A 119,607-nucleotide genomic window follows, 5' to 3' on the forward strand; every position below is an offset into this window, starting at 1 on the left:
TCTTTTTTACTTAAATGCCATTGTGCACCTTTAATTTCACGTTCTGATATGACACTTATTTGGGGTCCCCCAGAGCAAAAGAGGGACTTTGACATTATAACCCTGTGGGAGGCGATGGTTATCCTTTAGTGAGCTCACAGTACCTCCAGTTTCATAGACAGTTTTTTGCATTTAATTAGGGAAAATGAAAAAAAGTTTAATTTGCATATAAGATACTTTAGAACTTAATTGTTGTTGTTCATGAATGCATCTAATACAATATGTAATTCAAATTAAAAGCTAATATCGACCTTATAATACTGGAGTGTAATACCTTAGACCTTCAGGAAAATCGTGTACACACAAAATAGTAGACACTTATTCAGTATAATACACGTTTCCTTATGCATGAATGCAAAAATCATGGATCTAGATTTTGTATTTAAGGATTGATTCAGTAATAGGTCGATTTTAATTGCCTGTATTTTTATGCTCCCGAAGATTCGAAGATTCAGGGTATAATTTTTTGCCATGTTCGTCCGTCTGTCTGTCTCTTTTATGTTAATCTGTAGGTCTGGTTGTCCCTCTGTCCGAAAAAATTTAACCTTTCAAATAACTTTTGATTGGTTGAGACCATGGCTTTCATACCTTAGTATTTAATACGTGTATTCCTTGTGACAAGACTTTTCTTTGGATACCATCAAATTGACTCTTTGACCTTGGAGTTTGACCCAGATTTGCCTTTTTTAAGCGGTTAGCTAGCTAACCGCTTTATGGCATGGGCTCCAAAAAACCGGAAACTTCCATAAGGCGCTACCTATCGACATCGCTTTATCGCACGTAACCTTATCCTTCTGCAACCAAAACCGGAAACTTCCACAAGGCGCTACCTATCGACAACGGTAACTTCAGCAAAGCGCTTCCTATGATTTGTATACTGTTGGCGTAACACGCCCCCTGGTGAGAGATTGACAATATGCTGTGTATGAAGAGTGGCTATTATAACGATTTATATCGAATTCTTATTAGTATTTACCAAAGCATTGACAATACTTAGAACACTAACTTCAAAGAACTGAGAATTAGGTCCTTATTACATGTACATCGTGCGATCGCGATTTATAGCAACTGTTAGTTTATTTTTGAAAGTTGAACGATACGGTTCATTATACAGCAGGTTGAAGGTTATTACAGACTGCAAAAAACATCAGCAAATCTCTCGATCGAGTTTGATTTTCCTTGCCAAAGTATTAAGAAACAACATTCATTAAGTTAAGTAATACCTGAAAAACGCTTTTATAAAAACACCGAATGCATCTGTAAGTTTTACACTTTTTGTAACGTTTTTATGGAAACAATAGGATTACCTCCTCAATGAAACGTTTGTTTTTCTTCTCTTTTCTTCTCTAATAAACAGATTATAAAAGCTCTGCTCCTAGGGGTAAATTCTCTACTCCGTCTTTGATAATTTATTACAAACGATCATAAGGGATCACTTACTTTTAGTTTTGAAAAAAAATAATGGGGCACTTAAAGTAGTAAAATTAATTTTGAAAAAAAAAATGGAGAAATATATATTAATTTTACTCAGGATTGTGATCCTCTTCTAAAAATCAATCGATATTATTATTCACAGAAGAATGAGGTATGAAAAATCTTGGCAATTAGCAAAAATTTAAAATATATACTTAATGCTTATTTATAAGTTTTGAAAATTTGATCAATTCCTAGGGAACGTATTATTAGCTGTGAAAATACTTTTTAAATTTGAATTTGTCCAATTTGTCGATTATTATTTTGAGCGTTTGAGAAGAATTAAATTAAAATACAGGTGTTTAGAGGCACATTGATAGAAAAGAAATCAGTGTACATTGTTTAATTGACATATTGAAGAAAGTGACACTGATAATTTCTTAAGTTACACTGATTTTTAGTGTACATTTGAATTTTTAAATACTAGTATTGATTGATTAGACAACCTTCCTTTTCACGTTTTATTTGAGAACAATATTGCATGAAGAGTATATGGCAAATACACATTATATGTCCTTATCTAGACATATTGTGCAAGACTTCTTTTAAATGATTCTCATAATATATTTACTTTATTCGAACATTTACTTGTTTGAAAAGTCAATAAAGTACATTTCATAAAGCTTGATAATCTTGTTTACTCACCAATCTTCCCGTAGAAGTAGTAGTTTATAATATTACTAAACGGAAGAATTCAGTATCTGTATCAAAATACAGAATGATCAATGATCGATTTAAGAAGAAAAGCTGACTCCTGAAAGTTCAAGAGGTGGGATCCGTTGCCTAGAAGAAGTAAGCATCCCTCGTTGACAGGTTAATTATATAGCCGCGATGAGCCTACACAACTGAAGCTCTTTGATATCAATTCATTTACAAAGTCTCTGCTCAGCCATCCTTTTTTCTATGAATAGCCAGCTGTAGATCTACACTACTCCAAATCCATTAATCTAAAGAATTTAACTTGTCATTTTTTTAGTTGTTTGCTATAGTAGGCTTTACAATTACCTAATTTCAGATTCAGTAGAGCATAAAAGACAATTAAATTTTCAACATCAACATAATTGTTTTCATCCAGAGAACAATTGGATGCCATCAAGAGAGAACTTTTAAAAATGTACTTCCTGTCTTTCAAACTGAAGAAATCTCGTGTTTAAAGTTTGAAACATGCATTTCAATCTAATTAAAATTTATTTAAATGTTCCAGATCCGCTACCGCTTCTGAAACATCTAACATCCCATTCGGGGTCACATCAGAGCGACCTTTCGATTATGAATACATGTACAAGTAAACACAAACACTTTGGCCATGTAGATTCAAGCCTCGGTAAACAATTCTCAAATTAATTCCACGGCTACATATCATCATTATTGATACTGTCTTACGTTGAATTAAAGTAATTTTGGAATAAATTTCATGTATAGTCTGCAGTCTGGCGAACGTGAATAATGCAAACGAAAGAGCACAAACTATACAAGATACCCCACACGTCATACATAACACAGCTTTTGCAATGCATATTTTGTTTACTAAAAAACTCCTCGGGTGTTTTGGTTCGGTGGTGAAAACAAGAAACCCATCTGAACTATAAGCCAAGATGTCGGAGGAACCATTTTCTTTGGCTAATCGAAGATTCACTCTTACATGACCCCAAATAGGATGTTGTTAGATGTTTGAGAAGCAGTAGCGGATTCGGAACATCTAATTTTAATTAGATTGCATCCATCTGTGACATCAGTTTGGAATGTTATTGGTTTTACTATTAAGTAAAGTATTACAAAAACAGAATGTCTGTTTTTTTTTTCTCTGATGATATTGGACAAAGATATGCATACTTAAATATCATCATTTTATGCACTTTTATCGGTACATATTAAATGAAAGCATGCTAACCGCTTTTCAGTACTTTCAGTACTTTGATTTTACATAACTTTAACCTTGCCCATAACTTTTAAACAGTTAGTGCTAGGGCACTTAAGGGGTATGAGAATGTAATCGATATCATACTTCACATATGTATTCTTTGTGACAAGACGTTCCATTGGTTACCAACAACTTTAACCCTTTGACTTTGGAGTTTGACCCAGATTTGCAAAATTTTACATAACTTTAACCTTAGCCATAACTTCCAAACAGTTAGTGCTAGGACACTAGGGATATGAAAAGGTATAAGAGATTGTAATCTTACTTTACATATGTAATCTTTGTGACAAGATGTTTCATTGGTTACCAATAACTTTGACCATTTGACCTTGGAGTTTTACCTACTATCAAAAATTTTAAGTTTGGTCATAACTTTTGAACGATTGGTGCTAGTATTTTCATACTTAACATATATAATCCTTCTGACAAGACGTTCTATTGGATATCTACAATTTTGGCCCTTTGACCTTGAAGTTTTACCTACTTTAAAAACTTTAACCTTTGAATTGGAGATTTCTTTTGAACGGTATTTGCTAGGGCTTTCATATTAACATATGTAACCCTGTGACAAGTTCTTCCTTTAGATACCAATAACTTTAACCTTTTGACCTTGGAGTTTTACCTACTTTTAAAAAACTTTAACCTTGTCTATAACTACTGAACAGGTCGTGCAAGGATTTTTTACTTCACAAGTTTTATTTCATTTCTTGTAAGAAGACCAGGTTCTTACTTTGGGTACCAACATATTAATTGTATTTGATTTGCATTTGAGAAGATTTAACCTTTGCAATAAGTTGCCATTCAGTGGCATTAGTGTTTCAAAAACATCTTTTTTATTAACATGCAAGGCATTTGAAAATGTTGACACAATACAACAATCTGTAAAATATTCATGTAATTCTATCACTTTTCTACTTCATAACATTGAATCAAATGAAGTTTTTTATTGTTTTAAAACAACACATTTGTTTAATTCTTGCATTTTTTATTGCATAACGAATAAGAAACATTCTGAATTTAACATATATCAAAGAGGTATGGCGGTTTAACAATTGCTTTAAGAAATACTACTATTCAAAGGACTGTTTATTTATGAACCAAAAAATGTCTAAAAATTTAAAGCAACCGGCAAGGAAAGAAATGTAAAAGTCTTGAAAATTTCGGACAAAGTTCACCTTTAAGGTTTGACTAGTTATTTCCATCGGAGCTACTGAGTGAAATGTTACTGGTTTAAAAAAAAACCATTCGTTACTGTATGCTAGTAAATCTAGTGCAGCTCTGGTCGGGAGAATTCCTGGGTACACATAGTCACAGCATAAACGTTTATCATCTTCTAACTAGAGTTTCGAACACTAATTCTGAGACTTTGTGGCCTGATAGGCTTACTGTGACATCGCGGTGCAGCCTTCCACGTGAAATAAAGTCTCCTCTACCTCATTGGCAGAGAGGACACAGTATGTATAGGGCAACGTGGGTATCGGGCGACGGAAGTTCCTCTGAGATGGGGTCTAAATATTTGGACAACATTATCATACTGTTGAACTAAAGGAACATACATTGAATATTTATCATGCAACTTTTTCTTTTATCGGTTTGTATAATCAATCAATAGTAAAGGGTTTTCAGCGGTAATTTTTGTTTAAACCTAATGAACATATGCATGAAAAACCGCCATACCTCTTATTTTGTACAGAATCAAAACGTTGCTTTATGGAATTAATTAAAGACATATAATTTACCAAAACATAATGAATTTTCAAGCTATTTAACATAGAATTTAAATTACTTTGCAGAAAAGATGTAAAAAAGATATAACAATTTTCGGGGGGAAATTTCGGTTTGCTATCATAAGGTTCCTGTAATGACGATGGATGCACATATTCTGGGTATCCTTTTACATCAATCTCAATAACAAGGCTGCTTTGGGTAGAAGGATTTCAGAACGAATTTCTTGGTCCTGGGACTGTAGGCAAATACCTCCTCACATCGATCTCCCTTCTTTATGAACAGTATAATCCTCTTCATCTCGTATGCTTTGCGGAAGCTATAAATAGTACAATCTTTTATTTATAAATAGTACAATCCTTTATTTATGTAGCATTTAAAGTTAAGAATTAAGAAAATTTGACTTAAAGTTGTTTTTTTAAATAAGATATGCCTATATCTTTACAATATTAATATGTAAAATTCTTTTTTCAATGCTTATAAACAGTGGCCAGGTTCGGTTTTGAATGCCAATTAGTATTTTCACTATTTTGGTTCATATATCATTGTACAAGTTAAAAAAAAACAAGACTTACAAATAATACTTGTATTTCGGACGGTCATCTCCAAGGGCTTTGGGTGTAGTTGTTTTGGGGAGCAATGTTTCTGGGGGTAGCCTGGGCTCTGATTTCTGCTGAGTTACATTATGTTCAGGTTTTCGAGGAAATATGCGATCTATATAAAATAGATATTCCATTACAGTAAAACATAACAACGTGTCTGAAAAATATTATGTTTATATTGTAATATAATATACTTCATACCCTTTAGATACCAGATGCCATTCTTCATTCCCTGCACAGCTTGACAAATCACAGATTTGGTCCAATTCATCACCTTTGGTGTTGCAGTGGAGGCCAAAACAGCTAAAGTCGATATCCCCATCTCCATAGCCATCTATCTCAGGAAAACAATATTTTTGTGAAGTATGTTGTATTTCAATTAGTATTTATGTTAAATGAGGATTGAAAAAAGAAAATTTACTCAGACCCACAAAAAATTAAGTTATATACAATTGTAGTAACTAGTAAGATTATATATTAATTTAACTCACAGTGTGGAGATCCTCTATCCCAGGACAAGGTTTGGGTTCCTCTAACACGCCTAACCACAAACCAAACTTCTCAATTCTGTTAAGGGACACCTCCCTGCTGTAATTCATATGTATACCAATATATAAAACAATTGTGTTATCTTTAAATATGTTACATTCCTCTGTATGATTTCATATAAAATTTTGTTGCTGCAAAAATAAATCTTTTGTAGGCTTTTACTTATGCATATGAAATTATAGCTTTTTATTGGAGGGGTGTCTTAATTGTTGCCATAATGTTAGCTTGTCAAAATTCCCTATCTCATCCTTCCTTTTGGTATCCTGTACGCAAAATATATAAAATCAAGTTCAAGTCCATAATATGAAACCTATAAAAGATAATATCTTTTTTTAAAAAAATATCATTCATTTATAAAAGCAGCTTCGCAAGTCATGGGTTTTCGGTATTCTTCACTTCCCATAAGAGAAGCGGGCTGAAAACCCTTGGCTTGTGATTCTTTTTTCTTTAAGTAAAGCTTTCCTGATTTTGACTCGTTTAACTTACCATAAGAAGAACTCTTGGTGCTTGACTGTAAGTACCAGCAGTATCAGAGACAGAACTGTGGTGATATAATCCCTCTTCTTCCAGTTGAAAACAAAGTAAGCCATTTCAACTCTCAGAAATTGACAATTCAATATAAGGAGTAAAGGCTAAATATTGTCTAAAATAAGATATAGATAATAGAAACCTTTGTGACGTCAGAGTAATTATGACGTAACAATACATATCACATCACGTGACCTAGGATGTAAATTTCTGTAACATTTTTTTTTAACCCGACCTATGTACATGATAGATAACAAAAGGCATTTAATTCAAATAAAATGGAGTACCTCTATCAAGTATCGCAGTCATTACAATTTCAGACAGAAAGGCAGATGCAAACTGTTTATTATCCGTTTCTCATCTTGTTTATCATAAAGCATTATTGTTAGATTAGCATTAATAATTTTTTCTAGTGAAATATACAAATATGAAACAGATGCATGTGTCAGCCTCTGTAGTATCTCAAGCTTACTGGGATATATCGTATCGACACATGAATATTGTTTCATATTATCGGAAAGACAACTCAAGATTGTGAAATAAAAAAAAAACCCTTGAAATATAGATAAAGTAATAAAAGATATTTTTAAACGAAATTGATCAATACAAATAAGTAAAATTGCATGTAGATTAAATGTGTTTTAAAAATAAATTGGAAATATTGTTTACTTCTAAAACTTTTATTGGCTTTTTTCAATGTTCTACTGTCATAAATTAAAACATACGGTCAAATAAGTGACACTGAAACTTAGACAAGAAAGATAATTCTGTAAGTCTTAATCAAACTACCTCCTTCCAAGTCAACGGGCAGCAGGTTTTCAACGGAAAACGGTTTCCTAAAGACAATCATATATCTCTATATTTAAAATTGATCAAATCATAAATGCATCATTCTAAGACTATGTGAGAAGTGAGGAAAACACCCTAAATGATGAACTAAATATAATGTGGTCGATTTATTACCTCACCTAAGCTGAAAGCTCAGGTGGGCCTTTCTAATCACATTTTGTCTGTAGTCCGTCTGTCTGTAAACTTTTCACATTTTCGACTTCTTCTGCAGAACCACTGGATTCCCGTGGTCCCCATGTGCCGAAGGCAGTGCCGATAGGGCGCTATAGGGGCGAAAAATCAGCAGGTTACTTTTATTTCACTATCATTGTTTATCAAGAAAACTAAATATGAATGTTTGAAGAATGATTAATTTTAAAAAGAAATTATTGATGATTGAATAATTAAAGTGTTGGGCCAAATTATGTATTATGCATTAAATTCCGGATAAATATTATCTGAAGACAGTGGTGTTAATTAAATCGAATGTGAGTGATTCTAAACTCGAGATCTTCTGCAGTGCAGTAAAGATTATTACTATTTTCCCATGGAAATCATTGAAGATTTTTTTTCTCTCTCTTTATCACTGAGTCTACTTTAGGTCATTTTTTTTATCTATATGGTACATGTATATCTTATTATTGTTTTGTTGATACATAAAATTGAGAATCTATCTGAGCCCACCACCCCAGCGACATACATTTATACAGTTCTAATCATACTTTGGACATATAATAAAATGTCTTACTTCAGCAATATTGAAACAGCGTACAAAATTTAAGAATAATTTCAGATGGAAGAACATTTTTCTTTGAAAGTCAGCACATATAATGAAAGGATATGGTTTTGTTTTAGTTTAAATACCCTTCCTCCCACTTAAATAATCATGAAAAAATAGTCCTGTAAATAAAATTAAGGTAGTCCGATCCCCAGGTTCATAAAATTAGCAGTTAAGCAATCGAAAATACTCATGAAAATATCTCTGAATCCACAAAATTATGTAAATCTACCCACAATATTTCTTGAAAGTTAAACATTAAAGTTAATCATCTCATATAGGAAAAATTGTCAAATTTCCGATATATATTCAGAAAAAGCGAATAGGAATATCATCTATGCATTTTCTAATTGCAAATTGATCAACAAATATATTTTAGGTTTAAAAAAAAAAATAGGTATCCAGGCATTCAGAGAAATTGTCATGATTTTTATACTTATTTGGTATTCTATGTCTTCTATATCCTTAATGAATTACAATATACATAGTGTAACAGGCTTTTGCTATCATTGCTAGACATTACAAATCACTTCTAATTTTATATCATGTTAATTAGCATTGGTATCGAAGGCTTGATTTAAATTTAATATTAATTTTTGGAGTTATCCTTCCTGGCTGATCATCAGATATCCTTAAACAGAATACGCAACTGAAAATTTGTTGTGAATCATGGAAAGAATTTTTTCAAAATGTCGTACATTTGATAGATATAAAAAGGTCTAACTATCCATGAATGCGAATTTCAGTTGCGTATTCTGTTTAATAAAAAAGTTTTAAAATCATACAGTTTGATCATTGTACATGTATGCCTTTAAGATGAATTTGAAGAATCCTTTCAATCCATTGATTCACAACAAATTAAGTCTCTTGAAGTGAACAGGTTTATTTAGTCATGGCGGCCTACTTTGAAGAAAAATAAATTACATCTATGTTATCGGGACTTATGACCTGCAGGGGAATAAATTCTTTTTTAGCTGGAATTGCGAACATGGTGTGAACGTGTGTTCTGATAAAGACTGCTTAATCTTGAGATGCAAACTTGATAAATGGTTTCACGGTAATTTGTATCACAACACCCCTGGGGAGATTTTACCATTCAGAATCAAACATCCATGTAATACGGTTTGACCGTGGATAGTTCAAACAAACTCTTAACAGATCAATTTTCTTACATTCTAGATTTTCTTTATCATGCATTTCCAGGTGGGACTGTTTTGACTGAATAATATATAAAGAAAGATCGGTACTATTTAATGTCTTCTCCAAACCATCTTTGATAACCAGTTCATACTTTACATAATGCCACAATAAAAAAAGTTATCTTTCTCCCGCGTCGTTGGTGATTCTCGAGGTTACTTTCGCTTTGCCATTCTGTCGGGATGCCTGGTCACGATTGCACGTTCCTCACGCGCCTTGACCCCCACAGGTGCTTCTGTCCCCTCTGTCAGCTTCCGATGAAGGACCCCGTCATCATTTCGTCGTGTGGACACAGATTTTGTGACGTTTGTCTTCAAGAATACTTCAGGTGAGAGAAAAAGTTTTTTTCTATATTTAGAAGATTTCAGATTAAATCAGCTGTTCTTATTTTATCTATGTCAAGGTATTTCCAGGTGTACACATTGTGTCCTATTTAAGAAAATGATGTGATGTTCTGAATGTTAAAATTGGTGTTGTTTAAAATGAAAGGAAATTTGAGAGAGCAGAGGAGATTGTTTTTAAATCTATTTTGGTAAGATGACTTGATTATGCTAATAAACAATGTTATTTTGCACTTTTTTGGTAAGTAAAAAATAAGATTAGATGACGGCTTAAAATACACATGGTATAAAAGATCTTTTTTGAGTTGAAATCTTTATTTACAAAAAGATAAAAGAATGAGAGGCAGAAAACATTTCAAGTACATGTAAGTTAATATTAATTGAATTATTTGCTGTATGTATTCAATTTTTTACTGCATTCAATTGTTTTGTTAGAATGGTTATAAATCAGTTGATTACTCTGTATAATCTACGTACTTCTATGTACCATAGCCACCTATTATTGGTCTCCTAGGTGTGTAAGATATGGGTTTTTGCTTTCAGAATTATTACAATAAAATATTAATATCATATTGATTGGGGGCTCTGTAATTTTTATCGCCACTTAATGGTGTGTGATGAATGCTGGACATTAATTCAATATAAACAGGGCAGGTGCCTGAATATGATACACAAATTACCTTAATTGATTCACGACTCTAGGTGGACCACTCAATAAACTGCCCACAGCAATGGACTTTTTATACTGCTATTTATTAGTGATAAAACGAGCACCTGCAAATCAATACCAAACCAACAAAATGTCATCCCCACTTATGATAGAAAAAGCGATAATTATCTGATTTTTAAGATTTTGTTTTCTTTTGTGGTCACATAAAAGCATTATATGAAGAAAATATCTTTCACAGGTTTGTTCTTTTCTCTCTTTGTTAGGGATGTGTAAAGAGACACACAATTTGTTTAAATACACCCATCAGAGTGTGATCTAAAATTTTTGAAAGAAAACATATAATTTAAGTGTAAACAAAACATTTCCTCCCTTTTATCTGTGTGAAAGGTGATCTAATATGGAGCCAGTTTGTCAAGACATGGTGATCTTCGAGCTAACATGGTGAGATTTTGAGGGGTACAGTTTCCTGTTTATTTTGGGGTGTGTTGTGGGTGTTTAGTGATTGAATTAGAAATATCTTCAATCTGTGCATGGTCAACCATTCCTGATCCTTTGGAATTACAGTATCATTGATTTAATGCGCAGGAAGTCCTTTCAGGTATTGACAGAACAGCTATTTAAATACTGGTTTTTAGCATGACATTTGAGAGTTTTTTTGAGCCAGTTAGGTAAAATTAGTCTAAAAATTATCCATTTTTGTTAAGAGCACAACTCTGAACCATTTGTGATTTAAAAAGAAAGAAAATTAAGCCTAGTAAATATGATTCAAGTTCAAGGAAAATAAATTATCTAATTATTGAAATTGAATGACACTTTGTAGAAGTATATAAATTACTTTAATTCAATGAGGCCTATTTGCATATTTAATTTGATACAGATCAAAAAAGATTTTCTTTTTTCCTCAAATACCTGTAGGTAATTTTTTTGCATTAATTTTCATTTATTTTATTCCCTGCTTCATCCACCCACTAAAAATCATATTGTTTATCTTAAAAGCTCCCCATATAAGTTACTTTGAATTTTTCTGTTATCAATTAAGTGTGAAAATACAGATCAATGGCAGATGTCTTTGATAAGTTATCTCCATATCTTAACATGTTTTATCCCCAGGGGGCATACAGATAATGAAATATGAAGCATATGCACAAGTAAATATCAACAAATTGGCCAATAATTAATCTGTAACAACTTATTTCTTAATGTATTGGACTAACTGAACACAGAGCTGAGGCTATTCAGGTAAATCATTGAATCCTTGTGGAGATTATAACATTTTTGCAGTTTGTTAATTTGTTTGTAAGCGACATGTATTTTTACCTTCAACCATTAAAATATGACTACCGGGGTATATAACTTCTCAGCTGATAAGGGGTGTGTGGGTGAATTGAAGGAAGCCTGCATTGTTTATGGTGTCCCAGCTGTGCCTTTTGTTTTATGTATTTATGGAACCTATAATAAAGGAAAACATTATCTTAACTTAGGGTGCTTGTACATAGTAAAGATTTATGTGATGGCATAAAATCTTTTAAGTATAAGAAATAAGATATTGAGTATTTTGTAATGGTTTGGACCATGGATATCAGCCTCTGAGTAGAGCACCTGACTAGTGATGCAGGGGTCCCGGGTTCGATTCCTGGTCCAGCCTTACATTTCTCCTTTCCTGTTACAATTTTAACATAGAACAACCAAGCTAACACCCCTTAGCTCCTATGTAGATTGGCATTAACTTGAATTTTGCAGTCTTGGGACAAAAATCAATTTTTCTAAATAATAAAGACCCAGTTCCAATTGATCCTAGCTGTTGTCACTTGAAGAAGATCAGAGGCCTGGGGGGAAAAAGGCGTGAAAGATAAAAAAAAAAAAGTTGACAGCAATATTGATATTTTTTATGTATCCTTATCATAGAAAATTAATGATTTGATTGTGTGGCTGTAAAGATTCTTTTATTTGACAAATCAGAAAGGAACACACTGTGTCTCATTTATTGATGATTTCAGAGGAAAGATAAGAGAGAGCCATACTGGTTTGGATAAGTGTCCATTAATTAATTTATTGTATGTGTGATTCCAATACTTATTGCACTGTCTGTTCTTTTGGGAAATCATGCTGATACTGTAGCCAGTATAGCCTCAAAAGGAATTTTTATAAAGTAAGCAATGTAATTACATAATGCAATGTAAATCTACATGCAACTTGATCACAAAATTTCTTAATAGGTGGGTTTTCTGTCCTATTCAGATCAAACTACAAAACTGGTTATCTGTAAATTCCATCTGGCAGGTGAAATGGCAGGCTTTGCTATTTAGCAATTCATATTTGGATAGCAGGTGATAAGACAATAAGATGTATTACAGAATTTTAAGGAGAGAGATGTTTGTATGGAATTAAGTGGTGCTGTTTTGTTTAACACGGGGAGGATATTGACACAAATAAAGTTAGCACCTGCCCCCCAACTTAAAACTGTAAATAATCTCTGAAAAGATCAAACAAATATTTTCAAAATGAACCCAATCTGCCTCCAAAATTTTATAATTTTCCTCACATTCCAGTCCATTTTTTGTAGTTATTGTTCCCCTTTGTTATGTTTGGTCTGACCGCGGCCTGAACGCGTGCCGATGTCCTGCGAATTACGGTATCCCAACAAAACACCCTTTATGGTCAATTGAGGCAAAAGTTCAAAATAAGCGTGAAGATTTAAACGCTGGCAGCTGGGTCGTGTGCCTCCTGGAGGATTAAACCAATCAAAACCACAGTGTTTTGTCACCTAGTGTTGATCCCCATCTGTCAGATTTTTGGGGAGAAATCTAGTTATTTTTGTCCTTTCTGGGGTTATTCGAACTTGGCTTGTGTAGGAAAATGGGTGTAGAGGAAATTTCTCCCCAGGGCCAGAAGAATGATTTGTACAGGGCTAGCCTTAAACTTCTGCAACACATCAAACAGTAAGATATTCTTATTATTACAGCAACTTCTTAAGGATTTAGAATTATACATGTGTAATTCCATGTATGAAAGCCAAAATTATATATTTGTTGCAAAGCTTAAATTAAAAAAAAAGTTAAAACATTGAAGTTTCTGATATATTATTGAATTAAAATAATTTATGCCTAAAGTTTGATAATATCTGAGCTTAAAAATGAAATGAAATTATTGGATCACTATCTTCAAAATATAAGATTGGGTGTCAATAAACTTGTCAGATATGTAATCAGTTGTGTAACTGCTTATACATTTGAGTGTAATAATATCTGCTGTGTTTTAAACTGCGCATGTGGACAGGGAAGCCTCTGTCTTCCTGCTTCAGGCCAGTGTAAGTGCGTTTCTGTGTCCAGTGTCACTTAAATACATGATTAGATATCAATTAACAGCTGATTATTAATAACGCTGTCAGCCGAGGTGAGATATGGAAGTAATATTCCCCCTCCATAATGACGACGAGCATCTGTGCAACTGAGAATAAAAAACAAGATTGGATGTGATCAATATTTTATGCCTCTCAGATAAAAATCTCAAAGTGTGGATCAATACACAACGTGTGGTTGATTTCAGTGGCTGCATGGGTCCATTTCCTGGGTGGAATTAACTGTGTTTTATGGGCTATCCAGTTCAGTATAATTTTCACAGCAAGGAGCCAGGGGCTAAGTCGTGGTCAGAGGTTGGACCTTTCTCTCATGAATAGCGGAACAAAGGGGATTTTTTGTAGTCTGTAACCACTAATTAATGTCTTGACAGGGGATCTTTAATTCAGGGATTCAGTGGGTGTGTGCTGATATTGCAAGGTGACTTTTAAACTCAAGAGAGTAAAGGATTTTTATGATGGAGTTGTTGATTTTTAATCCATGGTGAATGTGGTATTTAGATAGTTTTGTTGCATGATTATTAATTATATTTGCTGTCCATGTGTCAGGTTTTATGATATCAAAATGTGTATGATTATCATTTTTCGCTATTTGATGGGTGTTCAATGTTTAGGAAAAATTTTTGGTTTGGAAAATTTTAATACTTTTTTTGCTTTTATTTGTAACAAAAGAGCGTTTTCATGTATAATTTCAGAGTTTTCGGTGCTCATTGTAGTGTAGGACAATTGCTACCAACATAAATTGCTTTTCCTTGGCTTCTAGTCAAGGTTCCTGATCTAATTACAGGTTTCTTTACTCTAATGTTTATTTTTTTCACATATTACATCTTGGATAAAGTTTGATTTTTAGTACGTAGACCCCTATACAGAAAACTTCATTTTAGAAACATCCAGATGTGCAGTTTTATTTGTATTATTAGGTCACCTGAGTTTACTCAGGTGACCTATTGCTATCCGTTTTCGTCCGTCGTCGTCCGTCGTGTGTCGTGTGTTGTGTGTCGTGTGTCGTGTGTTAACATTTGAACATTTTCAGCTTCTTCTCTGCAACCACTGAACCAATTTCAACCAAATTTGGCACAAAGCATCTATGGGTGAAGGGGAACAAAAATTGTGAATTTCATGATCCCTGCCCCCCCCTGGGGCCTGAGGGGTGGGGCCAAAACCACTAAAATTTATGCAATCTTTAAAAATCTTCTTCTTTACTCCTGGACATCAAGCAGTCAAACTATTTGCATGATTGTAATCAGCATTGAGTCCTCTACCAAAATTGTGAAATTCATGGCCCTGGGGTCAGGGGTTCTAGTGCTAGGGCGGGGCTAAATAAGTAGGTAGTGAAAATGCATTATTTCTTTGAAAATCTTCTTCTCTGCTCCTGGGTATTAAATAAACCAACTAAGTACATAGTTATGATGAGCAAGAGTGCCTCTACCAAAATTGTGAATTTTATGGCCCCAGGGTCAAGGGTTCTGGTGTGGGGGGGGGGGGGTGGCTCTATTGATTATATAGTGAAATTACATGAATTCTTTGAAAATCTTCTTCTCTGCTCCTAGGTATTAAATAAACTAAGTAAGTGCATAGTTATGATGAGCAAGAGTGCCTCTACAAAAATTGTGAATTTTATGGCCCCAGCATCAATGGTTCTGGTGGGGGGGGGGGGGGGGGCTTTATTGTTTATAAAGTGAAAATACATGAATTCTTTGATTCTTTGAAAATCTTCTTCTCTGCTCCTAGGTATTAAATAAACTAACTAAGTACATAGTTATGATAAGCAAGTGTTCCTCAACCAAGATTGTGAATTTTATGGCCCCAGGGTCAAGGGTTCTGGTGTGTGTGTGGGGGTGGGGGGGGGGGGCTCTATTGATTATATAGTGAAAATATGTGAATTCCTTGAAAATCTTCTCTGCTCCTAGGTATTATATAAACTAACTAAGTGCATAGTTATGATGAGCAAGCGTGCTTCAACCAAAATTGTGAATTTAATGGCCCTATCATCAAGGGTTCTGGTGTTGGGGGGGGGGCTCTATTGATTATATAGTGAAATTACATGAATTCTTTGAAAATCTTCTTCTCTGCTCCTAGGTATTAAATAAATTAACTAAGTGCATAGTGATGATGAGCAAGAGTGCCTCAACCAAAATTGTGAATTTTATGGCCCCAGGGTCAAGGGTTCTGGTGTTGGGGGGGGGGGCTCTATTGATTATATATGGTGAAAATACATGAATTCTTTGAAAATCTTTTTCTCTGCTCTTAGGTATTAGATAAACTAAGTAAGTGCATAGTTATGATGAGCAAGAATGCCTCTTCTAAAATTATGAATTTCATTGCCCTAGGGTCTGGGGTTCTGGTGTTAGGGTGGGGCTCTATTGATTATATAGTGAAAATACATTAAATCTTTGAAAATTTTCTTCTCTGTCTCTGGGTATGAAGCAGATGAACTACCTATATAGTTATGATGAGCAAAGGCCCTAATCTTGCAGAATTGTGAATTTCAAGGCCCCAGTGTCAGGGGTGGGAGCTCTACTTATATACTGAAAATGAATTAATTGTTTGAAATCTGGTCCTTTGTATTTATAAAACATTTATTTACTTTTTGATAGGCAATTTTAAGGGTGCCTTTTAAAAATTTGTGCAACCTAGGGACTGGGGTTTATGTCAGAGTGTTAGGGGTACTACTGATTATTGATGAATATTACTGATTAGTTGGAGTGCATTTTTGTTCCCCTACCCTGCGTATGGGTATTCAGTAACCAAGCTAAGCAACTGCTAAGTTTATTGTTATGATGATCAATGGTGCCCTTTCAAAATTGTGAGTGCCATATAGCATCTGGCTTAAAACATGAATCAAATTCAATACACTGTAACTGGAAAGTTGTTGCATAATGCTCAGGTGACCTATAAGGCCCGTGGGCCTCTTGTCATATTTAATATAATGAATGACTTGGCAACAGACTGCAATTAAGTGTTAGCTACATTTCTCTTTAGATTACAAAAAAATCAATGGATAGATTTGCCTAAGAGAGTAATGAAAAGCAATTAAAACTGTCTCAAACTCTTTATGATATTTGAATAACTCGCTAAATTTGGAATGATCTTATTTTCTGGATCAATACGATTTCTTTATTTAGCCTAAATCTTCCATTTACGGATGATTCATTCCAACCTTTAGGAGGAAAGTGATTTAACAACATTTATATCAAGATGTCATTAAAAGTGGAGGCTGTTTGGTTTTTGATATTGGTCAAACATTAATATTACGTCGACTAAGGTAGTCAGAAGGAATCCATTGGTTTGTTTAGAATGGCTGAACACTTTAATGTTTTACACTTTGGCTGCTCTAAATTGTTCTCTTTGTTTGTTATAAGTAAGGTTTCTTTGTGGAATGTTGTCTCTTTAAATGGATTTGGTTTGCTAACACGCACAGCTTAGACAATCTGCTGGCACTTTGAAAGTATATGTTACAAATATTGATTAACTTTATTCCAAAGATGTACTGTTAATGTGCATTTTTGTTGTTGTAGTATCCTTTATAATGTGTATTTTGTCATAGAAGAGGTGGAGAATCCACTTATAATAAGTATTTTTTGTTATTGTAGTGGTGGAGTTTCCAAATGTCCAGAGGATGACACGCCTTTGGATTATGCACAGGTGAGACTTCATTCTGACTTTTTACAGGTAAATATCTTACTGATCCCTGATTTAGAGCAATCAGATTCATCAGGACATAATGGACTTTGCTTCCTGTCCCACTGAGGCTAAATAAAGGCCGAAGGAGGTCAATTACATTGACACATGCTGAGGCCATATCCATGTCTTTGTGCATTCTCCACACATCAAGGCAAATGGTGCCATTTCAAGGAGCCAGATGAAGGAAGCAATTCCAATATCTCATTGCTGCTTCTGCTTGTCCAACACTGTCATTAAGGAATTGGGGTTATTGAGTGTAATATTGGGCCGCTTTAATGAGATCAGCATTAGAATCCATTACCGTGATTGCTGATTTATAATCTTTACAGCTCGGTGCATACACTCGGGGATTTTTGTTTATTAAAAAGGACTTTAAATCAATACATGCTTGTGTCTCCAGCATAATCTGGACCAAACATCATGGAGTTTGGATCTGGAAATCTGCACTTTGTCCTGCTCTGAAGTGGCTTGTGGGGGTTGATTATGGAGATAAGAATCTAATTGGAGGCTTATTTTACTGATTAGTCACTGGCTGGTCCAGGATCTACTGTTAATTCTCATCCATCATTTATCTGTCCATATGATGGAAGCTTGACCTGATCATGCTGATAGGCTTAGTTTTAGCTTAGATGATGAACTGGACATAATTTTGACAGAATTTCTATGAAGTTTAAGGTAAGAAAAAGGGTTTTTCAACAGTGCATGCTTTTAACATCATAGTTTTTACTTATGACAATATCTAGTCTGTCATTTGTCAAATTGATTGTGAACTGACCTAGGGCAGTGCTGAGTCATGCCACCTTGTTATGTTATGATAGGATATCTGTTGATGCCCCAACAAGAACTGACAATTCTGGGCTTATCTATACAATATACCTATATTTGTTAAGACCAGACAATTAGAGAGATGGTCACTTCTGATAGTGGGTAATCATGGATGGACATACATGCTGCTTAGCTGGGAGTAAATCATTTTGAGTGGTCAGGATAGATTATGTCATAAGGAGAAGTTGAAAGGACGACCCTACAGATAAACGGACTGATAATGTGCCAGCCCACCAGCATTATAGACCATAAAACATCATTACAGACCCTCATCAAAGGTCAAGAGAGGAGAGGGGACAAACTAGCAGGTACATGTTAAAAGTAACACTGGCACTCTGACAATGTGGGGACAGGGTTTTGGAGCAGGCCTGTAAATTGGAGAGTGTAAATGGAGGGGATTCTGAGTGATGAGGTAATTATGGCTCCCTTGATTAAATTCCTGCTTTTACCAAAGGACATTTTTTATTTAAGAAAAACATGAAATATTGAGGTTAAAAACTGTTGGCATGATTCTTGACAGGTATTTTGGTGTAAATCTCTTCTATACATCTCATAATTTCGATCAAGGGATCATTGAATGCTAAACCATAATGGCTGTTCAATGAAAATAGCAAATCTTGGTGATTTCTCAGTTTAAAACTATATAAAGTGTCAAATGATAAAGTAAGCTGCGATTTTCATGTAAAATTTTATTACCTCTTTGGGCAGTGAACACTAGAGTGGGAAGAATTAAGGTATAGAGTGATTTGTGTTTCTGCCGTACAAGTAAGAGATACAGATAATCATGTAGTACATGACAAAGAATCGATTTTACAACAGATAAATTACAATCAGTTTCAAATACATAAGTACTCTAAATTTTATGATTTCCTCTTGTTCATCTTTTTGAAATATAATAGCATCCAGTATACTAATTGAATAAAATGTTATGCCTCACTTTTATAAGTTTCTGTTGCATGAATTCTTAAAAAATTACCTTGATTGAGAAATTTTATAGCTATGCAGGCAATAAAACGGGGGTTTGAATTTCTTTGGTGTCTAGAGTTTAAAAAAGCAGGAAATTTTCATTAGATGCAAGTTAATTGTTTCCTCAACATCTTTGTGTGCATGAATATTTCAAGTGGGACTTTCTATGCATATGGAAGTAAAAATGTTTTCTGTAAGTGGAAGGAAAAAGGTAGGCAGCAAACATTATAGAGTTTTGACGGAGGATTTATTTATCTGTAGCGTTATCTGTCAAAGGATGATATGAGCCCAAACGGAAAAGATTTTAAACAAACTACTATTAAACCATCAACAAACTATATTTTTGTGGTTTGTTAAAGTAGTTTGATAGTATAGCATTTAATGAAACACAAACAAACCACTGTTTCTAAAAATAAGTAAAGTGGTTTGTTAGTCTTTCATTTCTGATGATTGTGATTTCTTTATAGTTTGTTAGACTTGGTATCTTGCAACAGTGTTTTATTAGTATAGCATTTGAATCTAACCACATGGGAAATTACTTTACAGACATGTTTTGGGTTGAATTATCTAGAATTGTAGAAGTTTCCAAGAACAGCTTAATCTTTACATCCGGTGTTAGCAATTTGCGCCAATTTTCAAACCACCAAACAGGTCAGAAACAAAGGAACTGGTGAAGGGACATGCAAATTGTTAGTATCATTGATTCTATAAGATCTTTGACTGGAAAAAGCAGCAACTAACATTATTAGAAGATGGATCTGGATACAGAAGAGGTATTTAATGCATGTCATGAAGTTCCTTTTTACCAAAATTAAGGCTGGACTACAGTAACCTTCTGTGAATGTGGATGTGTATGTTTTTTATTAGCTTCTGGTTTTTATTTATTTTCAGATTGACCTATAATTCCTATACTAGTTTAGATCAGTTATGCATTGGATTATGGGAAAGCTTGAAGAACATTTTTTTGGTGAAAAATACTATGAAGATGTGCACAACATGAAAGAGAATATGTGAAAAGTACACGGACGTTGACTTGAAATTGTATCTCCTAAACAAAACATGTTGGATTGTTGCACTTGCATTGGCTAAACTTGTCAATCCTGGAATTTATTATACTCTGAAACAAGACTTGTTGAATACTAGTATTTCAAAATGTGACTGTTTTAGGCGTTTTCAAAGACCTGTGAATTTGTAAAGGAAAATTCAAATTTAGTGTTTTGCTGATGGATTTGTTACCAGTGATTTGTTAGTAGTTTGTTAGAGTGGTTTGATAGTAGTTTGTTAGAGTGGTTTGATAGTAGTTTGTTAGAATGGTTTGATAGTAGTTTGTTAGAGTAGTTTGATAGTAGTTTGTTAGAGTGGTTTGATAGTAGTTTGTTAGAGTGGTTTGATAGTAGTTTGTTAGAGTATAGTTTGTTAGCTCATTTGCATGTGATTTGCTATACTATTAAACTACTTTCAAACCATAGTGGTTTGTTAGTAATTTGTTATAGTAGTTTGTTTGCCCTTTTTTTCCGTATGGGAGAATGGCGACAGATGTTTGTCTCTCTCGGAAAAGTGCAGTCAATATTTTAACGTAATGGAGACGTAATCGTCAAAATTCATCGAAGTGGAAAAAATATCAATTTCGTTGATTTTCTAATGCAGTATATTATGTTTGACTGAAAATTTCTTGTTGGCCTTTGCATTATTTGGATTTGATTTCAGACCTATAGCTGTTTCTGCAGAGGGTATGTTGCTGCATTAAATGTATAGACCGCTATATATACATGTAATACTATAGCAGATTTAAAAGGATAAAATAGTGTTAATAGATGCAATTAATTTTCAGAAATACAAGAAAGATCCCGTCTTTAAATCGCCAAGTAGGTCTTAACTTATCGTATATCGGAGTATAGAATATGCTTGAGATTCAAGAGATTCTGACATTTAAAACTCTGTTTCATAATAGATGTAGACAAAGTTTAAAAAAATGACTTGCAATGGAATGACAATTGAAGAAAAACTTTTAACCAAGTCAACAGTCTTACAAAAGAAAATTTACAAAACTCTAAAAATAATTGTTAAGACGTACAGAAGTCTAGGTGGTATACATTGCTCCCCTGTAACAAAGCTGTGGTTTTGAGTACCAGGATAGATGTATCTATATAGCATGTCTGAAACATGTTGGTTGGCTGGGCTTTGTCATTAGCATCAAAAATTCATATGAGGACTCAGATTAAAAGCTGAGACTAAGTTAATCAGGTGTGGAACAACAAAGCTTTCATCCTCGTTATCCCTGATTTAAATAATTGATTAGTTGTTTTTGGATGCATGGATATCTTGTAAAATACTGTGAGGGATATATGATAGGAACTGGGACCTTGTTAATGATCTTGGAAGATACCTGTATTATACCAATATTGTCTACAGTTGCATTTAAATGGGAGTTGACTCATTTTACATGAAATACTCTCGAGAGAATGATTTTAAGTTGGAATTTATGGTGATGAGAATTTTTATGGACAAAACAGCAGTGAATTAGAGTATTGGGGGATGACATTTGGTGTGTGAGAAAGAATACTCACACACACACGATGAACCATTAAATGCAGGTAACATATGGAGGAATGGAATAGCATTGTGTATCCGGGACAGAGGGACTATAGCTATCTATATAATGTCGTTACAGATTTATCCCGATGAAGATCTGACAACAGAAGTCATGAACAGCCTCGTCAGATGTCGGAATTCTAAGGACGGATGTCGCTGGATAGGAAAACTCCAAATCCTACAGGTAAACAGTGAAAGAGGAAAATCAGAGAGGAAATAAGAAATAAATGGGAACACCTGTATAGGCAGGGTGAAATCAGTGTAAATATGCACAAAGAGAAAGAGATTTTAAAATTTAATGCTTAACAATTGAAAAAATGGTAAAAACTTGTGTCCTTGTACCGTAAGTGGATTGTTGAGAGTTAAAATAAAAGAGTTTACTTGCAGCTACTGGTTTAACTAATTTTTTGATTTTATTCAAATTTTTATTTAATAATTATGAGTATTAATGCAGAATCCATTATAAGTAATTACAGAGCAAAACTGTTTACAATTTTATAAATCTCCAGGTAGTGTTAATATTCTGTTAATTATTTATTCATTAAAGATGTTTGTCACAAACTGAGAGGAAATATTTGTCTATCATATTTCCTTATTTGATGTGGTTCATTTATTTTTGTTTTTCTAGGGTTTTAATATCACTGTTATCAAATTACCATGCAACACATTTTATAAATGTAACATATGTTAACTAAATATTGATGTTTTTCACATTTTGTAATACCATAGCATGAACGTGTCAGATATCTCTTCTCCTTTTACACTAATGTTCAGTGCATTATGTATAAAATTGACACCCATGTCTATTTTTAAATTTTTGAAAAGCTTCATTTTTAGCTCACCTGAGCCGAAGGCTCTAGTGAGCTTTTCTGATCACATTTTGTCCGTCGTCCGTCCGTCCGTCTGTCCGTCTGTCTGTCTGTCTGTAAACTTTTCACATTTTCGACTTCTTCTCAAGAACCACTGGGCCAATTTTGACCAAACTTGGTACAAAGCATCCTTGGGTAAAGGGGAATTTAAATTGTTAAAATGAAGGGCCCAGTCCCCTCACATGGGGAGATAATCAAGAAAAGACAAAAAAAAGGTGGGGTCATTAAAAAAATCTTCTTCTCAAGAACCACCGGGCCAGTAAAGCTGAAACTTATGTGGAAGCATTCTGGGGTAGTGTAGATTCTAAATTGCTCAAATCATGACCCCCAGGGGAAGGGCAGGGCCACAATGGGGCATCAAAGTTTTACATAGAAATATATAGGAAAAATCTTTGAAAATCTTCTTCTCAAGAACCACTGGGCCAGAAAAGCTGAAACTTATGTGGAAGCATCCTGGTATAGTGTAGATTCAAAATTGTTCAAATCATGACCCCCAGGGGAAGGGCGGGGCCACAATGGGGTATCAAAGTTTTACATAGAAATATATAGGAAAAATCTTTGAAAATCTTCTTCTCAAGAACCACTGGGCCAGAAAAGCTGAAACTTATGTGGAAGCATCCTGGTATAATGTAGATTCTAAATTGTTCAAATAATGACACCCGGGGGAAGGGCGGGGCCACAATGGGGAATGAAATATATAGGAAAAATCTTTGAAAATCTTCTTCTCAGGAACCACTGGGCCAAAAAAGCTGAAACATATGTGCCCATGGAAGGATCATGGGGTAGTGTAGATTTCAAAATGTCTAAATTATGATCAGTGGGGTAGGGTGGGGATGCATTATGTATAACAAGGGTGAAATCTGGTAAAGAACAGAATGGTCAAAGCTTCTCAGGTGAGCGATGTGGCCCATGGGCCTCTTGTTTAAATACATGTATTTGATTTTTCCCCATGAAATTCAAAACATATGCAGAGTGATGATCGATATATAGTGGTTGATATTTAATGCAAATTTCATTTAAAACCTATAAATTAATTGATAATTAAGATGATGTCATAATGGAGGCATGATCTTCTTTGTCATCTGTGTAAGATGTCAATGCTGATCTAATTTTAAAAATATTTTCAATAAACCAAAGTAAAATTAGGTTTCTATTAAAATTTATGAACACAAATAGTACAGATGAAATGTTATTTTGGTCAAGTTAAGGGGAATAACTCTAATGTAATATTTCTTTCTTTTTCTCCTCAGGCACATTTAGACGAATGCCAGTTTGATGCGGTGCCCTGCCCTCTAAGATGCGGGGCAGTTCTGTCACGTCTAGACTTAGAGGACCACCTAGAATTTACCTGCTGTAGAAGACAGGTGGTGTGTGAATACTGTGGAAAAAAGTTTCCTGGAGACGTTTACGAAAAGGTATAATCAAAGATGGAAACAATTTATCTTTATGCTGATTCTGTTACTTAAATCATTGATAGAAATATGAAATATGTATAATATTTATAAGACAAAAACTTATGCTTACAGCAACATTCTGGCCAGTGCATCTCAGAAGTCATGTGGTGTGAAAACAAATGTGGGGCCCGCCTAGAGCGGCGCTTTCTTGGAAACCACATGAGGAATGAGTGCCACAAAAGAACGGTCCACTGTCAGTTCTGCAGCAGGGAATTTGTACAGGAAACATTACAGGTATTGTACAGTAAACAGACTCTGGGCAAAATAGTGATTAACTTTTAATAAACTGTGTATTTATTATAATAGAGAGTATTTACAAAACAGAAGTAAAAAGTTTATTTTGGCATGTAATAGTCAATATGTTTCAAGATTGCAAAGGAAACTACTGCAGAAGTACTTTTTTCCGCGTGGTATTAATTTACGCTATGTACGCGGTCACAGAAAATCCGCGGAAATTTGTCCAAGCGTACTTAATATAAATGTAAGGCATATAGTGACAGTCAAGAAAATGTAATTTTCTACCCGTGGATTAAACATTACTTTACCTCGCGGAAAAAAGTACGTCTACAGTATTTTAATGCTCTTGATGTAATGCAGGGAATTTATAAGCATTATATTAAATGAGAGAATGTGTCTAGAAGTACATGTATTTCAATTTTTATGTAGACTCATCAGTACCAGTGTCCCAGGTACCCTGTGGTGTGCCCCAATAGGTGTGACCCCACAAAGATCCCCCGGGAGGACCTTGACCTCCACGTCTCAGAACTCTGTCCATCAGCTACCATTTCCTGTTCATTTAAAGAGGCTGGCTGTAAACACAAGGTAAGAGTTAACTCCCTTTTAAAGACTTGCTTGTCCAATTTCTTATAAAAAGAATAAATGAATCTATAAGAAATGAAAGAAAGAAATTCATGGGGAAAATGTCTCATAGACCTTTCTACAGCAATAAAGTAAAGAAAAAAGATTTATGTGAAATGAAATTAAACTAACATTCAAATTTTAAAACAATAATAAATCCTCCTGCTGCTAATAGCTGAGCTCATTGTTACGTTATGTTATATTAAACTCCTTGATATCCATCACCAATGACATTTCAAAACGTAAAAATTCAAAATCAAAGATCTTAACTTTTTTTTTGAAAGGGAAATTTCTACCAAGAAATTTCTGAACATAATGATTTGTGTGTTTGTTTATGCAGTGTCCAAGATTCAGCATGGAGAAGCACATAGCAGATGGTGTCCAGCATCACCTTAAACTCATGTGTGACTTATCCAAGACTCAACAAACTCAAATCACTCAACTGTGCAATGCATTATACTCACTCACACATATCACAGATGGTGAGTTCATCTGGAAAATCTCAAACTATAAGCAGAAATTCCTGGAGTCTGCATATAAAGGTGTAGAACTTGTCAGTGAGCCATTTTACACATCAAGGTATGGATACAAAATGGCTGCCTCAGTCTTCCTGAACGGAAATGGGGCCGGAGAAGGAAAATACCTTTCTGTGTACATAAAAATCCTCCCAGGTGAATATGACAACATTCTGGAGTGGCCCTTCTTGTTGCCAATTTCGTTTTCCATTTATGACCAGAATTTGGATTATGACCTGAGAGCCAACATTACAGAAAGCTTTGTGCCAGATCCTACATGGAAACACTTTCAGAAACCCATCAAAGACACAACTGCTCTGGGATTCGGGTACCCCAAGTTTGTGTCTCAGGAAGTTCTGAAAACCAGGGACTACATCAAAGATGACAGCATTATCATTAAAGTGAAAGTAGACAACTACAGAAATTGTATGTCTCCGTAATTACCTCTGTGAAAATCAAATGGACCAGTTATGATATTTATTTGTTGTCACCTTAGTACTTGTTTTGTTAGCAGTTGCAAAAATGTGCTATTCAGAATCTTTCTCATCTACTTTCTGTTATTTCTTGCCTTTAAAAATTGTTGTAGATATTACACCAAAAGTGTATGGAAGTTATATTATTCTCCTCCAAATACAGGAATGAAAGATGTGTCATTTAAATACTGACAAGTCATACATGTATAAGCTTAAATGATTGTTTAAGATCAATATGCTTTGAATGAATGTGAGAAAGATTGATTGTTATTCCATGGAGCATGATGACAATATATTAAATAAAGAATGGGAAAAAATGACTGAAGAATTTCATTTTAATACAATGGACAAAGAAAACTGAGGGAGGCACATTATGTATGGTAATGAGATGCCATAAATACTGATAAAAAATATAATGATAACTGAAAAGTTACAAATTATCATTAGATATGTGACATTAATGAGCTTTGTTTTCTTTTTATACCTTATGGACTGCAAGTTTATTTCTTTCACTAACTTTAAATATTTTGGTATGATCTGCTTCCGAAAAAAATAAAAAAGTATACTGTATTGCCAGAACTGTTCCAAAAAGGTCAGAATTCCATTAAAAAATTTCATTCAATATGTTGACAACATATAGAAGTACATTGAAACAACAATGTCTTAGAAGAAAAAAAGGCATGCTTATCGTAAACAATCGTCAATGTTGTCCTGCATTTGCTAAGTATGAACTTAAAATAGCATCAATCGAGTCTAACAATAGAATGAAAATTAAAATAATTTAATTTAATCAACATTAATATTGCTAAGATTGGATATTAAAAAGGCGTAAATGAGCGATCTTCCGGAAATATTTTTTATTACTTTAGACCATTGTTATTTCGAAAGGACTCGGATATTCTGCTCACGTATTTCGATCATTAGGCGGATGCAGTAAATGAATTAGACAGCATATAAAATTCAGATCACTTCTTACACCTTTCAGCTAATGATGCACATCTTCTATCTTTAAAATAATACGATTATAATAATTGCTAATGATTTAAGTTTAATGTGTGTCCTTGTTTGGCTAGGCATCTTTGGAACGGTTCCTTCTAAAGAAAACGGCTTCCACCTCGAGGCGGTTTCGCTAAATACTTTCTGGAAAATTGGAATATATTAAATAGATCATGATATTTGGCCGATAATTATGTACGCAATAGATGATCTATTTCACTTCAAACGATTAATCAACAAAAATACTGGATCTACACACTAGTAGATAGGCTTACAATTGGCATATTCTTTGGGATTTAACTTGAATGTGTTACTACTTTCGTTTAGCCCGGGATATATAAACATGGATAGACCGTTCCGATGGATGTGTTTAATGTGTTTATTTTTGCATTCATCTGGACAAAGCATTGCAGCGGTAAGGACCATTTTGAAGTTTCTTTTAAACTTAGTTTTGAAAAGCAAATCCTTTAAATTTACAAGCTTTATTTGGTTTTTGCGCAAATCCTTATATTGTTTAGTCTAATTTTCAACTGAATTAAAATTAAATATTTAAAATTAAAAATTGATAGAGGACTACAAAGTCGGACGATGCGATGTAACATACGAGCTCTTTCATTTTGTTTTCTCAGACAAACCAAAATTCTGCCCAAGGAACCTTTCCAAAGGCTTCAGGATTAAGTATGCCAATTCGTCACATAAATTCCCCAGCACAAAAAGGCGGGGGAAATGGGGCGCGCATTCCTGATCCTAGACTAGCAGCTCTGATGGGAACTGAGTTCCGCGGACCTGGAACTAAAACGAACCGTGGCAATTATTTGTCAAGAATGCCCTCCACTCAAGTGACTATGGCGCCAGGAATTCAGAGAAGCAGTTTAGGAAGCCCTTATCCCAACACAGCTTACAGTACTTCCCCTTTTCAGAGTACAGCATCCCATTATGCAGTTCATACCACTCCTTTCCCTAGATCGAGGACCTTACCACCTAAGAAACCGGTTGTCAGTAATGAATTTGTCCCACCAGCTCCAAAAAAGACAGCAATTCAGTTTCAAAAGGAACAGTTACGTTCAGCAATTCAGCCTCAAAAGGAACAGTTACGTTCAGCAATTCAGCCTCAAAAGGAACAGTTAAGTTATTCAGGTCAAAAGGAACAGAATAGCAATTCACCTTACAAACATGTACCGAATTCACGGAAAACTGTACAACCATTTGCTAATCAACAAAACGCCCATACTCCGCAACAAGTTCCACCAGGGAGGAAAGGACAGGAACAAACGTACAATAAACCAAACAGTGCAGCAACAATGCAACAAAAATTATCACATCCAATACAGATACAAACGTCCAGTGCTATTCAAAAATCTCCTTTTCGTAAGCAGCATCCATCTCCCAATCTACGAGGACAAACTTTGCCATCCAATGTTTTGCCAAATAAACCAACACCAAAACATGTTTCTTCAAAATATCAATATTCAAATACGCCATCTAGTGTCCTGCAAACTACTCCTCCTTTTCATAAAGATTCATCGTCGGTACCAAAAACGGGACGTACGCAGTTGTCACATCTGGGTGCCTTACAAGTTTCCCCTGTTTCACAGAAGGTAGCACAGAAAAGAATACATCCTGGACAAATTTCGTCATCCATTGTCTCGAAAATTCCGCCTTTTCACAAACCCAGAATGTCAAACAGAAATGAGCACACAGAAAAGTCGCCTACTTATATTATTAGACAGATACCAGAAGTCGTCCAAAATGTATTTCCACGAAAAAGGGAGCATATACAAATTTCATCTATTAATATTTTACGAAACTTGCCAGTCGATCATCAAATGGTGCCAGGAAGAGTGAATGATAAGCAAACTTTTCCATCTTATACAATACAAAATCCACAGGTTCCCCAACAAATAGCACCACAGAGAACAATGCCTGTGCAAACATCATCCTCCAACTTTCAAAATCAACCTGTTCAACAGCAGTGGATACAAACAGAAATGAAAAATACTCAGACATCACTAAATCCCCCACAAGATTTGCGTTTTACTAATACTGTGACTGACAAGAAAAGAGGTTTTGCAGAAGTAACATCAACAACTCCAGTTATGCAAACACAACCTATTCCTCAACAATCTTCACACTCCAACCCTTCGTACAATTCGTGGTCTAACTTGAATTCTCAAAACTTTCCTGTTTATAAGAATGTAGCTGCACGGAGAATGGAACCTCGGCAGATTGATCCATCATCACTATCCAATGCATTGTATAACTCACCTAATCCCACTCCGTCAGCCCCAGAAGAACATGAAACCTACACAACCTTTACCTTCAAAGTTCATACAAATTCAACCTATCCAACAACGCAAAGAACCAAGGAGAAACAATCCAGTTTACCAACAAGTACCGCCACGAAATAAAAAGAATTTACAAATTTCGACATCAAATATTGTACGACGCTTGCCAATCGAACATCAATTCATACCGCGAAAACCGAAGCATGGAAACATATCATATAAAACTTTGCAATATCCACGTGTACCCCAGCAGTTAGGTTCCGAAGGAATGAAATCCAAGAAATTCCCAACACCCAGTACATTACAAACAAAGCCTGTACAAAAAATGCCTTTACCTATACATTCTATGCAAACCGACCCTCCCCAAACAGCACCTCTTCCTATACAGTCTGTACAAACTCCTCAGACTTTGCTGAGAAAATCTATTACAGCTAAGTCACAAAAGCAGACACCTTTGGTGTACAATCAACAAACAGGTTTACCAGCAGACGGTAACGTGCAGTCAACAAGAGCAGAACAGCAAAAGGGTACAAAATCAAAAAAGAAGGTTGAACGAATACCTACAATAATCAATGGTAAAAAGTACATGATAGATCCACTCTTTGTTGATATTGTTAAAAGGTACATTTCAAAAGCAGGACTAAAAATGACAATCGGTCTTTCAAAAAATGTTATGCAAACTCTACCCAACAATAAACCTATGATTAGACAAAAAGTACCAAACCTTGGACACAAAATCTGACACAAAAATGAATTCAAACCAAGGAATATTGAATAAAATTAATAATTTTTCTCGGAGAGGAGAAGTAAAGACCCCAGCTCCAAGCACTAGGCACTTACAGAAGGATACTACAAATCCTTATATTCCACAGCCAAATACAGGTCGTGCGACAAATACTTTTATCTCACAGCCAACTTCCACACCAAGTACAAGGAAAATTGGTATCACAAGACAAATTCAAAACTGGAACCCACAAACTACAGTAATAACTGTTACAACCCCCAGCACGAAACCACCATTACTGCCCACAACGACCGCACCAAAGAGGAGAAAGGCACTACTTCTCCCATTCAGGAAGAGTCCTGTAAAACCAACAACAGCTAAACCGGTCACAAAATCAACATTAAGACCAACTCTTCCCTCTCAAATTCCACCAGCTCAGAAAACTACAAAACTTCCCAATATTGTTTTTAACACCCCAACAAACAAAATCAAAGGTCTTCTGTCCAATACTTTACAACCAACATCATCTCCCCGGACTCTGTTCAGCCGAAAAACCACAGGCCTTGCTCTTGATAAAGGTGTTACTCCTGTACCTAGTTTAACCAAGCCAACACTCAGATCTTCTAGTGGGTCGTTAGTAGGAACGATGCCGATTATTGATTCCCCGCCCAAATCAGAGACTCAACTTTCTAATCCTGTAAGTACGGGGAATAGTGCTGATAACATAGCAAACCCTGCAACCAATACCAGACCATCCGTTTCGAACGCTATTCTTCCAGGCCCTTATGTAAAAAGTGAATCAAATCAATTGTTATCCATTCCCGACAAACAAAAACTAAAAGCTAAGAAACAATCAAATAAAGATAAAAAGAATCAGATAAAATCAAAGAATTTCACAAAAGAAACCTCCTGTTAAAGTACAACTTGGATTTCATCTTAATCATTTTGGCCGCAAGAAATCTAAACAAGAAAAAAGTGACAGCCCGATAGACAGTGATGGATTCATACTCCGTGATATATATAGACAGAATGATGGATTGACTCATTCGAACACGGTTGGTGTCCACAGAGGATTTGTTGGGTTCAATAACGGAGGAAATAATGTTGAATTATTAGTTTTAAGATAGGTGTATAGGTTGGTAAATGATACCTAATATATATTTTTTCTGAGACTGATAATAAATAAAGTGGTATTGGTTAATAAAACATCAAAATAACAGTTTCCATTTTTTTATGGAAGCTTGTATGCAATGTACAAAGAATGTATAAAATATGACGTTTGATTATTAATACAGGAAGTACATGTATAATAAACCATCAAATTTTTGATGTATTGAAAAAAGAATTATGATAATTTGATTTGTAATGATTTGGAATATTAGAAATATGATAGAAATTTGATTAGATTTTTATGTAGTTTTAAAAACCACAGAGTTAAGACCTCTTTAAAAGTACTGTCTTTTAACAAATTAGTATTACAATAGAAAATTTGGTGTACACCAAATTTCTTTAATAAAAATTTGTAGGAAGACAGTTCTATCTGAAGAACAGTTGACAAATCTTTACAATTATTTGCATGTACTCAAATAATTAAAATCACCAATTACTGGACATTATCGAAATGAAAGCGTAGTGCTTTTCCTGGAAACTGGACAAAATCTTGCATTTTGATCAACTGCTCATTTAAAATGATCAAAGATTCTCTGATGTCTATTTAAAATGTCAATTTTCAGCTATATGCTTCAAATCTTTGTATACCCTTGTCATACTCATAAGCTGTTATGGCTCTATCGAGAACTTTAATTAAATTTTATGCGTGATAAACTTAATTTTCCATGTAAAGCTTTATAAATTTGAATTTTTGCCCCCTCCCTCCCAACTGCTAGTATACTTAAGGATAGATGATACAAACAAACCTTCGTTTAAAAACTTGTAAGTATCAACTTGGGAAATATTTTTATGAGTAAGATTGTATAGATTAATTAAGAAGGGTATAGACTTTTGAACGTCATAGAAGGTTTACGATTTCTTTATATTCTTTATCATTTGCATCATTTGCAATGAAATTAGGCCAAAAAAAAAATCAATCAATCAAGGCATCCATTTTTTGTTTTTATCATCTGTCCTTAAAGGTTGTATGCAACTCCAAACCTCCGATTTTATTCTAGAGCAAAATGCTGCCGGTATTTTTTCATAATGCTTTATTTCACAATAAGATTGATTGATTGTGTATTGTTTAACGTCCCTCTCGAGAATTTTTCACTCATATGGAGACGCCACCACTTGCTGGTGGAGAGCTGCAAATTTTTGTCCTGTACTCGGCACTCAGGGCCATTGAGCAGGGAGGGATCTTTTTCGTGCCAGCACACCTACTGCGACAATGGACCTCGGTTTATACGGCCTCATCCGAAGGACCGGTCTCAACGTTCCACAGTGGGATTCGAGCCCGCGACGTAAGGATCAACTCCTTACTTCGCGACTCTAGAGCAGACGCTCTAATCACTGCGCCACGCGGGCTGCTTCACAATAAGAATAAAGAAACATAGAATTATTCTATCATCCACTACATTAAACCCAACCAGCTTCAAAATTTAAAGTAAAATATTACAAAGATATTATATCTGTTGGTTCAGTTTTAACCAATATGACTTTATATCATATTTGATTTTTTTTTCTGTGAAATATCACAAACTAGTTTGCATAGACAGATTAAGTATTTCATGAAAAATAGTAATAACACAGCGAGGCCGTTACACATGTATTTACAATTAGACATCTCAAATATATGTACTATAACTGTGTATTATAAAAGTAACTATAATGCTTTTATTATATTTTTATGATACGTATATATAGTTATATAAAACGTATTAAACAAGAGGCCCATGGGCCTTATAGGTCACCTGAGCATTATGCAACAACTTTCCAGTGATTGAATTTGATTCATGTTTTAATCCAGATGCTGTGGCATTCACAATTTTTTGATCATCATAACAATACACTTAGCAGTTGCTTAGTTTGTTTACTTAATACCCATAGGCAGGGTAGGGGAACAAAAAATGCATTTATATCAGTAATATTCAGCATGATCAGTAATGCCCCAATCACACATTTTATGCCTAGATCCACACATTGCACAATTTTTGAAAAGGCCACCTTGCTTTTCAAAAATATTTGATTAATACCAAGGAGCAGATTTCAAACAATTCATCCAGTTTCAGTATATAAGTACAGCCCCTCCCCCCCTCCTTTACGGTACCCCTGACCCTGGGGCCTTGAAATTCACAATTCTGGAAGATTAGGACCCTTGCTTATCATAACTATATAGGTAGTTCATCTGCTTAATACCAAGGAGCAGAGAAGAAAACTTTCAAAGATTTATTGTATATTCACTATATAATCAATAGAGCCCCACCCTATCACTAGAACCCCTGACCCTAGGGCCATAAAATTCACAATTTTGGAAGAGGTATTCTTGCTCATCATAACAATGTAATTAGTTTATTTCATTCCTAGGAGCAGAAAAGAATTTTTTTTCAAAGAATTCATGTATTTTCAATATATAATCAATAGAGCCCTGCCCTAACACCAGAACCCCTGACCCTGGGGCCATAAAATTCACAATTTTGGTAGAGGCACTCTTGCTCATCATAACTATGCACTTATTTAGTTTATTTAATACCCAGGAGCAGAGAATAAGATTTTCAAAGAATTCATGTATTTTCACTATATAATCTATAGAGCCCCCCCCTTACACCAGAACCCCTAACCCTGGGGCCATAAAATTCACAATTTTGGTAGAGGCACTCTTGCTCATTATAACTATGCACTTAGTTAGTTTATTTAATACCCAGGAGCAGAGAAGAAGATTTTCAAAGAATTCATGTAATTTCACTATATAATCTATAGAGCCCCGCCCTAACACCAGAACCCCTGACCCTGGGGCCATAAAATTCACAATTTTGGTAGAGGCATGCTCATCATAACTATGCACTTAGTTAGTTTATTTGATACCCAGGAGCAGAGAAGAAGATTTTCAAAGAATTCGTGTATTTTCACTATTATAATCTATAGAGCCCCACCCTAACACCAGAACCCCTAACCCTGGGGCCTTAAAATTCACAATTTTGGTAGAGGCACTCTTGCTAATCATAACTATGTACTTAGTAGGTTTATTTAATACTCAGTAGCAGAGAAGAAGATTTTCAAAGAAATAATGCATTTTCACTATATACTTATTTAGCCCCGCCCTAGCACTAGAACCCCTGACCCCGGGGCCATGAATTTCACAATTTTGGTAGAGGACTCAATGCTGATTACAATCATGCAAACAGTTTGACTGCTTGATGTCCAGGAGTAAAGAAGAAGATTTTTAAAGATTGCACTAATTTTAGTGGTTTTTGCCCCACCCCCAAGGCCACAGGGGGGCAGGGACCATGAAATTCACAATTTTTGTTCCTCTTTACCCATAGATGCTATATGCCAAATTTGGTAGGTTCAGTGGTTTCAGAGAAGAAGCTGAAAATGTTCAAATGTTAACGCACGACGAACGACGACGGACGAAAAGTGATAGCAATAGGTCACCTGAGTTGACCTAAAAAGATTACAAAGTGAACTTTGAAGTATTTTTCAATTCATTTATATTCTATTGGAGGGCAATCGTAGGGTTCATTTGATTTACTTTTGTCAACATTTTTCTCATTCATGTGAGAAACTATGTCATCATCATTTACAAAGTCGTCGATGGCATCGCCTCCCTCCCCTTCTTCTTGATCCTCATCATAAACCTCATCACCAGGATGGTCGCTGACACTACTGCGTGGAGTGTATGGATATTCCTCAATATCGTAATTGCTTTTATAAGACTCATTACTTTGGTTCGTTCCCTCTCCAGTAACATGTGTAGAGTTTTGCATGCCCGATCTAGTGTTTAAATTCTTATTTTCATATGAAATAGCTTCTCTTTTCTTACCAGTCTGAATTTCATAATGATCACTTTGACTAGGGGTTTGATTTCGTATTTCTTGAGATGTTTCCATTGCTTTCTCTTCATTATCAGAGATATTATCAGCTGGATCATCATCGAATTTGTTGCTCAGTTTTTGATCCATTCTTTTAGAATCTTTTTTGCTTTCTCTATTCTTTGTCCCCTTGATGTGAGTACTTTTCGCATTTGTGGAAGACAGAACCTCCTTTTTCTTGGCACCGTAGTGATCTGATTTGCTGTGTGTCACATCGTCAGTACTTGAGTTATCTGAAAGTGAGCTACAGTTATCACTCAAGCAATCAACATGACCAGATTCAGAAACTTCAATCTCAACATTAAAATCTGCAGTCTTATTAATATTTTCGGAAATGTTATTCTCGACGTGTGTTTCTGTTAAAGACAATTGATTGGCTTCAGTTTCTGTAGAGTTTTCACTTGTTCCTTGGACCAGTGATATTTCCTCTGAATTGTTGCATGAAAGAAATCCTAAACGAATGACGGATCCATCGATAGCCTCTTCAATTCTGAAGCCTTGTGTTTCTGGGTATTTATCGATGTCAAAGACCAACTCTTTATTGTAGTCATGTTGCTGGACTCCATTAGATGGTAATATGATGTCGCTGTCGTCACTGTCCGAACTATCCTTGGTAAACGTGTCGTTGTTGTTTTCACTTTTCTCTTCCTGATACACCCCATTCTTATCTACTCCTGAAGCTTCTGATAGTTTGAAGTTTTCCTCTCCATTCAAATCATTTTGCAGATCTTCACTTTCGACATCGGACAAAGAGAGACTACTCTCGTCTGAGTCATAGTTGGCCTCGGTACTCCACTTGCTTTTCCCTAACGACCGCCGTCTTCTATCCCTTTCTTCTGTTCTCTTTTTTCTGATGGAATCGTCGCTAAATTCTGCTTTGGTTGTGATTGCTTTATAATTGCTTTCATAGAACTCTTGCTCTTCTTCCTCTATTTTAAACAATGGATGTTGATACGCAAGAAGAATACTTTCTTGCAAATGGAATTCAAAGTCTTCGCCTGTACAATCAATACAAGAGGCTGCGCCAAGCACTACATTCTCACTAACTGGAGCAACCAGCGTGTCGTTTGATTTTACGTTTCCTTCTTCAAAATAGTAATGGTTAGTAGTTTCTTTGTCTTCGGATGATCGTTCATTATTGGCAATGAACGATGGCTTTTCAGTAGTTGGTTGTCTTCTGTGTTTGTCGTCCGTACTCTGTGAGACCTGCAGACACTGGTCATCTTCATTCGTGATAGAATCGTCTTTATCCGTTTTCTCCAAATCAGATTCATTCAAACATGCAGCAGGTTGTGTTCTTTTATGCAAGGTAGGATTCATTTTAACTCACCTTTCTTCTATTTATTTTTTTAATTTACAAATCTACAAAGAAAATAATTTGCTTGGAATAAATAGCTATCAATATCGTCTTTTAATAAAAAAAAAAAAAAAGATTGGAGCAGAGAAAACCAAAAGTTAAGAAATTAATGTTTAAATAAGAAATCTACTCACTGTAATTTATTTCTTTAGGCCTAATATTTTTCGTGAAATAGCAGATTACAATTTACATTGTTCAACATACAAGTCCGGATATCCGAAAATTGTTCTTTTGTAGGAAAAAAAACCAACTCTTTGGTTTGTTTTGTAAGTTTAAAATATATATTCCTAGTAGGTAAAATAATTAGATATTCAAAAATTGTTCAATATCAGAAAAAAAGTCTGGATTACATAATTAAAATTGCAATGATTCATTAATGATTGAACAAAAAGAAATAAAACTAGATACTCTTGTTGCTACAGCAACAAATAAGGTCTTCCGTTCTTCAGACTTCTTTATTTATCTGTAAGAAGGATATTTATCTATTTTAAAAAAATAAAGGACAAAATGCAAAAAAGAAGAATCCTCGATCTAGGCTCGATCCCAAAACCAGAATGAAAGTCTGACACGCTAACCACTGAGCCATTGAGTTCGACAACAAAAAAAGGTTTTTTGTAAACTTATCATTTTAAGGTTGAAGGAAGTAGTTTCGTAGTACTCATTCTATAAAATATATTTATGGGATAGTATGATACTCAATTAATAAAGTTTTTCTCTCATAACTGGAAGTTGCTGTTTTTGTTTCTTTTGGGATGGACATATATCTGAACAACAATTAAGATGCAATAGTGTGATGCCAAGAAGTATTCCTAAAGAAGAATTAAAATTCATGATTTCTTTGATCACTTCCTGTGACGACCGGAAGTGACGGCAGACAATCTTATCTTAATTGTTTTTGCCAACTCATCAAGATTAACCACTTTATTAATGTCTTAATCTCTCAACGTTTACGAGATCTAGCTATGATAACTTCTCATTTTGAGGACAGGAAATCACGCGACCGGAAGTGAGTTTTGCAAAAATTTCTTGACGATAATGTAGACAGTTGCAGTCTGAATAGCATTTCCGAAAATCATTACAAATACTTTATAAATAAATGATATTTATTAGAAAGAAAAACACTCAAATTATGTAGTTTCCCTCTTTTAACCGGAAGTTGTCTCTTTTTGTTTCCAGTGGTACTGAAATAATTGAAAACAAGAAATAAGATGCTCTAATGTGAGGCTAAAACAGTTTCATAAAAGAAAAGTTGAAAATTTCGATTTTTTGGATCACTTCCTGTGACGACCGGAAGTGACGGCAGACGATCTTATCACAACTAATTTTGCCTACTTATCAAGATCTATCACTCTAGATAGGTTTGGTGTCTTTATCTTTTACCGATTACGAGATCTAGCTATGATAACTTCTCATTTTGAGGACCGGAAATCACGCGACCGGAAGTAAATTTTACAAAGATATTTGACGTTACTGTAGACATTTGCAGTCTAAATAACATATCCAAAAACCATTTCAAATACATTACGCATAAAAAATATTTATGGGAGAGAAAAATACTGAAAATATGCAGTTTTTTTTTATAACCGGAAGTTGTCGTTTTTGTTTTGAGACTGATATATTTCGAAAAAAACAAGATATAATGTGATGTAAAAAAGTTTCAAAAAATAAAAAGTTGAAATTTTCGATTTCTTTGATCACTTCCTGTGACGACCGGAAGTGACGGCACACGATGTTAACCCAATTGGTTTTGCCTACTTATCAAGATCTATCACTCATATAAGTTTGGTGTCTTTATCTTTTACCGTTTCTGAGATATGACTCGGACAAAACTTTTTTGAAAAAAGCGGAAATCGGACATAACTGACGACCGGAAGTGAATTTTGAAAAAATGAAAAAAACGCCTGAGCGTATTTTCATTCTCTATCATCCCTGAAAATTTCAGGAAAATCCGTCTAGCCATCTCTGAGAAATCCGATTTACAAGAAAAGGGGAAAAAAATAATAATAAAAAGAAACAGTAGAATCACTATAAGGTCTTCCGTCTGAAACGGAAGACCTTAATTACACAATTAAGGACCAGGAAAAATTTATCACAATGATGGGACCAGTACAAAACAAAATTTTCATTTCACAAAAGTACGTGTCCCATGACACTCGTATTAAAAAAAATCTGTCCCATGCCTTAAGACTTATAAAAAATTACTGTCCCATGGTTACATCTTGATGTGAGAAGTTAGTGAGAGTTATTGGAACAAGACAAAGGATTCTTTCAGATAACAGATATTTTAGACATCGTTGAAAGTTTGTTCATTTTCATAATCTTTGTCACTTTGTAATATTTTCCATTAATTTGAAGATTTATGTTGCCATTATCCTTATGACTTTTTAAAAGATTTTTTTGGGAAAAAAAACAATATATTTTAAAATTTAATGAATATTTCTCTTTAGTAAAGTACAGGGGTTCATTTTACAAATGAATTTACGACTCATGCAGAACCATTTCATTCTGCTTAAGACTTTCTAATTTACATTTAATTGAAAATGGTTTTAATCTATATAAAAGGAATTTGGAAAGAGGTTTTTATGTTAACAACTTTAAACAGAATAATTAATTTGTCAAAATTCTATAATCAACGGTTTTTTTTTTTTTTGGTGTTAGTCGTAAGTTTTTTTTGTAAAACGGGCCCCTGTAACTTTAATGCTAAAATGTTTTTGTTCCAATGTTTTCCTCGATGTAAAAACTCATTGTCCCATGCCTGTTTGTACCGGTCCCATCATTGTGATAAATTTTGTCTGGTCCCTAATATGAACTTCAATGTAGGTTAATATGTAGTTATAAACTAATATAAACTTAAGGAAACATTTATAACTATTGTCGTTTCCGAAACGTTTCCTTAAATATAAGTTGAAAGGACTACTGTATATTTTTCCCCGCATGGTGTTTTAGAAATATGGATTGCTTCAGTTTTAACAAATCAGTTACAAAATGGAACCATGACATTTCCTTGTCCAGACTTCCATTTAACATTGTGTTAGGATGCCTTCTCGTGATCGGCATTGTTGGAAATTCAATAGTTGTTCATGTGTGTCGCCTTAAGCAAAAGAGAGGTAACCGTTTCTATATACTGTTATTAGCTGTCCTTGATATCCTGACCAGTATAGATACAGTTGTCAGTGTAATATTCTTCAATTCCTTCTATGTAAATTTTCCCTCCAACGTGGTGTGTAAAACAATAACGTATTTTATGTGGACGACGCCTTCCTCTTCCTCTCTGATGATACTGATCATCGCATTACAGCGGTTTCTTCTCGTCTACAAACCAACCAAACGATACTTGGATCCTCGTCGCCATAGGATCGTAGTTGTTTTAACTGTTATTCTTGTTCCTTTGGTTATTGCTATTCCGATGTGCATTTTCTCTGGAACGGTTGAAATCAAACTTTTTCTCTTGGACGGTCAAAATAGGACAAAGTGTTCCTGTGAGTCGAGTGCTGGTAGATTTGTAGGAACTGAAGAAAATTATCTAGTTTTTCTTTTCATTCTATCACTTCTTCTTATACTGGCAACCGCTCTTTTCTACATTCCTGTAGGAATGATGATTATAAGAAAACATCGGGAATTAAAATCGTCGCAAAATGCTCAAGATTTTTCATTGAATTCTATTGATGCTGTGGCGTCCGCTACCTCAGATTCAAATGACGTGGAAACAAATTTGAAAGCGGAAAGGCGCGAAAATCGCAGACGACCTAACAAAACCTTAAATTTTCACATGATGTTCGGAGTTATAGTTATTTCTTACCTTCTGGCTTACATACCTACCTTTTCCTTACTCCTCATTCAGAGAGGTAAACCCAGTTATTGGTTAGAAATGACAGGATGGGAGTTGACAACTTTGCTTCTTCTTCGAAGGTTCCATCTCTTTTCGAACATCATCAATCCGTTTGTATATGGTTATTTCGATATCACCTTCAGGGATTATTACCATTCACTTCTAAGGACAATGTTTCAGTGCTTTAGGAAGGCGGGTTCATCTAACTGTAACGATCATGTGAGCTCAATTGATAATGAGACAGTGAGCACGAAATATTAGCAAAAGACATTTGTATTCTTAACTTGTAACTAACATTCTAGAAACATATGCTTGAAATATTTTATCTTAAAATTAGTGTATATAAATGTTTTCAACATTCCTATTTATTATCTGTCACAAAAAAGCTCTGAAAATTTTATGAGTTATTTATTGCAAAAAGAAAAAATGAAAAATTTAAAGATAATTCAAACAGTGTCTTGTATAATTATAGAGACTTCAAGTGAAAATTTTTAAAAGCATATGCTTACTTTTCACATCCTTACATAAAGTAACATTGTATGCGGTTATTGTATTCATGAAATCCACAAAGAAATGCACTGCTGATGATTTGTCAAGATGATATACCGAGGAATTTTTTTTTCAATTTTTTTCTTTCGTTGAATTCAATTCTTAATGGAATTTCAATGAAAGAGGAATGTAAATTTGACACACTAATTTCCTTCTTCATTATTCATAAATCAATCGACCTTGAAGATTTTACCTGTCACAAGAATGGGGAAATCTTTTTGAAGCTTCGCAGTTTTCTGCGTAACAATCTGAATAATTGTATAATACACTTAATTGTGTAAATCAAATGTGTCATCACTATACATGTTTAATATTTCTTCCATATTAATTAATTTTTGCTGCATCGATGTATAGAAAATAACAATGATTTTAAACGATGTATAGAAAATAACAATGATTTTAAATAGTATTTGTTTTTAAGATTTTTTAATACTCCATTCAAAATAAATAAAATGAATTCAGATTTGATTTTGCTTCTTTGCTATAATATTTTTTACCAAGCCTTAAAGTTAACCATCATACATTTTATGGATAGAGTATGCTGTATTGAAGAAAATCTAACAGCTTTTTATGTGCAATAATTTATTATTTATTACAAAATACAATAAATAAATTAACATTTAAAGTGAAATAATTTAAGAACAATTATATCATAAAGTCGTATCCTGAGGTATATATACAAACACAGTCTTGCATCCGCTTACATCCAAACGTTTTACACACTTTTCTTTAATACTGATTCTGAATTATCCGTTCTAAACTGATAGTTTCTTGCTTATGAAAGCTTTTGTTTTGTTATTATTGGCCAATTTCTTCACAACAGCAACCTTTCCGTGCTTGGTAAGTGCTAGCTGTGGAATGTAGTTTTGTAGCCAGGCGAGGTCGGCCGGAGCAGTGTTAGCGCCACCTCCTGGCGAACCTGACAGGACTCCAGGTAGCTGTAAGGGGTCCAACAGAGGGTTGGGTGAGGTGGCCTGATTGGCCAATGCTGCAGCATATACATCAAGAGCCACTGAGTTTCCAAATCCAGCTCCTAATCCCAGTTGAGATCCCTGTCCTACGTTGGTCTGAGAGCCAGTAGCAGCTTGGGACGATAATCCAAAGTTACTTAGCGAAGAAGAACTACCCTGTGAAGCCGTTCCACTGTTCAATGATATCTGTTTTCCCGTATTTCCTATGTAGTTCAGAGAAGCCGAACTGCCAGCACTAGGCTCTAACATATGTGAGAGTAAGGCCTCCATCAAAAGAGACTGTTGGTTGATGGGCTGGATTGTATAGGTTGGGAATGGAAGCGCAGTTGTTGTAGTTGTAGCAGCAGTGGTTGTGGTGGTAGCTGGTGTGGTTGTTAGAGCAGGAGTGGTTGTGGTTGTGGTAGCCTCTGTGGTGGTGGTAGTGGTGGCTTCAGTGGTCGTTGCTTGAGTTGTTGTTGTGGTTGTTTCAGGGGCTGCTGTTGTGGTAGTCGTTGTTGTTGGAGCAGGCTTTTTATTTACTTTCACAATCATTTTTTGCAAGAGATTCAACAAAATTTGCATATTTGGGTTAGGACTTGGTCGTGGCATCACCTTCTTTTGATATTGTATATTGTTTCGTAGCCCAGCCACTGTGTGGACTTCATTTTGATGTCCTATAACGGTCACTTGATTGCTTGGATATCTGATAGACTTAATATTAACGAAGTGGGACTGCGGTCTTTGTGGTGGGTATGGTGATCCACCTTTTGGAGGCGGATATGAAGCCTTCTTCTTGGGAGAACCTCCAGATTTTTTCTTTGGAGCCTTTTTCGGGGCTTTTTGTGGAGGCGTTGTCGGGATTGGAGGTAAGGTGGTAGGGGGAACAGGATTCTTGGCTTTTGGTGGAGCTGGTGCTTTCTTCTTGGGGAGCTTCATCTTTTTGGGTGATTTCTTCGGTGTAGGTGACTTTTTCGGTGCTTTTGCAGTTTTGGGAGGAGCCGATGGTGCCTTAGCTGGGCCCCAACCACCTCCTCCTATGTTAAGAGTTGGAGTGAAGGTATTGCTGATCGGTGCATGGAAATTCAATCTGACATGGGTATCATGCGTTCCTTGAGTGTGGGTAACAACATTTGTGTTTGGGTATGAAGCTGCATTAGAATGACTAACGAAAACAAAAGGCTCCACGGAATTCGTATTGATGTTCACATTTTGATTTTGGTTCTGATACCAGCCCTGCAAGAAGTAAAACGAAACAATATATTAATTAATAAACTTTTACATGTACTTTAAAAAGAACAGATAGTAAAACTGCAATACAAAATCAAATAGATATATACCTGTATTAGAGGGAGGAATCCAACCAAACAGAGAACCAACCCGTTCCTCGCCATAGCTCTCATCTGATCTAATAGTTGTTTGTTGTCTTTATATATACTCCTCCTCTGTTGGTAATCATATGAATTAATTATCAACTTAATTTATTTTACATTTTTTACAGTCAATATGGTGCTATGTCGATAAGTAATTTGAATGACATTGATACCTGTGCGTGATCAAAGATATGCTAACATGATCATCTCGGTGTCTTCACTTCGTCACTTGCAATGAGAAGGGTCAAATTTTGACAGTCTGAAAATAATTTTGATTTCCTCGTCCCAAGGTACTCTTGTTACCAATTAATTTGTTAATCATCATTTTTTGTGATCATACATTAGTCGCTCATTTAACGAATCTGTTATGCATATATTGAAAACATGGCTCCTTAATTATATATGACCTTTCGGAGCATTGTTTGCATATCAAATGAATAACGTTGACTTTTGTTCTGACACATACATCTGAGAAATATCATAAATATTTTTGACGATGACTTAATCAATCCTATATATTTGTAATCAATAATTTTCATGAAATTGACATTGTCAGAGAAAAGGAAGTTATGTGTCATTTAATCAGCACGGTTTTGTTTTGTTAATCAACAATTCAAATAGAGTACATTTCTTGATTAAATCTTTTCTCTTCACAACTTAAAATTCCATAAATATTTTGCTTTTTGCCTTCTTTTTTATGATAACGTTGATCTTGAAAGCGATTTAAAGTATTAAAAACTGAAAACTTTTCATTGTAAAGGCTTTATTCCATACATGTTCAAAGCCACAATCAACACAACAAGAAAACATTTAAAAAATAAATAACACTGTAAACACCACAATATTCCTGCATTTTTTAACAATCGTGCCTCAGAAAACGGATTTCATACATCTCTATTTCGAAAGTATGAAAAATTTTGTTGATACGAAATACCTGTCTTAACCACTGATTGCATATAATACTGATAAATAAATATCACAATACTTCATCAGAAAAAAATAGAATTAATATTGACTGAGACAAGAATAGTCATTTGGAAGATCAGTTCAATCGGTGACTTCACTTCACAGTCTTCCTTTTACCATAACCTCCAGAGATGACTTTGACTGGGGCCCGTTTGTGAAGAGCGAGTTGAGGCATGTACTTGGCCAGCCATCCGAGGTCAACTCCTCCAGCAGTACCGGCAGGGGCAGGGGTGACTCCAGGGAGTGCGGCACCAGGAGCGGCGTAGGAATTCGAGATAGTTCCACCAGCTGCAAGAAGGTCAAGCTGGGCCACTGGATCAAGATAGGGTGGAGGTGTGGTTGGAGCTTGTTGCAGGGCACCCAAGATGTCTAAGGTGGCTTGCTGACCAGCTCCTGAGTTAGCAGACATGGAAACTGATTTCTGTCCTCCTCGTCCATAGAGGTCTAGAACGGCAGCTTGTTGTGTCTGAACATTGGAACTGCCAGTGAGCTGCGCTAAAAGAGCTTCTAACAGCATTGAATTTTGAGCCAAAGAGAATGCTGTGGTGGTTGCCTCTGTAGTAGTGGTTGTAGGTTCTGGGGTGGTGGTAGTGGTTGTGGCTTCTGTTGTGGTGGTGGTTGCCTCTGTTGTGGTGGTGGTGGTGGTAGCTTCAGTGGTTGTAGTGGTTTCTGCTGGGGTTGTCGTGGCTTCAGTGGTAGTGGTAGTTGTTTCTGTTGGAGGTGTTGTTGGTGGTGCATGGTTAACTTTTACAACCATTTTCTGGAGCAAATTCAATAGAAGTTTAAACTGCATTCCCTGCATGGGATCTGGCTTGGGAGCAACTTTCTTCTGGTATTTAACATTATTATATAACCCAGCTACGGTGTGAACCTCATTTCCACTTCCAATGACTGTGACATCATTGCTTGGGTATTTTACTGAGTGGATGTTGGTATATCTAGATCCACCCCAGGTTTTGTATCCGCCCTGGCTTCCTCCTTGTCCGCCACCCTGTTGTTGTCCGCCCTGTTGTCCTCCTTGTTGACCTCCTTGACCACCACTCTGTGTCTGGATTCCTCCGGTAGCATGGTAGCTCTGGGTGACCTTTTGGGTTCCTCCGGCATTGTTGTTTGGCATGTGTACACCCTTGCCTCTAACGTTGTTGTGAGCTCCGACAACATTCATCATGTTCTGTGGGAAGTTGTTGTTGAAGACAAGGTTCATTGGGAGGCCAGCGGCTCCTCCAGAAGATTTAGGGGGAGAACCCTTGGGTGGGGACCCCTTTGGAGGAGAACTCTTAGGTTCTTTCTGTTTAGGGGCCTTGGACTTCTTAGGAGAAGGAGTCTTCTTTTTGGGCATGGGTGGCCTCTTTCCCTTCTTAGGGGATTTCTTTGGTGACTTCTTCTTTGGTGAAGCTGATGGACTTTTGGGTGCAGGTCCACCAAATCCTCCAATGTTCAGTGTTGGGATGAATTTGTTCTTAATTGGAGCATGAAAGTTGATGCTGACAACGTGGTCTTTGGTGGCGTGGATCACTTGTTTTGGCTTTGGTGCCGGGGGCTCTGGGGCCGGGGCAGGAGGCGGATCATAAAATCCTGTGTTTACGTTGACATTGTTGTTCAGATTCTGGTTCTGGTTTGCCAACCACCAGCCCTACGGAAAAAAACGAAAGAAAACTTTACAAATTTGTATGAAATTCGTAAATTAACAGACATAATTTTACTATCTACAAAGACAATCATAAAGAGGGAATCATATTGAATTCAGTCATTTCAGTAAGGGTAAATTCATTCAAATTTGAACAAAAAATTGTTTTTGAATTTATATTTTTAATTCCTGCATGATCAAAATGTTTGTTTATATTGTCCATTTCTTTTTATTACTTTTGTACAAGTACAGTTTTATTGGTACATGTACCGTTATTTGTATCATATTATTTTAAAACTACTTACAGCTACCGAAGGCAACACGACAACCAAACACACCAAAGCAATTCTAGACTGAACCATGATGGATGGAGTACAGAAACGCCGATCACACGCGCCTTATATACCTTAGAACTCTCAGAAAGGTCGTCATTATACCTGTCATAGATAACGATGCACTTATTAATTAATTAATTATTATTGAAAATCATAATTCGGTAGTCGTGAGCGCCGGGAATCGGTACCCCCACTCTGTAGCGCATGACTTGTTCCATTTCAATATTCATAGATTTCTGATTTTTTTTTTTCATTTCCAATTGCTCGACACGTAGGTCGCATGTTTTGACATGTCACACTGATTATCTGTCGTGTTCCATCATTCATTTCCTTGACACCTTTTGGTACTTTTTACTTAACATAAATTAATTTGTTTTTTACATGTGGTGTTCATGTTCAATAATTAATCTTCCATCAATTTCATTAAAATATTCAAAATATTTTCATCAGGGCACATATTTTCAATTTATGACCTTCGACCTTCTGTTTTAAGAAATTTGAGGGGAAATGAAACTACTACTATTTTTTTCAGTAATGAGTTTGATTGAATATTATGCAACATGGATTTACTTTATTCTCATTTATAGAAAATTTCAGGTGAGATTTTGTTTATCAAAACAAGTATTTTTTCATTAAATGTACACATTATAATTGATGAATGAATCTTGCGCATGTCCTTTAAAAAAATGTCAAATCTGAACTCGAAGACATCCTCAGTGGTAAACGTCTTATGGAAAAATCAGCGGACGTTGCAAAGGATATCTAGCGTGGTGAACATAAGCTTTACATCATTGATCGAAGTGTGTGTCCATTGATGGATAAATTGTATTTCAAGTGAACTTGACATCGTTCATGCTCAGGGGCGGATCCAGCCATTTTTGAAAGGAGGGGTTCCAGGGTTGTGAAAAACCAAGGAAGGATTCACACACACGTATGGAAAGATCTAAATAATGTCTTTGGTTTACGTCCCTTTTTTCTTTGAAAGCAAATAAACACATTTCAAAAACTACTGAAGCCTAAAAATTGAATGCATTTGCAGCATTTCCGAAGATTACAAAGAATTTTCTTTTAGAATTTGAAAAACTTCTTTGTTTTTGGGGTGGGGTGCGGTTGAGGTTTAAAATAAAGAGGTGTGTGTAGACAGCCAACACATGCAGCTTAAGATCGCGGGAATCTAATATCAAATTAAATTTCGCATGTAACATATCATAATCAGTCAGAATGGGTGTCTTGAATACTTAGAGTACGGGTTTGCCAGTATAATCGGCTGTGCAGAGGCATCGTCCCCTGGTACCCTCTGTATCCAAGTTACCTTTTCTTTACATTAATTGTATGCTACCTTCAAGATCACAGATTTACATTTATACAGGATAGTACCATTTGTTTATATATATACATATATTTGTGTGTAAATTATTATTTTTGTATGCATGGATATGTGTAACAATAAGTGTATGTTTATAATATATACTATACATACATATATTTGTATATAAATTATTATTTTTGTATGCATGGATTTGTGTAACAGTAAGTGTGTGTTTGTGTATGTGGGTATGCATATGCTATTGACTAACTCCAAGAGATTATGCTGTTTGTACTTATTAATTGAAATTACTATTTCTGTTAATACTTAAATGATTTTTTTTTTTTGAATGACCATCTTCAATACTTAGGGTACAGGTTTGCCAGACTGGCTGTGTAGAGGTATTATCCCCTGGTGCCCTTTGTATTCAAGATGCACTAGTTTTATATTAGAGTACTGCCATTACTACAAGATTTTTTTTTTTGTCTTTTTTTTTTTTGTTTTTAATTTACCTTATATCTATCATTTTTATTTAATTGTGTTTTCTTTTATCATTCTATGGTTTCTATGCTTTTGATCCAGTGTGGTGATGCACTTCTCAATGTCAAACTTAACTTAATATAGAATTGTAATCAATGTTATCATTTTCTAATAATTGTTCATGCCCCCTGTGGGCCCTTGATTGGTGAATAAACATAATAATATATAAGAATAAGTAGAATAGTTTCTACCATTCTTTCATAAAAGAGTAATAGTTAAGGTGAGTGGAGGAAACTAAATGTATGAGAATCTATCGATTCAAGATGGCAAAAAATAAATTATCTTTTATGCGCTGTTTGGTGCAATATTGAATGAGACATGTACTTGCTTATCTCCCTTCAAACTTATTTTGGATGAGTCCATCAATTCAAGCACAAGTCGCCACAGTACGAAAGAAGAGAATATACGTTGTACCCTAAGAAGAAATATACCCTTATCAACTGCACATGGGGGTTAATATCTCGCAGGTGAATCGATACGCAAGGAAATGATCTTCGTTTGAAAGATTTCTAAAACAAGGTAAGGTATTAACAAAGAAGTTGATGAAACAAGAATATCAACAGTCTCGTTTAAAGTCATATCATTTTTCAAGATCGATACAACGGCTTTGTCGGTAATTACAGTCTATCATAAAGTTTAATGCTGATGAACGTTTGTCATACTAATTGTTAGGCCATTATTTACACACTGAATTGTCTACGGATTTTTTCCCGTTATTTTCCGATCACGACAGGGAGCACATGGAAGGGGATACTCACTCCTCCATGGCACCTGACCCCACCTCTGATGTTTTAGAGGCCCTTGTTTGCTCTGCTCCTGATTTGTATGACGTGGATGGACTCTTGAGCATAATTACCGCTTGTTATCTTTATACATTTCATCTCAATAAGCAACGGCACAATAAACTTGACCTTTTAGCACTTAAATTGTGACTTATAGGTTAATTACCAACTTTTAATAAATTTTATCAATTGTAATCATGGCAATTTATATAATTTTCTTATATGTAAATAAGTTTGGATGCTTTTAAGAGAAAAGCAAATATCTATGTGTAATCTTTTTGCACACAGAATATCAAAAGATCATATTTCATTTTTTCTCCATTTTCCCCAATTTTTATAATTTAAAGTCACATTTTGTTTCAGAAAAGCAGAGCAGTTATTATTTACAAATCTAGTAAATTTCAAGTACTTGTAATAGCTACAACTTGAGTATGAAAATTGCAGATAGGCAAGCCTGTGCTATTTGTTTTCCAAAATGAAAAGTATCTCGCATATGGCGAAATTCCATCAGAAAATGACTTTGTCGACTCTTGTGACCTTCATGTAGGCTTTCAATCAAACTTAATGCTTGTTTAAAACCAAGCATAATATAAGGTTCTTAATTGCAGACTATACCAATTTCAATTGTGATTGGTGTTGACACTAACAAAGGGCCAATTTTTGTCCTTACCAGACCTTGTCCTTCAAGAAGATGCACGTATTTATTACTGCCATTATGTAGCGAATTGTGACAAATTTTGGAAGACTGGTTACCCCACCTGCATATACTAGTATCTTGGATAAATGTAATCGTTAACCAAAACATACATTGTTCTTTTCTACAGCAGTACGGGGTGTTTTATAGAGGTTCCTTCATAATTTCTATTTACTTGCAAAGTAGAATTCACAGGACAAAGATAATAAAAATCAATGGAATTAGATAAAAGTATAATTGAATTTATAAGATTCAAATTTATTGCCATGCTATGAATTTCATTTGAAATAGTTAAGTAGAATGACCCTAGTATGTATCGCTCATTTTTGCTTATTTTGTGTTTATTATGAATAATAATGATGAAGTTCAAGTTGTCAAACAAATAATGACGTTTGGTTCATGAAAGTTAATTTGCCTGATTTTATTATGTTATGAAATAGAATTCAATGCATACCATCGGATGCATTTTGGCTCATTAATTATTCAGTTCATATTGAATAACGCAGTGCGAAATTTTAAACATGTTGACGCGTTCGTATCAAAAAGATACTCCAATGAAGAGATGCTACAAATCCACATTTTATTAACCTTTTGCAATTGTTGATAGTTAAGAAATACATGCACATATTAATAATGGTCTCTAGTCATTACTTCATATTACAAATACATAAACACACACATAAAACCGGTAAAGTGTTCACATGGATACAATTTATATAACAGGCACGGAGGGTTCATTACCATTCGAATTTTAGAAAATAACTTTTTTTCTTTAGTTTTTACAAAACTCTGATATACCACCCAAGGTCGGCTTTCTATACATATACGAGATATAATTGACAACACAAATAAAGAAAAATTCAAGTTTTTAATTTGAAAATAATGCATGTGTGCAAAATGTGAATTTAATTAATACAGATCAAATATGATTAAATAATTCATTACATTTGGTTGTTTATGGCTGTCTCTCTGTCTTGTATTAATTTCTGATCTTGATAACCCCTAGAGGAAATGAAATTCCATCACTTATTCAAATCAGAATTCGAATGGTGGTGATTAGGAATGGGTAATTATGACATAATAAAAGGTGATGATTTGAGATAAAAGGAAGCTTTTGTCGACAGATAAATAGAAAACATACCGGTACTTCTCATCGAGTACCCCCGATATGTGTAGAGCATTCAAGGGTGTTCGAGCGAGGGTAAGCAAAGACTGAAAAAATAGTGTTCCTTTTTCGTGTTTAAAGTAATGCTGCTAACATTTTTACAATTTGCATAAAATGGCTTCAAGTATATAGCAGAACCAACGACAACGGTACCAGTTGGTAAAAAAATCTTGTGCAGAGAAGTTCTCGTTTCATCTTAAATGCAGCCACAGATAAAACTGTAAATAAAACACAGAGCTTTCACTTTTCACTTTATTTTATTTTTTAAGTCATCATTTAATGATCTGTATAAAGTATTTCTTAACATGTACAAAGCTTTGGCAGATTAGTTATGTCTCTACACATTAACATAGAAAGTGCGCGATAGGATAGTTTTCTTATCCTTTGCGCAATACTTAACATCTTAGTCTACAATAACATACATATAGTGTATATTGCTGCACACACATAAATATCTGCATTAATATGTAACATTGGATTTCCAACAAATATATCACTGCGAAAACACTAATTATAATATCAAAGTTTATTGCTATTTAAAATATTCATATAATGCTGCAAAAATAGTTACAGTTTATGTTACAAAGAAATCAGTTATATACAAATAAAATAAAATCTATAAAGCCTAGTAAATCACTATATGTACAATATTGGCGCAGCTACATCTAAAAAAAAAATAAATATTGGCACGTGTGACTTATTAGTATCTTGGTTGGACTCCATGCGAAAGGTTGAATGACCTGTACACAGATAAACAAATTAACGACAGAGCCCTAGGAACTGAACACAAACTGAGCTTGGCATCAACGTAAAGGGTGAGGTGTGGATTTCTAGTAACATGAAAATAAAAAAAATATTTTATTTCAAATGTCTGAGTTTCAATAGAGTTTGCGTTAATGTATTGCTATGTGTTGCGGTCACTCGCCGACCGTGGCCATTGTTCTGTTGCGTTCGTGCGTGTGTAGTTTACGATAGAGACTTTGGACGTAGGTAAAGACACATTTCCAGTCCGGCTTCTGCATTCGAACCATGTCATCAACGTCTAACAGAGGAGCTATATCTCCGTACTTCCTACAAAACAATCACAGAAAAACTGGTTAGTGTTTTGTATTTCATAGATTTAATCATGAAATATTTTATTTCTTTTCTAAACAAGTTCTTTTCTTCTACCAGCTAAACCAGTGAGATACCTATCAACTTTATGGAAAGTGTAAATTAAACTTAGAGCTTTGACCTATTCCGATTCACTTTCTCAAACATGGGACTCATTACAATCTAGTCAGGTCCCATGCATAGATCTAGATAGAAACATGCAGAGATTGGGTCTTCTCAAGACCTACTCTTCTTACGGATTTGGAGTTCTCATGACCTACTCTGATTTTCATTTTCACAGACTGGGTGGCCTGAACATCAACTCTTACTCAAATTCTTATAATGTGGAAAGTCCTCATGGCCTACTCTTAATTCGTAGGTCCTCATGACCTACTGATTTGAGGAGTCCTCATGACCTACATTGATTTGTACTCTGATTTGAGACATCCTCATGACCTTCTTACTCTGATTTGTGGAGTCCTCATGACCTACTCTGATTTGGAGAGTCCTCAAGACCTACTCTGACCTGTGGAGTCCTCATAACCTTCTCAGATTTGTGGAGTTCTCATGACCTACTCTGATTTGTGGAGTCCTCATGACCTACTCTGATTTGTGACATCCTCATGACCTTCTTACTCTGACTTGTGGAGTCCTCATGACCTACTCTGACTTGGAGAGTCCTCAACACCTACTCTGACCTGTGGAGTCCTCATAACCTTCTCAGATCTGTGGAGTTCTCATGACCTACTCTGATTTGTGGAGTCCTCATGACCTACTTATTCAAGGTTTGAAGGTATTTTTTATACTTACTCAGCTGTATCAAAGGCAAGAGTGAAGTTGTGCCTTCTCTTGTTTGGATCCAGGGTGCTGAAATCAAAGGCTTCTGGGTAGTAGTGATGAATCAAGGCACAAAAAGCCATACCATTATTCCAGCTACTTGAGAAATTAGTAATCTCCACATTCTAAAAGAAGCCATTAAATACATGTACAAATATATAATAACACATTCTTATAGGTGATGAAAAAAAAAATTCTCCATAATTTTACATCATTTTCTGATTAAATTAGCTCGTTTTCTGATTAAATTACCAGTATTTAGCATAACAATTTAAAATACAGCATCTGATATTATTTAAAAAGTGAACTGAGGTGTATTAGTAAACAATAGTTTGATTATAAATACTACCAGAATATGCAAACACAATTTTGATTAGTAAAGCAGTTAAGAAGTTAGTCTCAAAATCCAGTTAACATCAGTTTTATACTAAACTAAGAACAGTTCCAGAACCATGCTTGGTGCACTTGTACTTAGAACATTAAAAACCTTGGAAGATAACTTAATAGCCATTGTCCATAAACTCTAGCTTCCCTTCCTTGTTTAATCATCAACCAGGTGCATGGGATCAAACTGACGTGAGCTCAGGTCACTGTTAATCAATTACTACACAACCAGGTTAAAATATGAGGGCCTACTTTTTTGTTTAATTTTGTACTTTTTTGCTCTGAAATGGAGGTGCTGAACATGCATTTACTAAACTAATTTATTCTTCTATCACTGCAATGCCTCTACAGTGGTATGAAAATGCATGGAGCAGTCTACTTATAAAGCAAAGCATACTAACACCACCAAATCGGACATGTATATTCATAGCACATATTTGTACATGTACAACTTCCAATTCAGAGCTGATTTCACCCATAACAACCACAGTAGCTCATGCATGTCTACCGGTTTCCATGACAATGGCATGCAGTCATGCGTTACCTGGTACTCCTGCGTCATGGCTTTAGTCCAGTCCAGTAACATTTGTTTGATAGCACTAGGACTTCGTACGAGGGCCCTCCCTCCTCCTCCCCCGGGAGCTAAATTACTTAGGAAAGAAGCATCAACTTGTTAGTCACTAGTAGAAATATAGGTATATAACCTAAATATGGGGTCTTTGAAATTTAGATTTTTAATGATATCTAAATTTCAAAAACTGTAGATGTAATAAAATCTGAAAGAGAAAAATTAGTTTCTATGTGTATATAGCTCTAGTATAAACAACAAAATCTAAGTCTACCACATAATAACTAAAAATCACAAAATGTTAGCACACGTTAGCAAAACCATAAGCAATTCTGCTGGGGAAATAAATCAACTTTTGAAGGCCACTTTTCCATTTTCCTAATGCATATATTAAACAACAGGTTATTTGAATCTGGAAGAATGTCAAAACACATTCATCTGTTCCCTGATGTTTTATTGCAAGGATTGTGAAATTAATGAAACCGTTTTGCAAATCTGTTTTTATTTCTTGTCGAGATCTTTTATTCAACAGATATGAAGAATTAGTTCAGAATTCTATCAGGCAATGATAAAAAGCAAGAAAAAAATTCAAAAAGTTAATTTAATCAAAATAATATACATCTATGTTATCAAGGTCTTATTAATAGAATCTAAAGCAGAATAATAAAACTTCAAAGATAAATCTTTATATAACGACAAAAAATATTAAAGTATATAAAACAAAGAATGTTAGAAAAACTGCAGGTGGGAACACGCTGTACAATAAATAAAAGATTGGTGATACATCTACAGGTTAGCGGTGAGCCAGCAGCTGACCAATAGCTAGCCTGCCAGGCTAGCTGCTATACCTCATACTCCCTTGTGCTGTTCTGACAGAAGCGAAGAATTTCCTGTTTGATCGAGGCAGCATTTCGCCGCAACGTGGTTGCTGCCTTTTTGGCGTATGACACAGTTAATAAACCACTGCACAAATGACAGAGAGTAGGTTAATATAGGGTCCACAAACATGGACAAACAGGCTCATGCTGATTTCAAATTAGTACATGCTGGTGTGGTAGAATCTTAATTTACTCTAGAACTGAAAACCATTCAAAGTGTGGCACATTGTGTCTAGATCAATGATCATATAAGAAATTCGAAAAAAAAAAATTCATAGCATAGAAACAAAATATATGATTGAAGGTCCAGTTGAATAGTAAAGATATATATGCTATTTACATTTAAAAAATGATAATTTTTAATGTTTAATGCCAATTTTGATATACAGCACAGAATGACCTCAATTTAATAACATTTCATTAAATTTCAGACAATTTATTGAAGTAAAATAAATGTTTTAACTCAACAATTGTGCACCATACCTTAAATAGTCCTTACTTTTCCATCTTTAATTATACATTGCTCTTTGTCTTTTACGCATGCTAATTAATGCAATTCTTTTCATCAATAGTCTATGAATTAAAAGCTCTGAATAACAGTAAATTTACTTATGACATTTTAAGGGTTTTGTTATCACTCATGCAATTACGAACATTTTTAAAAAAAAAAAACAACGCATACCAGTATATGTTTTTTGTGATCACAACCAGATCACAGAATAAATTCAAGTTTTTAAAACTCATTCTGTAGTATTTGGAAATGGAACTTATCATGACACTTGTCCTCAAGGATTTAAATTACATCTAAAAAGGAGTAACATCTGTTTGCTTTGATTTTAAACACTGAACTATACTCAGCCTTGTGCAGCATATATTTGTCAAACTCCTCCAAGACTTAGCTGAACACGAGTTAAATTTACACCAGTAACACTTTTACTAAGGTCAAACCAAATAGTTTTTACAATCTAAATTTGGTATCCAATTTATCTTATTTTAGTCATCAAGTTTATACAAAGCAAACAGAATGTTTGCCTGAAATACTTCAAATTGCAGCAAACATGATCAAATACTCAGACCATAGGATTCTCAAGTGCTCCTTGGAATTCTCAACGACCAGTCTCTATATGTATCATTCTCTGAAGGCCCATAAGTTATATATAGAGAACACACAGTTTTATAGGGGATTAACAGTTAAAAGATCAACCCCTATAGCTGATCTTTTGAGATAATATTTCAATTTGCAAAGTTCAAATAAGATACATACTTTGGTTTTGGAGCGGCATTGTCCATCTTCTGGAACATGGCCTTGGCGCCTTGTGCCCCTGCGGGTTTGGCTTCAATAGAAAAAAAATATCCCTACATGAATTCAGACATTCAGCTGGATTTCAATATAGTAACAGATGACTGCACAGAATAAGACAAAACTAAATCTGTCTCATCACTTCACATTAAAAATATTTTAAAAAAAAAAAAACATACACATGATTTTTCGCACAATCACATTAAAGCAAAAAGATCCCAAAATATGACAAGCACATTTATTTTCAAGTATCAGTGATGAACTAATTGGTGCCAATACTGCATGTATCTAAGACTATATCTAATTCGAGCCAATAATTGAATCCAGATTAAGTAAGTTTACGTTGACTGATGAGACATTGCCAATATATAGGAAAACAACCTCATTCTATGTTTCTTGCAGCACTATGGAATGCCAAAACAGCAGAATCAGGTATAGACAAGATGACGCAAAGACTGATGGCTTCTTAAATTGACTGTATTTGATGATGATATATTGCCAGCTTTTGAAAGTTTCTATCACAATGCTGCAATGCATATCATTGATACCAAAACAGTGTACAAGATGTTTTACATAACACTGGAAACAAAAGATACTGCAGCACAGCAAGCAATACAGTAATGATTTAACACATACTACAGTAAGTTTATTAACAAAGAAGTCATTCAGACCAATGCACTTCTCGACAGCAATGTATGTATGCCTTAGTTCTTCAACACTTTGATATATGCCAAAGCCCCACAATAGACAACTCTATTTCTTTCTAATCTGATCCTTTGACTTTGGACCTAAAGGTCAAATACTTGATATCTCCTGTACAGCCACTGGCAGATACTGACCTTGGAGGTCATGAACTTTTTATCTGCTAAAGAGCCACTGTCATCAGTCATCACTAATTGGCCGTTTGATTCCTTACCAATTCCACAATAAATGATAAACCATATCTATACAAGATGATACACTCACTCTGCCTCTTTTTACATGTTAAGAGAATTAATTGAAAGCGTACATATGTTTCATGGATTTTTAGTTTTTGAAAGAACATACATGTACATGTCACCATTCAAAGAATCCTCCAAATAAATGACATGAATATAAGCAAAAACACTTTAATACAGTTGAAAAGAATTTGTTTAGACAGTATATCAATAATTTGCTGAATCATGCCCTATTCTACTTTGTCAAAGTTTAAAACTTGAATTAACAACAGCCCAAAGGGACTGTAAAACAGCTGTTTGTAAAATGTAAATGTATGGCTACCTCCCCAGGACTGTGATTTCTCGGATGTGTTTGTAACGCCGTCTCGGCTGTTCCAGGATTCGGTTCTGATGGTTATGTTACCGCTGGTTACAGGGGATAACGTATTGATCAGCTGATTGGTCAAGAATGTAGCAGCCTCTTCTATTCCATGATGCAATCAAAAAGGAAAACACACATGTAAACCATGCACATTCTTTGTTAATGGGGAAGTCAAGCATGCTTTAAAAACAGCTACATGGGAACAAATTTATAAAAGCTACATTTTTCTGATTCATCCCAAATGCTTGTTGCCATAATGTGGAATTGCTTTGTAAGATGAAACATTATTTTGAAAGATGAAACACTTTTCTTGATTGCACCCATCAAATAATATTGCTTATGTGCAGCTGTAATTTTATCACTACTAATGAGTTTTATCATTATATATGCCTCGGGTTTCAAATTTTTCCTGAAGATTTTGCTGTATTTTTAATTCCATACTTGACTTCTAAATCTAAAAATGTCAACACTGCGTAAGATTTAAAAATGTTTATAATTACAAATAGAGAAACATTCTACAAGTACTTCAACAGCTAATGCTTTAAATTACATGAAAAAGCACTTAAAAAATCTTATTGTGGAGAATAATAAGAGAAGATAAATCTGAGAAGAGTGCAGTGAAGTAGGGAGGGTTTTACCTGAGTTAGACTGTGAAGAGTCGACAGGAGTTAATATTGAATCTTTGATTATTGTGGTCCGAATTACGCCATCTACCAGTGAACAGAAGAAATAGGGGTTAACAGTGATAGACCAGCCCCCAGAAGAGATACCCAACACCCTCATTACAGAAAAGTGCAAGAAATTAATCCCTTGTTAATATGCTTAATTAAAAATATATATATTTCATTAGTAAATATATGCTATATCATGCATGCAAAGTGCATAAAATAATGATTAAAATAAATTATTGAGATATACATGTACATATCAGTAGTAGATAGTGCATAATATATAAATTAAAATAAGCTTCCATAAACTAATCTCTCATGCAGTATTCTCCCTGTTATGAATACAACTTTCATGGCCATAGACACACATATAGCATTTGATGATGTAGTGGCAGTGGAACGCGCGGCTCACCTGGGGTTTTCTGGACAGTGACTTTCTTGTCCTCATGCTTGGCCAGTTTGTCGTAGGTCTCGAGGTGCCTCTTCTTGTCCTCGTCCGCATGCTTCAGCTTGTCCTTGATCAGGTCCTCTCCCTTCTGGAGGATCCTCTCCCGCTCCGCCGACACTTCCTTCGCCGATTTCTCAAATGTTTTCAATCTCTGTACCTTTTCCTTTTCAGACTGTTCAAACTTCTTTTTGACAAAATCTGTCTCTGCCTCTCTCTGTAAGCGTTTGGCCTCCCATTCCTCTGTAAAAACAGGATGACTCAATGAAACATTTCTCAAGATCTATTTTTCATTTCAAGTACTGTTCATTTGCAATAGTGCATTTTCAATAAATCATAAAATATGTTTTTGTTGCAAAAAATACAGAAATTTGGCAGAGACCAGCTAGTATTTATGAGTAATAATCAAAAGTAATTCCATTTTTCAAATGTTTTTGATGTTAGATATTTTCATAGTTAGAATTGATATGCAATCTGAAGTGCCACTGTTGGATGTTTTATTTATTTCCATCTGAATTTGATACATTTTATCTTAAATGATCACATTTTACAAGATTGAAATTATGGCCTACTTTGTTTCTTTTCTCTAATCTCCTTCATGCGGGCTCGGATTTTCTTTCGCTCTTCAAAGTTCTCAGATTTGCTGAGCTACAATAAGAACAGGTGGAAACACATTACTTAACATAATAACAATTTTTAAAAAAACACTCTTTTTATACAAAGACAGTCATATAACTTTTCAAGGTCATGCATTGTAAATTTATTGTATAAACTTTGCAAAACAGGTGTAGGAACATTGTTTGAACAAGAATTCAAGATTAAAGAATATATATTTTTTATTTTCATTTTTATTTAGATACAAGAATGCATTTTTAATATCCTTTGTATTTTGCGTCAAATATTTTAATGTTTATTTGACATCTTGACTGTTGACATGAGACATAAAATTCCCTCTTTGAAAAAAAATAAAAAGCCTTGTTATTGCAATCTCATGACTGAGCAATTTTACCTCAGATAAAATCATTGGTAAAAAGCATGTAAATCTATGATTATATGAAACCCTGTGCGTGGGGTAATGAGTTATGCAGAATATCCATTAGCTATATGGATCTTGTTTTTCTGAATTCATAGGGGGATCTGCCCCATCAGAGCCAAGAAGATCTCCGTCTACAGATAAACCTGGGACTCGCTGGAACCAAACAGCCAAGTCAATGACCGAAACAACACAATGCAGAGTCCAACAACACAGAAATATGTGTCAACAACATACAAAAACAACACGTTACTCAAGACTAGGTACAAGGAGTTGGTGTCAACAACACAAAAAACAACACCTATTGGTTGTCTCACTGTTCCTCATAGATTTAAATGGAGGAGGGATGTTGACTTCTACTAATGCTTCTATAAAACCTAGCCAAAATCTCAATTAAGAGAGCACTAATCAGCTATCAATCTGTATTTCTTGTCTGTTATCATGGCCTTCCATGTGATGCATATACAACGATAAATTAAGGAAAGAGAATATAAAGAAAAACCAATACTATTCCAGTTCTTGGCATAAGTACAAAATGTTTAAAAACATGAATTTAACCTCCCACAAAAAATTATTGATTTCATAGTAAATGTTTGTTTTAATTTTTTGTTTGTTTAAATAAAAAAAGAAATAACTGATTGTACATTTCATTAGAATTTCCATTTACCCTCTGTGCATGTAAAAAACATTTGAGCAATTGAAGTCTCAGCCACTCTAGAACTTCTAGTGAAATTGCCAACAATTAAATAGTTGCAAAATTTTTAAGTATGCGGAGCTTGCCAACACCTGACAAGCAGAAACAGCATGAAAAAGAGTTCCGCGTATAAGAATTGAAAATGACGAGAGTTAATTATCTTACAAGCCGGAGGAGATAAAAAGAAGACATTCCGCTAGTAGTCTTGTCAGAGCCTTCTTGGGGTTGCTAGCACGGAGCACTGAGTCACCAGACCCTGGCACCGAGCCTCGTATTTATTCATTTCTAATTAACAGCAACATTCAGGTGTAGGTAGAAAATTCAGATTCCACATACCAACAATAATGTCTTGTCTGAACTTCACAAGAGCTACTTCAGAATATTTTCAAAAAATTTTAAATATCTGTAAAAATGAACATTACAGCTCTTAAAAACTCATCTTTTAGTGACTCAGTTTGAACATTATTGTAAAATGCACAGAAAAATGTACAGTACTAAAGTCTTGCGACCCCTCCTGATTCAGCCTCTATATCTAATTTACAGAAATGAGGAACAGATTCCTTTTCCATTTTTCTAAGCACTTGTTTATAAGTAATGGGTGCTGCAGCCCGGCTGCTCCTGAAGGAATTCACCTGTCTATACATAATACAGGCATCTGGCCACTGACCATGTGTTTAGTGTACATAGTATATGTTCTGGTATTTATAGCACTACTTAAAAGTGATTTGTAGAAGATCAAAGCTACCTATCTTAGTACATATGTACACATCTGACCCAGAATCGGCAGAACATTCTGTCACTGTTGAAGAGAGAGTGTACGAGATTTGGACTAAGATAAACTATCACTATTAACAGAGGGATGAATTATGACAAAGCTATGCCAGCTCTTCCCTCTGGTTGTACTTTTAGCTAAGACTTCCCCCTTCTGAGAGTTCTGGAATGAGACAAATTGTGTCTGTGGGTTTCCTCCCGGCATACCTGTGTAGGAGGGGGAAATTAAACCTACCAACTTATGTAACTCCTCCTCATCTTCTATTGTGTCATAGGATGCCATGGTAACAGATGTGTCTGGCTGCTTGTTGGAAAATCTGGATGGCTCTGCCTATAGAAAATAAATATTACATACAGTGATTAAAATATACAAGAACCATATATTAATCATATGAGATTTATTTGATATGAAAGTTAGTTTGTACTTGAAGAAAAAATATCGTAATTTGCAAATAGGCAGATTATAATCTCTAAAGCTGTGTTTTCTAGATAGGAATTTTCCAATAGAAGTCGGTCAAATCAAATTTTAAATCTGGTATATATAAACAAGTTAATAAAAACAGACATGGAATTCAGTAGGAATCTACACTTTGTATTACCCTGCAAAATGAAGTACAAAACCATAAAACCAATCAGCTACCAATCTTTTGCTACAAAAACCTGTAGGTGATTTATGAAAATTGAACACCCCATTGTGGGGCCTCTATCATCTTGTCTACATTTTAGGTATACAGTAAACTGATGCTGGCTGTGATCCACATGATAAACAAAAAACTTTGTAAACAAACAGTAAGCACCGGCTCTAGGCAGATTCACAGAGTTGTGAGAAAATCAGTGGGTAATGGCAGGTATACAGGGCTGACAAGACGGAGGGGAATTATGGGTAATCCTTAATCAGCATCTCCCCAGAGGGATTCCGTGTGATATGGTCAGTCAATCCCACCAGGGGAGGGGAAAAGTGGCATGCTAAATGGACACAATCTGTCTGAAGGGCAGATAACTCAATTTACAAATTACACAACTTAGACGTGTCAGGCACTAAGTAACCATTACAATTTGTAATGAGACGAGAAAACATAAAATGGTGCATGTATCTTAGATAGGAAAACTCTGGAGAAAGAAAGGATAAAACAAAACCAGTGTACTATAAATATATATTTCTTATATATTTTTTCAAAGATTTTGGGAATATTTATTTAGTTATAATCAAACAATTATTGGATCCTTGATAAGTTTTACAATAGGAAAAGTTGCATGGTGCTTTTAGAGAGCAAAGATCATAGGTCCCTCACCTGATGCAAACATTCTGAAATCTAGGAATATAATCAAAGTCAAAAATCCTAAAAATCAAAATTCAAAATATGAAAAATATTATCTTGAGGCTAGTTGTATGTACACATGCCAAAACACAAAGTCTACAAATCATTATAAATAATATACTTTTTAAAAGTTTGAAAAATTCTACAAATGAAAAATTTACAAGGCATTTACGATAATCACATCATGCACATTCCTACCTCTCAACAGAATAATGAATAGTTTCCTAATCTCCAAGAAACAATGGAGTAAGAACACAACCTAGGTTTCCTCACATTGCCTGTGACCTTCACTAGTTTTTGAAGGAAAAAAGAAAAGGTGCTGCAAGCTCACAAGCAATGAAGTGGCATCATTGCCAAGTAAACAGAAAGTATATATATATCTACAGCAGTTCCCAGTGATAAGAACAGACAGATGGAGCACATCTCATCAGAGAGCATGCAGCGTACCTCAGATCAAACACACACCCATTATCAGTATTTATTGGGCAATAATGCCTGATTTAATTAATTGGAAGCCACTTTGGCTTCTAAGGTGGAAATCAAGAAATGGTGATTTAAAATTGTGCTAATCCGTTTGAAACTCTTTGATGTACAAGGATAAGCAAATAAAAGAAAGGAAGTACTGTGGTTTGTAAATATTTTCCTCTACACTTTTCTCACTTTTAAGTGAATGCATAGGGGAGATAACACCAACAGATAAGGGAGACAAACAGTGCTTGACTTTAATGGACCTGGGTACTTACTTTTGCGTTGTGCTCTGCCCTGAAGGACTCCATCTCGCCGGGTAGGACCTTGAGGCTGGAGGTCCGTCTCAGTCCCTGCTCCCTCCGCTGTAACGCCATCACTGGTGCTGCCGCGGGTGTCCTGTTCTTCTTAGCCTCCAAGTTCTCAAACAACATCCTCATACTCTGACTTCTATTGAGTCCAGTGCTCTCCGTCTTTAACTTGGTCACAGGGGTATCCTTCTGGGGTGTCTCAACAGATATTATCTTATTGTCATTCAAGTCCCTTTTCTCTTTGTTCTGAGAATTTGTCAGAAATTTAGAAATGATGTCGATATTGCTTTTGTTTTCGTGCCTGGCACTCTCACACCTGCGGAGGTTCACTTTCGGCTTTTCCACACTTGTGTCCATTACTACGGGCCTCCATCCACTAGGCTTATCCACGTTAGAGTCTGTGTTTTCCACCACAATGGTGGGGACTGTCCTTTCAGTTTTCTCTGTCTCCTCTCTCTTCCATGTTAAAGGTTTCTCTCGGCTGTAATTATTTGTCACACGAGCACTTTCCGTCCGCCTGAGGGATATGTTCTTCCAGGGAGGATCATTCGCTTTTTTGGTGTTATCATCTTTAACAGATGCCTGCTTTTTCTGTGAGTCTTTCAGTGAATCAGTTGGTGAAATGACTTGAGTATGTGATTTCTGAAGTTCAGATTTAGGCTGCAAAGTGGACTTCTCAGAAATGTTATTGCTAGAAATCTCATCAGAGGGTACCTTTGTGATCTTAATATTGCTGGGGGATTGTGACTTTTTTTCTTTAAGGTCCCTGGTAACTGCTGAATCTGGAGTATTTATTGACCTGACATCTTGCTGTTGGGTGAGATTTTTATTGCTGGTCTCTTGCACTGTGTGTGTAGTATTGCGAGTTTGGGGTCTCTCCTGAGACTTAGCACCAATGGGTTCAAAGGTCGGCTTGAGAGCCAGGTTAGAGGTAGAGGTCACGCGCACACTTTCACTGCGACGAACGCTAGCCGACTTTCTCTGCTGAGTCAGTTCCTCTGGTTGAGTTCCTCCCCTTCCGACGAGCCAGTCTGTCTTCTTACTGACATAGCCAGAGGAACCCTTCTCACTTTTCTCTCCTACAGATAAAAAATCCAGGTTATCTCCTCTTGTGTGCATTAATTGAACCATATAAAAATTAAATTTACTACATGTGTCGTCTATGAAGCATACATATTAATAAATTCTCTCATCTACAGAATAGCTATCTCACCTTGTTCTACTGTTATAGTACAACTGGAGGAAACAACTCCAAAAGAATTCCTGGCGACACACTCATAACAACCCCCATCTTGTTCCATGATTTCCTGAATCTTCAACAGGGCGATGTTATTCTGGTAGGTCTGTTTAAAGTCGGAGGTGTTTCCTATCATGCGTCCATCCTTTCTCCACAGAATGACAGGAATTGGACTGCCCTTTATCTGACACTGAAGAGTCAGGGATTTACCACAGGTGGCTGCCGTGTCACTCAGAGCCTGGAGAATCGCTGGTGGACCTTCTTTGGCTAAAAAAGAAGAGGAAAAACATGCCATTCTTCAGAATGAATTAAAGGCCTTAAATTTTTTTTGTATGAAATATATTGTACCTGTGTCATAACGGTCATGATTTTAAATTGTATTTATCTGAGCTGAGAGGTATCACGACATTGTTTAACAATTTCTACCCTATTGTTTGTAGATTATCCTGACTTATGAGGAGTGTGATAAAATATTAGGGTACACATCAATAATATCTAGAGTCAACACATCAATCAATGCTAATTAACTGGCTAATTTCTTCCTCAAAATTACTTTTCCAAACATTTTTTAAATGCCATTTTTCATACTGACAATACCCTTTTACCTTGCATCAAGATTTAAATTCCAAATCCAAAAAACGTGCACTCGAAATAACCATCTCTCTAGTTAGGATTAAACATATATTTGAAACTCTAGTTTTTTCCCTTAGATTTTGTTAAGTTCACAGACCTTATCATATCTTGGTACCCCAAAAATCTTTCATTTTCAAAAGAAGTTTCCAGGTCATCAGACCTATGTGTGTTAATTGTTGATAAAAAATATAAAATTATCAGCCATATTTATTTTTCTTTGACAGGTTGAAGTGTCTTGATGTTGTGTCAGGTGGCAATTTTCAGAATTGATCACTTGGCATCAAAATTCTTTAACATGATTCAACAGTGACTTAAACTCGGACACCTTTTGAGGTCAATATGTGTTTGTAAATAAACTTCATTTTAACAGATAAACAATTGAGGACAAAGAACAGTGACTGATCTCATCCAATCCTGCCTTCCTTTGAAGCAGATATACGTAAAGCTTCACCAATAGTGTTACATGATACAAATGTGTTAAAATTTCAAGATATTTTAAAAAATTGTGTAAAATTAAAACAATTAAATATGAAATTCACAATTTTTAACACATTGCTTATCATAATTATAAACTTAGCATGCTTACATAATGTGATCAGAGTAACAAAGAGAAAATGCACTTCCACTTTATTGGGCACCTCACCCCAAAGGAACCACTGACCCAGGGCCATATTTTTCAAAATTTTGCAAATTTTATCATAAAATGCTTGATTAATACCAAAGAGCAGATTTCAAAGCATTAATTTAAGGCTATGTAAATGGGGGCATTAAAAACCACTTTGCTAGATCACCTTTCTTCATCATAAATATATATATACTTGGATCATTGGCTTAAAACCCAGAGGCAAAGAAAAATATTTACAAAGAATAAATGTATTTTTACCATATAATCAATACAGCCCCCACTTAACACCAGAACCCCTGACCCTGGGGCCATAAAATTCACAATTTTGGAAGAGGCACTCTTGCTCATCATAACTATGTACTTAGATAGTTAATCTAATACCCAGGAGCAGAGAAGATTTTCAAAGAAATAATGCATTTTCACTATATTATCTATAAAGCCCCCCCTAACACCAGAACCCCTGACCCTGGGGCCATAAAATTCACAATTTTGGAAGAGGCACTCTTGCTCATCATAACTAAGTTAGTGTATTTAATACCCAGGGCAGAGAAGAAGATTTTAGAAATAATGCATTTTCAATATATTATCTATAGAGCCCCGCCCTAACACAAGAACCCCTGACCCTGGGGCCATAAAATTCACAAATCTGAAAGAGGCACTCTTGCTCATCATAACTATGTGCTAAGTTAGTGTATTTAATACCCAGGAGCAGAGAAGAAGATTTTCAAAGAAATAATGCATTTTCACTATATTATCTATAGAGCCCCGCCCTAACACCAGAACCCCTGACCCTGGGGCCATAAAATTCACAAATCTGTCTTGCTCATCATAACTATGTGCTATTGTTTATCTGAATTTTCAAAGAAATAATGCATTTTCACTATATAACAAAACATAAAATTCACAGTTTTGGAAGAGGCACTCTTGCTCATCATAACTATGTGCTTAGTTAGTGTATTTAATACCCAGGAGCAGAGAAGAAGATTTTCAAAGAAATAATGCATATTCACTATATTATCTATAAAGCCCCGCCCTAACTCGAGAACCCCTGACCCTGGGGCCATAAAATTCAAAAATCTGGAAGACGCACTCTTGCTCATCATAACTATGTGCTTAATTTGTTTATTAAATACCCAGCAGCAGAGAAGAAGATTTTCAAAGAAATAATGCATTTTCACTATATAATCTATAGAGCACCGCCCTATCACCAGAACCCCTGAGCCTGGGGCCATGAAATTCACAAATGGACTCTTGCTCATCATAACTATGTGCTTAGTAATGAATTTAATACCCAGGAGCAGAGAAAAATTTTCAAAGAAATAATGCATTTTCACTATATAATCTAGAGCCCCGCCCTAGCACTAGAACCCCGGACCCTGGGGACCTGAATTTCACAATTTTGGTAGAGGACTCAATGCTCATTACATTCATGCCAATAGTTTGACTGCTTGATTTCCAGGAGTAAAGAAGAAGATTTTTAAAGATTGCATTGATTTTAGAGGTTTTGGCCCCACCCCTCAGGCCCCAGGGGGGCGGGGATCATGAAATTCACAATTTTTGTTCCCCTCCACCCATAGATGCTGTATACCAAATTTGGTTGAAATTGGTCCAGTGGTTTCAGAGAAGAAGCTGAAAATGTTCAAATGTTAACACACGACACACGACGCACGACAGACGACGACGGACGAAAACGGATAGCAATAGGTCACCTGAGTTACTCAGGTGACCTAAAAATGTAAAATTATTAATATGAATTTTTAACACATGTACACTGTATTTACTTTTACAACTTACAAGTTCATTATTATATCATAAAGTGAATGAATTTGCAAATTTGCAATAAGTTCTAAAAGCTTTTACTTAAGTTGGCTTTCTTTAATAATGAGCATTTTTAACAGCCAAGATAAATAGGCATAGAAAACATGCAGTAATAATTAAGTTTAATTATATCTATGTCTTGCTCCATGTCTATTGTGAATCTGAATGCCGTAACAAAACCTTGATAATAAATTTGCACTTAATAAATCGAACAAAACATATCCCAGTAAGAGAGTATTATGTTATCAATGGAATATCTTCAATGATAAAAATGAAACCTAAAACTTTAATTGGGTACCTCTCATACAATTGAAAGAAATCTTTTTATCATGTATTAAACTTTCTATTGTTGTGATGCAATTCAAATCATCAAATGACACAGAATACTGCAAAGAAATCTTTTTAATGCTACTCTTTGCAATACCTATACTTATAGTGATTAGATCTATCTACTTAGATCAGCTAATCGGCCTAAATTTCTTTTGAATCTGACATGCTCAATATTGCCTTGAATTACACAAGTCTGTAATTTAGACAATGTAAAGAAATGACTGCACAATCAGTGGGGGACTTAGGGCACCATACCTTTAACAACCACCAAACAATCCACGGACACTTTCCCACAAGAATTTTGGGCCACCACTTCGTACTTCCCGCTGTCCTCGGTGGCAGACTGTGAAATCTTCAGGAGCGCCACGCGCCCATCGTACAACATCTTGACACGGGTATTGGGAGAGAGCTTGGTGCCGTCCCGGTACCAGGTCAGGGTGGGGGTTGGGGAGCCTATGACATCACACTCCAGGAGAATCAGGTCTCCGAAACTGTAGATATTACTCTCGGGTCGACTGAGGAACTGTGGGGCCACCTCCCCATCTCCATCACTCTCTGTAATAAAACAATGCATCGGTGTAAACGTCAGAAAGTCAAGAGACATCTCAAACCCAGTATCACTAGCTAGAGGGAGGAACCCTCACAGACGGGGACTTTGATAAGATTAAGGTGGAAATAATCCAATTATTCTAACTCAAGCATTACATTATGTTTGTCTAAAGTCTTAGCCTTAAATGATCCCTAATCCCAAGAAAACACAGGACAACACCTCAGGAGGTGGGTAATGTGGCGTAAGACAACTAAATAATATAATGATGACACACTCTTGTAACAACAGGACTGTAATTATATATAGGTAATTGTTTACCTGAAACATTCCCTGCAGTATAGTATATTGTTATTCTTTTAAAGCCTAAGAATTCTTTTACAAATAAAGTAAGTGTTGTAAGTAATTATTACACATTGAAAATTAAATTAGATTTGTTTTGGCATCTGCTTTAGGTTAACTTCAGATCTTAACACTACAGTACTGTATAAAAATAAAATGGTCAAATTTTTTCTATACATAAAACAATGAACTATAACTCTGACAACCAAACACTCAGCCGAGCTTTGATATAATGAAACAAAACAGATTGAAAGGAGCAATAGAAATATATCTATGTACTTAAAAAAGTTTAGAATACATTGATCTTTAATTATCTCTCTCATGAGAAAAAAATATGATGTTTTACAATTGGACTCAAATTTCCTAAAATGCAGTGAAAAAAATTATTTAAACTAATCTAATAACAATTTCACTGACCTTTAACCTTGATCCTACAGGACGTTTTTGTCTCCCCTTTGTCATTTTTAGCCACACATGTATATTCTCCATGATCGTCTAAGAATATTTCCCCAATTTCTAGCTTGGCCTTGTCTCCATCAAAAGTCTGTCTGAAGTCCGCTGAATTCCTCTGAATGATTCCGTCCTTGTACCAGGATACGTGTGTGGCGTCCACCACCTGGCATTCTAGGCCCACCGCGTGGCCCTCCGTCACAGTCATATCTACCAGACTGGACAGGAACCGCGGTGCTCTATCACTTACACCTGATATTTATAAATGAACATTTTAGTCTTAAATTCTTTACATGTAGTTTAATACAAAGTTTAGTCTGTTTTTTCAATATTACTGAAAAAGTGAAGTATTAGTGTATAAATAAGGTCTTTTCAGCAATCATTATACTTCTTGACAAATTTTTTTCCTCCAAATTCATGAACAAAGATAAAAAAAAATATTCATGATATAACCATTCTATTTTTTTTTTCTTCATTTATATCCATCCATCTTTTAAAATCTTAACAAATTCTGTAAAATTCTTACTTGCGACGGTAAGTTTGGCCTTGGTTTGGGCTTCCCCCAGGGTGTTACTGAACACACACTTGTATTCCCCCATCTGGTCCTTCCTCACGTTGTGAAGGGCCAGGGTTGCCTTACCAGACATCGGATCAAACGAGGCCCCGTCCCAAACAACCTTGTCTCCCCGAAACCAAGTGACAGAGGGGGATGGGGAACAAGAAACAGTGCACTCTAGGGTCACATTCCTCCCTTCAGAAGTGGAGACATCTCGCATCATAGACTTAATCTCTGGACAACCTGCAAAAAAACAAGACAGAACTTCAAAGGCTGTCACTTGTTCTGCAAATGACATTTACTGCTCCTGAACACAGAAATTAAGAGAAATGGTCCTTGTGAAAAATCATAAACTTTTTTAGAAATACAACTTGCTCCATAAAATCTTCACTACATCTTTATCTCCCTTAGAAATGTTAAATACAAGAGAAATAAACATTTTACATTGAGTGGGACACAGCACCATCCTGATAAATAAACAAACTCAACAAGAGGAAGAACCTTGACTTACAAACACCCACTAGAAATGAGAGAATTTTTTATGTGATGTAAAACGACAGTTAGAATTATGAAAAACATCAGGTAAACACTATATTGTACACATTGATATAAGAAGGGGGTTATCACATGCAAGGGAGACAACACTTCTAACACAGTGCCTACATATTCGCCAGCTGGTGCTGGAGTTTAAGACATCAGTGAGATGCAATTTTCGATCATGACTATTCTTTTCTAACATGCTGAGAACTGAGATGCCTTCAAAATCTGCAAATGAAAGGGTCAGTAACATGAGAGATGAAGTTATCAGAGCCAGTGTCTAATTATTGTGTTAAAATTCCAAGCTGAAAATGATTACGATTGATGGTGAAACAGCAATGCAAAACTAAATTAGTCTTTCAACCTGCACTTTGTTTGTAAATAATTTTCGCATGCAATTAGAGTTAAATGGATGTTGAAACACTGATTTTTAGCAGATAATGTTTCTATGATAAGATGTAAATTATGAGATGACAACATAAACCACCTTATCAAAGACAAATCTAAGAGCACATAGAGCTGAAGTGCTAGAATTCTAATTTCAAGAAAGTAAGGCTGAGATGAGAATTCAGAAGGAGATTCGTTACCTGCTGGTTTACCGCAAAAGATGGGAACAATTTCTTCTTTTTCCTCCTCATCAGACCCCGTCCCATAACCACTGCTGGCCTTGGAGATATCCATACGATTAAGAACACTGTGTTTTGGATCAACTTCCAACTGTTTACCATGGGGAGAGGGGGCTCTTTCTTTAGCATCTACACTTGGTTCCCTTTCTTTAAGAGTATCTAAAACATGTCTCTTAGCTTCTTCATCTCTCAGCTGTTTTGACCTTGACACCTGCACTTTGGCTTCTGCCCTGTCACCCCAGGTTTCTCCTTTGGAGGCTGAAAAATTTTCACTTTCTACAGTAAAGTCTCTTTCCTCAATTTCTTCCCCTTCAAAGTCCGTCTTCTTACGAATATTATAAGCTGTCCTTGTAAAGTAATCAGAGCCCCTGGAGGTGACCTTTCTGCGAGTTTTGATGACGTCCTTGACATAATTATCTGACCCTCCTGGGGAGGTGACCTTGCTTTCTATGACCGTGTCCCTCTCCTCCTCCTGTGAGTGACTCTCCGTTCGTCTGAGCCGTGTTTTTTCCGTCACGGTTCGACCCCCATCATCCCTCTGGGTCACACTTTGGACGGTCACAGACCCATCATCACCCTCAATAACTGAGATGGTTGACCCCGTGGGCTGGACGGGTTCCACAAGCTGGACGTCAAAGTTCACTTTCAGCATGGCTCCACTGGAAGTCTCCTCCTCTACTGTCTCTTTCGGTTGGACTTTTTCCTGCTAATTCAACAGAGTATCTTATTTACCTAATGAAACACTTCCACAGTCATAAACTTTGACATGTCGATAAATTACACACTGTAAATTATTGATGTATGCAACATGTTTCTATCTACTTTTTTATCTAATTTCACTCTAATGGAAACTTGTTATTTAGAATTCACTGCTTTTACTAGATAATCGTTACCTATAATTTTGAATCAATGTACATCAGTGCAACCTCCCTACACACAGTTTAGAGATTTTACAAGTAATACGTAATTAGAATTCAGAGTCAGCTAAAATAGCTTTTGTCAAAATCGTCCTTTTGTGACACAATGGTTGACTTGGCAGTCATTAGTGCAAATCAAATGGGTTATCTCCCTTGATGGAGAAACAGATGGGTATAATTTACATAGACATTGTAACAGAAGCCACATTACAAAAATATATGACCCAGTTATTGCATGAAATGACATTTTTTTGTTGTATCAGGGAATCAAAACTAGTTCAGGTAGAAAATAAAAGCATGAAATGTTCTGGGATTGTTTGCAAGGCCATATCAAGTGATCTTGTCAAATTTTCTACATGAACTCACAATAAAAACAGAACCAGTCCCCAGTAAAAATAAAAACCTGCGGTTGACATATTAATTCCACCCTACGCAAGAGTCTTATGCCAACTTATATACACGGAATCAAATTTACTTTACAAGGATATGATATCAGCTGGTTAAATGGCATCAAGGCGGTAATAAACCCTATAAATGATCACTAAATCTCCATTTATAAAATATTTTTTTAATGAACTTATTTTGTCTGCAAAATATACACAGACTCCCCTCCAAAAAATAAAATTGTCCTAAAGCTGAAGGGATACCTGGACTCATTATAAGTCCATTACGCCCATTTATATTCTATGCAGATTGCATTTAGACCTCTCTCTGATTTTGTATGGCTTTATACAGATACAAGGTTTATTAAATACATGTAAACTGGCCTAGATTGATTTTATTACATGTGAAATCACCAGGTCTACTTTTAGCATTAACATGTAAATCAATGTTGGGACAAAAGACTAATTTTGTGTGAATCATAAAAAAAGTGTTTTATTGACTGAGTTGCTTGGATGTTATTCTATTTGTCCTGCCTCACGCTGGCTCAGACCTTAGCAACTCACAAACGTGCAGGACTGCTCCCCTTCTCTCTGAATAGGTCTATTATCAATTAGATACCCTCTCCCACACCTTTCTCAACAACATTTAAATAATACCATTAAACAATTCAGGAAAATTTAAATAAAAATTGATATTGCTTATTATCATGAAATAATAGTACACTTATGACTTTAGGACTTGGAATTCTTTAAAAGGACTTTTTAAAAGTAATTTTTTAAGAAACTATAAGCTATAGAATATTGATGAAAATGCAATGTGATATTTAAGTTCAAAACCTCTGCTTTTCTTAATCAGCTATTCTTTTTTTCTTTAAATGAAAATAAAAATAATTCACTATCTTAGTTTTATCTTTAAAATAATGCCTTTTTCCCAGACTAAATGACTACCTCAGTATCAGATAAGGGGTCCACATCATCGTCCACGGCACTCAGAAGTTCAGAAAACGCTGCCTCCATGTCTAACGTACTCAACTGAGACCGGTCTGATGTCGGCAGGGAACTAGATCGCTTCTTTTTCTCTAGCCAGGCTGAGGAAGAATTCCCGACTATCGTGTCCACTACACTATTGCTGCGACTATTACTCCGACTTAATATTACTTTTGATTCTTCCACATTATTTTGAGACACTGCTGGTTCATTGTTTTGAGTTGATGAAGGATGTTTTGAGTCCTGATTATTATGAGTAGAATCTCTTCTGTTGGGTATGATAGGAGGTTTATGGTCCACAAGAATTTCCTCTGAAGTTTTCTTTTTGCACTTAATCTTATTGTGTTCTGAGAGTTTATGATTTTTTGGAGAGTTGTCTCCCCTGATAGGTAATGTAACACTTTGTCTCCGCGAGTCTTTACCACTAGATGTCTCTGTCACCCTGGCCTCACTTTCAGACACCTTATCCTCACTGATTCGATTATGAAATGCTCGTCTCCCGTGTCTGTGGTTCGGCGTGTCGCCACTTTCTCGTACGACTGTAGCTGACGGTGATCCTAGGCTCCTTCTTCTCTGATCTACCTGCCCTGCGTCTCGGCTGTTTTCTCTCTCTGTAACATGACAATACAAAATTAATTGACTGTGGAATGTTATTCTTTTGCATAGACACAAAGAAATTTTTAACATATAAACAAAATTTAACAATGAAATGAAGCATGTCAAGATAATTATGCAATAAGAATGGTGTCTTTGTCTAAGCTTTGATCGCGGACGGATAAAAGAACTAGCTCTTTTCTTGAATTTTTACTCCATTCAATCTACTGTCAATTGAAAACACATCTTGTATAATTCACTTGCAGGCTTTTGGATAGAGATGAAGGGAAGCATTGCACACTGTTTATATTTCTAAAACAACAGTGCAAACTGAATCATTTCCAAAGGAAGTAGTTCTCTACATGCAGACCTGATGCATACTCTGGGTTGTCTCCAAGCAAATTGAAAACTCAGTTTTTCTCTTGGAAACAATTCATCTTCCTCTAAAATGCTTGACAGTAGCTATGCATTTGAGTACTATTTTTGAAACTTAATTTACAGAAGCATTCTTGGGAATTCCTTAAATTTTAATCAAGATTAAATTTTGTAAAGACCAAGAAAGGAATGTGATTATTTCAATACATAAAACTGTACTCATGATAAATCACCTGAGAGAGAGAGAGAGAGAGAGAGAGAGAGAGAATCAACAACAAAATAAAAAAAAAAACAATGATCAATAGATTTTTATATATTCTGGCTTTCACTTTTATGTCTCAGCTGGAATAATAAGCTAGCAAATTTCTCTTGTCAGGTCAAGAGAGGCAATAGAAAATCCAAGTAGGCTGTATAATTTTGTTTACATTTAGCACGGATACCATCAATAAACAAGAGCATTTAAAACATTTTTCTCTCGTTGGGTTAGATACAGTACTATAGGTAACAAATATTACCTAAACGTTTCCGGTAGTAATACATACGATCCATAATATACAACAGAAAATTCAACTACTTCCAACTTGAAGTAAAATCCCACTTGACATTGTGAGAATCTGATGCTCCTAATCGTAATATTGCAAATTCACGACACTTTTATTGCAAGGTGTTTTTTTCCCTTCCGATTGGAGATGCACTTTTTGTATCACATGACCTGTTGGTACGAAAATACATTCCACCTAGATCAATAATACCCCCAAGATTCCATTATGGAGTTATTGCATCAAATTTATCCAGGACAAAATCAATCGTTTGAGTTCAAATATTCCTTGACGCTGTTTTATTGACAGGAGAGAAATTAACGAGGGACGTCCCCTCACAGACTACAGGTAAATGAAAAGAAAATGAAGATTCTGTAAAACTATGTGACCAGTTTTCAACTGATTCGGGGATTAGAAGATACCAAACGTTGTCAATGTGTATAAATTTCACTCTCGACCTTCTACCATTAGATCAAGATTCCGCAAAGCAATAGACATATACTGGTAATGTCAATAATTCCAACGTTGTTCAAATAGAGGAAATATAAGAACTGCAATAGAAATGGGTGTACAAGGTTCCCTTCTTTATTCACACCCTTTTAGAATCTTTTACGCCTTCTACAGACAAGTTTGCTCTTTAATCAATGTTGCATTTTAGCCAAATGACAAAAAGTTATTACCATATTGGAACTAATTAAAAAAAAAATTACCAATGAATGACATGGTTTTAAATTTCTACCCTATTGATAAAAATCATGAATTATTTATTGGAAAACGACACCTTTACAAAGTGACGTAAAAATCTACATGAAATTTTACCTTTAAGGATACTTTTGGACACCCTCCATTGTTTCATATTTAATGTATATTTTGACACGTAAGTTACACTGTCCATGTTTTCTTGTTTACAAACTGTGAGTCAGCAGGGTCCACTACGCTTACTTATCAAGCTATAGATAAAAGTTAATACTTAATTCTTTGTATTTAAATATACCATTCAAATTAAATGGCCAAAATCTGTATGTACAACCCAATGATCCATTGTAAATCTCCAAGTCATGGAAAATAAGTGGGAGTTTAAATCCATAAGTGAAGTTTTCACAGTATCATTTTCCAAGATAACAGTTTCAAAAATCAAGACTTTTCTTTACCTAAAATTAAATGATTACATAATTGCAGTCTAACAAATTGTTAAAAGATTTTTTCACCAATACAAATGAAATGAATACAATGTGATAATCTTCAAATGACACCGCAACATGGAAAAAAGGGGTGCAGGGTCCTGGATGGTTTTTGGTGCAGACCACAGAACTTCTGCATTGGAGAAATGTTTACGTCTGATGAAATCAACTCTGATATCATGTCAAAACAAATGTGTCTCACCCACTCAAAATTAAATCTGATTTTTAATCTTTTTACATTTCTCATCCCCAGATCATTCTCTGTGATATGCAGAAAATTTATTGACAGTTTGCAGAAAAACATGCAAAGTTGAGGATTAATTTACAATTTAAAGGAAAAAGAACAGTATTTTCAAAAGAAACAATTTGGTTTTTTGAGATTTTATCTTCATATTCTTCAGACTTTATTGTTATTTGCAACAGTGTATGCTGGAAAGAGTTCCTACATTAAAGTTCTCCCAGATAGTTCAGGCTGAGAGAACAAAAACTTACTTACAATTAATAACATTGAAGAGTGGTAAAAAAGTTAATCTTTAATTTGTACAATCTCTAATTCTCTGATATGCGATAAAAGGCTTAGACATTTTTACACCTCTTGTTCAGATCAAGTCCGAGTACTGAGGCTTTTTATGAATTATGTGGCGTAATTTTATACATATTTCTACGGAGAATTGCTTATCTAGAGTATCGTTAAAGGATCAAGTTTGGAACAATTTGTTTAGCAACAAGACTTGAGGGTCCGATCTTTTAAGCTTCTTTAACGCAGTACAATATATAACAGATTTGGAGTTCATGGTAAACAGACATTCTCATAAAATGACCAAACAAGTTGAAACTTTTCTCACTTTGTGGGAAAAACAAAGAAATGGATGATAACTGAATGCTAAAGCCCCTTAAATCCCTGACAATGATAAGGATATTAGACGATCAGGATTTGACCTGGTGAAGACTGGACACGAACACAAGGACTAGTTTCCAACATGGAAATGAAAAACACAGTAGACTCTACAATTATACATATTTATACTATAAAAGGTTAACCACTCTTTTATTTTATTTTTTAAAACAAGAACAAAATTTATTTACACACTTTCTAGATGTGATTATAACAATAAATTATGATAGATATCGCAATTTTGAAACATTTATGACTGGACAAAGTTCACGAGATAAAACATGATTTAAAGCATTTAATATAAATTTGTCCCATGGACTATGAGTGCAAGAAGGGCCGGTATTTACATCCAAAATCAGAGTTATACCCCATTATTTGAATTTGCCTTTTAATTTCAATAAAGAGGTAATTAACTCATTAAAGAATTCTTAATCTAGCACATACAAATAAAAAAAGTCTTAAATATATTTGCTTCCAGCAATGTTAAAAAATTCCTAAATTAAAAGCTGTAAAATGAAATGAATGTACTGTATGATAGATGGAATCCCACTCTAAACAATGGACAAGCTTTCCAGACAAATTAAACACCTTTCCCAAAGAAAATCTTTTGACCTTTCTCAGGCTTTGAGATCACAGGTTGCCTTTGGACATGTAAATCATAGGAACACATGTTTACATTGAAGTAAGCCTCTTTTTCCTTATTTTCTACAAAACTGGTACATAACACAATACAGCTATACACCTCTATGCAAATCTCATCTGGTAATTAGTTGGTCTTAGTTTATGCTTATTTAGGTACCGCAGCAGGTGGGATATTTGTTCCCATAAACATTTCGTTAAATGCAAAATCTCAACCTGCACATATTACAAGAAATGCCATAAAATTAGCATATTACCAATACATTTAGATCACATATATCATTGACAGATAAATCAACTAGGCTTAAGAGCAATTCAATTTCAAAAAACACTTTTCTAAATTGGAGATTTAGCAGTGTGTGTAAAGTGCTCTCTTTCATCAGAATATGTTTTTACCCATATATATAACTGTATTTAGGGTAGATGACATTCTGTTTTTGGTTAACACAAACAAAATTTGGACTTTTCTACATCAAACCTGATGGCTTCATTTCTATTTGGTTATTACATATATGTACTTACTTACTCAATCAACTTTGTAATAATGTACGAGTTTCTCCTGCAATCCTTGCTTAATTGATGTATAAAAGGGAATTTAAAACTGAAGGAATCATTTATCTACTTTGTAAATATAAAATAAAAGTTTTTCCTTCCATCCTTAATATAAAAGGGTATTTCAAATTGAAGTAATTGTCAGGGAATCTTAAATTAAAAAAAATATACAATAATAACAAAAAAACCAACAAACACAAAAAAAATTTCAAAACAATTAGTAACAACTTTTATATATTTTTAGAACTGAATTTTTAAGAGCCATTCTCTGTAATGACTTGAATTTTTATATAGGAGCTGTGGCACGCATAGTCTCAGAATTTCTCCAAACTCTCTATGATAAAAGTTATTGATACCCTAAACTGAAATCAGGCAAAAATTGGTTGCTATGTTTTATAGTTACCATGGCAACATGTCTTAAAGTTCGAAAAATGGCATTTTTTAACATATTTAGAGCCCCATAGTTAACATTTGCGGCAAAGCAAACAATTGGCAATGACTGTTTCCAAAAGTTGAAGGTCAGATGTCTCAAATGCATGATAAACATGTTTGGTAAATCAGCTACTATATACGTTACTATGGTAACAAATTATTCAAAAGTAAAAAAAAAATTCATTGAATTTTATAAAGTCATACACGTAAAAGTAAAAAGCAATTATTGGATAAAATGTGACCAAATAATGGAAAAAAGAGCCTTGAAACATATACCAAGAACAAAATATGATATTTCATTTTGGATGGCAATGGTTGCCAAGGTTTTTATACCACAGAGAGCCTTCAAAGTAGCACTCTGTATGTTAAAATCTGATCCTATCTTTTAAAAAAGCACATTTCCTCATAACTAATGATCAATTTTCAAAGATGTTGGTGTGCTCCTAGTTTTCCCATTTTAAAAAATTCAGATTAGATTCTTTAAATAGAGCGTTGCTATGGAAATAAGCAGAAAATATATGGGTAAAAAACCTGAAAAATATTTTCTTTTCTTGGATACGTACCCTTAAATGTAGATTCCCAAAACTTTTATGATTGATATTTATTAACAGCTAACCTGACTTTTAATTTTGACTATCATCCAATCTCTAAGTGGATGCAAGAAATTGGCACACAGGGTTTAATATTGATATAAAGTTCACAAAATCAGCATTTTCCCTTCTTGGTAACCATAGCAACAATGTTGTTTTCTTCATCAAATTTTATCAATATATGATATTCAACTTCAGTTCTAACAGATAAGTACTATTCAAGCTGAGTCCTTTAATTTGTTTCTTGATTATATGGCAATTTAATTCTTAATGCAGTGAAAAAATTTCACTTTTAAGCACTGGTACTTTGTTTCCATGGTAACACTGCAAAGTAGCAATTATACCCAATTTTTCTTATGGTTTTGGTGTTGCAAGGTCCTAAGGATGCATATTTGCAAGTCTTGAATTTTTATGTTTTTCCTCAAGACAGTAGCATTAACCCAATCTTAGTTACTGGTTTTGCATGGTTACACTGTGTTCCCATGGCAACCATAAAAGTTATTTATTGAATAATATTGCTTATACTTATATACTTAAGGTCAAACATTTTCATTATTTTTCTTAAGTCGTTGATTGAGTTTGAGCATGTAACGCCTACCATTAGTGAATATGGAGTGTTTTTCAGCATATTTCAGCATTTTAAATGTATTCCAAATGTACCCTTGGTTACCACTTACTTAAGATATATTCTAAACAACAGTATAAGTGACATCAAGGTGTCATGTTTTTGTGAGAATGGTTTGTTTGCCTTTTCTAGGTTTTATTAAGCCACAGTCAAGATTTAAAGTAGTTGAAAATTTCGATTTTTCAATTTTTTCCGGCTGTTGCCATAGCAACCGAGACACTTAGCAACGAAATTTTGTTTGATATTTGTTTCTGGTGTCAATTACTAAGCATGGGTGAAGTTTCATCAAAATCGGTGACCATGCGTGGCAACGAAGTTTAAGTAGTTACAGAGAATGGCTATTAACTTGCAGCCAAAAACCTCAAAGATGTGTGTACACCCAAAATCTACTTATAAAAACCTAAAAGACATATAGACAAATTCCCAAAAATGGATTTCATTTGCATTGGCCATTACATAGTTAGCATCAAAACAAGGTTACCCTTCAATGAGACATTTTCTAAATTTAAATAAGTTGGTTACATATTTTCTTTTACATCAGGATTTCAACTCTTGTAGACAAATTAAACAGCTAACAAACCATTTAATAAGTTTTACATTAGTATTTGAACCTTAATTGAATGAAATATGCATTAACAGCCCCTCTGGATGTTTAAACTGACGATTTATGCTGTGAATACCAATTTAAAAGCTCTATAGACATTAATGATATAAAAAGGAAAAAAAAATCTAAAAAGGGAGAGAACTCAGGCATCCAAACCATCATATCAATCTTTCCTGACAAAATCTAATATACAGATTTTTCTGCTAATCTCCCAATCTCTAATTACTTCTTTTGAGAAAATTTAATGAGTCAGGCAGTGTGGTACCTTACTGGTGAGGTGAAACTGAATGCCAAGGACCAAAGTTTTTCTTGTGGGGCTATAGAAAGTGTTCCCAAAGTCATGGACCTCTATGTATGGATGACTTTGTTTTATCTGATTTTCCACTTCATGTAGGCAGTCCCATACAAAAAAAAGGTACATATAGGCATACCTTTTTTGTGCCTTTTCTGTGCCTAATGTGTACCTACTATTATAGGTACAGAAAAGGCATACCTATTCTGTACCAAAAATGAACTTAATTTTCTTCTAGTGTACCTAAAATGTACCTAATTTGGACTTTGTCATTTTACAGTGTGCCTGAAATGTGCCTACTTTAGACTTTGTCATTTTTCAGTGTACCTAAAATGTACCTAATTTGGACTTTGTCATTTTACAGTGTGCCTGAAATGTGCCTATTTTAAACTTTGTTATTTTTCAGTGTGCCTAGAATGTACCATTTTGAACTTAGATATTTTCCATCTTACCTACTATGAACTTTGTCATTTTTCAGTGTGCCAGAAATGTACCTATGTTGAACTTAAATATTTTCCAGTGTGCATAAAATGTACCTACTTTGGACTCAGTCATTTTTCAAAATGCCTGAATTTAAATACTTTTTTAGATGACTGGTTCTTTGTATCTGGGTGTGGGTGGGGTGGGTTGTAGGGGGCTGGGGTTGAATTATCATTCAACATTTTGTGCATTTAATTTTTAATAACATTATACTTCAGATTTCACATCATTATTTCAAGTCCTCAGTATAATATATAGCGGTGTTGTGGAAAGAAAAAATGGGGAGGGGTGATAACATTGTTACTCTCAAATGCCAAATATGTAATTATCATTTATTCAATTAATCTTCTTATGGAAAATAAAAGGTAAAGATCCATTTCTGTTCTTAAAATATGCACTAGTTTGTCTTAAAGAGTGTCAGTTCTTAGTAACTTTGATTAACATTCTCTAAGACATAGGGGATTGTCTTATAAACACTATACAATTATATTGACCTTTAACACCCCCCCCCCCCCCCCAACTACACACGCACTTGCTAAATTATTATTATTTTTTTTTTTTTACATGTCATTTTATCAAGTTTTTGCATTTATAAAACTAATTCTGCAATACTGTGAAATATGTCAATTAGAGACAGGAAATCACTTTCCGCTTGAACGCATACAATACACAGGTAATCCACAGAGAGATCAGGTTTAGTCCATGCACCTAGTGAAGTGGACACAAAGTCATGTAACCAACAGCCAAATCTGCTTAGTTACGATGCTTCTCTGTATTATTCTTGCAGTATAATTCTATAATTTCTTTTGCTCTTAAATAATTTAATGATAAATGAATGTTTTAACTATGTGAATAAACTGATAAACTATTAAGATATAAAACGTTTTAAAAACTAAATACATTTTTTTTTCAAAACCATGTTTGCTAGCAAACTCCTCTAGTTGTAACAGATACAACTTTTTATGAAAAATTATCATTAATAAAATTTATATACACATCTCTATGTCCAGTAGAGGTCCCATTACGCGATCACTGCATTTCTCTCTCTCTCTCTTTCTCTCTCTCTCTCGTACATTTTGTAACTACAAAAATGTTTGGGATGTTTAGATTAATTTTATAGGGTGAGAATTTATATCCATTAGACCAGTTACTGGTGTATTTTGAAATAGACTTTGTTTATCTTTGAATGCAAAACGATGTCGATTTCCTCAGTATTCGGTGTTAATACCGGATGACCTTCACCCTGCAGAAATTGTTAGTGTATCACATGTAGTTCTCGACAAACCACAAACATGACAAAACGGTGATTTCATTAGATTTTTCAGCTCAACATGAATGGGTAAAATACAGAAGAATAAATTACAGAATGAAATAAATAGAGATGCTTTAACTTTTACCGGTAGCAGGGACCTATATACTGGTAGTATATAGGTCTCTGCCGGTAGTTAGGCAGTAGCAGTAAAAAAAAAGTGCACATTTACAGAATTTTCATACAAATAATAGCCCCTAAGATGCACAAAATACAGGTGCTTATCATTAATTTATAATTATTCACCATGTTCACATACTAGGCATTTATGGATTGTATACTGTAATAATTTACATACATGTATTTCGATGTTTGTATCACTCTCTGGTGTTAGTTACATTAATTAAGATATAGTTGAAATCTAACATGAAAGAAAATTATGAATAATTAAAAAAAAATAGGGGGCCTAATCAATTTGAGGGTGATTTGTTATGTAAACAAACACAAAATAGTAATGGCGGTCAAGATGGCGGTTCAATTGTTTGCCCAAAATAGCCACGCTAAATTTCAAGGATTTCTTCGCAATCGGCTTTCAGTTTAAGTTGGGGCTTCATTAGATAATTGTTAAATGTTCGTTGTTATAATTATAAATTGTTTACACGAAATATTTTATGAATAATTTAATAAATTTTAATAAAATCACGTGACTCCAGCGAAGTCTACGATTGGTCAGTGGAGAGCGCGGACATTTCTGCGACGTTTTGAAAATTTGCCGAGATGAAAGCCTAAAAAAGAAATCGGAGAATTATAGTTCGGTAAGTCTTTATTTCAGTGTAAATTTTCATGCTGCTTGTTGTTAGTGTATGTGTGCACGTAAAGAATGCATTAGAATGTGAATATCAAGTGTAAATTTTACGAAGTTCTAGGTAATTGTACCGTAGATTTTTGGTTTGTTTTCATTCAAGATGGCCGTGTAGCCAGTGCTACAGCCTACACATGAATAGAAGACATATAAATAATAATTATTTTGTTTAACCTGATGTGTAACAAGACATAAAAAGTGTTTCACAGTTTCAGAGTCTTTTAAAAAAAATAATACCAGAAATTAACGTGTCAATATCGTGGGAACAGGTTATGTACAGTAGCCTCTGCATGAGCATGGCGATAATAACAAACAGAAATTCAAATGATCAGTGTGAAAATTTAATCATTGGCATATGAAATTTGAAATATAATGTAAAGGCACTATTTAAAAAAAAAAAAGGGGGGGGGGGTTCTTACATGTAATAGTTTTAATTTAAAGTATCAAAATTACAGCATTTATAAAACATAGTATAACAAAATTAACTGATTTGGATTTATGTTATAAGTTTACATAAAATCATTTAAACCCCATCTCTCCACTTGGTTCATGCCAGGGAAAATGAAGGAGGGGGGGGGGTTATGACACACATAATTTATTTAAGAGTGACAATGTTTCAGTATTATATTTAAAAAATATTATGTATACAAATTAGTGTAAACTTTGTTAATAATAATGTCAGATAATTTCATGAACAAACTTTCTTTTTCAGCAAAATTCTTGTCCCCTGTAGTAATTGTAAACTCTGGGGAAATGCATAAAGACTTTAACTCTGTCAGTAAGTATGAAATCTAATCTGATTTTGAAAAGAAATATAAATATAGTAATATAGTAAAATTAATCACCACTTTTCAAACTCCATTGTAAATTTTAGGAAATTCAGATGCAGATCGTAACAGGGTAAGGGGGGGGGGGGGGGGGGGGGGTGTCCAAATCACTTTTAATTGATTAAGTATATATATATACATTTAATTACATAATATATACATAATGCAAGTAGGAAGGAAGTTCCAGACTCCCTGGACCCCTCCCCTATAGATTCACACATTGGATTTAATATTTTTGAAAATAATTTCAAAGTGAAGACTCAAGAGCAACAACTTTTTCAGAATTGAAGGGAATGGCATGAAAGAAGGAATTGCGTGGTACATTCAAATGGAGGATCAATTTTTATAAGGAGTCCAGATGAAAATCGCAACTGTACAGAAATGAGTATTTACCCTGGTAAAAGGTCTATTACTGTGCAGAAAATTCTGTGGTGCCAATTGGGTAAAAACTCTATGAAAGTAATGAAGATTACATGAATTGCACATGCAGCAAGTGAATAATGTGTGGCCAAAAAAAGGACATGAAATGGAGTATACTTTCAATACCTTTACGGTGTCTTTGTGTATTTACATTGCATTAATTATGTTTTGAATATGCTGAAAAGGTGTGTTTATTTTTTTCTTGCAAAGAATGATATTACAAATATCATTATTTTGTTAAAGGTAACAATATTAATTTTTTTTTAAATATAGGAGATTTGTCATATATAGATTCCGTTTTTAGAGAGGATTTAAAATAGTTATTTTTCATGTAGCATCATATAATAAATTTTTACTTGTTTTTACTTGAACCTGATAATAATTGTTAAATTCTTCCTTAATATAGTCCTGCCCCATTCACAAGGAATGATAAGTATGTATTTTTCATGTTAGGCCAAAAATTTAAAAATTTTTGTTGGAGAAAGAAATTTTTAACTCCAGGGTTTTGTGGTTGATTTGTCGACAAAAGCCCATTTTTTGATATGCCTAAAATGTACCTTTTTGTTTAGTTATGCGGTGTGCCAATATTGTGCTTTTTTTAGTACCTAAAATGTGCCTATTAATGATTTTGGTACAATATAGGTACCTTGTAGGTATACTTTTGGTATACCTCTGGCATACTTTTGGCACAGCCTTGAAGGTACCTAATAGATTGATATGTGGGCACTTTTTAGGTATGCCTGGAATGTACCTACTGGTCTAGTTAGATGGTGCGCCAATATTGTGCTTTTTTAGTACCTAAAATGTGCCTGTTAATGCTTTTGGTACAATATAGGTACCTTGTAGGTATACTTTTGGTATACCTCTGGCATACTTTTGGCACAGCCTTGAAGGTACCTAATAGATTGATATGTAGGCACTTTTTAGGTATGCCTGGAATGTACCTACTGGTATAGTTAGATGATGTGCCAATATTGTGCTTTTTTAGTACCTAAAATGTGCCTATTAATGATTTTGGTACAATATAGGTACCTTGTAGGTATACTTTTGGTATACCTCTGGCATACTTTTGGCACAGCCTTGAAGGTACCTAATAGATTAATATGTAGGCACCTTTTAGGTATACCTAAAATGTACCTATCTGACTGTTAGAATTATATGCCATACTATGTATAGGCATACTTTAGGTATGCCTCACTGCTCAATCGAATGTTTTATGTGTGCCTAAAATGTACCTATATGTGAAATAGAAAAAAATAAATCATTGAAAAGTATACCTTTAGTATGCCTTTTTTGTACCAATTTGCTACCTATACTTGAAGAAGTGGTTCCAAACTTGTATACTTTAGGTATACCTTTTTTGTGCCTATATTTATCAAGAATAGGCATGCCTAATCTGTACCTTTTTTTGGTATGGGGTGACTCATGTACACTTTCCTTTACAATGCTTTAAAATATTTAAATCTAATAATTGCTCCCAGACACACTGATTATAAAGTTTAAAGTTAAAAGCGAGAGTGAAAAATTTGTATGCTACCGACGGTTTCATCATGAAACAACATTAAACAAAGCATGATTTATGAAATAAAGCAGTAAAATAATAATTCAGGCTTGTTTTATGATCATGTCATATTATAGCTACTCCTACAACATTAAGCCCCACCCTAAAGAAAAACAAAAGATCAGCAGTCAATTAACTCCTCCTTACTATTTTTTTGGGTGCGGAAATCTAAATTTTATTGCATGTGATAATGCAATGTGCAGCCGTATTCTACAGTAGGTCAAATGAAGAATAGTGTGATAATATTCTGTCTAAAGGAAGACGGCCTTCATAAAAACAAAAAGTCGTAAGATGGATTATTTTTTACGCAACACAAAAATAAAAACCTAGTAAATCAGACAATGTAATACGTATCAATTAACCTCTCTGACAGATTAAAATGTAGTTGAATATTCAGAAGACTTCTTTCACAAGACAAAAAATTTAGTGCGTTGTGGATTGTTCCCGTCAAAGCAAATATACTGATGCATCCTTGAGTCTATTAACAGATTTAGAATTCAAGGAACACTCATTAAAATAAAATATAGCTCGTCTCAGACAGTCCCAATCAGTGACTCACTTTTGAAACATTTGCAAAAATTACCCAACTGCAGAAAAAAAAAAAATCTATTTTCTTATGCACAATTGGTCTTCATCATGCATTAATTTAAACCTGTAAACAATAGGCTTAAGGCTCCCTTATGATTAATACAGTGGACCTTCAGATATCCGGACCCCAGATATCCGGATGCTTCAGTATCCGGATGATTTTTCATCGGGACGGAATTCTTAAATGTTATATTGTTTTGTTTAACTGGTGATTCAGGTATCCGGACGCTTCATATATCCTGACAAATTGACTAGGAACCAAAGCGTCCGGATAAATGAGGTTCCACTGTATTTCAAAAAGGAACTTTCTCCTTTCTGAAAATTCCTTATAGCTCTTATACTCATGATGAACTTTCCAATATTATGCTTTAATATCTAACTAGTGGTGCATCCAAGAACTTCAGTGAAAGATGTCAAAATTTTCAGGTAACTTAAACAGAATCAAAAATTTAAAAAATCTTACCAAACCGCAGCTAGAGGCTGCTAGCCCTAAATCCCTTGCGTGTGTGCACTTAAAAACAGCACTGAATTAAGATGACAGCAAGCATAATGCCTGGCCCACTACCAGGTGAGGCGAAACCTTTTATACCTATCAACTGAACACTCCAAAAAGTTTAACGACATTCAGACCATATGCCTTCCCAAGATCCCCTGGCCAATGTAGGGATGCCCCATTCAAGTCTTTTAACGATTAGGGCTCCTGTATCAAGTTAAACGACCTCGAAATTGACAGTCAAATAATAGACCCTTCTGCAATAATCCATCACTTTTTACAAAAAGACGATAACTTGAGAAGTTTTAACTGCATCCCGTCACTCTGAGCCATCAATCTCCATACGTGACTGACTTTTCTCTGATGATAAACATGGAGATGTGGGGTTTTATTAGAGAAAATAATAGGAAAATAATCACCTTCTCAATCACAGAAAGCTTATTATAACAACTTAGGTTTGTTGTCTATTTGCAACATCAATTGAATTGAAACCGATTCAATATATCAAAATGTCACTTCATTTAAAAAGGGTCAAGTTAACACAGTAAAACAAGAGAATCAAGACATATCATGTACAGAGAGCATTCAAAATAAAAACATTACAAATAAATAAAAAAAACAAACAAACTGTGCAGCTATAGACATCACAAGAGGTCAATTTAGCATAAACTTTTACCCACAAAAATATCCAGAACCTTCAAAGATATGAAAACAATAAATCTAATGCAAACTAATAAAATTCTCAAGAGATATTTACCAGAATTCTATTCCACACTGCAGGATATAAAGTAAACAATATGTTCCAGTCATTTTGGAAGGTCATTTTCAAATATATTCATTGAAAGATTTTACATGTATATAGCTCAGGATTTTTTTTTCAAGAAAGAGTTATTAACCTTTGAAAATTGATACTGCTGCCAATTTTTTTTTTTACCTGCATGGTACTTGCACACACAGTATATAAACAAAAATATAAGTAAAGAAAAAACTTTATTCACTTTAGTAATAAACTGTGACATCATTTGGTCTGAAGAAAGGTATCAAAGTTTATTTTCCTAAGAACTCCTATAAAGGCCTCAGCATTGAATTCAACGAAATCTGATTTATTGGGAACTCTGTGCCTTATATTAAAGGGATTACTTGGTTAAGCATTTAAAAGGGACATCATCTCTTCAATTCTAATTTCAATTCAGGTATTCAGATCAAAATTGTTCTGTACGTATGGAATGAACATTTAAAGCTTCGCAATACATATTTTAGGGGTGAATATAAGTGGACATCTATGGAACAATCTAATAAAGTTATCTACTAAATTTTTTTTATCTCAAACATTTCTAAAATCAGCTTGACCCCTAGCACATGACACCTTTAATAGGTCTACACTGTACTTATTCATTCAAGCTCTTAAAGCTGTGGAATTGTTTCCAAAAATACACTTCAAACTTCACAAATTTGAAGTGACAGCTAATGTGAAGAACATTACATAATTCTCCTGAAGACTTCCAACAATTTCCTGGCAAAATAACTAGACTGCTGTTAAAAAAAGTAAATAGACCTACTTTAAATTATCAAAGGACACAACCGCCAAGATCTGCTGACTTTACCTGAAGAAATAGAAAAATCTTCCTTCTGCACAAATAACAGTAAATTTTCTCCTTCCGATGTCTTATTCCATCTCAGAATAGACACAGAGTGTTCTAATTTGACAAAGCTTGTTTACTTATGAAGGCCTGTAATCAACTCATGATTTATGGCCCATTGACCCCTAAAACTTTTGAAACTCAGACTCCAACAAAATTCAATTTTGACCTGGCATAGTGATTTCAGGCCATAAGTGATTGGCCATTAAGATGTTATAAATGGGGGATTGATTTAGAGCGGGGAGTGACTGTGGGTGATAAAGCCTAATTTACAGGTGAGAGTTACAGCCGGTAGGGGGAACGGATACCTGGCCAATTCTCCTGTCCACCTTACAGGTAATTAAGTTTTCGGAGTTGTCATTTCAGGTCACCAGTAATCAAAGATGTGTCCGTTGTCTGACAATTCATCATAATCACAAACAGACATACAGACAATTGGCACCAAGTGTTTTCATCAAATAACAATATAAAAAGTAAGTCAAGGTGAAAAATTCATAACAGGGTAGCAAATTCTCATTAAATCAAAAACATATATGAGTTGACCAGATAACAGTAATACTGTGGAATTCCTCCCCAACAAGGGACCCAGGATTTCCGTGTTTATTTAGTACCTGCTTATCTGACAAAATATTCCCTACGTATTATATCTGGACATTCAAATTCTTCTTCACAACAGTCAAACAGTTCAAAAATGTATAGAATGAACTGATACTGTCTGCAGAGACAGCAATTTCAGGGGAGATAATTCTTTTTCTTCATAATTATCTAGGGGGGGGGGGGGAGTTATCAGCATACTGCAGTTCTACATTGCATCAAATTCAGTGAGAATTCACATCAAGTTTACAAACACAGATAAGCATAAGATGGAATAGACAAGATGCTTTGCATGTCAAGGAATTAGGTAACAAATTGCCACTTCATCTTAAAAATCAGAGACTTTCAGGTCACACTTCAAATGTATATTGAGGCACACTTTAACCAGAATAAATGTGAGGAAAATCTCTCTTTGGTTCAAACTTCTGTGAAATAAGAAGCAGAGCAACCTAACTGAGATTTATTAGCATAAGTAAGATCACCTTACAATGTAAAATATATAGGACAAGATTATCTGCACAATAAAACGACAGCATATAAAGGATATTAAGTACATCTCTTTCATAGTTCACTAGATTTTGGAATTGTGGAAGAGATTAATTAAATGGTTTCTATCTGCATAAAGAATACATAAGAATTTACTAGACATAGGTGTTCAAGGCCAGGCAATAAAATGTGTGCACTTTTACTTAAGCAGCTCAATTAAATGGACCAAAGAAATAGGAATACATTTGCTTATCTAATGAAGTACGGAGCCGTCACAATGTCTATATCCTTATAGTTTCTATTGGACCTGCTGAAGTCATCATTTCTACAAATATTAACAACTTAAAATACCAGCTTTGTTCGGACTACATAATATATAGAAAAAATCTAAGAGAATGAGGCTATTAATGGAATTAGACTGGTTCAAAGTCACAAATAAACAAAATGTTGAGATTTGCATTGGCTCTAATGCAAAATTTTTATTATTCAACTAATTTTATAGAACAAATGTGGGATAGAAATTTATCCTAAAAGAAAAAGTGAGTTCTTACAACTCTATCATCTGACAAAACAGTAAGAATTTCTCCACTGATTTTATAAACCCTAATTTTAATATTTTGATTGCAAAAGTTGGAATGCATATAGATATACATGAATATTTTGCAAAGATAATACAGAACTGGTATATCATACTTGAAATACTTGTAAGGAAACACTCTGCATGGGGTGGTAAATATTTAAGCTAAACAACAGATTAAACAGTTCTAAAAAGTCAAAACAAGTCATTCTTCACACAAATAGAGTAGTATTAAGAAAGTAGTGATGTGTTTTGTTACACTGACAAAGGGGGGTAAACACTTCATATCTAAAAATGTGCCTTAATACCAGCCATTCAAAGTCCACAAAGAACTATGTCCAAACATTACGAGGTGACCGCGAACGTCATCCATTCAAGTCGTCCGCTTGCATCATATGTTCCCTCCTCCATAATTCACAAGGGGCTTAGGTTAAATCATCATAAATGGAAAGCTATCTAAGCAATTTAGGGAATACATGTTGAAGGTCAATGGTTATGTACAAGTGTAGTGGACTATGGGCCAGAACAAACATACCGACCATAACTAACAAACATACCAACAATAACTAACACAAGTCTTAATGAGAAGGGCAAACATTGTACAAAGTTATCCACTCTGATTTTATAAATCTCTATATACCCTTGTGGGCCTACAGAAATAATACTCAAATTTTAATTGATTAGATTTAATTGCTTCTCTTTTGTAATGCAAACTAATAATGGTACATTTTTAAAGTTCTTTTTCATTAATCATACACACTTCTCATACACACATAAAGGCATGTGCAATCATACATCAGGGAATTTCTGGGTAGTCCAATTTAATAAATGAATGAAATGTATCTCATTAAAAATTGACTCATTGTAAGGTAAATATCTAGATTAGTACAATGAACAGCAGTTATGAACTGCACCTTTACTAATTCATCTACATAGCTTTACAAAGATCCCACAAAATTAAAAGTGAAACCAATATTTACTCACAATAAAATAAAGTCTTTAATAAAAACAATAAACATTTAAGTGGAAAGAGATGTAATAGTAAGTGAAAGTCAGAATTTTCAACAGGTGTGAAATGATGCTAACTTCACGTAATGGAGTGGTGTAACAAATGACCAACAAGATTCGTGTCAACTTTTACACATCTTCTAATCCTTTTACCTTGACATTTTAACACTTACAAATGATCTCTTCAGCAATCAGCATAAAAAACAAGAAAACAACACCTGGTAGGTAGCTTAATGAGATTCTTAATGAGAAAAGAAATGTGAAGAATACATTACGCCATAGTTAATAGACTAAACATTTGGGAAATTCTATATTTCTGGAAAATAAATAATGATACCAATACTAGATGCTGGACTTTTGAGTGATAATATATTTTTGTCTTTCAAATTGTGAATAATTTGTCATAAATCAGTAGACATTTTGCAGAGACAGAAGCAGAATGGTTGGTAAAAATAATCAAATTTTCTTTGTCAACTTACAAACAGCCATACTGAAAAATGCACTGTAATCTTGATAAATGATGTCCCATGATGCTCTTTGAGTGATGTAGAGGATATTTACAATAACGGAATGTATAGAGGTATTTTTTTTGCTGAACCACAGCTAATTAGTCCTGTAAATATAGGAGAGTAAGGGCCTACCTTTATCCCTCTGTCTAAGCTGTCGTAGGGCCAGCCGAATCTGTTTCTTTTCATCGTAATCATTGGTCTCATTCAGCTGAAGAAAAAAAAAAAAGAATTAATTCAGTCATCCAAAAAATGAAATTTAACAAAACACAACAAAACTTAAATTTAATATAAATTTAGTAGTCAGAGACTTTTTCTCACAAAGTCAACAAGATGGCTTGGGTAAAACTCTCTATAATTCATCTGCAGGCAATATTGTGGGTCTAAGTTTGCTAAAAGAGATTTTTTTCAGAGGTAATATGTTGTATGTAATACCTCTAATATTTCAAGCATAAGAGTGTCTTTGATAAGAAGAAAATAACAAAAATATGTCAAGCCCTATTCAGATTCTCTTCAGCAGGGACAAAAATCTTCTTGGGTTTAGGCCAATGATACTAAATCTCACAGTGAGAAGATCTAGATTCAACGGGACAACAATCTATTGATTTCATCAGGGATCATTTTTATAAAAGTAAAACCTTGCCAAATCAATATAATCAATAATAATGATATTTAATCAGCTGTTAAGGGTTTGATGAGGATATAAGAGATGATTGGGAATGATATTTATAAATGTGTTATGTAAACAAAGTCCCAGAATCGCCCCCTCATCTGCTCAGGATCCTCCCAGTGACCCAGGCTAAATGAATTTTTTTAAGGTATATTTTCATTAACAGAGAATTATTTCAAGCAAACATCTAACTATAGGGGATCCCTCTGTGGTCTACTTTTACCTATACCCCCTACACACACCCCCGATCCTACCTGAGAGCCGATGGACATGGTAGAATTTATTTTCCCACAAAGATCCAGGAGATCTACACTGTGTCGCCTGTGGAATTCCCGCGGATACATGGTAGTCAGGAGAGTATAACCCAATAAACAAACGTGGAAAGAGACATCAGATTTATATAGATATAATTATCCACAGTCCCACAAATTAAACAGTCAAGGCTGAAGGTTTTCAAAGACATTTAAAACACTCAATTTTATTTTCGATTCAGTTTCAATTCCCAATGTCCTAGTTTTATCTCTTAATAATTACTGTACATATGTTTTAAATGTCCCCATATTAAGATCCCAAAAAGGGATTTTAATAATCCCATTAAAATTCCTGATCTCTTCTTTCTTCTTTCCTTCTGTTGACTCTGATTTGTTCTGTCTGTGTATAGGGAGAGAAGCTTAGGAACAATGACTGTTTAAACATGTATTTCATTTTACCAATGTGCTCTGTCCATGATGACCTGGTCTTAATGGGTACTTTGAAAAAGTTATAGATAAAGTGTACTTATTTTTCTAAAGAATATTCAATCTGTGATTAAAATTTCTATCCTCTTAGACTTTTAAAGTGTGAAGTTCCAAGTCTGCATTTCAAAACACATTCAATTGAGCAGAAAAGACCCCCGTTTGTCCTTTTTCGTGATTTAAATTTTAGGAATCCTCCGTCCCTTTTAACACTGATCTTCTAAAGTTTGTCCTTTCATATATGTCTCTACTATTAAATTTAATTATAGATATCAAATGTAATTAATGTAATATAACAAAAGTATAATCAATCATGTGTATGAATATTCAAAAACTACTATTTTTTTCAACTGCAAGCCAAGGAAATGTTTACTTCTCAGTTGATTCAATACACAAGAGAATGCTCTACCAAAAAAATTTCAATTTTCTTAATGAAGGAGGCTATTGGCAAATAAGTTTCTGACACAGGGATATCAAAAATCTTATTTAAACACATAACACAAATTCTATGATCCACACAATGACCTTGTTTGCAAATATAACTTAACGATTGAGTGCTGAAATGCTGATCGAGTGATATCTTTAGACAAATACTAAGGTCATTATTTTACACTGAACTGTCACAGTCTACACATTTTTTCCATTGAACTAAACACAATCAGGGAAGCCTGGAAGTTGTGACCAGTCACAGAGGATGCTTACTCCTCCATGGCACCTGATCCAACCTCTGTTTTCAGAGGTCAGTGTTGGTTCTTTTCACAATCTGAATTGTTTAATTAATTGAACTTTTGAGTGTGATTACTGTTCATTATCTTCACACTTTATCTTCAGTTAATGACAGACAGTTACCAGTTTTCTGAGCTCTGGGATGTCCTGGATGGACTGTAGGTTTCGGATTTTCTCTGTCACCTCTGAGTCACATTCCCTTCCACACTGAGGGGGAGAGCACCGCCCCATGTCCAAGATGTTTACTTCTGAAAAAAACATAAAACGTTGTGTGAGTGGCATTTATTATATTAAATGTATTCAATATATAATATCTAAATAGCCTATTGAGAACAATATATCACTCATTACACTCATCCAGGCAACTTAAAAATCCATTTTTCACAAAAAAAAAACTAAGAAAATTAAGTTTCAACAAAAATGATGCCATGGTAATTACTTTTAATCCATCACCAGACTGATCTAGGAAGCTGTCTACATATTTCAAATTTCCTAAAAAGCCGTACTTTCTTCATATTTGTCAGATCTTGACAAATAACTACAAATGCATAACTCTATTTTTGGCCAATTTTTATTTTAACCAGAAAATTTAGCAAAAATTACACCCAAGAGCATCCATTTCTTAGAAACAAAATGAATAGAAAATGCTTATATTTTTTTTTACCGTGATGAATGCATCCATTACTTACCGGTAATGTAGCATACATTCAGAGAAATTTATTTAACAAGGGTAGTCTAAAATAATCAACCTCTGCAACAGTAATTCTTTGAACTTGGAATTTAACAAGACTTACATATAAAGTTTCTTAATTAAACAACAGCTGGTTCAATAGTACTAAAATCTAAATCACAGCAAAAACAGGCAGAACTTGATTCAAACAATTTAATATATTTTTTAATTTTTACTATAATATTATCTCGATCTTTTCTATGTAAGAACTAGAAAAAATTTATCCAAAAACATTTTTCACGGGGTTTTTCTCATGAATTTTAAAAATCAATTATTGTGTTTCCATAAAAAAAACCCATCCTTTTCATTTTGAACAATGTTAATTATTTCACTTCCAAGATAAAGCTTTTTTCTATCCGTATAAATGGCAGAACTTTTGAGGAGTTCATTTTCAGTAAGATGACAGGACTCCCCTTTGCTGTCAGAAATACCCTAAGATAGTCTTTAATAATCTCCCATCCGATGTTCGGAAATTCTTACTCTACCTTCAATGAAACCTATAATTAGATCCCTGACCTCCTAAGGTTTGAAAGCCGTTGACATGTGTACCCTTTTTGATGGGTTTTATCGGTTTTTATTACACTAGTTATGAGGCAATTTAATGAGGGTATATTAAGGAACTTTATTAAAGCCTGTAGATTTTATGGCATCATAAAGTAAATAAGGAGAAAATGAAGTGTTTACCGGATTACACAGCAAACTGTATCAAGTAAAAAATGTTCACATCAAAGATGTAATATTTACACACTGTATAGCTTAGATGACACCAGATCCTCATTTTTTAACCGATTTATGATGATACCATGTGTTACAAGATTTCAAATAGATACAAGTATAAAGTCTGACTAAAAAGTTTTATTACAAATACAGATCATTTCATACTTTGCATCATTTTTATCAGTGTATTTACATATTTATCCAGATATGGCAAATACACATCATTGATTAAACAAGGGAAATATTCAGTTTTTATGTAAATAACCCTGATACTTAAATCTGTCAGAAGAAAACAACCTGATGAAAATCTTCAAAAGATTCAGTTCCAAAAGAATTACAATAATCATATTTCTAATTTAAATTTTACCTTTTAAGAGAACCATAAATGTTCTAATCCTGTACTACTTAAACAATGTCTAATTATGAAAACCAATTAGTCATATACCTAACTTAAATTGGGCATACTGGGTTTTACATGCAAAACAAATTCATACATACAAAAGAAAAATATATTGAAATTAGTAACTGCTTAATCATGGAATGCACACGTGTGTATCCAGTGTTTAATTGAACAATGCTGCTTCCGAGTGGGTTAAGGTCGTAAACTTTGTTATCTCTGATGTTGGATTTGTATGATTTGCGGTTATCCCCCTTGTCCAAAAGACAATACACTTCATCAGTATATACCAAAGTGTCCCTGCTCTGATGGGGTGCCAGGAATTTAATACATCAGTAAAATACTGTCAGTGTTGGAGAATTAAATGGCCACCCGTCACATAAAAGAGTACGCTAAATTGATTTAACGCAATGAAATGAGATCATAAAAGGACTCCTGCAAAGGAATACATTTAATTCACGCTAGGTACAATTTCCAATTCAATTTGACATTCTAAGACGTCATAATTGCGATTGAAAAATTGTAATACACAAATTTCAGGACAACCTGTCATTCAAAATTAATCAACAGAAAAAAATGAAATTTGATTTTTTGAAAAAATTCATTTACCCTGCTTTTTCTCTCTTAAGCTCCGAATTTTATCTCTGATTTTTCTGCGCTCTGTGAAGTCTGTGCACCTTCTCAACTACAAACATAAAAAATAAATTCATGACTTGTCAACAAACAGACAAATACCCTAGTGTTTACATTGAGGGATAATTAGATGACAAAACGGGAACAATACAAAGAAACAATCCCTAAGCCTACGTTGATTTGTGTAGGTGACATATCAATCATCGATACCTATTGTCTAACGTTTTAAATATACAAAAATTGAACATATCTTAAATACCGTAAATGTCTCACCCTTTTGAATTATGTAATTTTAAAAACTTGTAGATAATACCGAGAATAAGAAAGGGCTGCCCACACAGATAGACCTATCCTCTAAGTAATTTACATGGTAGTCAGGTTACTAATAATTTTACCTATAAAATAGGCAATTTGTTCATTATAGTTGGTTTTAATTTATCTAAATTAAAAAATGTCACACAAAGCAGCCAAATTAACCCATTCCATTTTTTAATATTTCACAATATTATTCAAATCAAAAAAAATAAATTTGAAAACATAAAATACTAGTACCTTTGAAATGTTAGATAGAATTAGACCAATTAAGCATTATAGAACCAACTGTTTAGAAAAAAAACAATGTACAGAACCTTTTAGTTTTGCTTGGTTCCAGGTAAATGAGGATAAAATTGATCAAAGGTGTAAGAGTTATCCCACCTTTAATGCTATTTCAATGTTTACAAACACTGAATACATATGCATTGATACTGACTGATAAAAATCCCACTTTTTTTTATATGATGAAAAATATATATAAGCACTTATATGCATTAATTATTTATTAAAAAGGAAATAAATATACTAGCATTTGCTTCCTTTTAAACACTTTGCATATTATATTGTTCAGATAGCAATTTGCATTCTCAAGAGTTCCTTATAAATATATCAATGCTTATCAAAATACATAAGTAACCCCCTCCCATAACAACTCATTAAGGCAGACTCAAAAGATTAAAATTTTAAAATATTTGTTTAAAAACCCTGTACCAGTTATACTAGTTTTACAAAAACAAAAATACCAGTTTTTTTAATGCCAGTTTTTCAAATATTTTCATAAATATACTTTGGGCACGACACTGTACCCTTAAAATGAAAGCAATAATCTTGGTCAAGCTTTTGTTACCTTTACATTATATTGCAAATCAGCCTAAACTAGTTAAAAAAAAAAAGAACTCTTCTGAATCTTATGAATTTGGTTCATTTTTTCCTGACCGTACGTAGGTCATTACACTCTCTATGGTTAAAAGTAACAGGGACAAATTTGAACTTACATTGTATTCTCTTAAAGCTTCTTTATAAAACTATGTCCTTGACAGAAAATTTAAATTTTAGACTCCTACCTTGACCCTCTTAAAATGACCTTGATTCAGATTCAAACAACACCTCAGTGCAGCTGTATAAATTTATGACATTTTTCTCTTATGGCCTAAACAAATATTGCAGACTTTGATAGTAAAATTAAATCTCTGTCATGAAAAAATAATGAGCTTCATATGTTGTTCACTCATAAAAAAGTTATAAACCTAACAAAAAAACTTTAGAACCTTGTGAGAATGACCTTGATCTACTGATCATGAATTAAGGATGTAATTGCCTAGTATGATTTGTTGGTTTTCTCTATATTAGAAATTTTGACAAACAGACTTAGTTATCCCTACACCTTGCCCCCACAATTTGTGAGGGAAATTACTATAAAACTACAAAACTCCACCTCTTCCTGGAGACTCCTGAGCTCCATTGTCAACTCTGACCCATCTTGACCATCTGACCCTTGAGACAGACTTCTGATCACGCCCATAGAAGCCTCGGTACTCTGTCCTGGTTCTGACACACTCCTGGTCACTCTAGGAGCTGGTTTAACAGACTCGCCCACTTTAGACCTTTCTCTTGATCGAGATGATCTCCTTCGTAGTCTCTCTTTCTGTTCTTTGGAAACTTTTGAAGACATATTCCTCTGTCCTGACTCTATAAAAGTTCCATCATTTCCATTTGTTAATGAATCACATATGAACATTTCTCTCTCATCTTTTGCATCATCCTTTTCTTCAGAAAAGTCCTCATTGCTAACTTCATTATGACATTGCTTTGAACCACTTATTCTTGTAAATGACCTCTCCCCTGACCCACTTGGTTTTTCAGTTTCTTTTTGCTCATCTTCAGCACTTCTACCAGCTGACAGACACACGTCTTTCCTGGATTCTACCCTGTCCGTTTTTGATGAATCCTTTTTGAACACATCTCTGCTGCTTTTGAGTGCGTTTTGGGTCCGGAGTCGATTTTCCTGGATCCTTTGCCTCAGTTTCTGTTGTCTGTCTGAGTCTGTGATGGTCCCGGTGGTCGAGGGTCCCAGGGAATGGTAACACACACTCCTATACGTGTCTTTCATCTTATCACTGTCAGCCATAGTCAAAATCTCAAAGAAAAACTCATATTACTTTCTAATGAACACAGAATAAAGAACAATGCTTCTGAGGTATTAAAGATGTAAATAAGGCAGTGAAGTGAAAACAAAAAGCTGTCTATTGCAAAAACTGTTGAGGTCTAGAAGTTTGATGTATATAAGTAGGATTAATTCTTTTAACGAGATAACGATGTGCTTCTTGGAGCATTACAATTGCATGATCTTGTTTCAGCATATTCTTGCGCAGCTGACGTGTTAATTGTCCTGTCCTTTTAAAAGATTTTCATTCTTAACATCGATCGTTCATCTTTTGAGTTCGATATCATCACTGCTTCTAAACTCAAATTCCAGAATCGTCTATCTGAAAAGAGAATGATAAATATGTCAATTATATTTATACACAAACTGAGGATTTTATGCACTGTAGATATTCAAACCTTCCTAATTTAGGCCTAGTTTTCAAAATCATTCAGAGTTTCAAATCATTACCCTTTCTATTTAGGAGCATTAAGATTCAGTGCTTATAAAATAAACCCTCTGGATATATTTAAATGAGAAGGAAAAATAATTTAAATGCAATGACAATTGACATCAGGGCAGTAAAAAAAAAAACCTAGTGCTAAACAGTAAAAAAAAATGAAATAAATCTTTCTTCAAACAGAGAAACATTAAAGAGAGTCAATATATAGAGAGTTATGGTATTTCTGATGACAGTCATGAGTAGCAAGAAAAGGGTTTCAATGGCAGAACAGATAACAAAGACTGAGGGTAAACGCAGAGAACACAAAACTGACCTTATAAAATACAGAATTATAGAATATACATATCAGTATCATTCATTCTCACATAAAAAAATTAGTTTTAAAGACAAAAAAGCACAAAGTAAATAGTAAAGACAAAAATTGTATCTTTTTCAGATATGACAAGATAACACATATTAATTTAATTATGTTAATTAATACATAAAAAAAACAGAGCCTTTATAAGATTGTAAAAGTTGATATGATCAAGTCTTTTATTTTGAAGTTAATCCTAATTTATATATGTACTGTAAAACAGCAAATAATCCTGCTTTAAAAAAATTGTGCAGAAATGTTGCATTTGAATCTTAAAAAATTATCTTAAGAGAACAGAGGGCCCTAAAAAAAGCAGTAGGTGTTGTGTGTACAACAGTCAGACATAACATGAGCAATCAAACCTTTAAACAAGATAGAACAAGTGTTTTACCACTATCACAAGACATAAGAACACGATAGATGGAACAGACTGTGTCCTAAACAAGACAGATAACAGTAAGGTACACTGATCAGAGGTTAACGATGAGTTAACGAGAAGCAAATGAACCATTACGCTGCTGGCTGAAATCTCAGGACCGCCATCAGTGCTATTCATGAAATATTTTTCTGTTTTTTAAGTTTTCACAAAGTTTTCATGAACAGTACATTTTAGTATAAATCTTAAAATATTTTGATACTGAGTTTTTTATTTCATTTAAAAAAAAAAAAAAAAAAAAAAAAACATGCTTAAAGTATTACAAAAAAAATGTCCGGTCAAGGATAACTTTGAATAACATGTAATACTAAAGAGCAATATCTGATCCATCAACTTGGTATATTCAATATTCCCTACTATCAAAATAGTGACATTTATAATACAAATGTCTTATTGGGTATCTACAGAGTTTAATAGATGACCTTTTGAGAATTGAAAGTCACAGAAGGGGTATGATGAATGAATAGACAGAAATCTCAATATCATTTTTCTGTTTCCCTTATGTAAATCTATAACCCTGAGGAAACCCCATATTATCTCCCTTTATGATGATGGATGGGGTGAAAAATTGATTTACACCTTGGTAACATCCCACAGAAAACAGCTGATTTATCATATTTATAAAAGAGCAGGTCTATTATCATCTGACAGTAGTTGAACTTTGAGTTTAAAGGCTATAATCCAAAAGTGCCACTAATAATGAAACTCTTCACTGTTCCTAAATAAACATCTTGTCTACATTATGACAAACAAAATCTCATATTTCAACTGAGGATAAAAACATGGTTTAAATGACAGTTTGTGACAACAATATGAATAGGTTTCATTCAAAACAATTTTTTGTTACTGCTAAATACAATGCCCCTGGCCAAAGCAAATTTCTACAGTGGCAAAGTCCTATCTAACCCATGACCTCTAGGCATGACCTTGACCTCACTCTATATATGTGATGTATTAGTTAAAACAAGCATGCTGTTTCTTTTTTAGTCAGTACAAAAAGTATTTGAACAATCAATTAGAAAATAAACTATAAATAGCATGAGATACTTTGCAGATGATTAGAATAATTTTTTTTTGCCAACTCTTGTCTTTTCTGGTGAATAATTCATGTTGAAAAAAATACATTTATGCATGGGAAATATTTCAATGCTTAGCACACTGGAAAAACTTTCATTAACAAGACAATGCAGAATACAATGGAATTTCATAATAAAATCTAGTTTCTATGATAAGTCAAGAGAATATCAAACATGAGATGGTGGATATATTTATATTTACCAACTGTTAAGAGCCTATAATGTCCCACCTCGAGAGAAGACAAGGACGTCAATTTAGACAACATTCAAAGCAGCCAAAATAAAGCAAGTGTCTCATCTATTGAAGTTTTATCACAAGTAGAAGCAAACAGTCTAAGAGAGACTTGAAGAGGCCATACACCCCCATGCTGCTACCAAAAGTCATTCAAAATTGCGTAACAATCTGAGCATGCTGTCCATTTCTGCACTGGGCTGGAGATCTTTCACATAGGACCTGCATACCAAGTTATAATCTTCTGAATCATTCTTCATTCCTCTTGATCGCTGTGTTTAGGCAATTTAGCTTGACATTTGCACATTCTGTCAGTAAATCTCCCCCTTATTGCCTTTTATCAATCAATAAGTTTTATATTACCTTAATATTGAAAGCTATTCAGTGACATCCTAGCTGCCAAATTATCGATAGGGAATGCACAACTTGTATATCATGCATATAGGAAGTCAAAGCTTTTATTCTTTGTCTTTCAAGTGCATGTCTTTAGATCCCTAGACTAATCACTTTAATCTGTTAATCCCTTATTAAATGACTTAACTTGGAGTAATATCACATGCATTTTCTCATGCGGCTCACATGTATTTTGGCCACTAACTGCATGTCGTCACTTCTTTGTCCTGTACTTGACATAGAGAGCCTGTATGGTGAACTCTGAATGATACCATTTACCTAAACCGTCTCAAACAATGGCCTTCATTCACAAAAAGTCAGAATCAAGTTTTAAATCACCTGTATCGTATTATAGGAGGTGCAGCCAGTGTTTAAGATAAAGTAATTGTGCTATGAAATGGACCGTCGTTAGATGAAGAGATAGGCTGGTGGGTGATTAAATCCAGAATGATGGACTCTCAATACACCTATTTACCTAAAGAAAACATTTAGTCACCAGTCTATTGTTCCATTTTAATCTGACAAATCATATTGGAATACTTGAAAAATAAAAATTTAAATGTGCTTTAAGCCATGTGTTATCAAGAACACAAAGGCAAAAAGTTTCACTTTTAAACTTATATAAAATAGGCCCTAAAACAATCCAATACTTAAATTCTAATTTAGCGGGACTGAGACAATCAAAGGACTTCTTGACCCTTTAACAATATGCAGGCACTTAACATAAATATTAGCCGCAAGTGCTGATTTAATTAATTCCAATCAGGAGTATAAACTAAGCAGAAATAATCTGACATTTTTTGAAAATGATAAATATTACCTGCCTTTATTCTCTCAGACACTGACTAGGACAGTGGTCATTGTTTACATTTGTACGTACCTGGCTACAGGTGTGATTGTCCAATTGAAGTTTGGGGTCCACCAGTTATGACATTGTATCTCCCGAAATTGTCATCAAACTCAGCCACGGCTGATAAAATTCTGGAAGAGAGGGAAACAAAGTCATGTTATCAGGGACCGGTGAAGAAGTGGAGAGATACCTGTACCGCATGCAGGTGGTCACCAGTACACTCTGACTGTTTACCTGCGATAGTGCCCCTGGGGTCTTTGTTTTAACAATAGCTATTACAAGGTAAAGGTGTGGATACAAAAAAATCAACCAAAGATAGAACTTGACACGAAAACATCATTTTAATCAGACATTAATACACACTATATGGCTAGGATGTAATAAAATTCTATCAAATTGATTCTTCTTTGAACAGTTGCGGTCCCAGCGTGTGTCAGAATAATTGATTATTCATGAGATTCTGGTCCTACAATAACTCCGCAAAAAAAATGAAATCAAGACAGGGCAGGTAAATTACATTAAATATTCATTTCTGATAATTAAATTACTATGCTGTTGTTCTAATGAGGACTGTTACCACTGACTATTACTACTAGTATGCCTATGGTACCTTTGACCCCGGGGCAAGCAATTGTTAGCTTATCCATTATAAGTGCATTAGTGACCGTACTTACCTGACACTACCCTGGGGTAGGGTGGACGCTAGGTCACACTCGGCCCTCATGCCTCAATACACAGAAGTGTGAAGTGGACAAATGTTAAAATCTCCACCCTACAAGAACAAGGGACTATTTATGACGTGAAGAGTTAAAACAAGGAGTTAACGGCAAACCTCACAAATAAAAGGAAGGAATTAATATACAGAGAATTTGACACTGTGGAGATTATATATCAGAGTCTACACCTAGAACACTCATTGAATTAGTACTTCAACATATACATCTTTCACCAAAAAAGTTCAACCTAATGATTTAATATCTGTTTCAGATTAAAAATATGCAGATGGTGATGTGTAGGTCAACTGCATTATACATTATCTTGATGTATTATATAATGACACACTACCTACACATTTCCTCTCTGCACTAATATGTAAGTGCATTAATTTATACATGTTTGTCAAAATTAATGATCAGAAGGGCTGCACAAACCTAGCACCTACTTGTTCTTTAAGAGTCTTGAAGTAAAGTCTTCCAGATTTCAAAAGTTCTGTTGGTGATTATAATTTACATGTACATTGTACATTATGTATTTACATTTCTACAGTAGTATACGCTTTTTGAATGCAATGTCCAGCATTCTACATAGCCACATGTTATTCAGTGCTGCTTATATTTCAATTTCTCTCTGTATTTTGTATGCATGGAACAATTCACAGGTAAATATACATATCTGAGTCAACACACCTGCCTCAATATGATATAAAACAGACGTAGGTGTCAGCTAGATTTTAAAGTACTTTCAGGTGAAACATAATTCAGTGCAAAATTCTCAGTGTGTAAACGATACTATTTTTCTTTGCTGGTTATTGCCATCACAAAGGCTGATCATGTGAATGCATTGTTTGCTTATTTCATGCAATTTCAAAATATTCACTTTCTAACTCTGTTTTATTTAGGCCTACTTTGATATATAGCATAAATTTCAAGGATAGTTTTCCATGAATTGTGTGTTGACCTTTTCTTTTCTGGTAAAAAGAGGAAAGAACAGGAATACAAGTAATCGAAACAAAGTGCATGTCCACTTCTACAAGCAGTTTGAAGTTACCTGTATCCTTTAATCTTAACTAAATATAACAAATGTTCATGTCCATGTAATAACAAGAGATATCTGATAAATCTGATTCCATATTAACTGCAAGTATTTCTATAATTTAATGCTCCATCTGCTTACATATCATCACTGCTTAAGCAAAACCAGTTTATTTCCTTTTATTCTAATTTTTTTTAAATTAAAATATGACAAGATTTTACTTTAGAATTAACCACATTAGCATTTCAACCAATTACATATAATTCTATGGAGATAGTAAAACTCAGTTATAGCATTATCTTCAGGTACAACAACCCTTAAATTTATTCATTAATTCAAATAAAATTTTGCCTCAAAAGGGATAACTTTCCTAATAAATCTAATAGATAATTATTTATTTATTCAATTTCAGAATATCTTTAATGGCAAAAAGTAGTGGCCTTTTTGACTTGACAATCTTATAACTGATTTTAGTCATTTATCCCAATGCGAATTATCTCCCTTATCAGAAGGTCAAGAAACCTTAAGAATATCATTTATGTTTCTTTTTTCATGTTATTTGTTTCAAAATAAAATAATTGATGCATTTAATTTTCAAACATCTATAATGTTTAGTATCTATATTTTACACTTAATTGGAAAAAATTCCAAGCTTTCACTTTTTTTTTTACTTATATTCTTTTTTTTTTTTCAAATCTTTATCCCCTCCCCCCCCCCCCTCCAAAAAATTGACTTCATTCTCCCATTTGTCATAAAAAATTTAAAATCAATAATAAACATTAATATGCTTGACGTACAAATGTACATGTAAGCACATTCTTTACTGACAGGTATAGTTAAGTGCATAGACAGAACAATACAATTCTGAAATAAACATGTAGTGCATGATCTCTCTCTCTCCAAATTGTAGAATCATCACCGTTTAGCTATATCGCTAGTACATGTACAGAAGTATGAAAAAGTAAATTTACCAGCAGTTGATCATCTTTCTCCACCAGTGAACACTTTCCTATGTCACCAAATGCTTGTCTGTGCAAAGAAAAGTCTACATTACACAAAAAAAATAGAAATTAAAAAAAATATAAACATATCAGCATCAACAAAACAAGGAAATATTCAAAGCAAAAATATTACTTAAGTAATTCAAATCTGCCACTCAGAGCTATAAGTTATTTCCTCTAGTTCAACAATACACCTGCTTATTAATTAGACTATAGCTATTTAAAAACTTCACAATGAAACAAGATCAAATATTTGTTTATTCATGTCTATCAAGACATTTTCTGCTTTATTGTCAAATTTTCATGGGTCAGCACTGCTGATTGAACTGAATGGAACAGATTTCCACCTTAATCTAGGTGTGCTGAGATTAAATTACGTGTTGTCATTACGCATAATGGTGAACAATACATTGGGATAAGCAAGTGTTCCATATGGAACCATTCACTTGGGCAATGAATTATGCAAGCACAGTCTTGAATTATACAAGGCATTAGACTTAATTTGTTTTAGCACCGATCTGTCTTTTCGATCGGAGGCAGTGATAGGATCTACAGTGGAACATCCCCCTCTCTTTTATCAGTATCATTTAAACTCGTCCAGGTTACCTGTTATCTCAATTACCTACAGCAAAGTTATACTTGTTGAATAATTCAAATAAAATTTGATTTTCCTCTTCACACTTTGCATTATTTAAACCTTATAATAAACAAACATATCAAATAGATGGAAACAAATTCATTAATTTTGCAAGAAGTAATGACAATGAAATAAATACATTCATATTGAAGTATTCTGTATGTCATTTTTGTGTCATATTCATGTTTGTCCAAAAACAGTCCAATTATTAAAGTTCTACACCTGTTGGATTAAAAAAATGAAATGACCAAACATTGTCAAATATTTACTTTATAGTTATACTGCAATGTAAAAAAAAAGTTTATTTATATTGCTGTATAAAGTAAATATTTGAACATAGAAAAATCACATAATGACCATGCAGTTAGACTTTTTGTTACATTTCACAAATATTTAAAGCATGTCAACGAGTTCATAAGACAATACACACATGAATATGGTGATGATTGTATTTCTCAATCAAGCAAGATTTCAGAACCAAGTTTGTGTGGTCTGGACTTCTTTTTCTGGGCAAAGAGCCCCTTTAAAACAGCATGTGAACAGTTACACCATTCATCTCTCATGTCTGTGACTCATGACAAAAGATCTAGCCAAAACCTTGCAGAAGCATACTTCTGGAGGGTATTAGTTACACTGCACTATGCAGCATACAGATATCATTTTTAGGTGCACTTCTTTCATTCTAAAAAATAAAAAAAGTGTATTCAAACATTTGATTGTTAATAAATTAATGCCTTTAATATTTTTTGTTCTTTGAAAAAAATGGTACAATTAAAGCCTTTTCCTTAATATTTTTATGATTATTACAATCTTCTTAAGGAATATAATTGGCTGTGAGTGGCACAGGGTCTTATTTTGACTGACATATAACATTCCAATAGGGCCTTTGACTTTGTACTGACTTTGGAATATTCTGTTTACCTGATCAATAAATCGGGGGTCATGATGGGTGGGACTGGTTGATAGGGGATCCTCCTCGAGCCTGATCCCACCTCGGGAATTTCCAGGGGTCCATGATTTAGGCCCTGTTAACAGGATTGTATTCTTTATAAGTTTGAGACCAATCACACTTTGTATAATCTTTATGGTTTAGGCCCTTTTAACAGAGTTGTGTTCTTTGTAAGTCGAGAGAAATCACAGTTTGTATAATTTTGACCTAGCTCTTTCATGATTACCTTCATATTTCAAATATAAGAATGATACAAAATCCATGATTTAACATTTCCATTTAAAGATCATGAATTGTCATAAAAGTTTTATTACGAGTAAGGAAAGAGGAACAACTCTGAATAGTTGTAATAAGCATACACTCATGCAATCAGCTTTGTCTAACTTAAAGTGCTAGGTTTTCAGAAATTTATGATTGGATTAAAATAAACTAAAAAATGTAATGTAAGCATCAATATGCCTTTCTGGTTTTGTTATTTATTATACTGTGCTATATGAATTAAGCTATCATTTCATAAATACACCTCATTCAGTTTCAATCTATTTTTACATCATATAAGCCTATATATAAACAGACATTGTTAAACTTGCAATGAAAATTTTCAAATTGCTCACATAGTTTTATTCAGAGTTTTTGATTTTTTTTTTTTTTTTTGTAGAAAATAATCGACAGACAATCTAAAGAACAAGTACATTAAGAAATCTTACCACTTTACAAAAGTATAATAATTTTCAAATAAATTTGTCAATTTTTTTTCCTAAATTTTTTTAAAAACATTTTTATCAATAATAATACATACACATTTATTACTATAAATGTAATATAAAGATCCATTTTCTGTATAAACAGTATATCAAATTCTCAAAATAAAACAACTGCCAATGTGCTGTTTTGCATATTTTCTTAGTGCCATTTTCATCAGGTCAGGTGCCGTTTTGACTAATTGTACCCCCTGTCCTCAAGCATAGGCGCTTGGTTTCATGATGGTGTATTTAGTGTATTATGTGTTTTTTTTAGGTGTGTACACTACAGCAAATATGACATTTTTAAAACGTAATAATTTCAGCAATTTTTTATTTTGATGAAGGTATTCAGACACACCTAGAAAAACACATTATAGTATACACTAAATGTACCATCCTGAAACCAAGCGCCTATGTCGATCCTCAAGCACCTGTTAAACAACAAGAGACTTATTTAAAAAAGACATGATTTTCTATTGTCCTCTATTGTAACTCACATTTATATGCTAAAACTGGTTAATTTTTGTATGAAATAATAAAACGTTACAACATGGAGATGCTCTCTCATCGTGTGCAGTGTCATTCGGCACTTAGTGCCATCTATTATACACTTCAAGATGAACTTGTAGGCATATAACGTTACACTACAGTAAAACGGTAAATGTCTAGAAACTAAGACTGTTTTTAGTTTTTACCTCCATGCGATACAAATATCATCGTTTTACAGACTATTTCATGTGTTTTGTGTACATGCAAATCACTTTTTAAATTTCGTGCTCCTGCAGCAAGATGAAAGTAGTGCGAACTACTTATTATTCGATCTGATTGACAAAATTATTAACTCATTCGTAAGTTCAGCTGATAAGATTATACGAAATATAAAAAAATTTATTTGCTTTCCCTCCAATTATCTAAGCCTTTTTTCTATAAATAAATTTTGTTTATTGTAACAGGGACCCTATATGCTAACAATTTGAGTATATAAAGGTCCCTGATTGTAGATATTTTTGGCCAAAAAAGCAAGATTAGAGCATACAATTTCACATCCCTGCTTTTGCCATGTTCATGATGTGTAATGTTTATTGCTCTTTAAGAAAGAGGGAAAAATTCACATACTTTGTTCAATTTCTACTATAGTGTTCAAAAGCGGAAACTTGCTTAAGTCCACTTTTTAAATAATCCATTAATTATTGTACATGTATGTATCGAGGTTGAATTTGCGCTCATTGTCATTTTTTGAAATATATGGATAACGAACAGAATTGAATTTCAATCTGAAAAGTCCATTAAAAATTCAAAATTGGAGCAAAGAAAAAACACATAGGGCCTACCATCATCAGAGGTAGGATCAGGTGCCATGGAGCATCCCCTGCTGTTGTAGTGCTGATCGGTCACACATACTCGTCGTGTGCTTCTTGTCATGATCGGGAAATAACGGGAAAATCCTTCGACAATTCAGTGTGTTTATAATGGCCTAACAATTAGTATGAATACGCCAGTTAGCATTTGATTTATCGACCGCATGGCCATGGGAACCGGTGAGGGGGGGGGGGTCCCAAATAATTTTACCGATATAAAGATTACGATAGAAAACATTGTTACTGTATGCTTGTGTCCCCTAATTAAATACGTCTGATGACCTTTTTTGCTTGTCAAACAATTCTTGGTACTTGATAGTGACCCCTCAACTGAAAATGTATGGCTGTGCCCCCCCCCCCTTCCACACTGAAATTGTTGTTACGGGCCTGGGTCACCATAATTATATAGAAGTTACGAAATGATAACTTTTAAAGCGGTTGCTGTTACTCTTGTTTCAGCAACTCAGTTGTTTTTCAATAACTTATCTCGAGTCGTCTTAAAAATTGTTCATACAAATAGTATGCTCTTGCTCGAATCAACATTAATGTATACCCCCCCCCCCCCACTGATATTAATATTACTGATCATGGCTTTGTTGTTATTGAGCAGAAAAAAATTAACAGCTTTCGTTTTCATTCCGTTAGAGCACTCGCTCCTTGATCCGATTAACAGAACTCTCGGTACTTTGCAGTTCTAAAAACCATACTTTTTAGTTATACCTGTATTTAGCTGCAGATCTGTAGCGTTATGGTTTTATATACAAATTGGCTACAAAATGTGTCTAGAATTAGGGAGTGAAAGGTAATTGATTGACCAATGCTTAAGAGTGGAGAAATTCTCTCCAAAAGCGCGCAAAAAATATTGCGCCGTAAATTGCACCTTTTTGCATTACAGGATCTGTAGCGTTATGGTCAAAGACAAATATATAAAACCATAACGCTACAGATCTGCAGCTAACCTGTATTTTATTGTCTGCCCGACGACGGAGTATGTTAGAGGAATTATATCAGACTGTATTAATCGAACCTTTCATTCAGCTTCGATAAAGAGTTATCAAAAAAAATATCAATCATTCATTTGCAGAATTGTCAAAGTGTATTTTTTTTCGCTTATCTTATTTGTTCTACTACCACTAAAATCTGTGGACATGCCAAACAATTATAGATACGGAAATCGACAGAAACAAAAATGGACATTCCGTTAATATTAGCCAAGAAGTTATATGCATCGAAGAAGTATTCCACTTTCTTCATCTTCCGCATGTGGATAGGATACGGTTTTGACGCCGCCGAATTCACCGCCGTTATCATACGTTACGGCTTTAATTACGTAAGTGAGGTATGGATGTACATACTATACGTCTATCTGGGCCTGTTAGCTCTCATTGCCTTCGCCATGACGATTGTCTACAGGGTAAAACAGAACATCACGGACAGAAAGGTCTACTCCTGTCTGGCTTACTTCAAGCTGACGGCCACCATTAACGCGGCCTTCATCTTTTTCCAGCTGTACCTGCAGGGACAAAGGGACGAGATCGCCATTTTCCTAATGGTGGTGACCGGGATCGATATGAGTCTGGATTTTCTGGAAATGGCCGCAGGATGTGCTGCCTTGGGGGTAAATATGGTGTACCCTTTTGACAGCAAAAGTAAGAACTAATTTTGGGTACTTAGGAAACAAGAGGAACACGTCCTACCACCTTAAAAACAAAGCTTGATCTTAATTCACTTGAATATTCATGGACGAAACATTATCCGAGCTGATATGTTGAAAAAAAAAATTGACATTATGTTGACAGAATTTAGGGAATTTTAATTTATTTGTGAGACATTGTATCCTTTCTTTAAATAATTTACCATGCATGTTTAGTCGAGACCATGGAGCCAAGTATTACTTGAAATAGTCTTACGGTAAAGAACTATTTAAATCTCATTAATTTGATAAAAATAAATTCTGATAATAAGTCTCATTTGGTTTTTGTAACTTGGCGACTACCATCTGGTTTGATTTAGAATTCTTCATATTGGAATACTAATATGTCACCTCAAACAAGTAATTATAAAATTTTTTACTTAACCTTGGACTTTCAGTAAGGCGTGGAATTCTCAGCGCTTACCATAATAAGCGTCTGTCAAATGGCGAATAGATTTTTATTGGTTAAGAAATTAATAACATCAGGAAGTTGTTGACAACTATGAGGCGACTCAAGCCCCACCGCTTTGCCGTACAAGACACTGTTATTGGCTATTTGCTACACTCGTTGACATTCGCCCGAATTTCTGTCCCATGCATATTTCAAAAATGAACCAAAATCTGTGTAAATTTCAGACTGTCACGTCGAGAATGCCACGCCTTACTGAAAGTTCAAATTTAACTGAGCATTGTACTAAATAAAGTACACCACTGAAGAAAAGATTATTGGAATGCCTCATTTCTATGGTGTAATTTTTCTGCCCCCTACATGCAAGAATTAATTATGTTAACAGGCAAGAAAGTATGTCAACGTGAACATGTGACGTATTTAGTTACAATATCACCGATTGCAGTGGTGAGTTAACTACTTTTATACCATTGCATTTCGACATAACAAAATGAATCATTAGACAGAAACAGTTGCCTCTCTTAAAAGAAAAATTAGCTTCTTAAAGCTAATTCAGGAATGTTTTTCCATTAATAAATATTATTTTGAAAACGAGATACTTCACAGGCACGTAGCATCGTTTTTGAAAGTGGGGGGGCCAACCTGAGAAAATTTTTTTTTTACTTTTACTCACCTGAAAAAGTTGTCAAAAAAAAAAAAAAAAAAAAAAAAACGAAAATTAAAAGTTGCCCAAACTCGAAAATCCTATTTCGGGGGGGGGGGGGGGGGGGGGGTAGTGGCCAACTTTTTAAAAGCCAACTTACTATATATCACTTCCAATTTTTTCCTTACAATCCTTGCTATCACTATACTATGGTTATAAAGTGGGGGGGCCAACCATCCTATCAATGAACATTTACTATAGTAAAGGTTATGTTGGGGAAAAAAGTGGGGGGGGGGGCCCCCCCCCCCCCCCCTGGCCCCCCCGGATACTACGTCACTGCTTCATACTTTTGATTTCCATCTTAAAAACATACGTTAATTAATTTTATCTATTGCCGAGAATTTCAACTTCTGTTGTATGAGATTAACTTCCGTAACGATTAACTTCCGTAACGATATTTTCCCTCAAATTTAAAATATAATACAAAATCCATGCTGTTATATAGTCAGTTCTGCTGTAGGTGTAAAGGAAACAAGGTAAATTGTTATGTTGTGCATTTTATATTCGTTTTTTTGATATTTAACTCGATATAATATGAATGAAAACAGAAGTCGTAGATAAAAGTTCAAGAATTCTTCTTCATTAATACATATATACAGAATAGTATATAGGTCCCTGATGCGACTCAATTTATGTGAGTTGATGTGTCCCACTTGATTTCTGGTGCAATCCCTCTCTTAATCGCCGTTATTGACCAAGTCCGAAAAATCTGACGTTTTCCTGGCTTTTTTTACGATTCAACAAAAATTCAGATCAATATCTGCAAGCGTTGCGAAAAAAAGTGCGGAAAACCAAGTGGGACAGACTGACAGCTAGACGAACAGCTAGATAGACGGACGGACGCAGAGGAAACATATAGCCCCCTCTGGTTTCACCGGTGGGGGACTAATAAACAGTTACCCGTGCGTATCTTCTGAAAATATAAATACATGTAAGTGCGATTCTGTATAGCTGCAGATCTGTAGCTCTCCGAAAAAATATATACTGATAGACCGGAGCTGCAGATCTGTAGCTCTCCGAAGAAAGTTATTGATAGAGCGGAGAGCTACAGTGCCACCCATTGAAAAAAACTGTACATTTATTGCGCACAAAACTTTATTTATTTCTCCATGTTTTTAAAACTGTAATCTCAAAATATTACTATTAACCGTGTGTTCTTAATATATTATTTAACTCTTCCTACAACAAAACATTCCTCATAATTGTTGTTAATAGTCCTCCTGGCCCTGATATTGCAATCATAGGTCATTTCGCTCATTTATACTGCCATTTTGGTTTCAAAGATAATTCGGTCCAATATGCTTCGTTCAGATGTCAACTAGGAGAGAACTTGATAGAAGAGAGGGTAATTTTTTGAAATCTTCCATTTTTTGCAATTGAGGTAAGAATTTGTAAAAATTAATCAAGAATCGAGCGCGCTTTTTTGTGCGCAATAAATATACAGTTTTTTCAATGGGTGGCACTGTAGCTCTCCGGTCTATCAGTATATATTTTTTCGGAGAGCTACAGATCTGCAGCTAGATTCTGTAGAGGGGGTACTCCGTGTAATTCGGAGTTGGATACCATGTATTACCTATGTATGGCACGCCAAATTCACAAAAATGAGCAAAACATAGTTTCACAGTCGCTAAACTAGGTTTATCGGTCGTAAACTAGTTTACGGACTGTAAACTATAGTTAACAATGTTAATCTATATTTTACATCTGTAAACTATGGTTAACGCGATAATCTATGTTTCACAACCGTAAACTATACTTAACACTGATAACAATCATTTGCGGTTGCAAAACATAGATTATCTGATAAATACAGTTTCACGATTTGTAAACTATAGTTTACAAACCGTTAACTATAGTTAACGATCTGATAAATATAGTTTCACGATTTGTGAAACTATGATTAACAACTCTTAACTATAGTTTACGACTGTAAACTATAGTTTACAAACGTGAATCTATGTTTATCAACAAAATCTATTGTTAACGCTTATTACAGACAGATAAACTTAGATTATCATTCGTAAACTACAGTTAACAACCGTTAAATATAGTTTTACAGATGAAAACTATACTTAACGAATCGTTAACTATACTTAACGAATCGTTAACTATAGTTTACGGTTTGTAAACTATAGTTTACAGTCGATAAACCTAGTTTATCAATTGTGAAACTAGGTTTATCTCATTTTTGTGAATTTGGCGTGTCATACCTATGGGCTACACATATCCGTATTATAATAGTTTTCAGTACTGAACAATTGCAAAAATTTAAACATGGATGGTTTTAGAATTTTTATGCACCCGGATCGATAAATCTGAGGTGCATATTGTTTTTGTCTGTTTATCTGTTTGTCTGTCTGTTGTCAAGTTTAACCTTCACCATTAACTTTTGAACCATAGGTGATAGACACTTCCTATTTGGTATACGCATACTCCACTAATTAAGTTCTTTCAAATGCCACTAAGGTCATTGAACTTGTGACCTTGACTGTGACCTATATCCTAAAAATAGCTTTTTCAATCTTCACCATAACTTTTATACCATAGTTTATGGAGACTTCGTATTTAGTATATATACTCCACTAATTAAATTCTTTCAAACGACGCCAATGTCAATTACCTTGTGACCTTGATTGTGACCTATAAGCTAAAAATAGCTTTTTCGAATTTTCGCCATAACGTTTGAACCATAGGTGGTCGAGACTTCATATTTGGTAAGCATACTCCACTAAAAACGTTTTTTCAATTGACACCAAGGTCAATGACCTTGTGAATTTGACTGTGACCTATACGCTAAAAAAAGATTTGTCGAAATTGTTGCTGCCGGGCGCATACACAAACGCATCTTGTTTTTCATAAAATTGCTTCTATAATCTGCATAAACATAATTCACAGGACATACTAGTAGAAAATGATTTTCATCCTCAACACAAATAAAATATTTCCTCTGGGCTTTGTTTGTTTTATTATATTTCCCAGTTTCAATAGCTAGGAGTTTCAAGGATAATTTTAACTTTGATATACACTTTTGAAACTTAGCCGATGTAACGACGAAAAATGACCCCCGTGGAATATTGATCGGGGATCATATTTCTATGCAGAAATTTGACTCCCTGGTCAATATTCGACATAGAAAAATGACCCACTTTTCTGTAGAAATTATGGCCTTGGGGTCTTTTTCTCCATGTGCATTGTAGAAAAATGACCCCGTAGAATAATGACCCCTAATCATTTTTTGATGCAAAACATTCAATTCGGTAGGAATATTCCTGTTAGCTGAATGTATGCGGGTAATATCAAGCAGCCGTATGCTTTGAAGTGTTAATTTCTGAAAGCTTTTAAGCTTAAATAACGAAATCAAAGCTATACAATACCTTACTTTAAAAATACAAACCACATTATAGAAAAACAATATCTATTAATGTGGCAAGCCCTTTTGCTATTTATTCGGAAAATGACAGAGATATCTCAATTTAGAGAGATATCTCTTAAAAAATAGATATCTCTCATTTTAAAGAGATATCTTTTTGAGAAAGAGATATCTCCTAAAATGAGAGTGATCTCTTTTGATACGACAGATTCTCTTCCACTTGAACAGATATCTCTTTCTCCTTGAGAGATACCGGTATCCTTTTCGTAGAATGAGATATTTCTAACGTTAAAGAGATATCTCTTTCACCAAGATATATATCTCTTTTACCTTTAGAGATATCTTTCAAAGTTAAAGAGATATCTCTTAATGTAAAAGAGATATCTTTTTTAGTTTAACTTAGAGATATCTCTTAAGGTGAAGAAGATTTTTCCATATCACTTCCACCTACCCCTTTTTGACCTAAACTGCAACATGCCTGTTAAAAGGGGGACTAAACCTACTCCCAAATGTGTTTCTATAATATGTCTATCTTTGCAAAAAAAGTGGGGGGGGGGGGGGCTTAGCCCCCTACCCACCCCCCCCCCCTCCCCGCTTCCGACGCCTATGTCTTCCGAACTTTAATAGGTATCTCTCTCGTTTAAAGAGATATCTCTCTAGCTTATAAAGATATCTCTTTAAGTAAAAGCGATATCTCTCATACAAAAAGAGATAACTCTTTTGTTTATAGAGATATCTCTTTAAGGTATAAAGATATCTCTATTTAGTTAAAGAGATATCTCTATAAGCTAAATAAATATCTCTTTATGCTAGAGAGATATCTCTCTTATTGAAAGAAAATTTTTTTCTTAAATAAATAGTAAAAGGGCTTTTCATATATTTGAATGTACTATTAGAGGAAAGATGCACGCACTCATAAGATCGTTCATTACACTTTATATACTTGTAGTATTAAAGCTTCCAAAGTTGTAATTTTAAAAAGGTCATGTTATAATTGGTGATAGAAAAAAGGTTAAAAAGTATCCATAATTAATCAATTATAAATACATTTGTATCTTTGATTTTACCATAGATAAATAATTTGCAAAAATCAAAATAAAATTTATTTTTCAAAAGTTTAACGTTTTTGTACGGAAGCGTATTGCTGCCACTTGAAAAAAAAAATATTGCAAGTCGTACGTACGACATAATAAGTCGTACGTACGAGATACTAAGTCGTACAAACGAGATACTATGTCGTATGTACGACATACTAAGTCGTACGAACGACATAATAAGTCGTACGTACGACATAATATTAAGTCGTACGAACGACATAATAAGTCGTACGAACGACATAATAAGTCGTACGAACGAGATAATAAGTCGTACGTACGAGATATTAAGTCGTACGTACGAGATACTAAGTCGTACGAACGAGATACTATGTCGTACGTACGACATAATAAGTCGTACGTACGACATACTAAGTCGTACGAACGAGATACTATGTCGTACGTACGACATAGTAAGTCGTACGTACGACATAATAAGTCGTACAAACGAGATAATAAGTCGTACATACGACATAATAAGTCGTACGTACGAGATACTAAGTCGTACGAACGAGATACTAAGTCGTACGAACGAGATACTAAGTCGTACGAACGAGATACTATGTCGTACGTACGACATACTAAGTCGTACGTACGACATAATAAGTCGTACGAACGAGATACTAAGTCGTACATATGACATAATAAGTTGTACGAACGAGATAATATGTCGTACGTACGAGATACTCAGAACGTAGCTGCAGAACTGTAGCTTTATGGTTTTGTATTGTAGTCTTTGATCATATATTAAATGCAAATAATAGGCAATCTACGGCGCAAGATTTGAACGCACTTTTGCGAAGAATTTTCACACTTTCCTGCATTGGTCTACCCCTAATTCTAAACACATTTTTTAACTAATATGTTTATTTTATCAACCTTCTAGCCCTTTATATACGTTTCTACAGGCGATAAACTCGCTTGATTTGAATTGTCTGTTGGATTGCAGAAAATTCAAATCAAGCAAGTTTTTCACCTCTGCCCGATTCGAACTTGGGATTTTACATTGTTTATTTAATATTTATCTGCAAAACTGTTTATTACAATTCATAAATTATAGACTAGGAAGGATAAAGATTTTATTCAATATGATCTATTTATTCTACCCGTGACCCTGCATATTTTCAAAGCCTTATTAATTTCGGGCTTAAAATGGTATGATCAAGAGTAAATGGCTATTTAGGATATCGTCCAGAAAGTCTGAAAGAGTGTTTAAATGTAGAAAGAAATTATAAATTACTTTTATACCAACAAGTTGCGAGTGGTATAATGTCTTTGGCACGTCAGTTAGTCCGTCAGTCCTTTTTTATTTCTTTATTTTTTTTATAAGCATAATTATTCTTAAACAGCTGCATAAACTTTCATGAACAATTGTAGATAATTAGGACACAATGTATAGATATGCATATTACTAAAACAGGCAAGTAGCAATATTATTGTTTAAAATTTGCATTGAAAGGCCGGTTGCCCCTTCCCCCGCTTTGTGATACAGTAAAGTGAAATAAGGGCAATGTACATGTAGTATTATATGGGGGAAAATTGTACTGAAAGAAGTTGGAACTTTAAAAAGACCCCCCCTCCCCAAAATGATGTTTTCTTGTTAGGGCAATTTTTTACTTGTCAACTTTTTCAGGTAAGTTTTTTTCTGTGGCTGCCCCCTTTCCCCTTTAAAAAACGATGCTATGTCACTGCAAGAAATCTTAATTTCTTTATTTTTCTGAGTGAGCACTTTGTATGCGCAACCCTGCTTAAGAGGCCGAGGGGGGGGGGGGTCGTGGCCATTTTAGACAATATTGTTCTCCTTTAGAAGAAGAGCTCCATATGAAAATGATCAAATTAAACAGCTGAAATAAATCCAATTTTTTCTTATCATATTATAGTTTACGGTGTAAAGACGAATAATGACCCCCATCGGATAATGACCGGGGGGTCATTTTTCAACGACAAAAAATGACCCCCACCCGTAGAAAAAATTCATTTTTTGTAGAAAAAAGGTCCTAGGGGGTCATTATTTTATATGTTAGTCCTATAAAATAATGACCCCCATTGAAAAATGACCCCCTTTAAAGTGATACAAAATATACACTCTTTGATATCTTTTTTACAGCGAAACTAATTTTTACATTTTCTGTAACCAGAAAAATACAAAAAGTGGTATGAAATAATTAAAAAATTCACGTAGTCTTTCAATGCTAAAATTATGTTTGAAAAGAGATTCTTTAATTGTCAAGTAAATAAAATTTCTTTTTAATATTCCTCCTTATAGTGTTAGCTTAAAGAATGATATTCCACTTGTTTTTAGAAATCAAACCATGCAAAAATCAGGTTTAAATATTACTCTTTAATAGGAAAAATTAAAATTTCCGTCATTTCAACATTTAGTTTGTTTAAGTTTGGCAAATCCTATTTGACAATGAAAAAGGAGGAAATCCCCCCCCCCCCCCAAAAAAAAAGAACATTACGTTAAATCAAATAAAAAAAATAATAATAATAAATGAAAAGCAAAAATATAAATAAAACTCTATACCTTTCAATGATTCTGAAAGAGACTCTAGATAAAATATTGAAATGAAGTTAAGCCTTTACACAAGTACTATCATATCATAATTTACTTCGCCATGATTAAAGCATACTTTAAATGTTGGTGGAGGTATACTTGAAAGTATTGTGGCAAAGTAACAGTTAAAAATTAGTAGAATAGTAGATTATATTTAGCATATTTTTAATTCCTTCTTATAGAAAAATAAAGGTAGGGTGTTTTTTTTTTATTTGCTTTTGTTCAATATTGACTTCCTCCTAAATAAGAAAGGGGGTGGGGTAAGTATAAGACCTAAAAATATGCTCTGTAAAGCTATGGGCTAGTGTAAAATACGCAGTCATTCTAATGCAAAAACTATACATGTAGACATAAACTTTTGAATTAGCACACAGTATTCATTACATTTCTTTTAACGTAGAACCTACTTCGTATGACATCATAACTGGTAAATGTGTTAAACCTGTGCTAACCCATTAAGACGTCATAATTAATTCAATGCCACTTTTTCCCGTACTTGACAGCTTCAATAAAAATGGTAGAAAATACTGCATTTTGAAATTCACAGAATTCAATCATGCCAACATAATCTTAATTCAATTCATATATTTTTTAGCTTATAATGGTTAATGGCAAAATATTTCTGGAATAAGAGAAAATATGTAGACACCTTTTATTTACTAGATCTAGACCTGAAGTTGACAAATCCAAAACTATCTAGTGTAATTAAATTACAATGTACATACAACTTTCGTAATAATTTGAATGGTATGTAACCATTTTGAAGGAATGCATAAATCGTAAGAAATCTTTAGTTGCCAGCTATATAGTGTAATATCTTGATGAAATGTGTCTAAGTCAAAGATGTACGTGTTGTAGATCGTTTGATCGTGTGTACATTTTTGTGATATCTATAATGAAATGATGTGCATTCCTTTTAACAATTATTTGTTACCTATTCATATTCTTGGTGTTTGATTACAATTTTTCTATAAAATATGATCTTTTTAAAGTAAAAGTACAGTTTCTGATAAATATTTAATCTGATAGTAACCCCAAACAGTCATTTTATTATAAATCCCGTGTAAGTGCA

At 34.3% G+C, this 119,607-nt stretch overlaps 6 protein-coding genes and 1 pseudogene across 23 annotated transcripts; 3 read left to right on the top strand and 4 right to left on the bottom strand.

The window, feature by feature from the left end:
• Positions 1-4,473: 4,473 nt before the first annotated feature.
• On the bottom strand, positions 4,474-6,899 carry LOC134258674 (uncharacterized). Its single transcript, XM_062741219.1, has 5 exons — positions 6,796-6,899; positions 6,252-6,348; positions 5,962-6,094; positions 5,734-5,872; positions 4,474-5,477 (listed from the first exon to the last, which is right to left on the bottom strand). Exons 1-5 carry the CDS (start codon positions 6,897-6,899, stop codon positions 5,339-5,341), a joined length of 612 nt encoding a protein of 203 aa, XP_062597203.1. The 3' UTR covers positions 4,474-5,338.
• A 2,900-nt stretch (positions 6,900-9,799) lies between these two features.
• On the top strand, positions 9,800-26,560 carry LOC134258714 (TNF receptor-associated factor 4-like). 9 transcript variants are annotated; one of them, XM_062741254.1, is made up of 8 exons: positions 9,860-9,968; positions 10,310-10,340; positions 17,600-17,651; positions 22,153-22,257; positions 24,193-24,357; positions 24,469-24,630; positions 25,063-25,218; positions 25,595-26,560. In XM_062741254.1, exons 2-8 carry the CDS (start codon positions 10,318-10,320, stop codon positions 26,207-26,209), a joined length of 1,278 nt encoding a protein of 425 aa, XP_062597238.1. In that variant the 5' UTR covers positions 9,860-9,968; positions 10,310-10,317; the 3' UTR covers positions 26,210-26,560. The 9 variants fall into 9 exon arrangements, with proteins under 9 accessions (XP_062597234.1, XP_062597238.1, XP_062597243.1 ...); XM_062741250.1 differs by lacking the exon at positions 10,310-10,340 and having other exon boundaries at positions 9,800-9,968; XM_062741259.1 differs by lacking the exons at positions 9,860-9,968; positions 10,310-10,340 and adding an exon at positions 10,154-10,172.
• A 737-nt stretch (positions 26,561-27,297) lies between these two features.
• On the top strand, positions 27,298-31,537 carry LOC134258710 (mucin-2-like; annotated as a pseudogene).
• Positions 31,538-39,560: 8,023 nt separating this feature from the next.
• Positions 39,561-40,737, top strand: LOC134258675 (uncharacterized). Its single transcript, XM_062741220.1, has 2 exons — positions 39,561-39,732; positions 39,924-40,737. Exons 1-2 carry the CDS (start codon positions 39,706-39,708, stop codon positions 40,713-40,715), a joined length of 819 nt encoding a protein of 272 aa, XP_062597204.1. The 5' UTR covers positions 39,561-39,705; the 3' UTR covers positions 40,716-40,737.
• An 844-nt stretch (positions 40,738-41,581) lies between these two features.
• LOC134258676 (mucin-5AC-like) lies at positions 41,582-43,365 on the bottom strand. The gene is made up of 2 exons (XM_062741221.1): positions 43,291-43,365; positions 41,582-43,186 (listed from the first exon to the last, which is right to left on the bottom strand). Exons 1-2 carry the CDS (start codon positions 43,351-43,353, stop codon positions 41,759-41,761), a joined length of 1,491 nt encoding a protein of 496 aa, XP_062597205.1. The 5' UTR covers positions 43,354-43,365; the 3' UTR covers positions 41,582-41,758.
• Positions 43,366-44,069: 704 nt separating this feature from the next.
• On the bottom strand, positions 44,070-46,421 carry LOC134258677 (mucin-5AC-like). Its single transcript, XM_062741222.1, has 2 exons — positions 46,222-46,421; positions 44,070-45,922 (listed from the first exon to the last, which is right to left on the bottom strand). The coding sequence occupies exons 1-2, from the start codon at positions 46,276-46,278 to the stop codon at positions 44,384-44,386; spliced, it is 1,596 nt and encodes a 531-aa protein (XP_062597206.1). The 5' UTR covers positions 46,279-46,421; the 3' UTR covers positions 44,070-44,383.
• A 4,555-nt stretch (positions 46,422-50,976) lies between these two features.
• On the bottom strand, positions 50,977-105,123 carry LOC134258715 (muscle M-line assembly protein unc-89-like). 10 transcript variants are annotated; one of them, XM_062741262.1, is made up of 23 exons: positions 104,993-105,108; positions 102,944-103,041; positions 102,300-102,400; positions 97,757-98,807; positions 95,983-96,058; positions 93,653-93,777; positions 91,535-91,610; positions 72,752-73,401; positions 70,465-71,206; positions 69,311-69,583; positions 68,752-69,036; positions 67,701-68,000; positions 64,016-64,306; positions 62,770-63,881; positions 60,943-61,038; positions 58,782-58,857; positions 58,177-58,452; positions 57,735-57,806; positions 57,058-57,198; positions 55,762-55,831; positions 53,596-53,701; positions 52,641-52,792; positions 50,977-51,809 (listed from the first exon to the last, which is right to left on the bottom strand). In XM_062741262.1, exons 4-23 carry the CDS (start codon positions 98,447-98,449, stop codon positions 51,656-51,658), a joined length of 5,766 nt encoding a protein of 1,921 aa, XP_062597246.1. In that variant the 5' UTR covers positions 98,450-98,807; positions 102,300-102,400; positions 102,944-103,041; positions 104,993-105,108; the 3' UTR covers positions 50,977-51,655. The 10 variants fall into 10 exon arrangements, with proteins under 10 accessions (XP_062597246.1, XP_062597244.1, XP_062597247.1 ...); XM_062741260.1 differs by having other exon boundaries at positions 70,465-71,209; XM_062741263.1 differs by lacking the exon at positions 57,735-57,806 and having other exon boundaries at positions 70,465-71,209.
• Between the last annotated feature and the right edge of the window lie 14,484 nt (positions 105,124-119,607).

This window comes from Saccostrea cucullata, unplaced genomic scaffold (assembly GCF_032062105.1).
Source record: "Saccostrea cucullata isolate Sc308-1 unplaced genomic scaffold, CSIRO_AGI_Scuc_v1 ctg27, whole genome shotgun sequence".
NCBI lineage: Eukaryota > Metazoa > Mollusca > Bivalvia > Ostreida > Ostreidae > Saccostrea > Saccostrea cuccullata.

What these genes read in the sequence shown, in the direction of transcription:
- LOC134258674 (XM_062741219.1), bottom strand. Translation starts at nt 6,899, where the DNA reads ATGGCTTACTTTGTTTTCAACTGGAAGAAGAGGGATTATATCACCACA. An exon ending in TGGCATCTGGTATCTAAAGG is followed by an intron (nt 5,873 to 5,961) that starts GTATGAAGTATA and finishes TATTTTATATAG; the next exon opens with ATCGCATATTTCCTCGAAAA. An exon ending in CCGAAATACAAGTATTATTT is followed by an intron (nt 5,478 to 5,733) that starts GTAAGTCTTGTT and finishes TACTATTTATAG; the next exon opens with CTTCCGCAAAGCATACGAGA.
- LOC134258714 (XM_062741250.1), top strand. Translation starts at nt 9,823, where the DNA reads ATGCCTGGTCACGATTGCACGTTCCTCACGCGCCTTGACCCCCACAGG. An exon ending in CGCCTTTGGATTATGCACAG is followed by an intron (nt 17,652 to 22,152) that starts GTGAGACTTCAT and finishes ATGTCGTTACAG; the next exon opens with ATTTATCCCGATGAAGATCT. An exon ending in AGGCTGGCTGTAAACACAAG is followed by an intron (nt 25,219 to 25,594) that starts GTAAGAGTTAAC and finishes TTGTTTATGCAG; the next exon opens with TGTCCAAGATTCAGCATGGA.
- LOC134258675 (XM_062741220.1), top strand. Translation starts at nt 39,706, where the DNA reads ATGTGTGTCGCCTTAAGCAAAAGAGAG. An exon ending in TCGCCTTAAGCAAAAGAGAG is followed by an intron (nt 39,733 to 39,923) that starts GTAACCGTTTCT and finishes ATCGCATTACAG; the next exon opens with CGGTTTCTTCTCGTCTACAA.
- LOC134258676 (XM_062741221.1), bottom strand. Translation starts at nt 43,353, where the DNA reads ATGAGAGCTATGGCGAGGAACGGGTTGGTTCTCTGTTTGGTTGGATTC. An exon ending in GATTCCTCCCTCTAATACAG is followed by an intron (nt 43,187 to 43,290) that starts GTATATATCTAT and finishes TACTTCTTGCAG; the next exon opens with GGCTGGTATCAGAACCAAAA.
- LOC134258677 (XM_062741222.1), bottom strand. Translation starts at nt 46,278, where the DNA reads ATGGTTCAGTCTAGAATTGCTTTGGTGTGTTTGGTTGTCGTGTTGCCT. An exon ending in TCGTGTTGCCTTCGGTAGCT is followed by an intron (nt 45,923 to 46,221) that starts GTAAGTAGTTTT and finishes TTTTTTCCGTAG; the next exon opens with GGCTGGTGGTTGGCAAACCA.
- LOC134258715 (XM_062741260.1), bottom strand. Translation starts at nt 98,449, where the DNA reads ATGGCTGACAGTGATAAGATGAAAGACACGTATAGGAGTGTGTGTTAC. An exon ending in TCCCAGAGCTCAGAAAACTG is followed by an intron (nt 91,611 to 93,652) that starts GTAACTGTCTGT and finishes TTTTTTCTTCAG; the next exon opens with CTGAATGAGACCAATGATTA. An exon ending in GCTTAGACAGAGGGATAAAG is followed by an intron (nt 73,402 to 91,534) that starts GTAGGCCCTTAC and finishes GTCATGTTACAG; the next exon opens with AGAGAGAAAACAGCCGAGAC.